The sequence below is a fragment of the Rhododendron vialii genome, chromosome 2a (assembly GCF_030253575.1).
Source record: "Rhododendron vialii isolate Sample 1 chromosome 2a, ASM3025357v1".
In the NCBI taxonomy this organism is placed as follows: domain Eukaryota; kingdom Viridiplantae; phylum Streptophyta; class Magnoliopsida; order Ericales; family Ericaceae; genus Rhododendron; species Rhododendron vialii.
This window is the reverse complement of record NC_080558.1, coordinates 6,758,258-6,875,456: the sequence shown is the minus strand read 5'-3', so window position 1 is coordinate 6,875,456 and position 117,199 is coordinate 6,758,258. Positions and strand designations below refer to the sequence as shown.

Sequence of the window (117,199 nt, the reverse complement as noted above, 5' to 3'; positions counted from 1 at the left end):
AGAAGAGTCGGTTCTTTCTTTTTAAGTAAAAGAGTCGGTTCATTTAAAGTTGTCGGGCCAAAGACGCCGGGTTTTTGTGTACTTGCGAGACAACTGAGAGTGCTAATAAAAGTTGAATCTATCAATGCTTTATGTTTTATGCCTTCACATGGTTTTCGGGAAATTTTATCAACTATTTTCTTATTTATTTTGAGGTACCTTTGCCTGGCGCAAAGCCGCAAACACTACCACTCTTTTTATGGTGTTTTTAATTATTTTCTATAAATTAAAAGCAAAAACTCCAAAGGCTTATGCCTCAATCAATGCCTCTAAGGCTTACGCCTTGCCTCATGAGTCATGACAGGTCAACAACCTCGTCTTGCGCTTTCACCTTTGAAAACTTGGAGTAGAACATGAGGAGAATCTATATTATCAAACAGAGCGATTTTTGTCTACACGTACAAACATGAGCACCTCTACAGTAGTTGATTGTCTTCAAGATAAGATTGTAGTCGTTCGATTAAAAGAATGTTTCCTTACTTTGATCTGCTGTTGTGGTAATATATACACTTTCCTTTCCAATTTATTACATTTTGTTTTTTTTTCATCTTAAGTTGATATTATTTCAAGAGAGTTGATAATTAACCTGTAAATTATTGCCTTTTTTATTTATTCTCTCTACCTTGGCATGAGCCTTTTAAAGCGAGGCAAAGAGTTAGTAGGTTATATTGGACAGGTAGAACAGACAACTTATTTAAGTCGGGACTGTATTTCGTTTGGACGTACCTTTACACACAGGCATCTACTAGTAAAACAATAATTTACATATAAACAGAGGAAATAAAGCTTATATTCACATAATTTCACTTTATTTGACAACAAACAAATGAAAAAACAACACAGTGACTACATACAAACAGAGAGAGAGAGAGAGAGAGAGAGAGAGAGAGAGAGAGAGAGAGAGAGAGAGAGACGACACAGAGAGAGACAAGAGACGACAAAGAGAAAGACGAGAGAGAGGACCGTAGGTTCGTTTGCAGCAGCAACGAGCAGAGAAGATGAGGTTTAGATTTAAGTCGTTTATATTGTACAATGTATGACTATATATTATAGTAAAACTACACTAAAACCCTAGTAGTAATTACCACAATATGTAACCCTTTTTGCAAAATTACGCATTTAACTTCCGATTAATCTCGCCTAGCCGCCTAATTCCACCTTTAGATTTGCAAAGTTATGTATTCAACCCCCAAATAATCCTCCCTAACTGCCTAATTTCTCCAATTAATCCCTCCCATGACCCATCCGCCTAGCCAATTATTTGCCAATAATCCTGCTAGCGGCCGACGTATTGTCTTGCAACGCAAATCAGCTCCTAGGCCCCTAGTCGAGGCGGTGGATGACCGCCAAGCGCCTAGGCGGCCACCTAGGCCAATTTTTGAAACACTGCTAAAAAATGTGACCAAGTCTTGAATTATTCCCAAGCCCACAACAAGGATGTTTCATTTTAACAATCTCTCTCTCCCTAAATTAATCAAGACACATTCAACGAGAGTCAAAAGCCGATAAAAAAATGAGAGTCAAAAACCAAAACTCACATCCAACAACTCTACTCCAGATTGAATTGGTGTTAATAGAGGTGTCTAGTAAAACAGTTGCAATCAATTTCAATGCGATAAACAAACACAAGGGCAATTCAAAAGGTTTTTGATATAAGATTTTTCCATGCGAATATGCTAATAATGAGATTTCCACGCAAATGAGACTACACCGATGTCTTGCCCTACAGAAGTGAGAGTTGTATTCGAAGATATTTGCTGAGAAGTTCGGTTTAGGATTTGCGATTTTCTTTTTATTCGTTAATCAGTAAATGTAGTTGCACAAACTTTGACAACTTCGCGTTTGCAAGGTTCTCGTATTCATTCTCAGGAAGATAAACCTCCTGATTGGTTATTGGATCCTCTGTGGAACAATAATCATCCTCTTTCATGTACAGCAATGATCGTTTTATCAATGAAAGTTTCCTATCATGTTGACAAAAAAAGAAAAAGAAAAAAGAAGCCTTCTTATCACTCGTGGATTCCTAATGCATTCGCATATCGCAAGTGCCTGCCAGTTATCATGATGCTTGGAAAAAATTCCCACTTCCCCAATCAGATACATAATTATGTGAAACCATATTAACAAGATTTTCTTTCACAGTTAACAGAAGGCTTTACCACAACTTTTTTCTTCAATAGATATGAGCAGGGAACTTTGTTCATTTTTTGGGTATAGACAACTACATTGAGTATATCACTCAGACATAACAAGATACAAAAGAAAAACTATAAGGTATGAACACATTACGCATTGAACAAAGTTGCGAAAGGCGATCAAGACATAATTAAAACATTTAATTTACCTTTACTCCTCTTAGAAGACAAATCGCAATCGAACCCCAGTGTGTCAAGCGAGACTAGGCTCTCAATGTAGGGATACGCATCAAAATTCAGAAAACAATTACGAATTGTAGGATAAGCAAAGGTGCCATCTCTTGGATAGTAGCGAACTAAATGCGTCCGGATATCCAGTAAAACATCACCATTCTTCAAAATGCACAATGGTGGGGAATACTCATAATTCGATGGATGTGTAACATAAGGTATAACAACCAATTTGATCCAAGACTCTCCTCTACCGTATTCCTTCATCACCCATACATCACAAGCTTCATCATAGTGGCGAAATACACACAGGCATCCACTTACAACAGCCAGCATCGACTGAGAATAACAACTCCATAATCAGGTTGCAAAACCTCTCCAAACTTCTCCTTTGCCAAATCAAGAGAAACAATAGCCTTATGGGACTCCCCCCAGGGGGCCCAATGAAGGGCCCCCTTCACATATATCCCTGAATCATTCCAAGGTATAAAATCAGAAGAGTCTACAATACTCCTCCACGAATCTGTTTTTGAAGAATACAACTTGACTTCGAGATCACCACCGCTTGCCCCAGCAGTAGAGAAGAATCCCACCACCTTGTAATCATCACTAGACTCATCATAACAAAACCCATACCTATAAAAAAGGTACCTCATGTCAACATTCGGTAATCTCTTGGATTTCCTAGTAGGCGGGTTCCAAATACATACTTCGTTTCCAGCTGCGATGCACACTAAACCATCACAGCAACCCACAACCATTATTCTAGAACGAGGTACGTTCAAAGGGCAGTCAAGATCAACAGCAGTATCGGATTGCTCATTCAGAATGGAGTAAAGAGAGCATGACTTGACACCAGTAGAGGGTGGACACTCGGTTAGAATGAGTCGATGGTGGGTATAATCACTTTTCGTAGATGCTAAACTGAGATGGGCTCTCACGAATTGGGGTTGAGAAATCAAAGAACGCCATGATTTGGAAACGCACCTGAATCGCAACAGAGACTTGACTGGAAGTCTCGACAGTATTTGGAAGATGATTTCCGGCGGGAGATCCGGCAGTAGGAGAGAATCTTCCGTCGAGAGGAGGCCATGAGGGGTCTGCTCGGTCATTTCGGGTTCTCGGTTATTGGAGCTTCTTTTGGTCGCCATAGATGATAGATGGTGCTGTGATTGCGTCTGTGCTTTGGGGGATAGGGAAAATATTCGAGCATGGTGCAATACGGGTTGGCTAGAATTTATGGTTAGGGCTTGAATCCGAACGGACTTCCACCGCACTCGGTCCAGCTTAGATTCCGCACCGCCGCTAGACTTGTTAGTAATCATACAAAGCGCCAAGTTGAGTTATTGATGCAAAATAAAAAGATTATATTTATTATTTAAAAAAATATAAAGTTTCTTATTTTGTTTTATGTATATTTTGTTAGAAATCTTATAATTATATAAATAAGTGTCTACATTATTTATTTTTTTAATTTAGTTTCCTTTTAAGAATTATTTGATCAAAAAGAATAAATAGATTCTAATTTTGTAGTTTCATTTTTCTTTATTTCCTAGTGTGTAGGATTTCTTCTACTATAAATTGAGTTATAAGTCTTAGAACTATTTTTTTTTAGTAATAAAATTATAAAGATTGTTTTCTTTTATGCTAACTTTTGGATATTCTGTGTGAATCAACCAATTATTGTTGCCTTTATTTCTGGATATTCTTTGACTAAACAGGTTTAGAGAATGATTTTGATCTCCGGGTATTCGTTACGAATCAACAGATTTCAGACTCGATTTAGTGGTTTTGTTCTTCTTTAGCTTCCGCTACATCAGTTATAGGCACGTTTAGTATACGCAAGGCCGGCTCTGAGCCGAGACAAGTAAGGTGGCAGACTTAAGCCCCAAATTTTGGATCAAAATTAGGGCCACAGATCGGTATAGTTAGATATGTAATAAGTATATATCTAGCACTTACATAACAAATAAGTTAGCTAACCTAGTGGAAAAGCTTAGTTCATCTATCCAAGAGGTATATGGTTCAAGTGTAAGGGGCTTTTCTTTTTCTTTTTCTTCCCCATATGAATATTTTTTTTCCCTCGTAAGTTCATCTTAGGTCCCGCGAATTTCGAAGCCGGCCTTGAGTATACGAATCGAGCTCAACACACCAAAACTTGAGTCGGCTTAAAAAATCTCGCATCGTTTGTAAATGCTCGACTCATTTACAAACAAGTCGAGCTTGAGTTTCGGGCATGTTTAGTAAACGAGCTGAATTCGAATACTACAAAGCTGTACTCATTTGCATTCCTAATATGTGCAACACGACCTTTTTGGAAAGATATTGTAGAACCCACAATTTTTTAGACAACCACAAGTGACGGGTTAATGAAGAGGATCCACCTTCTATTCTTTTAACACCTACTAGTTTTGACATTCTAAACACTACCCGTGTTGTTTGATAAGATTACTAAATAAGGGGTACATACATGCATTCAATGACATAAGCAAGATTTACCGTCTCATCTTTTGGCTATCCATTTTAAGGGTTGCTAATATTAACAATGTAAAGTCCCACAATGGTCTTTTTGGTAGAAAGATAGAAAGAGTTGAGAATAAATGTGAATTGGTGGGTCCATTGATAGTGATGAGAGAAAAAGAGATCCCCGTTAAATTTGATTATCTAAAGAAAAAATGTTACAGTACTAGTTTTGATCATTTAAAGACATTGCTAAGTTTGGTTATGCCATTGTAAATCATATTTTGGACCAACATTGGTTACTTCAAATTTTTTTAGTTTTGGTTACGCCATTGAAGACACCCTAAGAATAAAAGATTAAACATTGAATATCTGGAGTTGAGAAATCAAGCTTGTCAAATTGATTGTCTCATTGGTCAAATTTTTTAGGTTTGGGGTTCAGGGCTATGGATAGCCTCTAAAATCTCCGTTGACTAACATACAAACATCCTGCTAATCTCCGCTGATGTATACCGTATGACCAAAAAAAAAAGAATATATGGAGTTGAAAGAAAATGAAAATGAAGTGTTAAAGCTAAAGTATTCGATGCTAGAAATCAAAATCTAGAATCTACTAATTTTAGTTTTTTACTTTCTGTTTTTGTATGTTGGGAGGGACATGGTTGCGGTTGCAGTGGTGGAAGAATGGTGCATGCTGATGGGAATTGGGATGGTAAGCATAGAAAGTGCTGACTTTTAGGGGATGAGTTGATAGTGGCGATGGTGGTCTGGTGACGGTTAACAACAGTATAAGTGGGCGGAGAAGTGGTGGTTTCATTGATTGCGTGCCCTCACCACCAGCCCGAAAAATCGATTATATCACCAACTGAATAGGAGAAATGAAGATAAAGGAAAAAGATCGAAACGGGAATGTTAACAGCATCAATCAGTAGGCGGAAGAAGACTATAAGCAATCAGTAGGCCGACGAAGACTATAAGCAACAAGTAGGCCGACGAAGACTCTGAGTCATCAAAAAATGGTAGCTGGTGGTGCTGGAACTGGCAGACGGGCCGGAAAATAGACAAGGTCAAGATAACACACACACTAAAAAAAATGCCAAATTTTTAGCTTTCTTTCTTCAACACAATGTTCCTCCTTTCAGTTTCTCCTCGTAAAGTCGAATGCACAATTGCCTTTGTATTTTGTGGGCTCCTCATGAGAGAGAAAGCGAGGAGACTCTTGCCAAGCCTAGGTAAAACTCCAAATAAAATGTCAAATATTGCTAACTGAAATGAAAAACAGGAAATTTCTTATAGTCTCAGGAGGTTAGGTTGTAGCAAAGCCAAATTGGGTTTTTAAACAAGTGTGCATACGACTTCAAAATTAAACCCGATAATCCGGGTGATACATGCTATCTTTCCCAAGCTTAGTTGTATTTGAATTTCATCTTCATTTAAACATGATGCGAAAATGTATTCGTTATATCCACACCGAAAAACAAATCTGGTTTACGATTTACGACTTCATGTCGCCTTTTCACGAGTGCTACTGATCTTGGTTATGAACTCCAGCCGACGTTTGCAACAAGGCCAATTCACCAGATAAACAAGACACATTGAAGCCATAATTGTACCACTAAGTTCCCAAAAGCCATCCCAGGCTGTAGGTACTCTGTAGAGCTGCGCAAGTACCAGACTAGATCCATATGACATTACTATTATTTCAAAAAGCTCGGGAACCAATATGTACGGAATAGAAATATTCAAACCGCCCAAGTAAAGAACTATTACAAATAAAAGAAAATATAAGAGTATTACGAGTAGCTCTCATTACATGCCAAAGTCGTAAGCAATTCACGGAGCCTACCATAGATGCCATTCGATTAATGGAATCACACATCTCATTCTCAGTTCCTGAAAATATGTAAAATTCGTTAGTTAACACATGTATGAGATACTGCATACAAAAAGTATAATGTGCTATAGATGAGCGGAAAATTCAAGTAAAAAGGCAGTATATATAAACCAAACAATCGGTAAGTTTCTCAATAAGCAACTCAATAAATAATCATTCTATATAATGGTGCAAAACCAATGAAAGGTGCCATGAAATACGACCATTTGACACCATGTTGCACAATCCTCTTAAGTGGTGCACAACCAATGAAAGTTACCAAGAAGTACGACCGGTTGACAGCAGGTTGCACAATCCTTTAAGTCCTAGCCTGCTTATTATCCTCCAGCACAAGGGTGTCCGTAGTGCTACTAAAAGATTCTTAATCTAGTATCAAAAGCCTAACATCGATTCAGCTCACTAAATATAGAAACATAAAGTAAGAATAGAGTCAATACAGTGATGTGACCAAGGTATGCAACACTCACTTGAATCCCAGTTCCATCAAACATTCCTACATTAGCTCTACGCATTCAGGAATAAGCAATCAAATAACAATGTTCAGCTAACCTCACAAGGCTCTAAGGATACTCTCCGAGGTATCGTCTAAAGCACTCATAAGTCATACCTAGGAGTCCCGCAGACACACGACATGCTACTAATGGTCCAAGGTCAAAGATGGAGATCCTAAATGAGTGATGAAGTCAAAACGCAACAAACTACCGATAATCCACATGGAATCCAAAGAGTAGTCTGTGGTACAGTGGCACTACGACCATTCTCTTTTCACTAGATAGAAATAGATGATGGGGCCATCACCAATCCAACGGGAAGTAGACTTCACGGGCTTGAATTTAGATATAAACTCAGCCTACACTAAGTCCAAATTAGGGAGATATAGTCATTTGAAGTTGGTGGAGTCTGCAGCTAAAGACAGTCCGCAGTCGTAACTCATACCTAATCTGCACTCGCGCACCATAAAACAGAACGCGGCATAGTGGCTCTAACTTACTCCCAACGCATGCCTAACCTCAGTTGGGAGAGATTTCAACAATTCCACCAAAAAAACCTCCATGGCCTCAATATAAGCCTTGAATTCAATATGAGCCATCGCATGTACTCGGCTTCCACGCTTGATCAAGCAACATTTGCCACGTCACCAGATATAAGACTCTCCCCGCCGACAGATGTCCCATGTCATGTTTCGTGAACAGCTATGCCTGAGAATGAATGAATTGTGATATAGCGCCTCGGGTTTAGTGGCTTACTTATCCTCAAATCAGTCCCCCAAACTATTGTAAGGATGAACATTAGATTACTCTCTCTTTTTTTCTTTTGATCATCACATTAGACTACTCTTGTTCGAATGATTCAAGCTCAAAAACTCATCAATAGCTAGCAACCTCATACTTCCAACAACTATTTAGTGAAAACACGAAAACTACTCAAACCCACAATTATAAATTATTAATTAAACATGCCCGGCCTGTAAGTTCTTGTAGAGATTTTGCTTCTTCGATCATTGAGTACACTTGGGGTGAACACTTTAAAGCAAGAAATCTGATTGAGCCTGAACTAATCGCGAAATTAGTTGAAGAGCCCCAAAAGTCAAAAGTTCAATGTCCTCAAGAAAATTAAAAAAGGGTCAAGCAATGGGCCACGCCAAGGAAGGAAATATTTGATTCCTCCCACTCCCCAAAAAAGAGGATACCAATGTTCCCCCGAGTCTTTTTCAACTTAATGCTCCTCTAAGTCAAAAGCACGCAAAATGATCACAATGTTAGCCAATATAACTTCCCAATATCCATTTTTGAAACACCTAAAAAGGCGGGAAAAAAATACTTTACAAGACCATTAGATTAACGACAAGGGCATCTACATGACTATATACTCATCCCTCATGCATATTTGGAGATCTTCCAAATTTTCCTCAACCTATTCCTCCAAGTTTCCAGAAATGTCATAAATATTCAAGTGCCACCTCAAGAACCCATCATCTCATTAAACAATGTCAAAGATATAATGATGCAAAACCATACTTACACAACTCCTTTCGCGGTTAACAGGAGGTTTTCCCAAAATTTGATCAAGCTTCAATAAAACTGAGCAAAGGAACCTTTTTCTTTCTAGTTTTAACTTCAACATCGAGAACATCACTAAATAGATTAAAATGACACTAGAACAAATAGAAACACATTGCGGATTGAAAAGAGTTGGGTAAGGCTAGTAAGACATAATCAAAAGTCTAAATTTACCTTCATTCCCTTTAGTGTTGGTGTCGCCACTAAACCCCACTATCAGCATCAGTGTCAGTCAAGACTAGACTCTCAACGTAGGTATGCACAGAAAAAGACGAAAAAATATGAATCATAGGATAGCTAAATGTGCCATCTATGTAGTTGTACAGAACTAATTGCGACTGGATATGGAGTAAAATTTCACCATTCGCCAAAATGCACAATGGTTGGGAGTACTGACCATCAAAAGGATGTGCTGCATAAGTTATGGTAATCAACTTGGCCCAGGACTCTCTAATACCATATTCCTTCATTACCCAAACATCAGTGCAATCATCGTAGGTAGCGAGTGTACAGAGGCATCCATTTAAGACATCCAACCCAATCTGATCCAAACTACCACGTTGATAATGAGGTTCCAAAACCTCTCCGAACGTCACATTCACCAAATCAAGAGAAACAATAATGCTACCGCCATTGCCACCCAAAAACCAATGTAGCGCACCACTCACAAATATACCGCTACCGTTCAAATTTGTCACTAAACCATCTGAAGGAAGACAAAAAGGAAAGCTTCCAATCCTCCTCCATGAATGAGTCCTTAATGTACACACCTGCGCTTCAAACTCAAGACCAGTATTTACGTCACGAAAGAATCCCACCACCTTGTAGTCGTCAATAGACTCAGCATAACCAAACCCGTACCTCACATACCTCCCGACTGAAAGGTTCTGCGTTTCAACATTCGGGAATCTCTTGGATTTCCTAGTAGATGGGTTCCATATACGTACTTCCCTTTCACTTACAATGCATACCAATCCATCACAGCAACCCACAATCCTTTCTCCACAATCAGGTCCTTTCACAAGGCAATCAAGCTTGACAGCAGTATCAGATTGCTCATTCGAAATAGAGTAAAGAGAGCAATCGACTCCATTGCGATCCTGCTCGGTTAGAATGAGTTTATGGTGGCCATAAACATTGTTCCTAGATGCTAAACTGAGATGGGTTTTTGCGAATTCGGGTTCAGAAATCAAAGAACACAACGATTTGGAAACGCACCTGAATCGCAGCAGAGACTTGACGGGAAGCCTCGATAGTATATCGTAGATGATTTCGGACGGGAGGTTCGGTAGTACCTCCCGTAGTAAGTGAGAGGTCTGCATGGTCTTTTTGGGTTCTCGACAAGTTGAGCTGCTTCCGGTCGCCATAGATGGTGATGTGATTTCGTCTGTGTTCCAAGGGATAAGGAATTTTCCGAGAATGGCGCAATCTGGGTGGTTGAATAGTTGAGCAAAATACTAAAAAAGACAAACAGACTTCCACTTCTCTCGGTACCGTGCCTCTGGGTGGATCCGCTATTTTACAAGGTTTTGGGGTATGTACTTAGAACAATTTTATCAATAATTACGTAAAAAATCTTGTGAATAGTGTACATTTTTATTTTATCTACTCATATTCCTTTCAACACTATACAAACACTATCTATTTAACCTATTTTCTATTAAAATATATTTTTTTCTTTCCCAAATAGTACAACAAAATACAATTAAAAAAAAAAGAAGAAGAAACAGAAAGAGAGAGGGATGGAGAGAGGAGAGAAAAAATAATGTTGTATATCACGTACCTGATGAACAGTTGTAAGCCAAAAGTGCCGAAGCACTGTTCACAAATTTATTTTTGCTCTTTGTTTAGCTACTTTGGTGTAAGGTTATTTGTCCTACTTTGATGAGCTAAAATGGCTTTAAATCTATTTAATCTCAGCTGGTAAAGTTGCTCATAGGCTATCGGATTGGATTAAGTCGAGTTTTTAAAGCTCGCTTAGATAATGGAACGGACTCAAGAATATCCCTAAAATTCAAGGGGAAATTCCTCGCCGGTCCTAGTTTTTGCTTAGAGTTCCATGCAAACCCTTTTTAGTAGAGCTATCTCATCCAGCTTCTTTTTAAATATGTTTTTACTATTTTACTCTTGTCACTTTTCAACAACCTACAGAATTCACATTCCACAAAATTCGCACCCCACAAAATTCGCACCCCAAGAATTTACACCTCACAGAATTCACACCCCAAGAATTCACACCCTTTTGCAGAATTCACATCTCATTTTTACTATTCATCCCCTGTGCAGAATTCACACCTTTGAATTGACACTCATTTGAAATTCACACCCCACAGAATTCACACCCCAAAAATTCACACCTCACAGAATTCACACCCCAAAAATTCACACCTTCAGAATTCACGTCTCATTTTTACTATTCATCCCTTTTGTAGAATTCACATCCATTTGCAAGAATTCACACATTTGAATTGACACTCATTCACACCCCTATGCACTATTCATGCCCTCAAAATTTTGGATAAATTATTGGTGTGAATTCTTGAGTGTGTGGATTTGGCCCCAATACACCATTTACAAATCCACACACCTTTACAGAATTCATGTCCTTAAAATCCACATATCAATTTACAGTCCTTTCCATATCTTTTGCATAATTCACATCCCGGTAATTTCATATCATACCCTTTTGCAGAATTCACATCTTCGAAAAAGATAGAATTCACACCACCAAATTAAGAATTCACACCTTCAAAAAAAAAGAATTCACATATTCAAAAAAAAAAATTCACACCCTTGAAAAAGATAGAATTCACGTCACTAAATTAAGAATTCACACATTCAAAAAAAGAATTCACTCCACCAAAAAAATTCACACCCTCAGAATTCACATCTCATCTGCTTTTTTTCATACCTCTAGAATTCACACCCCTGAATGTAGCCCATCGGCACAATTCACACCCCATGAATTACATAATTCACATCTCTAAATACAGAATTCACACCCGTCTACACAATTTACACCCCTCAAATTATAAAATCGATACCTCTAAATACAAAATTCACACCTCTAAATGCAAAATTTACACCCCTAAATACAGAATTCACACCTCATCTGCACAATTCACACACTTTTAATTATGAATTTAGACTATTAATTATGATTGTGGATCAAAGGGCAATTACAGTGCATCCATTATGATTGTGGATAAAAAAGAAAAAGAAAAAGAAAGAAAATAAAAAGAGAATAAAAAATACAAAGGGCAATTACGGTGCATCCATTATGATTGTGGTTGGACCAGAAAGAAAAAAAAACGATGGTAGCAAAATTCACTTCGGGTTCTACGACTCCAACAATAATTAAAGAAAGAAGAAAACGAAGTATAATTGCGGATCTAAAAGAGAACAAATGGAAGCAAAGCATTCTCTGATTGTTGTTGAACACAATAGAATAAAGACAAACCAACGGCAGTGGATGAACCTTCCCCATCTGGGGCATTATGTTATCATTAGAAAGTCTGGCGTTACTTCTTTCCGATTCCAGTGTTGATTAGGGCTCGCACTACCTGACTGATTCAGCCGTCCTCCTCCGCCGCCGCGCCGCACCGTGACGCCGCCGCTGCCCTCCTCGGCTTCTGCCACTAGCTTTGCGACGACGTCGACGACGAGTGCTCGCTCGATCCGTCAAGCCACTCCGCCTCGTCGCCATTATCCGAAACCATAGACAAAGACATGCCCCGATCGCGGTTTGGACCCATACTCTGGCTGAACGCCAACTGCTTCTTCCGATGGCCGGGAGCATGTTGGAGAACCAAGACCCCGTCGACGTCGTGCTTAAATTCACAGAATTCAGATCCGAGTCCATCTTCTCCGCCTTTTGGTGTTCTCAAATCTATATTGCTTTGTTGGTAGGGTTTAGAACAGTTTGTGGGGTATTTTGGGTAGATCACTTAAAATAGGGCTTAGACGGGTAGTGTAAGACACACGAGGGGCCTAAACAGGTAGAGAGGTACAAAAATGGGCCGGCCAGTCAGTTCCCCTAAATTCAAACCCAGTTTAGACCAGCCCGATAAAATAACAACAATGACAGACATCATATATTTATACTATCAAAAAAAATTAAGAAGAAAAAAAAAACTACTTCTATACTTACATATGCACAATATCCATTTTTTAATGCATACATACACACATATTCCTTGGTCATAGTATATCTTTAACTATTACGATTATAAACTCAAATTTAAAATAGTGGGAATGATGAAGGTATGCATGGACACCCATACTTTAGAAAAATAAATGAACTAGTTGGATGGGCTGAGAAGTACAAGCCAGACTCAAACTTAGCCCGGCTCGAATCCAGCCTGGCCCAATGTATGTGCAGCCCTAATTTGCATCCAGACCCATTTTTTTTAATCCAAGTATTTATCAAAATTTGTGTCAAAAATTCCATTTGAGTATGATTTGTCCGATGTTAAGCCCTTGTTACTTCTACCCCAAACTATTGGCGTATTTTTCTTACCCACCAAGAGAACATTTGTAAGTAATAAGAAATTGAAAAGTAATAAGAAAGTGAAAAGAAGTGTTAGAGAAAAAAAGGTTTGGATTTGGATTTCTCCTCATTTGGGTGAGCACAATTAAAAAACTTACTAGAGATGAGTTTTTTACAAGTTTTGACAAAAAAATAAATTACAGGTTTTGAAAAAACCAACAAAGGGTATGTAAATGGGTATGCATTAGAGATGAGTTTTTAGTGTTTTTACTTGAATTTTGAATTTGGGTATATGAAATAAAAATTGGAGATGCTTTAAATATACATCAATTCAGCTTCAGCATCCAACATTTTCGTTTTGTAAACTTCACTTATGATATTCGATAAAAAAATACTTCACTCATGATAGATTATACGACTCCTCGGACATTGTAAGCACTAACACGATGTTGATAAAATTATTAAAATTTAGAAGAATGGAAAAATTACCCGTCAAATTGATTGGGATGGAAACTTAGGTAGTACCGGACCAAGATTTAATTAATCCTGGATTATACTAGTGCTTGGACATTCACATTAGATTGCGGGATTATTTTTTGCAAGGACTAGAAAACATTAGAGTAACAATGGGGATAAAGATGACATATGGGTCATTCGGATAATAGATGGGATTGTATGTAGTACAGGATTAGTTGTACCATATTTGATTTGGGTGGGATGAATGATGGGATAAGGAGTGGAGCATTATTTTTTACCATTAGACGAACAGAAAAATAATCCCGATGATCCGAATTAGCTAATACCACTCCCTCAGGTGGTATTTGATAGTCTCATAGATGGGGTGTTGAGAGGCCAAATAATTCCCCTCTACTCCGGTCCTAACTTTAGTCCTGCATGTCAAACGTGAGACTAGCTAATCCTGAAGGATATGGGCCCCCACATGTTCACTTGTACCGCGCATGGGGCCTGAGGGATGATAATCCCACCATCAGCCCTCTCTAAACGCTATCTCACGTTGTTAACAACATTAAGAAATTGAAATTACGGTTTGAATGTTGGCTCTCTTTAAACTGGAAAGTTTTGCAAAGAAAACTGAAGTATGAAATTAAAACCAAGTATTTGACACAAGTAATTAAATTCTGAAATGTGTGTATACTTTCAAAAAAATTCTAGTATTACGTTGTGATACGGTGGTGCATGCCGTGGTGGTGGTATATTAAAAGTCTAGTGATACCGCATTTTGTAATCCATAGACACAAGTGATTGTGTGAAGCCCACCACACTTGTATTTAGAGAGTATAAAATGCGGTATCAGTAGAATTGCTCGGCGAGTCGGGCTATCGTTTTCTTTTCCGTAGTGTTGAGCCTGAACACCAGCCCCTTGAAGGAACACTCAATCCTAACTCTATCAGGAGTTTGATTGAAAGGGTAATCAAAGCCAGCGGCTCAACCGCTCAAACAAATTTATTATTTTTTTTAGATAATCAAAACGCCCTCAGGGCTTACAAAAGATGAAGAGAAACTCTAACCAGAGCAGTGGAAACAAAATTTGGGGGGATCACCACCCAATCCCTAGGAAGTAGACCCTTCAAAGTCTTCTTTGCCACCACATGAGCGAGCTTGTTAGCCGTTCTTTTAACCCAGTCAAATCTGATGTTCAGCTCCTCTCTCATCTTTCTAATGTCCCAAACCACTGCAGAAACTTCCCCAGGAGGGACCAGTTCAGAGGCACAAACATGACTTGACATAAATGTGAATTGGCAGGTCCATTGATAATGAGGAGAGAGAGAGAGAGGTCCAGTTAAATTTGATTATCCAAAGAGAAAATGTTGCTAGTTTTGGCCATCCGAAGACATTGCTAGTTTGGTTACACCATTGTAAATCATATTTTGGACCAACATTGGTTACGTAAAATTTTTTTAGTTTTGGTTACACCATTGAAGACCCTCTAAGAATAAAAGATTAAACATTCAATATCTGGAGTTGGAAGAAAATAAAAATGATGTGTCAAGCCAAAGTATTCGATGCTAGAAATTAAAATCTAGCATCTACTAATTCTAGTTTTTTTTTGTTTCTGATTTTGTATGTTGGGAGTGACATGGTTTGTAGTTGTAGTGGTGGAAGGATGGTGCTGGTGTGAATTGGTATAGCAAGCATTGAAAGTGCTGACTTTAGGGGATGACTTGATGGTGGCGATGGCGGTCTAGTGATGGTAACAACAGTATAAGCAAGCGGAAAAGTGGTGGTTTCGTTGATTGCGTGCTTTCACCACCAGCCCAAAAATTCGATTATATCACCAACCGAAAAGGAGGAATGAAGGAAAAAGATCGAAACGGGAATCTTAACAGCACCAATCAGCAGGCTGAAGAAGACCATAAGCAATCGGTAGGCCGAAGCAATAAGTTGGCCGCGAAGACTCTTAAGTCATCGAAAAAAGGTAGCGGGCGGTGCTAGAACTAGCAGATGTGCCGAAAAATAGACAAGGTCAAGATAACACAAACAGTAAAAAAAATTGCCAAATTTTAGCTTTCTTTCTTCAACACAATATTCCTCCTTTCAGTTTCTCCTCGTAAAGTCTAATGCACAATTGCCTTTGTATTTTGTGGGCTCCTCGAGAGAGAGAGAGAGAGAGAGAGAGAGAGAGAGAGAGAGAGAGAGAGAGAGAGAGAGAGACTCTTCCCAAGCCTAGGTAAATCTCCAGAGAAAATGTCAAATATTGCTAACCGAAAACCATCCCAGGCTGTAGGTTCCTTCTAGAGCTGTGCAAGTACTAGACTAGATCCATATGACAGTACTATTATTTCAAAAATCTCAGGAACGAATATGTACATAATAGAAATATGCCAACCGCCCAAGTATTACAAATAAAAGCAAATGAAGAGTATTACTCCAGCTCTCATTAGATGCCAAAGTCGTAAGCAATTCACGGAGCCTTCCATATATGCAATTTGATTTCGGAAATCACACATCTCAACCTCAGTTCCTGAAAATATGTAAAATTTGTAAGTTAACACATGCATGAGATACTGCGTACAAAAAGTATAATGTGCTATAGATGAGCGGAAAATTCAAGTAAAAAGGCAGAATATAGAAACCGAAAAATAAGTTTCTCAATAAGCAACTCAATAAATAATCATTCTATATAATGGTGCAAAACCAATGAAAGGTACCGTGAAATACGACCGGTTGACACCATGTTGCACAATCCTCTTAAGTGGTGCACAACCAATGAAAGGCACCATGAAATATGACTGGTTGACAGCTGGTTGCACAATCCTCTAAGCCCTAGCCTGCTTATTATCCTCCAACATGAGGGTGTCCGTAGTGCCGCTAATAGATTCTTAATCTAGTATCAAAAGCCTAACATCGATACAGCTCACTAAATATAGAAACATAAAGTAAGAATGGAGTCAATACAGTGATGTGACCAAGGTATGCAACACTCACTTGAATCCCAGTTCCATCAAACACTCCTACATTAGCTCTACGCATTCAGGAATAAGCAATCGAATAACAAAGTTCAGTTAACCTCACAAGGCTCTAAGGATACTCTCCGAGGTATCGTCAAAAGCACTCATAAGTCATACCTAGGAGTCCCGTAGACACACGACATGCTACTAATGGTCCAAGGTCAAAGATGGAGATCCTAAATGAGTGATGAAGTCAAAACGCAACAAACTACCGATAATCCACATGCATCCTTGAAGAGTAGTCTGCGATACAGTGGGACTATGACCATACTCTTTTCACTAGATAGAAATAGGTGATGGGGCCATCACCAATCCAATGGGAAGTAGACTTCAGGGGCTTGAATTTAGACATAAACTCGGCCCACACTTGGTCCAAATTAGGGAGATATAGTCATTTTAAGTTGGTAGAGTCTGCAGATAAAGACAGTCTGCAGTCATAACTCATGCCTAATCCGCACTCGTGCACCATAAAACAGAACACAGCACAGTGGCACTAACTTGCTCCCAACACGTGCCTAACCTCAGTTGGGAGAGATTACAACAATTCCACCAAAAAAACCTCCATGGCCTCAATATACACCAAGGGATAAGAGCTGATTGCTGGTGATGACCCCCAAAAATTGTAAGGATGAACACATTAGACTACTCTCTCTTTTTTTCTTTTGATCATCACATTAGACTACTCTTGTTCAAATGATTCAAGCACAAAAACTCATCAATTGATAGCAACCTCATACTTCCAACAACTCTTAAGTGAAAACACGAAAACTACTCAAACCCACAATGATAAATTATGAATTAAACATGCATGGCCTGTAAGTTCTTGTAGAGATTTTGCTTCTTCATTAAGTATACTTCGGGTCAACACTTTAAAGCAAGAAATCTGATTGAGCCGTAACTAATCGCGAAATTAGTTGAAAAGCCCCAAAAGTCAAACAGCTAAAAGTCAAAAGTTCAATTTCCTCAAGAAAATTAAAAAAAGGTCAAGCAATGGGCCTCGCCAAGGAAGGAAATATTTGATTCCTCCCACTCCCCAAAAAAGAGGATACCAATGTTCCCCCAAGTTTTTTTTAACTTAATGCTCCTCTAAAAGCATGCAAAATGAATACGCCAAAATCAACACGATGTTAGCCAATATAACTTCCAATATCCATTTTTGAAACACCAAAAAAGGCGGAAAAAAAAAAAAAAAACTTTACAAGACCATTAGATTAACGACAAGGGCATCTATATCACTATATACTCATCCCTCATGTATGTTTGGAGATCTTCCAAATTTTACTCAAACCTATTCTTCCAAGTTTCCAGAAATGTCATAAAATATTCAAGGGCCACCTCAAGAACCCATCATTTCATTAAACGATGTCAAAGATATAATGATGTGAAACCATACTACCACAAATCTTTTTGCGGTTAACAGGAGGTTTTACCAAAATTTGATCAAGCTTCAATAAAACTGAGCAAAGGAACCTTTTTCTTTTCTAGTTTTAACTTCAACATCGAACATCACTAAATAGATTAAAATGACACGAGAACAAATAGAAACATTGCGGATTGAAAAGAGTTGGGTAAGGCTAGTAAGACTGTAAGACATAATCAAAAGTCTAAACTTACCTTCATCCCCATTAGCGTTGGTGTCACCACTAAACCCCACTATCAACATCAGTGTCAGGCGAGACTAGACTCTCAACGTAGGTATGCACAGAAAAAGACGAAAAAATTTGAATCATAGGATAGCTAAATGTGCCATCTTTGCAGTTGTACAGAGCTAATTGCCACTGGATATCGAGTAAAATTTCACCATTCGCCAAAATGCACAATGGTTGGGAGTACAAGTACCCATCAAAAGGATGTGCTGCATAAGTTATGGTAACCAACTTGGCCCAGGACTCTCTAATACCATATTCCTTCATTACCCAAACATCAGTGCAATCATAGTAGGTAGCGAGTATACAGAGGCATCCATTTAAGACATCCAACCGAAACCGAATCTTATACAAACTAGTACCACGTTGGTAATGAGGTTCCATAACCTCTCCATGCGTCTCCTTCGCCAAATCAAGAGAAACAATAATCCTACTGCGACTGCCACCCAAAAACCAATGGAGCGCCCCACTCACAAATATCCCATTCAAATTTGCCACTAAACCATCTGAAGGAAGACAAAGAGGAAAGCTTCCAATTCCAATCCTCCTCCAGGAATGAGTCCTTAATGTACACACCTGCACTTCAACCTCAAGACTACTATTTAGGTTACGAAAGAATCCCACCACCTTGTAGTCATCAATAGACTCATCATAACCAAACCCATACATCACATTCCTCCCACTATAATGGTACTGCTTTCCAACATTCGGGAATCTCTTGGATTTCCTAGTAGATGGGTTCCATATACGTACTTCCCTTTCAGTAACAATGCACACCAAACCATTACAGCAACCCACAATCCTTTCTCCACAAAAAGGTCCTTTCACAAGGCAATCAAGCTTAAGAGCAGTATTATCAGATTGCTCATTCGAAATAGAGTAAAGAGAGCAATTGACTCCAGTATAGCCATCCTGATCGCTTAGAACGAGTCTATGGTATCCATTATCGTTATTCCTAGACGCTAAACTGAGATGGGTTTTCGCGAATTCGGGTTGAGAAATCAAGGAACGCCACGATTTGGAAACGCACCTGAATCGCAGCAGAGACTTGACTGGAAGCCTCGGTAGTATATCGATGATGATTTCGGGCGGGAGGTTCGGTAGTACCTCCCGTAGTAAGTGAGAGGTCTGCTTGGGTTCTCGACAAGTTGAGGTGCTTTCGGTCGCCTTAGATGGTGCTGTGATTTCGTCTGTGGTTTAAGGGATAAGGAATTTTTGGAGAATGGCGCAATCTGGTATATACGCTTCGGGGATTTCCTTTGGTAAAAGAGAGTTTCGTACACGTCGTTTGGTTTGAGGCTTTGAGCGATTTCGTTGAGAAGAGAAAAGAAACTAGAAGGGACTCTCTTTCACTTTGGGATGAGAGATTTTTATCGAACTAATCCTTTTTTTAGAACTATTAGCCTGAATACTCTCGTTGTCAAACTATTTTTAAAACTGCTCGGTAGAGCCACTTCAACAAGCGCTACCTGAGTAGCGCTATTCCGATTGGCGCTATGGAATTACACCTGTGCCACGCGGCTGTATGACGTGGACAAACGCCATTTGAAATAGCTCTACTCAAATTAGTAGAGCCACTTGAACTGGCTCTAGCTCTTTCTTTCTTTTTTTTTTGATCCGGCTCTAGGGCTTTTGTATCTAATTCCAACGGCGCTTCTTCTCCCTCTCTCCTCTCCTCTGCTCTGCTCCCCTCCCTCTCTGCGATACCCACCCTCGTGCTAGCCGAGACCGCTCGACGGACGCCGTCAAAAACCGGCAACAATCGTCACTGACTCGCTGGCTGTTCACCGTATGTATCTCTCTCTCTTCGGCTTTCTCTGTGCTTTCTTTGCATTCTCTACTCTCTACTATTCTGATTACGAGCATTTATGGAGAGTAGTAAGGAAGAAAATCCATGGGCCCAGTCCACACGCGAGATGGGTGGTCTTCTGTAGGTGTAAGAAAGCGACCAAATCGGTAGGAGAGAGGAAATTCGACACATCCATGCCTAGGTTTACACCCACAAAGGGTTCATCCCTCTTCCGTTGCTGCTTAATCTCTGCAAATTTTACATTCAAACCCATAAAAGTTTAGCACTTCATACACCACTTTATAAGCACATCTCTAGATTTTAGGGAATTGTCTGAAATGGGTTTGGGGCTGTTTTTCTGGTATGAATCCTATCGTGAAATCGGAACCATAACTCTCCTCATGCACATTATGCACCCCAAGATTATGAATGTATGTGTATCTAGTGACTTTCTGAAGTGGGTTTGTGGTCGTTTACCTATTTTCACCCATCGCATAGGGTTCATTTCTCTCATGTTGCTGGCTAAACTACCCAAATGTTGCAATGCAACTCACACCCACAACAATATGGCAAGTATTTGTTTGTCCAGAGCAATTTAGCACTTTATACACCCAAGTTGTTCACATAAAGGCTAGTAATCAATTTTCTGACTTTGAAGTGGGTTTATGGCTTTTTTACCTGGTAGGAGAGTGGAGTCTGTAGTGAGGAGGAGCATGAGAAAATGGCGGTGAGGCTTTGGGGAAAGGGAAAAATACGTAGAACTTAGGTCCAGTCAACAACAGTAGAACTCTACTTGGATATAAAATTCCTTTTCTGAATCGTGCTCCACCCTAAATCATTATCATCAAGTTCTTTGGGCTTAAAGTGGATTTGTTTTCAAACAGCTTTGTTTGTTACTGCGTGCTATTTACATATCTTTTTCTTATGTTCTAGCTTTGTCTTCGACATACCATGTGCCAATCAAAATAAAACTAATGCTTCAAAATCTTTTACAATCTTGAAAGTTCATAAAAGAATTTAATTTTTTTTGTCTTCAATCTTTTGTGATTGGAGGATAAGATAGTTTTTTGGCTTAGTTCAAGCAAAATGGAAAGCTAGCCACTTATGACTCATAAATCTGTTGTATTTTTTTTTAAAGAAAGTTCTTAGTGAAGTATTATTGTTTGATCTATGTAATGCAAATTTTTGAATTGTTGGTCATTAGTTATATTATGGGCAATCGTTTTATTTTGTTCAATTTTAAGCAAAGTAGTTATTGTCAATCCATCTTTTCTTAAACATAATACAATAGGTATGGAATGGCAAGATATACACTTCCTATTCATTATACGCATTATTTTACCTTGGCTAGTGTACGTCAAGGAAAATTGGAAATCACCTTAAATTGTGTAGGTGCAAAACCCCATGTTCAAGTCTTTATAAATTTGCCTATATTTTGTTTAGCAATGTGGATAATATGTCGAAATTGACAATTAATCTAAAATATAGGTCATACTATGGACCTCAACCTTAATGCGCTTCGTAGGCCTGACCCGGGGCCCAGAGATGGGTCGATTCTATGTTTACAACATCAGCACCGCTCTCGAGAAGTCTGGGAAGCTGATGTAAGTGACATTTGGATAATGTACGTACTTCATAAACTTTAGTGTAAATTTGTCAATCTAATCCATGAATTAACAATTTATTTTAGCGCACACGGCCTGTGGATTCAAAAAAAGTCAGAGTTCGTAGTGCGAAGAAAGGTATACGAGCATTGCCATGGCCATCACCCCCTGTTTTAGAGTTGATACGGCGTGCCCGTTTAGAGGGCCTTTGTTCATTGCCTTTTGTGTCCGTGGATTGGGGTCTCATTACAGCACTTTTAGAGCGATGGCGGCCTGAGACACACACGTTTCACTTGCGGCCCGGTGAGTCCACAATCACGCTACAAGATGTTGAGGTTTTGTTAGGCATTCCAGTTGACGGTAAACCTATGACTGGAAATACAAATTTGAAGCCTAATGATTTATGTAAGCATCTATTGGGGGAACAACCTACAGAAGAGTCGGACATAAACGGGATGAAGGTCAAGGCTAGCTGGTTAAGTGATAGGTTCACTGGCCAAGTAGAGGAAGGGGCAGACCCAGAGGTTGTTGCGCGCCAGGCACGCGGCTACTTGTTGTTGCTTATGGGGGAGACTATATTTGCTGACCACTCAGGTATGTTGCAATCGTTTGTAGAAAATATTTCAAATGTTCAACGTAGGGCTTTTATGTTGAATTCCATGCTTTAGTAGTTGTATTTCATGTTTAGTTGATGAATTTTGTTGGATTTGAGTAGTAGAATTTCGTGTATGTAGCATGTGTACATAGCAGTTTTCTGACAGCAAACTGGGTCTCAGTTTTTACGTAATTTCTCATTTGTAAAACTTTGAATTAGGTATTGGTTCCTTCACAAGTTAGAAACTAGACTTAAAGCTTGTTCTTTTGCCGCTGGAATTGCCCAAAACCGTTGAGAATTCAATTTATAGTGATTTTCCGAAATCTGGGTTGAAACCAGGAAATCTGTTTCCTGACAGATTCGCGAACCAACAGTATTTACTCATTTTTCCATCCTTTAGGTTCGAATCTGACTTGGGTTCCTTCACAACTTTTGTAGTACATCCTGTTACGCAACTTTCGGCACTAGAATCACTAAAAAAAGTAAAAAGCACAATTTATAGCGATGTTTCAAAGTTGGGCTGTCCTGTGAAGCTTCTTGCTGAAAAATAATATTGGTTTGCTTTCTTGAGATGAATCTAGTTGGAGGGTTGATCTCTAATGTTTTCCTAGGAATACAAATGTGAGCTAGCTATCTTTGTGTCTTGATCTTACTCTTTTTGAGTTTTAGTTGAATTAGTTATGATTTATTTGGATTGAATTGAACTTAAACACTTTTAGGGCATTGTATTGAGCATAAATAGAATCATTGAGTATTGTCTAAACATGTTTCCATTTGATTGAATGTTCTAGGAAGTAGTTTGGATGGGTTTAAGAGTCGAAAATCGCAGGAAGAACAGTGGGTAATTTTCTGGAAAACTGCAGAATTGAGAAATTTGGTATCTGTCTTGATTTTGTGGATTTTTTTTGAGGCAGTTCCTAGACTCCAACTTTCGGCACTAGAATCACTCAGTTAGGTTTGGACACCCAAGACTTCCACGTTGACCTGCAACACGAGGCAGAGGTAGAGTTGGATTTTGTGTCGAATAATGATGGTCAGGATGATGAGGTTGAGGAAGAGGCAGACTTTCAGGATTCAATTGTAGGAGGAGACAGAGAGGGTGGAAGAGAGGTCACTCAGTCTACTACTAAGACTCCTGTTGTTGCCCAACGTAGGAGTAAGCGGCAGAGAAAGAAGCCACGTTGTGGTACGGGTGGCACAATGTGCAAGGATGGAGGGGAAAAGACTAAGCGGGCTTGCCACTAAAGGTAGGGTATGTGCATATTATGCTATTGGTTTTTTTGTTTAATATAGATAACATTAGTACTTAGTACTTTTTGCTGAAGATGAAGATATGACTTTATTCGTAATGTTGGTGGAACTCAATTTAAGTTTGTGCTCCGATAACACTCCTTTTCTTGGCATGAAAGACATGTAGGTAGGCAAATTAGTTTTCAGAGATTTTTATCTTTTGGCAAATGTGTTATAATGTGGAGCAATGTCTGAATATAATTCATGGGCGTGTCCGTATCCGACACGCCGAAACAGGAAATGGATGGTATTGATTTATTGTAATGCATGGTGCTTTGTTTGTCTTGGCAAGTATGTATTATGTATTGAATGGGTTTGCATGGTTGCAGTAGAGGCGGACTTTTGCTTTTTGAATATTATGGTCAATGGCAAGTAGGCCAATGGGTTTGAATGGTGCCATGGATTTTAGATTGATTTGTGAGACAATGGGAAGCAGGTATATGCATTGAATATTATGTGTTGGAACTGATTTTTTTGTTCAAACTGTGTTCAAGTAGATATATGAAATACACCAATGTGTAGACTGTTTTTATGTTTTTTATTTTGGCAAAAACGTGAAACTGTTTGTTTGGCCAAGAAGTGAGTGTAGCCCAAATGATAGAAAAGACATACTGCGACGATCCATATTGTCACAGCCCGACTCATTCTTTTTGTTCTATTGTTTTAGTTTAGTTTTCTGTTTGACTAATTGGCATCTGCTTCAATTGTGGAGCTTGATCAATTTAATTAAGAATGATAGTGCCATTGGACAAAACCTTACTGGGCCATTTCAAGTGGCATTAATCTCACGGATGATTTCCTTGAAATGGAAGGCCTGCAGCACTACCTGAGATAGAATATGGAAGCTGTCCCCGTGACGGGGGAAAGCCCTTCAAAAGATTTTGATCATTTTTTGCCGAAATCCTGCTGCACGTACATACTTCATTTATTTTTGCATTTGTAAATTTTATGTGAAACTTTTGTGACCTATCGATTCGTCTCGACAAGAGAAATAAAAAAAGTAAAAATTATGATCAAAACTCATAATATTTTAAATAAGGACAAATGCGAGTCAAAAAAACAATTTTTTAGAACTTATTCTTTTGTCTTTAAAAAAAATTACAGTATTCGTTTCGACTAAATTTTTTATACTTGTTAGATGTTACTCTCGCTGAAACGAATTAACAACAAATTGACGCAAAACTAAGAAACGCAATATATTTTTTTTTGGTATAAAGACAGAAAATAAATTACTATTTCACTTTTAAAGCTCAATCGGCCGAACCGGCCTATGAATAAACTGTTTGTTCTCAAATGAATATTGTCAGGCCGTATTGGCTTACACCCTGATTGGACTACCCAAATAGAATCTTGTCAGGCTTGGGTAGAGCCACTTCAAATGGCTATAGAATCTTGGCAGGCTTAGGTAGAGCCACTTCAAATGGCTCTACTCTGATTGGACTACCCAATTAGAATCTTGTCAGGCTTAGGTAGAGCCATTTGAAGTGGCTCTACTTTGGTAGAGCCATTTGAAGTGGCGCTATTCTTATGGAGTAGCGCCATTTGAAGTGGCGCTAGCTTTAGCTCCCGATAGAATCTTGTGTAGGCCATACCGGTATAGCCATTTCAAGTGGCGCTACTTAAGAAGAGCCATTTCAAGTGGCGCTACCCTGACTGGGTCCCATGCACAGATCGATCCAGTTTGACTCGAATCTTGCCAGCCATCCATCAATCTGCATGACCAATGACTTCAGTAAAGCTACTTAGATAGGCTTTACTTGACTGAACAAAATGCCAAGTCCCCTATAAATCCAAGTCCCTATATATAAATCATTTCTGTCAACTCCAAAGTAAATATAGACACAACGTGAACTACAATTTTCATCTTCCATTAAAAATGAGCGATTCAAACCCTATGTACGTATTGGTTTACATATGTGGGCATGTTGTCCAACAACCAAACGGCCCGTCCTACGTCGGTGGTAGGACAATCCCCTTATCAATTGTGAGAGGGATAACTCTTAATGACTTGCAAGAGATGATTTGGAATGCAGCGGGTATGCCGGCAACAATGATGAAAATAACCTACCCATTCCCAATTATGAGCTATCCTCATGCAACATACCAATACGCCGCAGTTGATGTCGTGGATGATAGTAGCATCGGAATGATGTTTGATATATCTGATAAAATCACCGGCTACACCCCCGTTTTGTTCACAGAAACGATGGGTGCCATAGGTAGCCAAGCAAATGAAAGTGTCGTTCACCATCGTTCGAGTCATCGATCACAACGACAATCGCAGCCAAATATTTCGCAACACCAACGAAATGACAACACTTTCATTGAAAACGAGGAGAATTTGGAAGACGTTGCCGAGGAACCTATCATACATGAGGAAGTACATGATGACATTACAGACATCGAAGCGTTTGGCATGCATATTAGAGACATTGATGAGGCCTCACAGAGCTCGGAGGAAGATGTTGATGCAGGATTAGAGGCCGACGAAGGTGAACAAGACCCAATAAGGATGTTCGAAAAGTCATCCACCATGATGACACAAGACACATGGACCAACCTCGTTGACCCTAGTCCACCAATGCCAATGAGTAGTCACGCTGGGTGGGACGGGAGGTCTGAACTTTTCGAGGGACAGGTATTTTTAAAAGAGAACTCTCCCACTCTATATTCCAGCATACAATTCATAGGCAAAATGTGGTATTCATTGAAAACATTGCATTCTCTTACATGTATCGATTTTTTTTCCGCAGATGTTCTTTTCGAAGCTTGAGGTTAAAAATACAGTGAAAAAATATAGCATGGACAGAAATTATGTGGCAAAGACAGAACAGTCCACAACCCGTTTGTTGGTCTACAAATGCGCAAACCAAAACCCATGCTCGTGGCAACTTCGAGCAATAAGGAAGCCGGATCAGGATGTCTGGAAAATTACGAGATATGCAGGACCCCACAGCTGCTTGGCTTTCAATGTCACCACAGATCATCAGATGCTCGACGCTCGCTACATTGCAAATATGATTATGTCAACCGTGGAAGCATCTCCAAGTATGAAGGTCAAGGCTTTTCAAGCAATGGTAAAAGATAAGTGCGACGGTTACTACCCATCGTATGCAAAGACATGGGCTGCAAAGCAAATGGCTATAGCAGCCATTTACGGTGACTGGGAAGACTCATTTGCTGAACTCCCTCAATACCTGGAAGCTATTAAAGAAAGGAATCCGGGTACTCAAACCCATATCATAACAAAGGAGACAGGCAGGCTGGGACATGTTATATTTGATGCTGTGTTTTGGGCTTTCGGACCAGCCATTGAAGGATTCAAGCATTGTCGCCCAGTAATTAGTGTTGATGGTACTTTTTTGACAGGAAAATACAAGGGAACGTTGCTTGTTGCTGTAAGTCAAGATGCTGAGAATCAAATCTTTCCTATTGCATTCGCTATCGTCGAGAAGGAGAACAAGGAAAATTAGGGGTGGTTCCTTGATTGCATAAGATTTTACGTTACTCAACGTCAAGGCTTGTGTCTCATTTCAGACAGGCACTCAGGTCTTCTTTCATATCTCAAAGATGCTCCACAATGGAGACCCCCGGCGGCATACCACAGATACTGCGCCCGCCACTTGGGGGTAAACTACACACGAAGGTACAATAAAACTGTGGGCGACCAAGTAAAACTAGCAGCCTGTGAAATACAAGTTCGAAAGTTTAAGATTGAGCTACAAAAACTTCAAAGGTTTTCCAACGGTGCAGTAAATAAGGATCTTGAAGAGCTACCCCTACGTAAGTGGTCCTATGCACACGATGGGGGTAGGCGATACGGATCGCGTACTACAAACCTATCTGAGAGCTTTAATGGGGTCCTCAAGGAAGCCAGACACCTCCCCATAGTGGCCACAATTAGGACGACATTCTATAAATGTGTTACGTATTTCAACAACTATGCCGTCAAAGCAAGGGAAGGGATCGAATCAGGTAAAACATTTAGCAAATTCGCAACGGAAAAGTACGATGAATGGAGGATGAGAGCAAGAAGGCACGAAGTGATTGAGTTTGACAGAGAGACGGGAATCTAAGAGGTGCGAACTCCAATGAATCCAACTAGCCCATATAAAGGAAATCACAGGCACACAGTACACTTCAATGAGCAGACATGTACTTGCAACAAGATGCAACAATGGAGGATGCCGTGCTCGCATGTGATTGCAGTGTGTAATAGAATGGCCATGGACCCTACACGATTCATAAGCAATGTTTGGAGGCTTGACTCAAACATAGCCATATATAGCTCTGAAACGTTCATACCGCTGCATGACAAATCATATTGGCCTCCCTACAATGGGCCAATAATTCATCCTGATGAAGAACGTCTTAGGGGTCGAGGACGTCCACAAGTAAATCGATTTCGAAATGAGATGGATATGATGGACGACTGGCTTGAGGCACAACCATCACACAAACAGTCTTGTACCTTGTGTGGTGGACATGGGCATAACAAGCGAAAATGTTCAAAGAGGGGAGAAGCGTCATCTTCGGTACCAAATATGTAATTTGTAATGTTTAAAATTATGTATATGTTTGACTTTTCAATTGCTAAAATGGATCTGTAACTTGCAATGTTTAGTTTTTATTTTCTTTCATGGAAGTTGGAGAATAAGTATTGTTGTTAGAGCTATATAATGCGAAGTTATGATGGTTATTAGTTTTTGTAGTGCTTTAGTGTCAACTGTTAAATTGTCGTTTAAAATAACAAAATCAATACCACATAATTAAAGACAGTTAACATTGTAATGAGGTTTTCAAAATAAATTAGAGAAAGTTAACTATATTTAGAATTCTTCAGTAGCAAAATAAATATACACGATATGTAGCAAAATAAAGCTGAAAATATAAATAAAATTTTTTCTAGTGAAGTTAATAAAAACCCTAAAGCGAATTAAAGTGCCATCAACATTGTTCTATATTAGTTATATTTTGGACAATCATTTGTTTTTCAATTTTAAGTAAAGTAGTTATTGTCAATCTATCTTTTCTTAAGCATAAAATACAATAGTTTCCGCTATTCATGTTGTAATGACCAAATATTCTACACTAAGTGGTTCGCAATTTTTATTTTAACGATTTTACTTTCGTTTTCACCATGACCAAGACAAAGTGATCAAATTAATGGGAAGATGTTTCAATAAGGTAGAGCCAGTTGAAAAGGCGCTACCTGATTTAGGTAGAGCCACTTGAAATGGCGCTACCTGATTAGGTAGAGCAACTTCAAGTGGCGCTACCTGATTAGGTAGAGCAGCTTCAAGTGGCGCTAGTCCACGTCATATAACCAACACAGCACATGACAGAGCGCCACATGGCAAATAGCGCCAATTGTAATGACGCTACTCAAGTAGCGCTTGTTGAAGTGGCTCTACCGAGCAGTTTTAAAAATAGTTTGAAAACGAGAGTATTCAGGCTAATAGTTCTAAAAAAAGGATTAGTTCGATAAAAATCTCTTGGGATGACCAAAAGGTGGGAGACGGTGCACCCGGCCGCCAGCCCGCCCAGCCTGTCCAGTCCAACCTTAAGTGGTTAAGTTGGGTTTGATTGAGTTTTTAAGTCCGTTTAGTTAGGAGAAATGACGGCCCACGACACTTTGGGGGCCCGAATTATCAAGAAGGATGAGCCCATTTTCAAAAGGGAGCTGAAGATTCCCCATATTTTTATTTTTTGAACTCAAGGACAAGCCTTAAGATACTTTATAAAAGTACCTAAAACCCTAGGGTACCTTACGAAAGTGCCTAAAACTGTATGATACCCTGTATATGAAAGTATCTAAACCACTAAAATCATATAAAAGTACCTAAACCATAGGATACCCTACGCTAAGGTTCTCTTTCCAAAATAAGAAGGACCGACTTCACACTCACTAATCTTTACCGGTCATTAACAGAAAATCACGTCATTACCGGTCATTAAGCAGGAATTCTAATCCTAGGCTGTCATTTTCCCGTTAACGTAATTGACTTGAGAATATCTCTAAAAATTAAGCTCCGCCGGATAAAATTACGACAATGATATGCATTATATATTTGTACTATCAAAAAAATATTAAGAAGGGAAAAAAAAACTATTACACTACTACCTATATATGTGCACAATATCCTTTTTTTTAATGCATTCGTACACACATATTCCTTGGTCATCATATTCCTATAAATATTAGGATTATAAACTCAAATTTAAAAAGAAAACAAATGCCTTACTTGGGTGGGATGGGGAAACAATACTTTAAAAGGGTTGTGCTCAGGAATATGAAATGAAGCTCGATTATTAATGGGTTAGTGTTGGGCATGCACAAGTCTCGTTATTATTTAGTACAAGCCCGGCCTGATATATGTGCAGCCCTAATATGCAGCCAGACTTTTTTTTTTTTTAATCCAAGTATTTATCAAATTTGTGTCAAAAATTCCATTTGGGTATGATTTGTCCTACGTTAAACCCTTATTACTTCTACTCCGAATGGATGCTATTCTGTCAAGACACCGTGGCAAGCATGCAGGCACAGGTATCCCTATTAAACCTTGGCACTCCATTGTTTGGTTTAGTCAAAATGTGCGTCGGAGTTTCATTCTTTGGCTTGCAATTCTGTCAAGGTTATGCACCAAGGATAGAATTGTTAGTTGGGGGCTCTCTATTAATCCTATCTGTGTAGTACTGTGTATGTCCCAAAGATACCCATGCTCATTTATTTTTTTGAGTGCTAGTTTTCCTCAATGATTTGGAATCGGGTGCTGATTATGGATGATATATCCAGAGGTTCTCTCCCTTTGGATCAAGAACTTGTTTGGGCTGCTGATCATCGAAAAGGCAGTAGTTTCAGTAGTATTATATACAAGCTTTTCCTGGCTGCCACTACGTACTTTCTGTGGAGGAAGCACAATACCAGGATATTCCGAAGCAAGAATAGAGATGTGAATGGGTTAGCTGCCTCTGTTCTTGATGCTATCCGAGCTAGACTTAGCTTTTGTCCTCTGTCAAGCTTTCTGCTTGCGATAGGGAACTTTGTGATGATTGGTTACTTGATTCGAAAATATTCAACATTAACAATCGTTGATAGAGCTCCTGTATAGGTGGTTTTTTTTGCTTCTTGTTGTGTTTATTCAGGGGATGCCCCGTAGTTTTTGTAGCTTCTTTCCTTTTTGGTGAAATGAAATTACTTACCAAAAAAAACAAAAAAAATTTGATCTGAATTAGCTAATACCACTCCCTCATGTCGTATTTGATAGCAGAAAGTCTAAGCATCCCGACCGGGGGTTCCCGACCGAATTCCCAACGCTGCGCCAGGCCCACTCGGGCTACCAGACGGCTGATCGGAGCCGACCAAAAATTCTATAAAAAAAAACCGAGTGGGTCTACGCGGGAATCAACAGCATCCGATGTGTGTAGGTGGCTGATCCAAACACTCCATTTTTTTGTTTACAGGAACTGTAGTTTCTCTCATTTGATAGTCTCCTAGATGAGGTATTGAGAGGCCAAATAATCCCCCTACTCCAATCCTAACTTTAGTCCCGCGCATCAAATGTAAGACTAGTTAATCCTTTGAAGAAATGGGGCTCCACATGTTCTCCTGTACCACGGATGGGGCCTGAGCGATATTAATCCCACCATCAGCCCTCTCTAAACGTTAACACGTTGTTGATAAAATCAAGAAATTAAAATTACGGATTAAGTAACCAAATGGTTAGAGAGTTTGAAACAAAGTAGGTTTCTTTCCTGGGGAGACCAAAGTTAAACTAATCTCATAACCAAACCCAGATATTGTTCCACATACCTAATGTTTTCTTTTCCATAGTGTTGAGCTTGAACACCTGCCCCTTGACGGAACCCGCAATCGATAAACTAAAGATGGGTTTTCACCAATTTCAAAATCAAAGAACGCCACGATTTGCAAACACACATGAATTGCAGCCGAGACCTGATGGGAAGTCTTGAGAGTGTTTTGACAATGATCTTAGGCAGAAAATGTGGGCATGGAGCCATGAATTCTGGGTGGCCAGAAATATAACCCAGAAACTTACCTTGAATCCAGGTTGCTCTACCAACATTATGCCCGTCCAACCCAGTAACAACCCGTTTGGATGGGAAGAGTTGGACTTTTTGCCCTCATCACTTGTTTGGTTAAATATTGAGGAGAGAAAGGGAAACAAACGGCGGAAATTGGAGATATTCGATTCTCCCCCAAACCACCAATTTTTGAAATCATTCCCTTTCTTTCCTTCTCATCCAAACAAGAAGAAACTAAAAAAATCTTTTCTTCCAAGAACAATCTTATTCTGCTGAAATGAATAAAGCACTAGCCAAAACAGAGCACAACTAGGTTGCTAGAAGCTGAAGATACTGAAAAAGAATGGACAAAGCCTTAAGCCAGTAATTACCCCAACAAAAAAAAAAACCTAAAGCCAGTCCACAACGTAGGGCTTTGATTTTGCTCGGACCCGTAGACAAACAGAACCCAAGACAAACAACACCCTTTCAATTTATCCTTGAGACTAGAGTAGGTGAAGGTGGCCAAATTGGTTGCCGTCGCGTGAAATCGATTTTTAAGCCAAACAGTCTAAAGCCTAAAGCGCTACTCACACATTCACTAGGGTTCCATACCAAGCTATTGACCTGACTCAAAATTGGTCACGACTCGTTGCTTTGTGATTTCTGTTTAGGAATGACATTTGATGTCCTGATCAATCCCTTGCCAACTCAAGACTAAAAAGATCACTGAACACCATTCATTTACTATGTACTAAAGAGGGCATAAGCTCAAGCGGAAGCCAAATTCATCTGCTAAACATTAATACCACTGGACAAGCCATAACTGTACAAATGACTTTCCAAAAGAGCCATCCCAGGCTGTAGGCGCGCCCTCTAGAGCTATGCAAGTACTAGATTTTAGTAGATTATGTCCATATGCATAGATATTACAGTCAGACAAAAGAGTAGTATCTCTCCTTAACATAGAGCAAGCACAAATCTTCACTCCAAGAAAATTACGATAAAAGCAATTCAATTCTTGCAAATCACACCTCCACATTCTCAGTTCCTGAAAAGACATGTAAAACAATGACATAAGCAAACAGCTGAACGCTCGATACATACTTACAGTGTACCATGGATGACTAAACAATTCTCGTAACAAGTTAAGTGAAACGACAGCTCGATTTCAACTAATCGCAAGTAGCCTAAACAAACAGTAATGATACTAAGCTTTTGATCACAATCTTATAAAGTTCACATAATAAAATGCAATTACAGTCTAATTATTGCATTCAGACCTAATTACGTACTTAAACCTCAAGTTAGGCAAAACTAGGGTCCAGGGTGTTACATGTGATCTTGGTCATTACTATATGCATATAATCAGGTGTGCACCCTACACATTTTTTAGCACACTTTTCTGGTTGGTGTGTTTTTTAAAATCCCGTTCCATCCACACACGCAACTAGAAATGCGACCTCGTCATGAATGATTCACAGGCGCATAACAAGGATGTTCCATTTTTAACTTATCTGTCTCTCTGCCTAAGTTAATCAAGGCACATTCGACCAGACTAAAAAACTAAAACTTCCATCCAACAACTCTCCTCTGGAATGAATCGGTGTTCATAGAGTGTCTACCAAAAGGTTTGTGAAATGAGATCTTTCCATGCCAAGATGCTAACAAATGAGATTTCCACGCAAATTAGATCATGTTGAAGTCTTCCTATCAATTGCCGGCTCCAAATGCATTTGCAGTTGGCAAGTGTCATTTATCATGCATCCTTGGAAGATTTCCTATTTAGCCTCAACCTACTCCTTCATGATTCCGGACATGAATAAAGAATCAAATTCCACATCAACGCCTAAACATCACATGATTCATAGTAGGGCATATCAAAGATTTAATCACGGGAAACCATAATAACAAGATTTTCTTTCACAGTTAACTAGTGGTTTTACCACAATTTTGTTAAACTTCAGTAGAGATGAGCAGGGAACATTGTCCATTTTGGGGGTATTGACATTAATATTAAGGACATCACTTAGAAATAAAAGATACAAAAGAAAAACAATAAACACATTATGCATTGAAAAGAGTTGCAAAAGGCAATTAAGACATTTAATTTTACCTGGACTACTCTTAGAATTTTTATTGCCACTAAACCCCATTGTCAACATCTGTGTCAAATGAGACTAGGCTCTCAATGTAGGGATACACAACAAAGTTCGGGAAACAATTATGAATTGTAGGATAAGAAAAGGTGCCAACTTTTGGGCAGTAGCAGTGTCTGGAATATCTAGTAAAACATCACCATTCTTCAAAATACACAAGGGTTTGGAATATTGAAAATTTGATGGATGTGTAACGTAAGGTATCACAACCAATTTGGTCCAAGACTCTCTTATACTTCAGCATATATAGGTTCCATCATAGTCACAGACTACACAGAGGCATCCACTTACAACATGCAGTGCCATCTGAGAATGACCATCTCTATAATTATGCTGCAAAACCTCTCCAAAAGTGTCTTTTACCAGATCTCGAGTAACAATAATCTTATGGGACTTTTTTTTTTTTTTTGGGTAAATAATCTCATGGGACTTGCCGCTTGCAGTCCAATGAAGGGTTCCATTCACACATATTCCTGAACCACTTGGAGGTAGACAATTAGAAAAGTCTACAATACTCCTCCAAGGCAAGAATTGGTCTTCAACGTATATATCTTCACTTCAACATCAAAACGGCTTGTACCAACATTATGAAAGAATGCCACCGCCTTGTAATCATGAATAGACTCTTCATAACCAAAATAATATTTTATGAAGCGGGCTTGCCTTTAAACAATTGGCACTTTCGAAAAGTAATCAAGATCAACAGAAATCGTAAAAGGATTATACCGTTATACGTTCAATTCCAATTTCAATGCACGCTTACCCATCACAGAAATCGTAAATCCTTACTTCACAATGAGGCACTTTCAAAGGGTAATCAAGATTAACAGCAGTATCAGAATGCTCTTGCAAAACAGTGTAAAGAGAGACTTCACAGCATAATCGCAACCAAAAGGGCTTAGTAGCAAGAGTCTGTGGTGGGTGTAATCAGTAATCATAGATGCTAGACTGAGATGGGCTTTCGCAGTTAACGGGGTGTCTCAAAAGTATTTCAAAGACGATTTCAGCCAGGAGGTTCTCAACAATTAGAGCTAAAACTTCAGTCAGAATGGGGTTTTGAGGGGTATAATTGGTCATTTTGGGCTCTAGATAAGTGGAGCTGCTTCCAGTCACCAAAGATGGTGCTGTGGTTGTCTTTGTTTTTGGGTTCGGGACAAATAAGAAACAAGAATAGTCAGGCTCCACAGATACAACCATTTCACAAATTACATCACTAAGAGATCAAAAGGACACAAGAACAAACATCAATAAAAACATTGTCGATTAAAAAGAGTTGGGGAAGACTAGTAAGACACGATCAAACATCTATTTTTACATTTTTTCCCCTATAGTATTGGTATTGCTGCTGAGCCAAAATGTCAGCATCAATGTCAGGCGAGACAAGGCTCTCAGCGTAAGGATAGAGTCGATAAACCATAAATTTCTCTAAACAATTATGAATCCTAGGATAAATAAATGTGCCATCCTTGGGATTGTACCAAATGAAATGTGTGTAATCATAAAGTGAAACTTCACCATTCAGTCCATTCTTCAAAATGCACAATGGATATCTCAGACAGGGTATCACAACCAACTTGGTCTAAGACTCTCTAATACCATATTCCTTCATCACCCATACATTAGTGCAATTATGATAGCCACCGAGTATACAAAGACATCCACTTAAAACATCCGACAAGCTCTTATTCAAATAATGCTCTTGATAATCAGGTTCTGAAACCTCTCCATAAGTCTCCTTCGCCAAAACAAGAGAAACAATAATACGATTGGACCCCCTATGCGCAGTCTAATGGAGGGCGCCATTGAAATAAGTCACTAAACCACCCAAAGCAAGAAGATGAGGAAAGCCTCCATTCCTCCTCCACGAATGAGCCCATTAGTAGATCCGTCTATGCTCACCAAGCTTATATAAATCTCCAAATAAACGTAAAATATTGCCAATAGAAATACAGCAATAGGAATATTCATATAATCTCAAAAAATTACTCACAAAGCCACATCAAGTTGTAAACAAGTGCGCGTATGACCTCAAAAGTAAAACTGGGCTTATTCCACGTGACGCATGCTATCATTCCCAAGCTTATGTAATGTATTTTAATTTCTTCTCCATTTTGCTTTCAAACATGATGCAACAATGTTCTTTCTTTTTCTAGTAAAGAAGGATTTTATTATCAAAAAAGAGAATTTACAAGTGAAAAAAGAGAGAGAGAGAGAGAGAGAGAGGCATACACCCTTAAACCAGATCAAACTACACATAATTTCTGAGTTACCAAAAAAAAAAAATGGAAAGTACACAGATACAACACATTAAAACTAAACAAAAGGCCCTCGACATCATACCTACAAGATTTTCTCCAAGACATTCCAAGCTTTAATTTCCGAGTTACCAAAAAAATTGAAACTACACAGAGATACAACACATAAAAACAAAACAAAAGCCCCTAGACATCATACCTACAAGATTTTCTCCGAGATATTCCAAGCTTTACACAAAGCCCAATTTTCTAACAATAGTAGACCCTGTCCCTCACATCCTTTATAATCTGCTCATAGACTACCTCTGAGAATGGCTACTTGTTACCAAAAACACATTCATTTTTCGCCCTCCAAATGGGATATATTGCCCCTGCCATAGCCAACTTATATAGAGAAGAAAGAAAGTAAGTCAGACTTATTGAGATGATGAGTTAGCCCAATCAATCTCTTGAGACCAACCAGCAGGACACCTACAAATACCAAACTTCAGTAGAATTTCGGCCAAACCAAAGCTAAAAATGGACACTTGAAGAATAGGTGGTTTGTGAAATTCAGTCCCTCCGTCATGTGAAATCCATTTTAAGCCAAACAGTCTAATGCACGACGCACACATTCACTAGGGTTCCATACCAAGCTATTGATCTGACTCAAAATTGGTCATGACTCGTGGCTTTGTGACGGCTAATTGTGTTTCTGTTTGGAATGCATTTGATGTCAAGACCCTGATCAATCCCTTGCCATCTCAAGCCTAAAAGGTTCGCTGAACACCATTATTGTACTAAAGAGGGCATAAGCTCAAGCGGAAGCAAAATTCATCTATTAAACATTGATAAGAGTGGACAAGCCATAATTGTACAAATAAATTTCCAAAAAGAGCCATCCCAGGCTGTAGGTGCCTTCCAGAGCTATGCAACTACTAGATTATGTCCATACGCATCAATTATTACAGTCACAGACAAAAGAGTAGTACCTCTCCTTACATTCCAAATTTATAACATAGAGCAAGCACAAGTCTTGACTCCACGAAGAATACAGTAAAAGCGATTCGATTCTTGGGAATCACAGCAGCTCCTCATTCTCGGTTCCTGAAAAATCATGTAGAAGCATGACATAAGTGAACGGCGGAACGCTCGAATGAGATAATGCATAGAATACTTACAATGTGCCATGGATGACTACACTTCCTGTAACAAGTTATTTGTATAGATAACTCGATTTCAACTAATCACAAGTTGTCTAACAAACACTAATGATAAGTTCACATAATAAAATGCAATTATATTCTAATTATTGCATTCAGACCTAATTTAAGAACTTAAACCACAAGTTAGGCAAAACTAGGGTCCGGGGTGTTACATGTGATATTGGTCATTACTCATTAGTATATGCATAGAATCAGATGTGTACCCTACACAGTTTTTGGCAAACTTCTCTGGCTGGTGTGTATTTCAAAATCCCATCCACACACACAACTAGAAATGCAACCTCATTATGAATGATTCGCAATCCCACCACAAGGATGGTTCATTTTAACTCTCTCTCTCTCTCTCTCTCTCTCTCTCGAAATTTATCAAGACGCATTCAACTAGAGTAAAAAACTAAAACTTAAATCAAACAATTATCCTCTGGGAAGAATTGTTGTTAATAGAGGTGTCTACTGAAACATTTGGAATCAATTTCAATGCAATACACAAACACGAGGGCAATTCAAAAGGTTTGTCAAATGAGAATTTTCGCCAAGATGCTAATATATGAGATTTCCACGCAAACGAGACTGTGCCGAAGTCTTCCTATCAATTGTCGGTTCCTACTGCATTCGCAGTTTGGAAGTGTCATTTATCATGTATCTTTGGAAAATTTCCTAATTTTCCTCAACCTACTCCCTCAAATTTCTGGACATGAATAAAGGATCAAATTCCACATCAATGCCTAATCATCAGTCATCACATGAATCACATTAAGCCATATCAAAGATTTGATCATGTAAAACCATATTAAGAATTTCTTTCGCAGTTAACTAGTGGTTTAACCACAATTTCACTAAACTTCAATCCGTTTCTTGGGTATTGACATCAATATTGAGTACATCACTAAGACATAACAAGATACAAGAAAAACAATAAACACATTATGCATTGAAAAGAGTTGCAAAAGGCAATTAAGACACAATTAAGAGTTAAGACATTTAATTTTACTTTCACTCCTCTTTGAATTTTTATTGCCACTACACTCCATTGTTAGCATCTGTGTCAAACGAGACTAGGCTCTCAATGTAGGGATACACACTAAATCTCGGGAAACAGTTATGAATCGTAGGATAAGCAAAGGTGCCATCTCTTGGGTGGAAGCGAACTAAATGCGTCAGGATATCCAGCAAAACATCACCATTCTTCAAAATACACAAGGGTTCGGAATACGGACAATTTGATGGATGTGCAACATAAGGTACCACAACCAATTTGGTCCAAGACTCTCTTATACCATATTCCTTCATCACCCATACTTCAGCACAAATTCCATCATAATCACAGACTAAACAGAGGCATCCACTTACAAAATGCAACATCAACTGAGAATGACCATCTCTATAATCAGGAAGCAAAACCTCTCCAAAAGTCTCCTTTAACAGATCGAGAGAAACAATAACCTTATGGGACTCGCCGCTTGCAGTCCAATGAAGGACCCCATTCACACAAATTCCTGAACCGAACAGAGGTAGACAATTAGAAAACTCTACGATGCTCCTCCAAGAATCGGTCTTCAACGTATACATCATCACTTCAACATTAAAACCGCATGTACCAACATTACAAAAGAATCCCACCACCTTGTAATCGTCAATAGACTCTACATAACCAAACGCATACATTATGAATCGGGCTCCCCTTTCAACAGCAGGCAATCGCTTGGATTTCCTTGTACAGGGGTTCCATAAAAAGACTATACGTTCAGTTCCAATGCACGCTAACCCATTACAGAAACCGTAAATCCTTACTTTACAATGAGGTGCTTCCAAAGGGTAATCAAGATCAACAGCAGTATCAGAATGCTCTTGCAAAACAGCGTGCAGAGAGCATGACTTCACAGCAAACTCGTGACTCAAAAGGCTTAGTAGTAAGAGTCTATGGTGGGCATAATCAGGGTTCGTAGATGCTAGACTGAGATGGGCTTTGGCGAATTTCGGGTCAGAAATCATAGAGCGCCATGATTTGGAAACGCACCTGAACCGCAGCAGAGACTTAACGGGAAGTCTCGAAAGTATTTCGAAGATGATTTCAGGGAGAAGGTTCTCAATAAGTGGAGCTGAAACTTCTGCCGGGCCCGGAATGGGTTTTCGAGGGGTCTGATTGGTCTTTATGGGTTCTGGATAAGTGGAGCTGCTTCCGGTAGCCATATATGGTGCTGTGATCGCGTCTTTGTTTTCGGATTTGGGATGAGTAAGAAACAAGAAAAGTCAGGCTCAACACGTTACAACCATTTCACAAATTTTCCACAAATCCGATCGGGATCTTCCATAAAGTGGAAGAAGTGCTCAAATCCCAAGGCCCTTGGGTTGCAAGAAATGGTGGGAAAACACGACCCTTATTTTCTCACTCAGAGCAAAAACAAGAAGGAAATCATGAGAAAGAAGGGGAGAGAGAGAGAGAGAGAGAGACCAAACCAAACCCTAGAGTGTTGAGCAACCTTCACATACAGTTTTGCAAGAGAGAGGGTTTCAGATCAGGGTTATTAGTATCTCCGGCCTTCGCCCGTCTTTTTCCGTCATTTTCCCATACAAGATTTCTAAATAAGGGTAGCAGGTCTCCTCATTTTGGATTTAATTGTTTTATCTTATTTATCATTATGCCATTAAGAATCAAATGTATATATATTTGTATAAAATTATAATTTGATGGTCAGAGATGTGTCTATTCAAAATGGATTTTTAAGAGATCAAATACATTAAAATATGGGTATAAATATATTTATTTTGGGACTTATTTATAAGACCACTCATATAACAAATAAACACAGATTTTGAGCATTTTTTTTATCGGGGTGAAAAAATAAGGAAATTATAATAACATAATACAAAGACATTAGTTAAGGGGTTGATTTGTGCATTTTTTAATATTTTTGTTATGTGTAAGGAAATAATTTTTTTTCAATATAGTTTGATTATCCAATAAAAAATAATTCAATTGTCAAATACATTACTTATGGCTTTTTTTATTTTATTTGCAAAAAAAGAGAGTAAAATGTAAAATTTTAGAAATGGTCCTTTTGGTTTACATAAAATCTCAATTTTGCCCTTTAATTCCGTTTGTTTCATTGACAACATCATGTAGAGGGACGAAATTGAGATGGAATGAAAATTATAAGGTTAAAATTGATATAATTAATATTAGAGGGACAAAAATGAAAACTCGTGCAAACTAGAGGGACCGTTTATAAAAAATTTCTTTTTTAAATTTGAGTTTTAAAATGGGTCAAGGCTGGAGATGCTTTTATGGCTTGAAGTGTTGAGCTATAGTATAGTGTATAGCTGTGTGTACATTTTGTGATTTCCTTGATCTAGAAGGTTTTTATTTCACTGGTCAAAAAAAAAATAAAAGAGGGAGAAGGTTTTTATTTCTTGTTCGATGGTTAGGTTGACTTAAACGCACTTCGACTAATCTTCTTTCTGGTCCGGTCGGAGGATTTTATTCTGGCCAAGATTGTAATATAAACATACGTGTTTGTACATAGGCATACTCAAACGGTCGATAACGAATTCAATAAGAGTCCTAAAACTTGAATTTTTAGTGGTAAAATAATGTAGGTATGTGTAACAACTAACAACACAAAATTGGAAGAAAAAAAAAATTATCGTATCCCCTGCTATATTCGTGTCTTCATTTTTTGAGAGTTGCCCTGTCTAGTATTTGTCCTTTTCAGTGTCCTTATCCATGCTACTAATGGTCCAATATTAAAGATGAAGGTTCTAAATGAGTGATCAAGTCAAGACGCAAGAATCCTAGGAGTAGTCTGTGGTACTACAAGTCTACAACCATACTCTTTTCGCTAGATAGAATTAGGTGATGGGGCCACCCCAATCCCATGAAAAATGGACTTTAAATAGAAGCTTGAATTTAGACATAAACGCGGCATACTGCCTTATTCTCTTTGCAACTTAAAAAGAATTTTTCAAAAAAATCTCCCTAGATTCCTCTTAGATTTTTACTACTTTTAACATTTCTCTCTCTATCTCTCTCCACTAGTTACTCCTTACTTTTTTTCAAAAAACTTTTCAAATTGCAATCCAAACAAATACCCCCTAGATTTTTCAAAAAATACCCCCTAGATTTTTCATACTTTCAACATTTTTCTCTCTATCTCTCTCCACTGATTACCTCTATTATTTTTCAAATTTTTTTTCAAAACTCAAACCAAACACAACTACATTTGAAAGTTGGTGGACTCTGCAAATAAAAACTGTCGTTAACTCATGCCTAATCCACACTCGCGCGAGATCGGATCTCCTGTTCGACTCCCATCCAGACAGAGGCCTATCCGACTTTTCTCGGCCGTTGATCTCGAAAATCAACGGCTGAGATAAACCGAACACTTTTTGCAGCTAAACGACGTCGTTTTGGCGCAAAAAGTGATCAGCTCATCTCCGTCGTTAATTTACGAGATCAACGACTGAGAAAAGTCAAACAGGCCCCTGTCCGGATGGGAAAAAAAAACATTTACAAGACCATTATATATTAATGAAAAAGGGGTGGGGCCGGGGGATCTATATACAAGATATATCCTAATGGATTGGTAAATGGCTCAAGTTTCATCCATAATTTTGGAAAAAATTCCAAATTTTCCTCCACCTATTCCTCCAAATTTCTAGTAATGGTATACAATAGTCATGTGCCACTTCAAGAATCCATCTTCTCCTTAAACGATGTCGAAGATATAATATATGAACACTAAAATTTGGTTAACGGGTGGTTCTACAGAAATTTGGTTAAGTTCAATAAATATATTAACAAAAGAACCATTTTCTATTTCGGTTTTAACATCAACACTGAATGCATCACTAACAGATTAAAAAGACACAAGGACAGATATATACACATAGAGGACTGAAAAGAGTTGGGGATGGCTAGTAAGACATAATCAAATATCTAATTTTACCTCCATTTCCTTCAGTATGGGAGTTGCAGCTGTTGCCATTGAACCCCACTCTCAGCATCAATGTCAGGTGAGAAGAGGCTCTCAACATAGGAATGCACAATATAACACGATGACCCATTGTGAATCTTAGGGTAACTAAATGTGCCATCTTTGGAATTGTACCGAATTAATTGCTTCTGGATACCCAATAAGACTTCACCGATCTTCGAAGTCCACAATAGTGGAAAACACACATAATATGGACCTGAAACATAAGGTATGACCACCAACTTGGTCCAAGACTCTCTAGTTCCATATTCTTTCATTACCCATACATCAAGAAAATCTTTGAAGGTACGAAGTATACAGAGGCATCCATTTAAAGCATCCAACCTGGCCGGATGAAGACCATCTTGATAATCAGGTTCCGCAACCTCTCCAAACGTTTCCTTCAACAGATCAAAAGAAACAATAACCCTACTGCCATTGCCACGTGAAAACCAATGGAGCGCCCCACTCACAAATGCCTGCGAAACATGCGGAGGAAGATGGCCAAGAAAGCCTTTAGTCCTCCTCCATGAATCAGTCCTTAATGTATAAACCCTCACTTCAACCTCATGCCCACTATTACGTGGATCACAAAAGAATCCCACCACCTTGAAATCATCGACAGACTCATCATATCCAAACCCATACGTCTTCAAGTAGTGGTTTACCATTTCAACATCCGGCAATCTCTTGGATTTTCTAGTAGACGGGTTCCATATCGATACTTCCTTTCCAGCTACGAAGCACACTAAGCCATAGCAGCAACCAACAACCCATGTTGTATTATGATACACACTCACAGGGCAATCAAGGTCAACAGCGGTATCAGATTTCTCATTCACGACAGAGTAAAGGGAGCATGACTTGAAATCAACACGGGGATAGGATTTGAAATAGATTAGGAGGAGTCTGTGGTGGGTATAATCAGTGTTCACTGATGCTAAACTGTGATGGGCTTTCACGAATTCGGGTTGAGATATCAAAGAACGCCATGATTTAGAAACGCACTTGAATCGCAACAGAGACTTGACGGGTAGTCTAGATAGTACCTCAAAGATGATTTCCGGCGGGAGAAGCGGAAGTAGGAGAGAATCGTCCGTCGAGAGGGGGCTATGAGAGGGCTGCTTGGTCTTCTTGAGTTGCCGGCAAGTACTGGAGCTGCTTTCGGTCGCCATAGATGGTGCTCTGACTTTGTCTGTGTTTTGAGCCTTTTGACTATTATTGGGGAAGCGGAAATGGAGAGAGAAATTTAAATTGCTGTTATTCTCTTCGTTATCTTCAAGGGTTAATTGTTGACCGAATACTGCATCAAAGAATAGTTGTCTTCCTCTGATTGGTTAATGGGCACCATGTATGGATGCGACGTGGTACCCTCCCGGCCAGGGGCGGGCCTACTGGATTTCCAGGGGGCTGGATTCAAAAAAATGCTATTGGCATCGAATCATTCATATATAGTCAAAGTAAGTGAAAAATCACTTAAGTTTGTAAGTGTGTAGGTACTACAGCTCAAATATACATAATAGATTAGGCCTACTAAAATTTTATCCAAATATAAATATGTGCATTTTTCATAGAGCTTTGCATACAATTTTTTTTTTTTGTAATTTTATCACCGCTGAACTAAAATTCTGAAGCCACCACTGCTCTCGGCACCCAAAAATTTCTCGCGAATTAGGATTGCTGCATGGTAGAAGTGTTTAAAGCCCAAGCGCCTTCAAATTGCAACAAACGGTGGTGATATCGACAGCTAAGAGAACCCAGGAACAGGAAGGATGAGAAATAAAGACAGGTTTCCATTTGTCCATTTTTGAACACTTCTCAATGAGTCAATGGGTACCTCAAACCATGGGGGTTAACTATGTAAACACTTCATTTCTCAAATTTTTGAATACTTTGGCTTAAATATGTTAACACTTCATTTCTCTTTTCTTTAAACAACTTTCCAACTCTCAGATATTCAATATCTAATCTTCCATTCTCAGTGAGTAATCCTATCAAACAACATGGTAGCGTTTAGAATGTCCAAAACTAGTACAACCTCTCAAGCTTAGGTAATGTACTCCGTATTTGATTTTCACTCTCAATCCCCTCTCAAATTTGAGGTCACAATGTACTTGTTTTATCAACACTGCAAAACAAAAGCATGTTTGTGACTTGATATGCCATCTTGATGAGTGCTACTGATCTTGGTTGTGAATTCATGTTTGTAATAAGGCCACTTCGCTAGATAATCAAGTCACATTGAATTATGGCCAAAAGTAGAAAAATAACTAGATCAACCATTGGTAAGAGTGAACATGCCAAAAATATATATTTTTGAAGAGAAGCCATAATTATACAACTCAGTTCCCAAAAGAGCCATCCCAGACTGTAGGTACCCTCCAGAGTTGTGCAAGTACTAGATTAGGTCCATGTCACATTACTATTACGAAGCAAATAGATAGCTCTCATTACATGCCAAAGTTGTACTCACACATCTCAATTCCGGGAATCACACATCTTATTCTCAGTTCCTGCAAACATGTCAAATTCGTAAGTTAACACATGTATGAGATATTGCATGAACAAGTTGTAAGCTTCTCGATAAGCAACTCAATAAACAATCATCCTATATAATGTGCACAACCAATGAAAGGTACCGTGAAATACAACCCTGTTTTCAGCAGCGGCTAGGGTTTCGTTTCTCAGCACAAACAACTCAATAAACAATCATCCTACTCCTCCCCTAATCCCCTCCTCTCCCTCTCCTCTCCCCAACTCTCCAGTCCAGTTTCGCCTTATCTCCGTTGTGGGTGCTTTCCATGTGCTGAGATCCGGCATCCAGTTCCGGCCGGTGGCTTGTGAACCTGGTTTGAAGTAGCTCATCCTTGGTCTCCCAGATCTAGTGGCTGAGGCCACCGGGTCCTGTGAGCAGTGTTTGTGGGGTGGCTCAATAAGGTGAGATGGGGATTAGGGTTTGCTATTTTATTCCGGGTTTTACTCGGTTTTTCTCACGGCTGGTTTCCTTAGTCCGGCAACGGTACCGGTCTGGTTTCCCCAGATCTGGTGGGTGATGATGGTGGACAAATAAATTTTGTTGTTTTGGTTCTATGAGTTTGAAAATCTATGGCTGCTTTCATCTGTGCTTTTTTGCTTGGTTTGAGTTATGTGTCCCTTAGCGATCCTCTATTACCAAGATCGAAGACGGATTCTATGCCCTGCATTTATATATGGTGTCCCTTCGCAGTATGTGCCTTGGAGCCTCCTAGTGGATGTGTTCCGTGTCTAGATTTTGGTAGTTTTGGTTCATTCCATATATTGTGATGAAATCTTTGTAGCTTTCAGGCTTTTGATATGAAATGAGATTGCCGTTTGATATAAAAAAAAATACGACCCGTTGACAACAGGTTACACGATCCTCTAAATCCTAGCATGCTTATTATCCTCCAACACAAGGGAGTCCGTAGTGCCGCTAAATGCTAATAGATTCTTAATCGAGTCTCAAAAGTTTAACATCGATAGAGCTCACTAAATAGAGTTACATTAAGTAAGGAACTTGCAAAAATGGAGTCGATACCATGATGTGACCAAGGTATGCAATACTTACCTGAATCCTAGTTCCATCAAGTATTCCTACATAACTCTATTAGGAAAAAGTAATCGAAGAACAAAGTTCAGTTTATCTCACAAGGCTGTAAGGATACTCTAAAAGGTATGGTCTGACACACCTAGGAGTTCCGTACACATGATACACCAGGGAGACGCCAAAATACATGTGTGACACGCCACATGATGTCCATCAAATTCTAGTGTTTTTTTATGTTGGGAGGCATTGGGGACACACTCGAGACATGGGGAGACACAGTGGAGAGACACATGAGCAAATGGTGACTTTTCTCAACTTTAAAGCATTTTCGGGAAAAAATTTAAATTTCAAAAGGGATTGAAATTGTAATGTAAACATAGGTGTATGTACACAGGCATACTCCAACGGTCAATAGCGTACTCAATAAGAGCCCTAACTTGAATATGTAGGGGTTATAATGTAGGTCTACATAACAAAATCAATTTGCAAAGAGGGAAAAAAAAAAAATTTTATCATGTCCCCTGCCATGTCCGCGTCTTGATTTTTTGAGAGTTGTCTGTTGTCGTGTCCAGTGTGTGTCCTTGTCTGTGTCCATATCCATGCTACTAATTCTCCAAGGTTAAATATGGAGGTACTAAATGAGTGATGAAGTCAAAACGCAACAAATCCCCGATAATCCCCATGGAATCATAGGAGTAGTTTATGGTGCTACAACCATACTCTTATGGCTAGATAGAATTAGATAATGGAGCCACCACCAATCCATTGAAAAGTAGACTTTAAGGGCGTGAATTGAGAAATAAAATGCAGCCCACTCTAATTCCAGATGATGGAGATGTAATCATTTGAAGTTGGTGGACTCTGCAGATAAAGACTGTCAGTAACTCATGCCTAACCGGGACTCGCGCACCATAAAACAGTATGCGGCACAGAGGCACTAACTTGTGCCCAACACGTGCCTAACCCCTGTTAAGAGAGATCTCTACAATCCCACCAAAAAAACTCTCCAGGGTCTCAATTTAAGCCTTCAACTCACTATAGGTTGTTCGCAAATCCTCAAATCAATCACCACTAAAATTGTAACTTTGAACACATTAGACTACGCTTGTTTGAATGATTAAAGGCCAAAAACTCATCAATAGCTTCGCAACCTCATACTTCCAACAACTCTTAAGTGAAAACACAAAAACTACTAAAACACAAAATGATTAATTATTAATTCAACATCCATGGCCTGTAAGTTCTTGTAGTGCTTTTGCTTCTTGGTTGAGTATACTTGGGGTTAAAACTTAAAAGCAAGAAAGCTGCTCAAGCCTAAACTACTCGCGAAATATAGTTAAAGAGCCCTAAAAAGTCAAATGTTAAATGTCCTCAAGAACATTTTAAGAAGAGGTCAAGCAATGGGCCTCGCCAAGGAAGGAAATATTTGATTCCTCCCACTCCCCAAAAAAGAGGATATCAATGTTCCCCCAAGTCCTTTTCAACTTAATGTTCCTCTAAGTCAAAAGCACACAAAATGAACACAATGCTAACCAATATAACTTCCAATATCCATTTTCGAAACACCAAAATGCAAAAAAAAATCGTAAGGGGATCTGTATACAAGATAATATCCTAATGGATTGGTAGTTGGCTTAAGTTTCATCCATCATGCATGTTTGGAAAAATTCCATATTTTCCTCAACCTATTCCTCCAAATTTCCGGAAATGGTATAAAATAATCATGTGCCACCTCAAGAATCCATTATCTCGTTAAATGACGTCAAAGAAATAATACTCTCTATGAAACTGTTTTTTCACAATTCCTTTCAAGGTTAACGGTTGGTTTTACCAAAATTTGGTTAACTTCAATAAATATTAGCAAAGGAACCATTTTCTATTTCGGTTTTAACATCAACACTGAATACATCACTAAGAGGTTAAAAAGACAAGAGGAAAAATATGAACACATGGTGGATACAAAAGAGTTGGGGAAGGCTAGCAAGACATAATCAAATATCTAATTTTACCTTCATTTCCTTTAGCATTGACGTTGCGGCTGTTGCCATTGAATCCCACTCTCAGCATCAATGTCAAGCGAGAAGAGGCTCTCAACATACGAATACACAATATACCAAAACACAGGGTAATTAAATGTACCATCTTTGGGATTGTACCGAACTAAATGCGTGTATGTACGCATTACGACTTCACCATTCTTCAAAGTCCACAATAGCGGACGACTAAGATTATCACATGGATGTGAAACATAAGGTATGACCACAAACTTGGTCCAAGACTCTCTAGTTCCATATTCCTTCATCACCCATACATCAACAAAATCTCTGTACATACCGAGTACACAGAGGCATCCATTTAAAGCATCCAACCAAACCTGATGCAAAATACCATCTCGATAATCAGGTTCCGAAACCTCTCCATACGTTTCCTTCACCAAATCAAGAGAAACAATATTTTTCCCGCAATCGCCAGTCGAAAACCAATGGAGCGCCCCACTCACACATGTCCCTGAACCATGAGGAGTAAGAGGAAGACGGTCAGGAAAGCCTCCAATCCTCCTCCACGAATTAGTCTTTAATGAATACACCTTCACTTCAGCCTCAAAATCACTATTACCCACATCATGAAAGACTCCAACCACCTTGTAATCATCACTGGACTCATCATAACCAAACCCATACGCCCCTCTGTAGAGGTTTGCCATTCTAACATTAGGCAATCTCTTGGATTTTCTAGTAGACGGGTTCCATATAGATACTTCGTTTCCAGCTGCGACGCACACCAAACCATAACAGCAACCAACAATCCATGTTGTGGAATAAGCCCCTTTCAAAGGGCAATCAAGCTCAACAGCAGTATCAGATTTCTCATTCAAAATAGAGTAAAGAGAGCATGACTTAAAATCAAGAGAGGAACACAGGAGGAGTCTATGGAGGGTATAATCGGTGTTTGTAGATGCTAATCTGAGATGGGTTTTTGCGAATTCGGGTTGAGAAATCAGAGAACGCCATGATTTGGAAACACACCTGAATCGCAGCAGAGACTTGACGGGGAGTCTCGACAGAACCTCGATGATGATTTCCTGCGGGAGATGCGGAATTAGGAGAGAATCTTCCGTCGAGAGGGGGCTACGAGAGGTCTGCTTGGTCTTCTTGAGTTGTCGGCAAGCGGAGCTGCTTCCGGTCGCCATAGATGGTGCTCTGACTTTGTCTGTGTTTCGAGTATTTTGTTTGACTAATAGTGTAATTCCGCGTGCTTTGCACGAATTAAGATAAGCGGTTGATTTTGCCATTTTTTTTTTTTAACGACTATTCTTTTGGAAGTGTATTTTTGATGTAAAAATAAATCGAAGAAAAATAATGTTTAAAAAAAAAGAGAATAAAAAAATTATTTCCCTTTAAATATTGTTATGAAAATAAAGAAATTGTAAAAATAAATAATTGAATGAAATGTTATTTTTATATAATAATAAAAAAAAATGGTATTTTATAAGTAATACAAAAGGAGTTCTTGCGAATTTGGGTTGAGAAATCAAAGAACGCCATGATCTGGAAACACACGTGAATCGAAGTAGAGACTTGACGGGGAGTCTCCACAGTACTTCGACGATGATTTCCCGGGGGAGATTCGGCAGTGGGTGAGAATCTTCCGTCGAGAGGGGGCTATGAGAGGTCTGCTTGGTCTATGAGAGGTCTGCTTGGTCTTTTTGGGTTCTGGGCGAGTGGAGCTGCTTTGGGTCGCCATGGATGGTGCTCTGACTGTGTCTGTGTTTTGAGGGTTCGGGAAATTTTCGAGGATGGTGCCAGTAATGATTTCCACACATATGTTTTTGCATATATTTTGCACATATATTTTTGTGAAATTCATATTGGGGTTTTGCAAAATGATCCAAACCGTTCATCTTTTTTAAAATATTTTTTGGAGGATTCATATAAAAAATCAACTTCAACGGATATCGGTAAGGATTTTCTCATAAATCGTAGGACAAATCATTCTATTTTACCCTACAAATTCTAAGAAACCCCTTACCGATATCAGTTAGAGCTGATTTTTTAGAGGTGCTCTGGCTGTGTCTGTGTCTTGCATGGTAGAAGTGTTTAAAGCCCAAGCCCCTTCAAATTGCAAGGAATGGTGGGGATTTGGACAGCTAAAAGAACCCAAAAAAGGATGAGAAATAAGCAATAAAAGCTATGAGTACATATGAGAATGTACATATCATGTATATATGAGTTTTGTCGAGTTCATTTCCGCTTTTACAAAAATGAATCAAACCACCAATTATTTTAAAAATATTTTTTTATGCAGACCTGTAAAAAAATCAGCTCAATCCTATATCGTTTCTGAATTTGTAAAGACAAAACTACTTAACTGCTTAGTTTTGTCCCTATGCATTCCGGAAAAATCCTTACCGATATCGAATTGAGTTGATTTTTTACATGACTATAAAAAAAATATTCTAAAAATAATGAGCAGATCGGATCATTTTTGTAGGATTCCAAATTAACCCCACAAAATCCATATATATATATATATATAATATGTACAATGCATATGTAGTATAGCACTTCTCAAAGGATTAAGATCTACCATGGGGGTCGACAAGTAAAATATACCCATTCTCTAAGCCTTATCATTTAGGCCGAAGGCCTATGACCCGCCCAAAATCCGCCCGGCCCGTCGGGCTTTTACTCGGCCCGAGCTCGTAAAACTGGCAGGCTAGTTCGGCCCGTAGTTTGTAATGGGCGGACTCAGGCCTATGATTTTTTACTCGGCCCGCCCGTAGGCTCGGCCCGCGGTACCCGCCCAAAAGCCTGCCAATGGGCCAACCTATTAGCCCAAAATCCCACAAGACCCTTTCTTTTTCCTTTGATTTAGTTTTGCCCAAAGAAATTTAAGCCCGCCGCACCGCCAATTGGGCTAGCCCGGCCCGCCAAAAAGAAAAACCCCATCCGGTCCGGCCCGATGATGACCCTTACCACTCTCTTTAAATAAGTGCGGTTTCAGTGAAATCAAGGGGGTGTGTGCGCAATTTAACATTGATAGACTTCGCGACTTCAATTTACGGGGTTACTTTTACTAAAACTCGCGATTCAACATCACGAGTTTATTGAGGACATTGGGTCCAGGTGGAATTTTCCCTTGATTGGACCTCAGGTTTACAAATTGCGAGGTTTTCTTTTCTTTTTTTTAATAAAATTAGATGACCGGGCCACCTTGTGTGATTGTGCATACCAATACTCTAAACTAATTAAGGAAGTATGATAATGTGTACATAAATTGAATTGGGTCTCTAAAGTCTAGGCGCTTTCTGATGCCATTTAGCTTTGATTTGAAGGCATAGTTTCACAGTAAAACAAGTATAGAAGGCCACTGTTTATATGGTATTCTGAGAGCAGCTACTTTAAGGTCTGTTTCCAATCCTCTCCTGCCCATACATCTAATGATTGGGGATTACATGGATTTTGTTGTTGTTGTGACCACCTTGTGCACATCTTAACTAATTCAAAGCTTTAAAGGTAATGATTGGACATATCCACTGTATTTATAATATCATTTGCCAATCGAATATTATATTTCCTATTCTTGCAAACTTAACTTATTTCTTAGTTTTGCGTATTTTATTCGTCTTTTTGAATTTTGTTAGATTTGCGTGAAATTTTTTGAATTAATCATCCGTCTCGATGAGAGGAGTCTAAAAAGTACAAAATTATGACGAAAAACAAAAAAAAAAGTGCACTAAAAACAAAAAAAAATCAAACAACTGTCTTATTTGTCTAAAATGCCGTCTTATTCGAATTTTTTCACCATCGGTCCATATTTTATATTTTTTTTATTCATCTCATCGGGACGAACTATTAATCCCAAAATTACGATGAAAAGCTAAACAAAGAGTTACGAAAATATAAAAAATACCAAAATAAGTTTCAAACTTATAATTAAGTTTACAAGAACAAAGCCTAATCACTATATTTCAACTTTCTATGCTAAATAATTAAAGTCCAAAACTAATTAATTTTGTTTAGAGAAATGATATATATTCACATTCTCTTTTTTGTTATTTACCCTCCCTTTTTCCTTTAGGGAATTAATTTGCTACCTCAAGCATAGAAGTTTAATTAACATCATTACTGTAACCAAAAGGGGATAATAAAGCTCAAGCGAAAGCAAAATAACTTTACGTACTTGGAACATTTTATTTTATTTTTTCCAAAGGGGGCATCAAAATCAAAAGAAACTACAGCAAAGAAAAAAAAAATTGGCAGACAAGGGGCTCAACTTCTACAGCCATTTGAGCAAGATTACGAGCTGAAAGTATTAGCAGTCGATGCATTCCAAATTAGTAACATAAAGCGAGTCTTCCGCTCCACAAAGACTGCCAACATAAGCGATTTCGATTACGGGAATCGCACCTCCTCGTTCACTTCCTAAAAATACGTAAGACGTCAACATAATTAATGTTCGTAAGTCGTATGAGATATTGCATCCAAGAGTTATAATGTGCATAGATGACCAAAAAATTCGTAGCATGGTTAATAGTTTATAATCGACCGTCAATAATGTGCAATTAGGAGTAAGTAATCAAATAACGAAGTTAAACGAATCTCACCGGACTCTTTAAGGATAATCTAACGTCTGGTCGATCGGAGGCCCGAGGTGGAGGTCCAAAATGAGTGATGGAAGTCAAATGAAACAAAACCCCCAAAATCATCATCGAATCCTAAGACTAGGCTGTGGCATTACGACCATAATCTTTTCTCTACTTAGAAATAAGCGATGGGACCACCACAACTTCCGTGGAGAAGCAGGCCCCGGAGCTTTAATTTTGACATAAAATTCGGAGTAGTGCTATATGTACCGACCTCCCCGGTACCGAAATCGTACCGCCGGCCGCCGGTGGGCCGTCTCCGGCCACCGGACGGCCGATCCGAGCCGTCCAAAAATTTTTAAAAAAAAAAACGAGGGGGCCCACTTGGGAATCAACGGCATCCGAGGTGTGTAAGGTGCTTGATCCGAGCACCCTTTTTTCGTGTATATATGTATATTCGAATATACATATATACACGAAAAAAGGGTGCTCGGATCAAGCACCTTACACACCTCGGATGCCGTTGATTCCTGCGTGGGCCCCCTCGTTTTTTTTTTTAAAAATTTTTGGACGGCTCGGATCGGCCGTCCGGTGGCCGGAGACGGCCCACCGGCAGCCGGCGGTACGATTTCGGTACCGGGGAGGTCGGTACCAATATCATTTCAGTAAAATTCGCCTCAATCGGAGTTGTTTGAAGTGGGTGGACTGTGCAACAAAAACAATGACACCTAACTCATGCCTAACCCGCACTAGATTGCCAAAAAACAGAATGCAGCACTAATTAATCTCAGCCCAACGCGTGCCGAACCCGTGTTAGGAGAGATTTCTGCAATTCCACCCCAAAAATGTCCACAACCACACTTGAGGCCTTAAATTCCCAATGGAGTACTACCCAAATATTCTAAGTATGAACAAGCAAGACAGACTTTAGCTTTGAAGGATTCCAGCTCAAAACCCATCAATGGATTACTGTGAGTGAAAACATGAAAACAACTACAACACAAGGATTTTAAGCATATGACTTAAACATGCATGGCCTATCGGTTGTCGTACGTCGAGCTTTCGCTTCTCGATTGGGTTTATTTGGGGTACCAAGCAAGAACTATGCTTCAGCCGAAACAAATCGCATAAGTAGTTAATGGACGCTAAAAACTCCACTGGTTAAAAAGCCAATTATGTCAAATGTGGTCAAGGCAATTAGAAAAAGGTGAAGCAATGGACTTCGCCGATGAAGTAAACATTTTACTCCTCCCACTACCCAAAGAAAGAGAATATCAACATTCCTTTTCAAGTTTTTCTTTTTCTTTTCTTTGAACCTAATGTTCCCACCAGGCTAGTTAGATGGACACAATATGAACACAGAGTTATGACATAGGACGGGATTGAAATAAGGCTAATTACAACTTACAAGTATGATCAAAGCACAACGAAAACAGAGGTTGATGGACACAATATGAACACAGAGTTATGACATAGGACGGGATTGAAATAAGGCTAATTACAAGTATGATCAAAACACAACGAAAACAGAGGTTGTTTTCGGATTGTGAACATTGGACGTGAATAATGAAATGGAGTAGTAGAGAAGAAGAAGGGTTTTAAGAAGATATAGATCTAAGCCTCACGTCTAGGTTACCAAATGAATCACACCTTAAGCCTCTCTAGCATCACACCAGAGAATATGATTGCATCACACAATCTTCAAAGCTACAAGCTTTTGTAAATTCTTATTAAAAACTCAATCATTCATACCTTTATACTCTTCAAGTACGTCGATTTTTAGGTTCCTAAAGTGTTTAATACCAAAGAGTGCTATTAATTCCTATTTCCTAGATGACTGGATAGGATCAAAGAACATATCTTGGTAAACGATGACAAAGATAAAATGATGTAAAACGATATTTGCACGATTTTCTTTTACAGTTAACAGGTGGATTCAAAATAATTTAGCAAAACTTCAATAAGCAAAGGAGCCCTTTTTTTTAATTTTTTTATTCTAACGTTAACTTTGAGTACATCACTAAAATATTAAAGGTTCACAAAGAAAAATATATAAACAAATTTTATGGAGAAGAGAGTTGGGAAAGGCGAGTAAGACATAATCAAAAATTTAATTTGACCTTTGTTATCTTAGAGTTTCCATTGAACCCGAACCCCACTGTCAGCATCAAAGTCAGGCGAGACTAGGCTCTCAATGTAGGGATATGCATCAATGTAGGGATATGCATCAAAACAGTTTGATGCATCAAAACAGTTTGGAGAATTATGAATCGTGGGACTACTAATTGTGCCATTAGGATTGTACCGATCTAAATTGTAGTTACCAGTATACAGTAGAACTTCACCATTCTTCAAAATGCACAATACTGTGGAGAAGGGAACAACCCAATTGTGACGCATGGACGTCGGTATAGAAAACAACTTGGTCCAAGACTCTCTGACACCGCATTCTTTCATTGCCCATACATCAATAGCACGACCACGGTTACGGACAATACAAAGGCACCCGTCCAAAACAGCCAACAAAATCTGATGCGTATAATCACCTTGAAACACAGATGGCAAAACTTCCTGTTCAAAAAAAAGAGGTTGCAAAACTTCTTCATACGTCTCCTTCACCAAATCAAGAGAAGGAATGATATCCGTAGGCAAGGTCGGGAAGGTCCACGAAAGCCAATGGAGGGCCCCGTTCACAAATGTCCCTGAATTATATGCAGGAAGAGAATGAGGAAAGTCTCCAATCCTTCTCCACGAATCAGTCCTCGATGAATACACATTCACTTCGTTATCACCAAAGAATCCCACCACCTTGTAATCATCAGCAGACTCGTCATAACCAAAACCATAACTCCCCTTATCAGGGTCCCGCGTTACAACATCCGGCAATCTCTTGGATTTCCTAGTAGACGGGTTCCATATAAGTACTCCGCTTTCAGTTGAGATGCACACTAAACCATCACGGCCACCCCAAAACCTCAGCCTATAATCCGGTAAAGTCGAAGGGCAATCCAGCTCCACAGCGGTATCGGAATGCTCATTCAAAATGGAGTAAAGAGAGCATGACTTGACATCGGTATAGGGATACCCATCGGGTATAATTAGTCTATGGTGGGCATAACTAGTGTCCTTAGATGCCAAACCGAGATGGGTCTCTGCGAATCTGGGTTGAGAAATCAACGAACACCATGATTTGGAAACGCACCTGAATCGCAACAGAGACTTGACCGGAAGCCTCAAAAGTATTTCAATGATGATTTCGAACGGGAGGTTCGGCAGGTCGGGAAAATTCTCCATCGGAAGGGGACCGAGAGAGAGGTCTGCTTGGTTGCGTCTTTGTGTCTAGGGTTTCTTCCTTGTGGTAAAAGTTTTCCAAGTTCTTAAAGCCCAAAGGTATTTCAATTCCGACTAAATTTCTCCTTCATCCCTCAACTATTCAATATTAATGTAATACTCCTACTTAATTCGTCAATTAATTCTTCTGAGTCCTTAAACTTTTCAAGGTGATAAAAGCTACTGTACTTTTCAAATTATCAAAGAACATGCATATTGTTCTCAATTGAAAACAATTATTAATCAAAAAATTATATTTATTTTAGGGACAACGTTCTTTTGATTTTTTGTTCTAAATTAACAAACAACGTTCTTAACTAATATAAAATAAGAAGAGAGTAATTCTTTTCCTTCAATTTATATCCCTAAATACACAGGATAGACGGATGATAATGAGCCTCAATATCGATGCTAGTAACAGAATAGTAGCCTTTCGGTTAGTAAATAAACTTAAGAATCTGAAATTAGACTGAGTGTATATGGATTTGAAAAGTTTCAAGATCAAAAAAATGTTGTACTTCTGTTCATAATTATTTAAATTTTTTCGCATCAAATTAAAGAACTATTCAAGATTTTTCAATTGATGAATAGAAACTCGAAAAATTATGTAATAAAAATTATTTTTTATCCATAAATTGCAAGTCATTTTTGTAAGGGAGTATCAAAATAGAATCGAAGAAGTAGTATTCATCATTATAACATACTCTCGGAAAAGCTAACCAAATTGCAATTCAGCCATTGAAGATACGAACAGAATCAAAGATGCCAAATTTACCTTTCTTTCTTCTATACAACAACTATTTGGCTTATTCATGGAGGAGTCGTGAATAAGTCGTTTGTGGAGTTGCACGATTTTAGTCGTCCGTTTCGGCATATTCGGCTTATTCATGCAGGAGTCGTGAATAAGTTATTTGTGGAGTTGCACGATCTCAGTCGTCCGTTTCGGCATGGGACGGTCTAGATTTTAAAAAAACTATTCCCTGGAAGAGTTTAACCCTTTGCACGAATAATTTTTTTTTAAATCCGGACCGTCCAATACACTTTGGACGCACACGATTTGCTCCGTAAACGTTTAATTACGGAAAGCTCCGTAATAAAGTTTTTCTCATAATTTTTTTTTTGTTCCTTCCCTTTTCTTCTAGAACAGTCAAATCCACAATTCACAATTGCATTATATTAATGGACTCCTTATGGGCAAAAATGCAAAAAAGACTTGCTAGCAAAAATGCCCAGAAGGTCAATTTGCGTGGTACGAGACCTGATCACATTGGGTAAAAAGGAGGCGGGATTCTCTGTAGTCGAACTGCAGAGACTCTGTAGTCTAATCACACCCGCTCATCTTTGTATCTAATGGTCCAAACTTTAAAAAAAAATTCTTCAAAAAAGTTTTTTTTTTTTTTTAAATTCTCGATCGTTAAAAACACTATCCGATGATTATGAACACTCCAACCGCACATCTGCAGTCCAAATGTGGACTGCATCCATACGTGGACTGCTGACATGCTTTATTCGGGTAAAAAACAAGTCCCATCAGGTTCTAAACAAGTGTGTGGCTTTAAATGTTACTATTACAAAGGCTAGTTTGTTCGTTTTGAATCTCAAAATCCCTCTGCACGTTCTTCAATAAATTTTCTCTTATCTATCTCTCTTCACTCATTACTTCAAAACATTCCTTAAAACCCAAACCGAACAGAAGATTAGTCTGCATGATACAAGCAATCTTTCCCAAAGCTTGGGTCTCTATTTGCCAATTGCCAGCATAGAAATTTAATTAACATCATTAACGTAACCAAAAGGGGTAAGCTCAAATAACATTAATACGTACATATGACATTTTATTTTTTTATTTCCGATGGGGCATCAAAATCACAAGAAACAACAAGAGGCTGATCAGCTTCGATCTACCGCCATTTTAGCAAGATCACGAGCTGAAAGAATGAGCATGCATTCCAAATTAGTAACATAAAGCGAGTCTTCCACTCCACAAAGACTATCAATATAGGCGATTCTATTATGAGAATCGCACCTCCTCGTTCACTTCCTGAAAATATGCAAGACGTCAACATAATTAATGCTCGTAAGTCGCATATACGAGATACTGCTTAGAAGAGTTATAATGTGCATAGATGACCAAATAATTTGGTAACAAGATACTTGTCACAAGATATTTGTAAGCCGAAGGATCTATAAGCTTCTCAATAAGCAATTTCAATACACAACATAATCAACCAAAGGTAACATGAAATACAACCGGGTTGGCAACAGGACGAATGATCCTATACATGCTAGCTAAGTATGCTTATTGTCCTCTGGCGCAGGACTAATTGGTAGCACGAGTAATAGTTTTTAATCTACCGTCAAAAGTTTAATTAACATCCATAGAATTCACCGGAAATGTTAACTTCATAAAGGAAAGGACTTTAAAATATGGACTCTGTACAGTAATGTAACCAAGGTAGGTAATACTCACTTCAAATTCGAGTTCGATAGATAATCCTACATAATCCGCTACGATAATGTGCGATTAGGAGTAAGTAATCAAATAACGATGTTAAACTAATTTTACCAAACCAGGTCCGAACCTGAGATTTTCAAGATCCTATGCGGGATTTGAAAATGAGGCCTCTCATACGTAAGTACTCCCTCCGTCCCTTTTTTTTTGTCCAGTATTACATTTTGGGCTGTCCCTTAATAAGTGTCAATTTTGTAAAGTTAAGGGGGTAAAAGTTGGTGTATTGTCTATTTTGTCCATAAAAGTAGATTTTATTTTGAAAAGTTAGTGAGTAAAAGTGTAATGATAATGGGTAAGTAGGGAAAGTGAAGGAAAAAGTTGATGTGAAAGGTGTAATGATGATGTCTTTTTAATAAGTTGGAGTTACGAAGCTGGACACTTAAAAAGGGACGGAGGGAGTATATAAGAGCATCCGCAATGGGAATAATTAAAATCGATAACCAAAATGTGCTACGTCAGCATTTGATTATCCATTTAGTTCATAATCAAACCTAACAAACTTGATCTCCACATTGGTTATTTTTGTATCCCTATAAAAAAAAAATCCCACAATACGCAATGCATCTATGTCCAATTACAAACGAGTTCCAATCACGCACCCGACCACACCAAATTATTCGTCTCGATGAGACGATTCTAATGTGAGGTGTTTTTTAATTTTTTAGTTTTGAATTTGGTTATTGGGTTTGGTTATTGAGTTTTGGTTATTGATAAAAGTTGTTAAGTTTGGTTATTCAAAGGTCAAAATTTGATGAGTTGCTAAGTTTGGTTATTACAATGTGAGCACTTTTTTGAACAAACATTGCTAACTTTAGCAACTTTTTAGTTTTGATTATTACATTGTGGATGCTCTAATATAACTTTCCGATATGAGAAACTAAATAACCTTGTGGTTCAGTGGCGGAATGTTGTGCCACATCCTAAGTTCCTTAGGTTGTGTGTTCAAGTCTCGAGCACCGCATTCCGAAACCTTCTTTGGAACGCAAGACCTCATGCCTCAAAACACACGCATCTTACCACTTCACAATAGAAGTCTGTTTGTTAAATTCTTGACATAAATAATACTATTTATTATATTCTCGCATTTGGAGGCCCTACTATTGACCAAATTTTGAAGGCCCTAGGCGCTCGCCTTGTGGGATTATGCCAAGGGCCGGGCCTGCACCGAACTCTATGGATATTCTAATGTCTGGTCCGAGCTAGAGGTCCTAAATGAGTGATGGAATTCAAATGCAACATAACCCCCAAAATTGACATCGAATCCCAAGACTAGCCCGTTGCATTAGATTTAGGACCATAATCTTTTCCCTACTAAGAAATAAGTGATGGGCACCGCAAATTCCATGGAGAAGTAGGCTTTGGAGCTTTAATATTGACATAAAACTCGCCTCCATCAAAATATGAATGATGAAGATATAGTCGTTTGAAGTGCGTGGACTGTGCAACAAAACTAATGACACCTAACTCATGCCTAACCCGCACTAGAGAGCAAAAAAAAAAGTGTGAACCCCTCTTACGAGTGATTTCTGCAATTCCACCCAAAATTACAATTTAAGCCTTAAATTCCCAATGGAGTACCCAAAAATTCTAAGTATGAACATGCAAGGCAGATTTAGCTTTGACGGATTCTAGCTCAACACTCATCCATGGATTCTGAAACTCAATACTTCCAATTACTGTGAGTATATGATGCATGGACACAGACACGGACACAGACACGGGGACACGTGAATTCTAAAAAAATGGGAACACAGATACGTCGGGGGACACGCCACGTGTATATTTATTTATATAAAAAATATATAGTTTGACACCCCTAATTTTTTTTAAAATTATACTTTGGTCCCCAATTTTTTTAAAAAAATTACAATTTGACCTCTGCCGTGTCCCATCAGTGTCCCCAGCCGTGTCCCAGTAAAAAATTTAAATTAAATTATGGGACACTCCACGTGGCATGTTCCATACGTGTCCCCATGTCCGACACTGCGATACGTCGACCTCTAGAGGTATCGGTGCTTCATAGCTCTAAGTTAAACATGAAAACAACTACAACACAAGGATTAAGCATGACTTAAACATGCATGGTCTATCGGTTGTCGTTGAACTTTCACTTCTCAATTGGGTTTATTTGAGGTACCGAGCAAGAACTATATGCTTCAGCCTAAACAAATTGCAAAAGTAGTTAATACAACAACAAAATAACATAATCCATCTAGTCCCCATCTCAGTAGTATTCTGAGAGCAACCACTTTGCTGATAAATGAAAAGAAAAAAAGGTGAAGCAAGTTTTTCCTTTCCTTTTCTTTGAACTTAATGTGCCACCAAGTTAGATGCACAAAGAATGAACACGGAGTTATGACATAGGATGGGATTGAAATAAGGCCAAGTATGATCAGAACACAAAAAAACAGAGGCTGTTTTGGGGCTGTGAACAGTGAATGTGAATAATGAAAGAGAAAGAAAAGAAGAAGAAGGGTTTTAAGAATATAGAATCATAGATCTAGGCCTCACACCTAGGTTACCAAATGAATCACCCCTTAGGCCTCTTTAGCATCACACCACAGAATATGACTGCATCACACAATCTTCAAAGCTACAGGCTTTGGTAAATTCTTATTCACCCAATCATTCATACCTTCATACTCTTCAAGTACATCAATACATAGGTTCCTAATGTGTTTAATACCAAAGACTATTCTGATTCTCTAGATGACTGGTTTAATACCAAAGACTGTTCCCATTCCCTAGCTAGATGGCTCATGGCTGGATAGGATCGATGAATTGTGTTGTGTGATGATTGAGGACATTGGATATGTGGTCAAAGCACCCTAAATGAAAAGTCACAAGGCTCGTGCATCCACCAATGAAATACACATCAATCCAAAACTTCGAATCTTCTTAAACCAGCAAACTACCCCTTCTATTTATCATGGACTGCATCAAGTTAACGACTATAAATAACACCAACAGCAAGTTTCTTTTCAAGAGCATAAGACATATAGAAAAATGCGGCGAACAATATACCATTAGAAACTTAAATCCATTTGGCTACGGTGCCATCCGCCATGCATGTTTGGCATATTTTAAAGAGGCCTGGTACAATACATGAAACTGTCTTTGAAAGCACACTGGAAGTAAAGTCCAGATTTACTTTAAAACTTTCCGCAACCTATCTTTTCTGTATCTTCAAACTATTCTCAACCTATTCCTTCAAGTTTGCAGAAACTTTATAAAAGAAGAAAGTGACACATCAAAGAACACATATCTTGGTAAACGATGACAAAGATAAAATGATATAAAACAATATTTACACGATTTTCTTTCACAGTTAACAGGTGGATTTAAAATAATTTAGCAAAACTTCAATAAGCAAAGGAACCCTTTATTTTTATTCTAACATTAACGTTGAGTACATCACTAAATTATTAAAGGTACACAAAAGAACAAATATAAACAAATTTTATGGAGAAAAGAGTTGGGAAAGGCGAGAAAGGCATAATCAAACATCTAATTTGACATTTATTACCTTTAGTTTTGGTCTTGGTGTTTCCATTGAATCCCACTGTCAACATCAATGTCAGGCGAGACTAGGCTCTCAACGTAGGGATACGCACTAAAACAGTCTTGTGAATTATGAATCGTAGGACTACTAATTGTGCGATTAGGATTGTACCGAACTAAACTGCAGTTACCAATATCCATTAAAACTCCACCATTCTTCAAAATGCAAAATACTGTGGAGTGGGGAACATCCCAATATTGATGTGACACAGGGGGTATGGTCCGTATAGAAAACAACTTGGTCCAAGACTCTCTAACACCGTATTGTTTCATTACCCATACATTGATAGCACAACCACAGTTACAGACAATACAAAGGCATCCGTCCAAAATAGCCAACAAATTCTGATGCGTATAATTATCATCTCGATACACAGGTGGCAAAACTTCCTGTTCAAAAGAAAGAGGTGGCAAAACTTGTCCATACGTCTCCTTCACCAAATCAAGAGAACCAATGATCTCATTCGGCAAGGTCCACCAAGTCCAATGGAGGGCCCCGTTCAAAAATGTCCCTGAAAAATATGCAGGAAGAGAATGAGGAAAGTCTCCAATCCTTCTCCACGAATCAGTCCTAAATGAATAGACTTTCACTTCCTGATCACCAAAAAATCTCACCACCTTGTAATCATCAGCAGACTCGTCATAACCAAAACCATACCTTCCCCTATCAGGATCCCGCGTTCCAACATCCGGCAATCTCTTGGATTTCATAGTAGACGGGTTCCATATAAGTACTTCGCTTTCAGTTGAGATGCACACTAAACCATCACAGCCACCCCAAAAACCTCACCCTACAATATTCCGGTACAGTCAAAGGGCAATCAAGCTCAACAGCGGTATCGGAATGCTCATTCAAAATGGAGTAAAGAGAGCATGACTTGACATGATCAGTAAAGCCATACGGATCGATTAGAATGAGTCTATGGTGGGCATAACTAGTGCTCTTAGACGCCAAACTGAGATGGGTCTTTGCGAATTTGGGTTGATAAATCAACGAACACCATGATTTGGAAACGCACCTGAATCGCAGTAGAGACTTGACTGGAAGCCTCAAAAGTATTTCGTTGATGATTTCAAAAGGGAGGTTCGGCAGGTCGGGAAAATTTTCCGTCTGAAGGGGGCCGAAAGAAGTCTGCTTGGTCTTTTTGCGTTATCGGCCAGTTGAGCTGCTTTCTGTCGCCATAGATTGTGCTTCGATTGCGTCTTGTGTCTAGGGTTTCTTCCCTGTGGTAGAGATCCAAAGCCCAAAGCCAAAGGTAGTTCAATTCCGACTATTATAAATTTCACGAATTTTTTTTTCAGTGCCGGGTGCGTAACAAGAAGTGCCGGCTCGTTGAATTCGAACAGTCATTACATTTTTGGACGGCTCAGATTTGGTGAGAAAAAATAGAAAGAAAGTATTGGGATGTAAGAAGAGAGAGTATTTCAATCCGAGCCGTCTAAAAGTGTATTAGACGGCCCGGATGTACCGAGCGCGTACCACGTGGGATATACCCGGCACCGAAAAATTTCTCAAATTCCACCTTTATCCGTCAACTATTCAATGTTAATCTATATTCCTACTTAATTCGTCAATTAATTCTTCTGAGTCATTAAACTTTTCAAGGTGAGATATTCCGTTGGTCTAATTTTGCATTCGCTGTCTATGTACCGGATAAAAGCTACTGTACCTCTCTCTAGTCAGCAATTGCCTAGGTGAGTTTGATAGATGAAATTACCCTCTTGCCCTCTCTAAAAAAACAAATTATCAAAGAAACATGCACATTGCACTCAATTGAAAACAATTATTAATCAAAAAATCTTACTTCATTTTAGGGACAACGTTCTTTTGATTTTTTGTTTTAAATTAATTAACGATGTTCTTAACTATAAAATAAGAAAATACTGTAGTTCTTTTGCTTCAAGTGATCATATTCTGATATCAGAAATCCTATTGGTACCGACGGTACCCATAGGGAAAATGCACCGACGGCCACCGGACGGCCGTCTCCGGTCACCGGACGGCCGATCCGAGCCGTCCAAAAATTTTAAAAAATAAAACCGAGTGGCCTTACGCGAGAATCAATGGCATCCGAGGTGTGTAGGGTACTTGATCCGAGTACCCCTTTTTCGTGTATATACACGTATATACAAATATACACGAAAAATGGGTGCTCGGATCAAGTACCCTACACACCTCGGATGCCATTGATTCTCGCGTAAGGCCACTCGGTTTTATTTTTTAAAATTTTTGGACGGCTCGGATCGGCCGTCCGGTGACCGGAGACGGCCGTCCGGTGGCCGTCGGTGCATTTTCCCTATGGGTACCGTCGGTACCCATAGCAGTACTCGATTGATATATACACAGGATAGACAGAAGATAACGAGCCTTCAATATCAACCCTAGGAACGGAACAGTTGCCTTTGATTTGTAAATAAACCTAAGAATCTGAAATTAGACCGTGTATATGGATTTGAAAAGTTTAAGAACTCAAGTGTAATCGATAGATTAAGAAAGAAATTAAAAGGAATTGAATAGTTGGGCGAATAAAAGTGAAATTTAGCAACTGTTTCAGATACAATACTTATCATAGAAAGAGATGAATAAAACCAAACTGGATTTCATCATCGAAATAAATTTATACATACTAGCCAGCGCAACTAAGGCCAATTTAATTGCAATGCCCAAACTGCGGGAGGAAGAAAATGCTCAGTTACGTTTGAATTTGATAGCAGAAAACAGAGGTGAAGACCACCTAACATCTCACGTAGCTTTGCGAGAATCTACTTATAAACGAGAAATGTAACTTGGAGATAATCCACATTACCAGACTCAGCCTTGCTAATAGTTCTCTCTGGATTTGGAGGATTTCCACTAAACAGTCATTTCAAACAGCCCAAGATAATGGGACAATCAAGCAACCAAAAAGCCAATCCGCTACCAAACCAAACTTCCCTGGCCCATGGTTGACATCGAAACAGATTGTGTTAGATAGTTTCGATATCCTTCTCACAAATAGAACACAAGGGATCAGAGCACATTTTCGATGAAACAGATTTGCTTTGCAAGCCAACCAGTTGCGTGCCACTTTCCAAGCAAATGACGAACCTTTGGGGCTGTTGTAATAGCCCAGAATTACCAAGTAGAAGGTTCCATGGGTTTCGCTCTTGCCACTGCCTCAAAGCCTGGAAATACCCAGATTTAGCTGAATAAGAACCAGAAGTAGTATGGAACCAGATCCCTAGACACAATGCTAAGATTTGCCAGATCCCAAAGAGAGCTGCATTGAAAGCAGCAAAGACTAGGGCTTAAAAGTTAATTTTTTGTGATCATTTAGTTATATTTGAACATCATCCTGTCTCTTTTCAAATATGTGACATGACTGATGTCTGGTTTTGTTGACAATAAAAAGCTTGTTTACAACTTCATGTGCCCTTCCTATGAGTACTACTGACCTTCGTTATGAATTACATCCAACATGTTCGTAATAAGGCCAATTCGGGAGATAATGAACACCTACTGAATTGCAACCAAGCTGTTAATCTCACTTAAAATTGGTTACGACAAGTGGCTTTGTTGGGAAAAATTATATTTTTGTCAATACATGCATGTAATCTCATCATCCATTGGCGCTGGTCCAATAACAGCGTTAGTGACTAACTTCTACCTCAAGCCTAAAATTTCACTTAACTATATCAGTGTAATAACAAGGGGATAAGCTCAAGCAGAAGCAAAATAACTTGTACCCTCTACAGCTTTGTAAGCACTTAGATTAGGGCCATATGACATTACTATTTCAAAACAAATATCTGATTACAAGCCAAAGTTGTAACATAAAGACAGTACAAGTATTCACGCCACAAAGACTACAATATAAGCAATTTGATTCTGGGATTTACACGTTCTCATCCTGAAAATTAACATGAAGAACAATAACATAAGTTAACGCACATATGAGACATTACATATGGAAGTTAATAATGTGGTATAGTTGAGTGACAAATTCATGTAACAAGGTAGAATTTTGTAAACCAAACAATCTATAAGCTTCTCAGTAAGCAACTCAACGAATACTCATTCTATATAATGGTGTACAACCGATGAAAAGTAAAATGAAATACGACCGGGCTGACAGTATGTTGCAGAATCCTCTAAATCCTAGCATTCTTATTACCCTCCAACCCAAGGAGGTGCATAGTGCCGCGTAATAGATTCTTTAATATAGTATCAAGAGTTTAACATCCATTAGACATACAGAAAGGCCTGAAAGGGGGATCTATACAACAAGAAAATATCCTAATAGATTGGTAGTCGGCTTAAGTGTCATCCATCATGCTTGTCTGGAAAATTTCATAATTTCCCCCAACCTAATCCTCCAAGTTTCCGGAAATATTATTAAAAAATCAAGTGCCACCTCAAGAAGCCATCATCTCGTTAAACGATGTAAAAGATACAAGGATGTGAAGCCATATTTACACAATTTCTTTCACAGTTAGCAGGTGGTTTTACCAAAATTAGTTAAACTTCATGACCAAAGGATTTCTTCCTTTTCCGGTCTTAAATTTTTAACATCAACATTGAGTACAACGTTAAGTGTTTAAAGACACGAGAACTAAAATAGACACATTGTGGATTGAAAAGAGTTGGGGAAGGCTAACAAGACATAATCGAACTTCTTATTTTACCTTTATTCCCTTCAGTAGTGGTGTTGCCGCTGAACCCCATTGTCAGCATCAATGTAAGGCGAGACTAGGTTCTCAATGTAGTGATAGACAACAAAACTCTCTGAACAATTATGAATCACATGATAAATAGATGTGCCATCTTTGGGATTATACCGAACTAAATGCGTATAATAAACATTCAGTAAAACTTCACCATTCTTCAAAATGTAGAATGGTTTGGAGGAAGGAGTACCACTCGATGGATGTGTCACATAAGGTATCACAACCAACTTGGTCCAAGACTCTCTAATACCGTATTCCTTCATCACCCATATATCAGAGTAATAATCATAGGAGCATAGTATACAGAGGCATCCATTTAAAGCATTCAACAAGCTCCTAGAGCTATAACCATCTCGATAATCAGGCTCCAAAACCTCTCCAAAAGTCTCATTCGCCAAATCAAGACAAATGATAACATTGGGCTTTGTAAACCGAGTCCAATGGAGGGCCCCGTTCAAATATGTCCCGAAATGATCCAAAGGAAAAAATTGAGGAAAGCCTCTAATCTGCCTCCACGAATCAGTCCTTAATGAATACACCATCACTTCAACCTCACGATGAATATCCCAAAAAAATCTAGCCACCTTGTAATCATCAACAGACTCATCATAACCAAAACCATACCTCAGGAAGTTATAGGACTTCGTTTCAGCATTCGGCAATCTCTTTGATTTCCTAGCAGACGGGTTCGATATAATTACTTCCAAATCAGCTGCGATGCACACTAAACCATTACAACTACCCACAACCATTACTGGAGAATATGTTCTTTTCAAAGGGCAATCAAGCTCAACAGCAGTATCAGATTTCTCATTCAAAACAGAGTAGAGGGAGCATGACTTGAAATCAACATAGGAGCACGGACCTTGTAGAATGAGTCTATGGTGGGTATAATCAGTGTTCACAGATGCTAATCTGAGATGGGTCTTTGCGAATTCGGTTTGAGATATCAAAGAACGCCATGATTTGGAAACGCACCTGAATCGCAGCAGAGACTTCACGGAAAGTCTCGACAGAATTTCCACGATGATTTCGAACGGGAGGTTCGGCAGTAGGTGAGAATCTTCCGTCGGAAGGGGGCTTTGACTTTGAGGGGTCTGCTTGGTCTTTTTTGGTTCTGGACGAGTTTTGCTGCTTTCGGTCGCCATAGATGGTGCTCTGATTGCGTTTGAGGGTTTGGGAAGAATTGTGCAGCTATTCGGCGCTACCAATTTTTGAGACAACTGCATTTGAAACCCCATAGTTTAACACAAATCCCAATTCGTAAGTACGTAGTTTCGACATTTAGCATGCGTTTCCATTATATTAATGAACTACTCCTTCCGTCCCTTTTTTGTGTCCAGTATTTCATTTTGGGCTGTCCCTTAATAAGTGTCCATTTTGTAAAGTTAGGGGGATAAAAGTTGATGTATTGTCTATTTTGTCCCTAAAAGTAGATTTTATTTTGAAAAGTTAGTGAGTAAAAGTGTAATGATGATGGGTAAATAGGAAAAGTAGAGGAAAAAGTTGCTGTGAAAGGTGTAATGATGATGTCTTTTTAATAAGTTGGAGTTACGAAGCAGGACACTTAAAAAGCGACGGAGGGAGTACATGTAAATGACAATAGTCAAGTTGTTGCCATAAATGGTGTTTTAATTGATGTATATGAAGAGGATAGTTTGCGTAGAAATGCATAAAAAAAAATGTGCTTTAGTTCAATTAGTTTATGTAATTTAGCGGAAACACACCCTTAATTTGACCTGTCTAATTTTCTTTATCAAGAAAAAGAGTAAGTGATACATTAAAAAAGCTCAACTTGATGGGAAAATTAACTCTACATTTAATTTCAAATATCATTCTAACTCTTTTTTCCAAGATAATGTATTCCGATCCCATAGCAACCTATGTCATATCAAAACTGAATTTTATGTTGTCTACTCGCCGTGTCAAATTAATTGAATGGTTCAAATCAAATGAATGGACTCGGGGTTGGCTCAATTTTGCGCACATTATATAAATTTCCATGGAGTTCTTGAATAGACTCGGGGTTGGCTCAATTTTTCGCACATTATATTCTGTTCCTCCTGTCCCATTCTCATTGACGGTGCGGCTCTAGGATTCTAGTTCTTTTTCTTTTCTTTTCTTTTTGTCATTTATTAATCTTAATCACATTATCTTAGGGGATTTGGAGATGGGGCTTATGGGGATCAAACTCTGCCCGCCCATGTGCATGAGAGTATGTAAGAGAGGCCAACTGCACTCCACTCCACTTACATTCTAGTTCAGCGGTGATAAAATAGTAAAAAAAAATTTATACAAAGCTCTATGTTAAATGAACATATTTGCATTTGCTTCAGATTTTGTTGGGCCTAGTTTATTTTTTTTGTGGAGCTATATTACATACTCACTCACACAACTATTTGAATTTTCACTTAATTCAATGCTGACAATATTAAAAAAGGTAAATAATATTAATTGCAAAATTTTAATACGTTTTTTGAATTAGGGGGTTTGCTTGGACCCCTGAGAACATAGCAGAGCCGCCCCTAATGGTGGCAGATTGTTAACCCAAATCGCATCAATTTTTGTCACATTTCTATATTAAGAATGTTATTTTATGTTGATTCATTCGTTCGATAATAAGCGTGGTACCCGTATTTTGTACAGACGGAAAATATGTTATATGCACGATTTTGTGTTACATGTGAAATTGTATTAAAAGAGAGAGTTTGAATGTGAGAGGAGTTGTGAGAAGTGAAATTGTATTAAAAGAGAGAGTTTGAATGTGAGAGGAGTTGTGAGAAGTTTGAAAGATTTCCCTTTTGTTTGGTCAAAAAGCAATTGTGGGTGAGATAGATCATCAGTGGCCGAATTGGACTGAAAAATCTGAATAAAAAATTAGATAAATAGATAAAGCACTTACCGATATTCAGATGAGCTGATTGTTAATCCTATATCATGGAAACTATTTTAAATATATATATGAACGGTGTAGATGATTTGTGTGAAATCCAAAGATGTGTCCCACAAATCAATCGATACATGTTTTTGTAAATGCTCAGTACCCAAATCATTACCGTTACCAAAACAAAATAATATTACATCAAAGTTTGTTTCGATATGCATGTAAAAAATCGGCATGAAGATTGTAAGGTTTCAACGGGAAAGGTTGGCCTGGGGTACATGCCTAAAACTTAGGGATTTGATTCTTTCTAAGGTTTCGAAATCTCTCAAGTGCTATCAATTTCTTTGAGGTCAATCTATATAGAGTTTCGCTCTGACTTTCAATGTGGCCACCGCTAGTTGACTATGGAATTGGTCTGCCAAGATTAATCGAGATGTACGTAAATTGGACCGGACACCTGGTTATCAAAGAAAAGCCAAGTCTTGATTGCTCTTGTAAGAAACTGACATTTCGAAAGTAAGTGTGCGATTGAAACCAAAGAATGTCGCTCTAGAATCACTAAATTCTGCACAGAAACAGGAGTAGAGTTGTTACTTGTCCCTAAAATGGCTAGTTATTCAATGAAACAGAAAGTTCATTAGGAGTTCAACAAATTCATCTGATAAATTTTTTGTTTTAAACTTTGCATAAGTTGAGTTGGATTAGAGACGAAAAAGATGAAAAGAAGCAGCTGGTGACAAATACAAATCAGGATTTTGCATTAAAGTTACCAAAAATAACCGAACACCCCTAATATTAAAGTCCAAGCACTCGAATAATTAATCTCTAGAAGATTCCAAAGGGTTGTATCTAGATCATCAAGATATTAGTCACATATTGAAATTAGGTCTAGAGCCATCCATTGAGTAATATAAATAGAGATGGTGTCTAATCATTTTGTGTAAGAAAAATCTTGAGTGTTAAATAAAAATTTGAGTGTTCCATTCACTTCTCCTACTTCCAAATCACTTCCTTCTTACAAGTCTTAAACATCCTACAACCAACATCTCCAACACCAATTTACCATCCCAGTAGTTCACAATCAAGAGCTAGTTGATTAGTATCCAACATCAACGATAGATCTGGTACGTCGTAATCAACTCACTATATTGAGAAATGGTATTATATATTAGATTATTTGTTTTGACGCCAGTTTGAGTGGCTTTTACTTATTAACCTTATGCTTCGACAATTCTTTGCTAGCTCTTTTATTAATTCAAGAGTCTTACTTTTTGTACCATGCTTCACTTCACTTTGTTTTGCTTTGAAAGGTGAATACTAGAAAATGAGTTTTAAACTATATTAACGAGCGTCAAGGTCTCAGGGGTCAACAACCTGCCACTTGGCCGGCTAATGGTTTCCTTTTGATAACTCAAATGAGAGTTACATCCACGCGCTCTCACTCAGAGGTTTAACTAGAAAATCAAAGGTAATGATCAGTCCTAAAATGGAATAAAACCCATTTAGGTGTTTAATCAAACGCTCGTAATGACAAGGTTCCAAGCATCGCTTGTGGCAAGATAAGTTTGCCGACGCACGATCAAAGAAATTATCAACTACAAGTTTTGAACAGAATTAAGAGATTTAAACTATTTTACAAACCAAATGAAAGCTTTAATGCAAAAGAAACCAAATTACTAACCAAGTCTCAGGGTGGGAATCACTCCTTGACCAAGCCTAATTAACTACTCACTCATTGCTAAAGCAATAAGCACAAGGATAAAAAGCGACATGAAATTTAACCAATGAAAGCAAAAATAAACTTCATATTATAAGGAGAATCTAGAGTGTATCTACAACTTTAATGAATGAGAAATTAACAAACAACAATTAATTAAGGGTGTTCTTAAGAAATTACACTAAGAAAGCTTGAGAGCAACAGTGGAAGAAACTTAGGCAAGAAGAAAGCTAAGAATAAAAATCTAGATTTTTTTTTGGATATTTATGAGGTAGGGGGGTATTTGTATACTTGCCCTTCTCTCTCCAAAATATCTCAAAAACTAACACGTAAACACATCTGTATATATCGATACAACCAAAAAGGTTGTATCGATACCGAGCAGCTTAGCATCCAACCTCTTGGGCGCCGTAACGTCCTAGTATAGATACAATAAAAAAGGTTGTATCGATACTGTAGAGTTAAAACTCATTGTCTTCATGGTTGCTAAATGGTATCACCTTCGATAAAGCCGGTTGTATAGATACCGCCTTCGATATGTGCTAAAAGCCATTAAATTTTACTGTTCGATGCAAGGTAAGGGTATTGGTAGTTTTCCTACCTCTCCGAGCCAACAAACACACAAAACGGTTGTGTTTGGTTGAGAGTTTAGTTTAATTTAGTTTTGGTAGTGGGTGGAGAGAGAAATAAAGTAATGATTGAAGATAGAGCTAAAGATTGAAGAGAGATAAAGAGAGATGAGAAAGTAATAATTGGAAAAATAGGGTAATGATTGGAGAAAGAAATAGGGTAATGATTGAAAACAAAACTAAAACTAAAACTAAACGATGAACTGAATTAATTTTTTCCCTTTGAAAACTCGGAACGATTGACAATGGCGCTCTTTCATTTTATGACACATTCAGGCCCCGTTTGATAAAACTCTTAGCTCTTGAGGGACTATCAAGTCCTTGTTTGGTAACCAAAAAAATGTTCGAACTATTACTCCCATGGGATGAACAAGCCGGTCCATAGGAGTATTCTTCTCTTTTTTCTAAACAGACATGGATCGAAAGAATTGTTTGGATCAAGATTATTGGTATAGGATGAGGGTATGTATCCTCTCACTTCTCTTTTTTCGAGATTGATATTGTACGAATCTTCTGAGTAGGTATTGTTGGAGATTAGGATGGGACTTTTGATTCCTGAAGAGAAAATAGGATGGGACTTTTGTTTCTTTTGCACTATCTTTATTTTATTACCTTATTTTTATATTAATTTGTTTGTCAAAATATTTTTTTTGTTAGGAAATGACCGAGGAATACTACTTCGATTGGAGGTTAATCAGATCAAATATTTTCTTGCCAATTGCGAATCAAGTAGATGCTTGTACGTATAAGCCCTAATTCAACTGTCGAGAAAATATTTTGTATGATAGATTGACACTTTTGGATAGCTTAGATTGACACATAAGCCTTCAAAAAAAAATTTGACATCACTAATTTGACATCTCCTATCTGCCCTTGGCTATATGAATTAGCTTGAGGTGCGTCACAAGTTGACCCGGGACACTTTGCATTACAAAAAAAAAAATTATTGTACTTTTGTTTATAGAAAATAATATTTTAACCCCATGGTTTTATAGATTCACTTCAAAAGTGGTCTTTCGGAGCCTGCGTTGTGTAATTTAAGCACTTTTTGTCCTCTTTTTTTGTGTTTATTAGTTTTGAACCAAACTAGTCTTTTTTTTCTAAAAAGTTATTATTTTTTAAAACATTTGGGTAGAAGTAAAATTTTTATATTTTTTTTATTCCTCTCGTCGAGACGAATGTCACAAAATTAACAAATGCAATAAAATTCAAATAAAGACAATAAGAAAAAATCCTAAAATTTTGAACAGTCCTTAGGAGAATACCACTTTCTTTCCCCTTAGGTTTCTGACTACTACAGATTCCCCCCTCATGTTTGAGAAAGTGTATTTTCTCAATAGGTGTCAATTAGACTAGTGTATTTTTTCAATAGATGTCAATCTATCATACAAAATATTTTATCGACAGTTGAATTAGGGCTTATACGTACAAGCATCTCCTTGATTCGCAATTGGTAGAAAAATATCCGGTCTTATTAGCCTCCAATCGCTGTAGTATTCCTCGGTCATTTCCTAACAAAAAAAAAACATTTTGACAAATAAATTAATATAAAAATAAGGTAATAAAATAAAGATAGTACAGAAGAAACAAAAGTTCCATCCTATTTTCTCTCCAGGAGTCAGAACCACTGTAACTAATGTATGAGAACTCTCACAGTAGTTTAACTAATCTCCAACAATACCTACTCAGAAGATTCGTATAGTATCAATCTTGAAAAAAGAGAAGTGAGAGGATACATACCCTCATCCTATACCAATAATCTCGATCCAACTAGTTCTTTTGATCCATGTCTGTTTAGAAAAAAGAGAAGAATAACGAAGAATAGCCTTACGAATCCCATCAATCTATCACTATTATCAAATGGGGCCTTAAAGAATAAGGAGTGAGAGACAGCCAGCTAGTGAGAGAGGTTAAGGCTTGGTTTTAGGTGGATAGCGAAAAATTTCAGATCGGAACAGAGTCTTTGTATTATAACACAACCCATTCCGTTAGGGATGTTTGTGATGCTTTTAAAATAATCAGGGGTGTCAGTGAATTTATCTAAGACAGTTGTTAATCTAAGACAGTTGTTAATATTGCAGCAAGTTAGTAATTATGTAATCCAACAAATATCAAATATGCTTGTAATATTAAAAAATAATAAATAACAGCAGAACACATACGAAATTGTATAATGAGGAAACATCAAAAGAAAGAGACAAAAGTACATAAATACCCTCTCAACTATTACTTTTTTCACGGAGACTCCCTCACATTTAAAATTGTTCATACAGACCCCCTCAACTAATCTTCGTTACCCAAACAACACCATTCCGTCTCAAAACCGTTTGTGATGTACCCCTTCATCCATAAATCGGACAAAAATATCATTGTTGAATTGCATACATATACACCCTCTCTAACCCTTTTCTTTCTCCCATCTACAAATAGTCTCCAATCAAAACCCAAAACCAGCAAATAGATCTGAAACTTTGGTTTATATATATATAGGGGCCAGTTCCACCCACACGATTTTTGACACTCCATCTTAACCATTAAAATCAATACACACACACACACACACACACACACTCTCTCTCTCTCTCTCTCTCTCTCTCTCTCTCTCTCTCTCTCAAAAACCCAAACGAGTTACAAAATAGGAGATGGAAAAAGTAACGCAGTAGCCACCATGGCCGTCGTCGGCTGCCACCACCATTCTCCTCCACTTCTCTTTTCCCACACCTCTCTCCTTTCACTACAAGAAAAATTCAATTGGGTGACGAACGAAAATCGTTACAAATTGCATGTTTTTCGTCACAAATAATATAGGTGACGAAAAAAAAATTGTCGACTAAAGGTTGTCGAGGATTCCTACCTAATGACGAAATCTATTTTTCGTCACCTATAGTGTCTTTTGATGACGAAATATTTTGTCACCAAAAACTGAATAATTGGTGACGAAATTTTTTTCCTTGCTTATTGTGCTTTTTGATGATGAAATTTTTTGTCATCAATTATTCCTTTTAGCGACGAAAAAATTCGTCACCAATGTGACACATCGGTGACGAAATTTTTCATTGCAAAAAATGTTTTCATCTGGGAAAAAAAATCATTCTTTCTTGCTCCTGCTGGGTTTCGAATCTAAGTCCATTGAGTTTTTCGCGCAAGTTCCAACCAACTACACTATACACACTTTTCAATAAACATTTGAAATATCTAATATATAACACATATGTTTAACATGAAAATATATTTCGAATGTAATTTTGAACCTTTAAACATTAAAATTAGCAAATTTGATAAACATGAAAGTTGTAGGCAATTGAATTATTGTTCAAACCCAATTTGAATTATCTCAATCGGAGTTTTTAGGAAAGAGTTACGTCCAAAATACATTTAGTGACAAAGCGCAATTCATAAATTTCGTCACAAAAGGTGTCCATTTGACGACGAAATATATTTTCCGTCGCTGAAAGCGATAAAATGGTGACGAAAAATAATTTCGTCACCAAGTTAAGCATTTGGTGACGAAATAAATATTTCGTTACTAAATTGCTCTCATTTGGCGACGAAATATATTTTTTGTCACCAAATGATTATCTTTGGCGACGAAAAATAATTTCGTCACCTTTTTTAAGCTTTCGGCAACAAAAATGTATTTCGTCACCAAATGAGTACCTTTGGTGACGAAAATATTTTTTTCGTCGCTAAACAGGTATAATTTGTGACGAAATTATTTCGTCACGGAAATTATCAAAATAGTGACGAATTTATTTTTTCGTCGCCAAATATACTCATTTAGTGACGAAATTAAATTCCGTCGCCACTTTTTCGTCACCAATTTTAATTTTTCTTGTAGTGTTTCTCTCCTCTTTCTTCCCTTCTCATTTTTTCTCAGCAAAAGAACCATCGCGGCACCTGTCGCTGTCGCGCTATAGTTTTTGCGTTGTTTTTGGTGGAATCTGATCTTTTTATGGATGAAATAAGTAAAGATGCAATTTTAGGATTATATACAGAAGGTTCTCTTTAAAATGATTGATGTAAGGAAAAAAATTGTATAAAACGAACAAAACGATTAGGACAATGACTAATATAATAAGGGTATAATATAAATGTTAGGAGGTCTTTGTGGAATAAAGTGATAGTTGAGGGGGTGCTTATGTACTTTTATCTTATAAAAAAATGGTATCTTAGTCATTTCCTCCATTCCGTTAACGGAGTTAGGATTTTTTTCGTTTCTAATAGTTGAGGGAATCTGTATGAGCGATTTTAAATGTAAGTGGATCTCCGTAAAAAAAAATGATATTTGAGAGAGAGTTTATGTACTTTCTCCAAAGAAGGAGTTGTTCTTCGAGAAGCAACAAAATATCAATTGAGTTATTTCTCAGGAAATTAAACATCAAGGAAAGAGTTGTTCTTCAAGAACAACAAAATATTAATTGAGATATTTCTTAGGAAACATCAAGGAAAGAGTTGTTCTTTAAGAGCAACAAAATATTATTGAAATATTTCTCAGGAAACATCGAGAAAAGAGCTGTCCTTCAAGAATAACAAAATATTATTGAAATATTTCTCACAACATTCCTTTCACTCTTCGTCTTTACAATGATCCTTCTACAAAATTTCTACAACATTTGAGAGATAAAAGTAATGAAATCTTGTAGAGGCTACCACCTAAGAACGTCCGCATCAAACTCATCCATATATTTTATCCTAGCTATAGCCATTTTGATATTTTCAAAACTCTCCGTCTATTAGGAAAAAAAAAACGATTTTGTGCTCCAAGAGCAAAGCTACTCCTCTCATATAAGTGCATGAAGGGCGCTTAATAGTATGGCCCAAGCCGCCCAACGAGCTCACCGGTACGGCCGAAGCCTCTCTTAGTGGAGGTCAGGGTTCAAGTCCAATGAGTGGCGCTTTGGGTGCGATATCTCCTCTTAGACTAGGTTCTAACAATTGAAAAAAGAAAAAGAAAAAAAGAGATTGCATGGCCCCACTTCAAGTACATGTCTTTTTGTGAGAGGAAAGAGCAACGAAAGAGCGTTTGCTCTGGGAACACATAAGAATGAATGCTGCTACTGGTACAGCAGGAGGAGCACAGCAGCCGCGCACAGATCGCTTTTGCGCCCGTCTCGGATCCTGCAAAGATGATCGGAGCCGCTCATTTTGTTCAAAATACTTCGTTTAGGGTCCCTGTAAAAAATCATCTCAATCCGATATCGGGAAGGGTGTTTACGAATCATCCAACTTTAAATTTTGAAGCAAAGTTGGATGATTCGTAAACACCCTTCCCGATATCGGATTGAGATGATTTTTACAGGGCCCTAAACGAAGTATTTTGAACAAAATGAGCGGCTCCGATCATCTTTGCAGGACCCGAGACGGGCGTAAAAGCGATCTGTGCGCGGCTGCTGTGCTCCTCCTGCTGTACCAGTAGCTTTACTGCATAAGAATGTCCCTATATCAGACTATTCTTTCCAAACTTTTGTTCGCTAACTTTGACGAGTAAGCAAGTGGAGTAGAGTCCATCTGGAGTAGATTATTCTTCAAGCACATGAGTAGAGTTCGATTTCTATAAACAAAGATAGAGCTATATGTGGGCAATGGGGGCCCTGCGTGGTTTCAGTTCTTTTTTCTTAATTATTATAAATATTTCAAGTTCACACAACCAATTGAGAAGTATTTTCAAGAATTGGGAGGCTCAAACAACATTTTAAAAAATGGTGCTTAATTATTTTGAGCATAATATTGTACAGCATCCGGAATCTAAATAATTGGAAAGTATTTTTGGGCTATTTCAATGGTTGATTGGGACTAAAACATCAGCAACCTACTTACTTGTCTACAGAGTTGTGATACTTATGCTTAATCTTCATAGTTCTTCCTATTTATGAAATCTTGGTTCTGTCCCTTCCCGTAAGCGCATATCTCCTTCCCCAAGTACCTTAGGATAGAGTGGATTAGATTTACTAAATGACAAAAAAGGAAAAAACTTATACGAGCAATATTTTATTCTTTCTACTTTATAGTTTAATGTATTTTTCACACCCAAATAAACCCACCCACGGGTTTCTTGTCATTGTAGAGTGTAGGCCACCCAGAGCAATCTCTACCCCGAATGGACTTTTTTTTTTAAATGATTTTAATACTCCCTTTTATTGGCACTTTTTTTTTAAATTTTTATTCACATGAAAGTACCAAATTGTCCTTCATATGGAAGAAGTGACTTAAGAGGTAAGGCTAGTTTAGTAAAGCCTCATTCCGATAAGGTTCTTATTTTTTAAGTACTTATAATTTTTCGCTTTACAAGATAGGTTATTCTTTCACAATATATCATATTTAATTCAAAAAATGAGTACAAATAAGCGGGACATGTCATTCTTACATCACCTTTAATTCAAAAAAATAAATACTTATTTCAGTTAATGGAACACACCCTAATTTTATATGAATAAAAGACAAAAAAAAAAAGTGTACCAATGGATGAAAGTGGAGTGTGAAAATTATTTTTCTTTTTTAATATAAAAAGTCCTAGTCTTTTTTTATTTTTGTGAACTTAATCATAGTCTATACTATCTCTTAGGGAAAAGGGAAGTGGAGGGTGACGTTTGAACCCTCACCAAATGAAGACCTATTCTTCAATCTAAACGGAAAATTAAAATCGGGGTTTTTTTTATGAAAGCTTCACCCATCTAAAATTAGATATCGTAGTATTTTATTGCCAAACCGAGTGGAACGTTGCCCGTTTCTTCAGGCGAGGAACGGTAGCGTTTGCAAATTGAAAAATAGATTTCCAGAGGCTGAATGTAGGGTGTGTGAAGAGTATGAACTTTTACCTCTAATGTCGAGCACTATGGGTATGACACGTGCCCTGGTGCTCGGCAAGGTTTATGCCGTGGGTATGTTTTTTTAACACGTTTTACCGAGCTCTCAGGCGACGACACGTGTCCCAAATGGCTGCTCAGATGGAAATGCCCTGCCAGAGGGACTCTAATCAGCAAAGTCCCCACGACCGCCACACAAGCTTGTCTTTGATTGGTGGCATCATGGGGAGTTCTTGATCGGCGAAGCCCCTACAATAGCCACACAAGCCTGTCTTTGATTGGTGGCATCGTGGGGAGGCAGTTAACACTCCCCCACGATCTCCATCACCCCGTTGATTTATCAGTAAGTCTATGGGTACAGAAAAAGGTATAGATTTTGTACATGGATTTTTCGTGGGGCCCACTACGGGTTCCACACAAATGATCCGAGCCGATCATTAAATGTAAAATATTTTTTTAAGGACTCATGCAAAAATTCAGCTCAATCCGATACTTATAGGTGTTCAATCCAATCATCAAATTTTTCATTTAGATTTCAGGATATGAAAAAGTTAGATGGTTGGATCGAACATCTATAAGTATCGAATTGAGCTGAATTTTTGCGAGGGCCCTTGAAAAAATGTTTTACATTTAGTGAACGACTCGGATCATTTGTGTGGAATCCGTAGTGGGCCTCACGAAAAATCTACGTACAAAATATGTACCATTTTTCTGTACCCATAGACTTACTACTGATTTATGGTTCACGCCTCACGGGATGTAACTTCCACCCACCCCGTGGGAACCACCCCACTCGCCCATGATCTAGGTCCACCACCTGGGGGCAAACATACTCAGTCACAGAACCCCTGTAAATACGAGTACACGAGACATACACAGGTGGACACTTTATTTCCCTCTTTTACAATATTTTCTCTGTCATTTCTCGAGTAACTTGATTGTCGGAGGGTTCACGATCGGAAACACCACCGGTCCTTAAACTTGTTTTGCAGGGAACCCTTCCCAAAGGCTCTCGGCGTTATCATTCAAACTTGGCAGGAGTTTCGTCGAAGTGTTCGAATCAACCGCTCAGATTTTTTGCTAGTGTGTATTGTTCTAATTAATGTTTATGGTAACTATCAAAAGGAGCCTATTGGATGATATCACCATTTCTATCCTAATGAACTAGCGTTGTGCCCATTCGATACACAGGGCAACAAAATAATATCCACGATGTGTTTTTTTTCATTTTTGTACATCGTACAGACACAACGCTAGTTTCTAATCGCATATCTATACCAACTTACATTACTTCTTTTTTTTAAACGGTAATCACATTTCACACAATATTAATTGTTGTGGTCCAACCTTTGGGCTATAAGATTAATCATGCAAACGTTGTTCAAACCTAAAAAATAAAAATGGAGATCTAGAGACAAAAAAGTGAAAACGTTGTTGATCAAACCGAACTTCTTATTTTAATCAATACCTAGAGACAAAAAAAGTGAAAACACCATTATGATCGAGGGAGCATGTGGAAATATTAAAAAAATCAAGGAGGCTGGAAATGTACATGAATGCATTAAATGTTTTAACCTTTGAGCGGTTGATGAGAATAGAACCCAAACGTTATAGCAAAGAAAGCAATTAACTAATTCGGTGTGGTAGGTGGACGTAACCTCTTACTTTCAAAATCTTAAAAACAAAAAAGTTAAGATACCATAATACCATTAATTAATTAGGACTGAGAATGTGGGGAAAAGTAAAGATACATACATATCGAAGCTAAGGTGGTGGACTTACGTTTTCGGCAATATTTGCAAACATTCCTCTTTTAATTTGGCAGATTTGTGAGAGCTCAAGAGTAGAAGAATAGAAAAAGTGGATAGGAATTGCCTTGTCATGAGAGATAAATAGGTGAGCAGAATGGTGGCTTAGATAGTGGTTGTGAGGTGAGTTTTTTTTTACTCTGTAAAATTTAGTCTGTCAAGTGTGAACGTGGGACGCGGGTGAGTTTTTTTTTTTTTTTTTAATTCTGCGAGTGTTGAGTGAATTTCATTATAAATCTGTTTGTTGTACGTGGGGTTTTTTTTTTATATTTTTAAAATTTTAAAATATCTAGAAAATTAAAAATAAAAGTTTGGAGGCTTGTGGGGTTTAAATACATTTGCATAGGATATTGATCAAGGTGAACGTGATATTTGCATAGGATATTGATCATGAAATATCATCAAGGTGAATGTGAAAATCTTTGTTTTCTGTTGCCCCATAGAAAATCAAGGAATTGGAAAACACACATATAATTATGTATGGAGAATTGAAGGAGAAGTGGGGTTTTGAAGGAGTAGTGGGGTTGGGTGGTGAACGTGGGTATGGATGTGTGTGAGTCAAACGTGTTTTTTTTTTTTTTCCTTAAAGAAAATGGAAGATCAAGGAATTGTGTGACAAAGGTGAGCGTGGAGTTTTTTTATTATTAAAGAAAATATAAAATCTTAGAAATTAGGATTTGGGATTTGGATGATTGTGGGGCTTAAATACATTTCTATAGGATATTGATAGATAGATAGATCGATCTACGTACCCTAATCAAGGAGCAGACCAAGGTAAAACCATCTCCTAATCAAACCACAACAATCATCCCAGAAACGGACTTTTGACTCATAATCAAAGCATTACAAAAATCCAATTCACTCCGTAAAATAGACTTTTGACATCAGAAAAATTCCAGAAGATGACGTCGGCGGCTCTTGCGTCATCAACGATCCAACTTATCCAAATAAGCTTCGGCCTTATCCGACAGAAAATGGTTTGTTGGATACTAATGGGGAAGGGAGGTTGTAGCGATAGCGAGGATAGGAATGCCTGCTGGGATATGATGGTACATTTGGTCGAATCTATCACTTTGGTAAACAAAATGCAATTTTTTTTTTTTTCCCGTGTGGACGGGGATGGTGATGTTACGTTTATAGTGATAGAAATCATATAAAATTGAGAGCTTACTTGTTAAGTTTTGGTTTTCCTCAGTACTATTATATATATAAAGCCAGTATATAAAGCCAGAGTGAAGAGAGAGAGGGATAAAACAAGGGATGGAGGAGATGGAGAGGGAGAAGACGAGGGAGGAGATGGACTTTTTGTCGGCATTGCCGGAGTGTCTCCTAACAGCCATCCTCTCTCGAACATCCCCTCGGGACGTGTGCCGTTCGTCGGCGGCCTCGAAGGAACTCAGGTCCGTCGCCGAGTCCGACGCCGTGTGGGAAAGATTCCTGCCGTCCGATCATGGGGACATCATATCGGGATTGGCATATGGTCCCGCGGCTTTCTCCACCAAGAAACAACTCTACGAAAGCCTGACAGAGATTGTCCTCAACGTTGGCGAACGGGTAACCTGATCGCGCGCATCATTAATTTTATATGTTGATCGTGTTAAAATCCTACGAAAATGATTCGTACGATTTTATACGCACGGTTGTTTGGTATCCTTGTTGAATTAAACTTTTCTAACTTCCAAAGGCCTTCATTTCTCAGTTCACAAGCAAGATCTAGTTGACTAGAATCCAAAATCAAGGGTAGATGCTGGTGGAAAGTCAACTCTATCTCATGGGTAGATGCTGGGGCAATTTTGAAAACCGCTTTTGTAACGTAGCTTCAAAAGTTTGTTCCATCTGCCTTTTCATATTAGAATAGATTGACCTTCTGCTTCGCGAGTTCTTGTCTTAATTTTTTTTTTGTTCATTTCCCTTTTTTGGGTTCAAGATACTTAATTTTTTGACTTTTTGTAGCAGAGATTCAAAATAGATAAAGGTAGTGGAAAAAAGCGTGTTGTGCTGGAAGCTCGGGAGCTTGCAATTACATGGGGAAGTGTTCCTGAATATTGGGAATGGATACGTTTACCTCGGACAAGGTACCGCTCCTACTTCTCCCTCTCTCTCCTCTTCCTGAAAATGGAACCTTCGAATGTGATTCGCGAGAGGACAAACGGAGCTGCCACAGTTTCATTTGATGGTATAAGCTTTTCGTTTGAAGGTCTCTTGGTGTGTAAGTTATTTATGCAAATAGTTCGGCTAGTCGTACATCGATAGTCATCTCAATATAAATCATTACTTGGCTTGAGATAAATGAACGGTCAGCCATCTCACGGTCCATTTCAATTTTGACCATGTATTTCTCTGGAGTTAAATATAGTTGAACCAGACACTTGCTGATAGCTGACTATCGATCCTGATTTGTTGCATTTGAAATTCACACATTCAAACCTAGAAAATGAAATGTTCAGATCGTTAAAATGAGAATATGGTGGGATCCCCTCGTATTAGGATCACATTACATAACCCTACTTGCTTTATTTGTGTATCTAAGTCTCGTGTGAATATCTTTAGTATGTGTAGATCGTCGGAGGTGCCCGAGCCTCCGGAAGAGCGTTTGTTCGATCTTAAAGGCAAGATAGAGGCTCGGTTGTTGTCGCCAGAAACCACGTATGTAGCATACCTTATGTTCAAAACTTGGGCAAGCTATGGGTCTCTCGGCCGAGCGAAGACATATGTAAGATTTGCTGGGAAAAAAGGAGATGGCTATGAGACCACCAACATTGTTAATCTGGAACCGGCAAAATCAAGTCATCATCTGCGTAAAAGAACAGAAGGGTGGATGGAGATTGCATTGGGAGAGTTTTTCACTGGTCAAGGAGATAACGGCGAAGTGGAGATCCGGTTGATGGAGGTCGAACAAGGAAACTGGAAAGGTGTCATCAGTGTACAAGGCATTGTGCTTCGGCCTAAAGTTTGATTCCTAAATGAAAAGGGTATGTTTGTTTAGTGTATATACCAAACCAAACCGAGTTTTACGTCCCAATCACTTGGGGTCGGTTACATGAATCTATTTCCTCCATTGTTCTGTGTATATATATCAATTTATTTCTTTATTCTTGTAGGCATGGTTGGAAAGGTGTCATCTGTACAAGCATAATTCACATAAGTGTCTATATTTACAACTACGTTAATACTCTTTGTACTTAGCATACACACTTGTATATATTTGAATACATGATTAATTAATTCTATGCTTCAACTTTCGTTGTATGATTGATTTTTAATTATTGGTTTACAAAAGCGTTTGTCTTTTTGGAATGTTTATTTCTTCGTTCTCTTTATTTTTAACCGTTGTGGAGAAATAATTTATAGAAAGACCATCAATAAAACAATCTCTATCATTCTACAATCTTTTACAATTATGACTACTAAAGAGTCCCACTAGGCTAGACTTTGTAAAACCTTCTTGTTGATGTCTTTGTGTTGAAACACATATATGATGGCCATTTTTTTTTTTCAAATGATAGAATAATTTATTGATAATAACAAATAAAATGCAGAGAACGGACAGCCATTCCAAGAGAGGGGATATAGCAACCAAAAAGGAGACCTAAACACCATGCAGAATATTCAGGACCTCACACAACCAGATGTGCAAAACTGATGGACCATATCTCCAATCCACACAACACGACAAGTGACCAGCAAAACACTCACGTAGGAGCGAGGGAAGCTCCCACAAGGGGGGAGAAATTAAACAGGAAGAATCAAAAACATCAACAAAACAAAAACCTAGCTACAACAGACCGACGTACACCTAAATCCAGCTGCCCAAAAACACCAGTCGAGACCGTGTCAAGGAACCTCAATCACCTCAGCAGTCATACCTTACCGCACAGCGACACCAACTACTATCTTCGTCCCCATAACCTATGACCTCCTCGGGACCAGTTTAGTGTATGGTAATTGTTATAAATTCGATTTCCATGAATGGAAGGAGGAGCTGGATAGAGCTAGCTAGGTTCAATGCCTGATACAACGGTTTTTGCAAGTTTTGTGATGTTCTTCTCGTCGTGATGACTAAATCTTACTGTTGGATACGGGGTAGTGGTTTCCAACCCCCGTGAGCTAAGGCTTTGTTTGGAACTTTGGGGATGGAAAGGAAAAAAGGATGGAAAATTTTAAAAAAAAAATTCTTCCTTTTGTTTGGTTGTTAGAGGAAAGAGAGGAGAAAATTTTAAACACAAACTCAATTTTTCCTCCAATTTCTCTTTAACACAAACTAAATTTTAAACACAAACTCAATTTTTCCTCCATCCCCAAGTTCCAAACAAAGCCTAAGTCGATCTTCATTGCTGTTGTAAGGGGCATTTCGAGAGCAAGTGTGTCTCAGCATCAAATATCATAGCACTAGTAGATTAATTACCCGTGCCTAAAATTAAGCACTACCAATAAATAATTCACATCAACTTTCCTGTATTTATAGATAATGAAACCAAATTGTTTTTCCCTGCTCAACAATAAATTCACACAAAAGCCCATGCCCTATAAGAAATACAAAATTAATCACTCAACAAACCAACCATAATCATTCAATTTTCTATATAGACATTTTTAAAGAGAATCGCTTTGTTATACAATATAGATCGATATTTTGCTGATCTCAACGTAGTCATATTTTTTATATTGTTAAAGTTCACATAATATCTTGACGTTTTTTTTTTGGGTAATTCAATATCTTGACGTTTGCAAGGAAAAACAAACTCCTCAAGACGTTCACATTTTTAACGTAACACAAATATCATGACGTCTGAAAGTAGTATATTAATTAAATTGCAGATTTTTCTGTAATCTAAAGTTTCCCATCTTTTACCCTTTAACCCTTTCGAAAAATTCTTTCATTTCATAAAAAGGAAGGGATAGAAAAGGGAATTTGGTTCATTTAAAAGTCAAATAAGCAAACACTTGTAACATTTAAAGTAAGCAGACAAATTGATTACGACGAAGCCTAAGGGGATCTACTTAAAATCTTTTGAGACTTCTTTCTTACGCGTATGTCTCCACTCGTAGTTTCTATGGACAATGATGATGGGAAACCGGCCTATTCCACCAAAGGAGAACCTCACATCTATAGAAATCAAACTCTAAATCTCACGTCTCAAAAAAGTGCTACACCGTTATTGGGCTAAATTACCCAAAGTTACCCGGTTCAAATCTGGAAAGTATATCATTTTATTCTTACTCTAGACTATTTAATTCTCAATTTATATTTTTTTTACCCCGAAGAAACACACCCCTCTACGCCACCACACAGCGCCACGTCCTCACCAATTCAACGTGTTGGAAATTGGAATTGACCAACTCAATTCAACTGAATATGCATTATACAGGTCAATCAAATACTTTATCCATTTCCAAAATAAAATCTGTCTTTACTCAAATTTTATTCACGTTCGTTAGTTTTGCGTCAATTTTTTGTGGATTGTTGATTGTTTCGACAGAATGTTGGCCTATTAAGAAACAACAGGTGAGCAATATGAATGTAGCAAAAATGAGAATGTTGAGGTGGATGTATAGTAAGACTAGACGAGATAAGATTAGAAATGAAACGGTTCTTGAGATGGTAAGTTTAGCACCTATAAATGAGGAGTTGAAGGAAAGTAGACTAAGGTGGTTTGAACATGTCTATTGTAGACCTGAAAATACAGTAGTTAAGAGAGCGGATAAGATAACTTTGGGTAACAACACTACAAGGAGTGGAAGACTTAAATTGACATTAGATGTTATTGTGTGCAAAGATACAAGTTTAATGAGTTTGAGTGAACAAATGGCCCTTGACAGAGCTCAATGAAGAAAAATGATTCATGTAGTCGACTCCAATTGATTGGGACATAAGGCTCTATTTGGTTTGGTTGATTGTTTCGACAAGAGAAATAGAAAAAGTAAAGAACTATGACTTTTACCCAAAAAAAAATTTAGAAACATCCAAATTTTAGCATTTTTAGCCAAGTTTTTGGGCAAAAAGTCATAATTTCTTTACTTTTTGATTTTTGTTGTCGAAATAATAAATAATTCTTAAAACTTGAAGAAAAATTAATAAATACAAAAAAAAATTAAATAAGAAGAAAAAAAACTCTCAGGCTTGGAAACTAGCCAAAGGCTGCATTCTTTTTTTTTTTTTGAACGGCGAAAAAGATATATTTCATTAAAACGAAATGAAGTACATCGATAAACAGGGCAAGAAAAGATAGCATAACAATGTGAGAGTAACATCCTAACGAGGTTGGCACCCTACCCCACAACAATCATATGCTATTCAAGCCCGAGGATTGATAAGAAATCAATCCAACCGGATTACAAGAAGAGTACTTATAAGTTTGAAACTTATTTGGGTATTATTTACATTTTGTAACTTTTTGTTTAGCTTTTCGACATAATTTTAGGGATTAATAGTTCGTCTAGATGAGACCGAGACGAATTGAAAAAACATAAAAATATGGACCGATATTGAAAAAATTCAAATTAAGCGACACTTTTTGAAACTTTTTTTTTTTTGTTTTGGGTTACGTTTTTTGTACGAGAGTATTTTGTACTTTTTAGTATTCTTTCTTATAGAAATTCAGAAAAGATATCAAAACACACAAAACGAAAACGAAAACGAAATAGCCCGTTTGGAAGAACTCTCAGCCGGAGTATAAAGAGCCGGTTTCAGAACACTTTCTGAAAAAATAAATATTTATTTCACATTTTTAAACTCAAAAATAATGTAAACGAAAAATAAATTTTCAATTTTTTTTACATCGTATTAAAGATCTTATTGAAATCTCTTAAATAAGATTCATATTTCATATTTTTAAATTTTAATAAATTTATTTTTTTTAAACTTAAAATTACCTTCTTAAAAAACGGCTTTCTGGAACTGAGCCATAGTCAGCGCAAGACAGTGAGCGGGGAAGGAGAGAGAAAGGGGATGGATTTTTCCTCGGCGTTGCCAGAAGGCATCGTGTCGGACATTCTCTCTCTGACATCTCCTCGGGACGCGTGCCGGTCGTCGGCGATCTCCAAGGGGTTCAAGTCCGTCGCCGATTCCGACGCCGTGTGGGACAGATTCCTGCCGTCCGATCACGCGGCGATCTTATCGAGGTCGGTATCCCCCGTGCCTTCCTCCACCAAGAAGCAACTATACTCTCGCCTGGCCGACTGTCCTATTCTCCTCGACGGCGGCAAATTGGTAACCCTGATTTCACCATTTCTATATGCTCAGTCTTGTATAGACGTAGATGTATACACAATCACTAGCATTGTACCAGTTCGATGTACGCGGGATAAAAAAAATTCCCACTTTTCTCTTATTTTCTTGTTCATCGACCGGTATAATACTAGTTAATAAACAAGAAACCAATATCCGGAGTTTGCGGACTATTTTTTGGTGAGAAATTTTTTGTGAGAAATATGCCGATAAAACTTAAGGCTCCATTCCGTTAAGGAAAATAAGTACTTATTTTTTGAATTAAAATTAATGTATTATGAGAGAATTAATCTATCTCGTAAAACGAAAAATAAATATTTACAAAATAAGAACTTTAGCCGAACGGGACCTTACTCCGTAAAAGTGAGTAGCTACCCTTCTGGCTTTTTAATTTTAAGTTGAAAATGGGACGGAGGGACTGGGGAGTATTTAGTTTAGGTGATAATGCTACAGTGAATTCTAAACAATAATTGAATTTTGCTAAATTTTGGCGTCAGTTGGGGTGGCTTTTTACTTACAGTACTTATTAACCTTATGCTTGAACAGTTCTTGTCATTTTCTCTCTCTTCTTTAATTTTTTTTTTTTTTTTTTTGAGTAGCTCTAATATTAATTCAAGAGTCTTGCTTCTCTTGTACCAGAGCTTCGCTTTAGATAAAGCTAGTGCCAAAAAGTGTTTTGTGCTAGGAGCCCGGGAGCTTGCAATCATACAGGGAAGTTCTCCAGAAAATTGGGAATGGGTGTCTTTACCGCAATCAAGGTCCCCCACCTCTACTCTTTTAGGAACCAGATCGAACCCTCCCATGTGATTCTCATGCGAGGAGAAATGGGGCCCGCCGTGGTCCAATTTTTGATGATCTAAGCCTTGATTTTAAAAGTCTCGATGTGTAAATCATTTATGCAAATAATCGATTTATTGTGTACATTGATAACCAATCTCAAGAAATCATATTTGGTCTTAAGAAATCAATAAGCGATTAGAAATTTTACAGTTCATTTCAAAGTTGACTCTCTATTCCTCTCGAGACAAATACAATTCGGCTTAAATCTGACTATCCTGATATTTTGCATAGATGATTTAGACATAGGGAACTACAAAATAAACGGGTTGGGTCACAATGATGCGACTTTGGTAGGTTCTATTTCTCCTCACATGAGATCACCACATGCGAAGATCCTAATTCCTCTTTTTGTGTGCATTTAAGTCTTATGCATGTCTTTAGAACATGCAGATTCTCGGAGGTGGCCCATCTTTTGCAAGTGTGTTGGTTTTGTATTGAAGGCAAAATAGAGGCTCAATTGTTGTCGCCAAAAACCACTTATGTAGTGTACCTTGTGTTTCAAATGAGGAGAAGTAACAATGGGTTTGATTATCTACCACTAGACTCGTTTGTAAGTTTTGCTGGGGAAAGAGGAGATAGAGATGAAGATGCGATCATCCACGAGACAAAGATGAACATTGTTTATTTGAAACGGGGCCTATCTAGTCCTCAGATAGGAGCATCAACGAGACGACTTCCGCAAAAAAGACTGGACAAGTGGATGGAGGTTGAATTGGGAGAGTTTTTCATTGGTAAAGGAGATAGTGGTAAAGTAGTGATGGGGTTGATGGCGGTCGAACGAGGTAGACGGACAAGTGGTATCATTATTGAAGGCATTGAGGTTCGGCCTAAATCCAATTCCTGAAGAAAAGTTTATGTTTGTTTGTGGCGACTGCATTGTTCATATATGTACCAAGGTAGGTATTTCTTCTTGTGGGTGTGTGTGCTTTTTATCATTCTCGTGGGTGTGCTTGTAAAACCTCCTCTCTCTTTTTTGGAGAAGATGTAAAACTTTTTGGTGATACCTTCGTGTTGAAACATCGATGTGATAATTGATAGCAATTTACTATGTTAATTCATGGTGTTTTTCTTGTTTGTATGGGGGTAATTGGGTTATAAATTTAATTTCCAGCAATCGAAGGAGGAGTTGGGTTAGAGGTGGTGGCTTTAACGTGGACCATCCTTCTCTTATGTTTGAGATATCTCTTCATGTATCTAATCTTTCTGGTAAGTTTGTGAGGTATTTTACTCAGAATGGCCAGTATACTGTAAAATCCGGATATCAGACTGCGAAGTCTGTTGGGTTCAAATGGGGAAGATGATTGTAGCAATATTGAAGGCCTACTTGAATATGTTGATTCGGTAAATCAGGCATTTTGTTTGGAAGTTTATCCACGGTATTGTTCTTGTGAATAGTAGAAGCCTTGAAAAGGCTGCTGCTGCTGCTAACAAGTAAAAACTCCCCAGATAAAAATGCAGGACTCTTGTTTTCAAAGCTAACCAGCATCAAGACTGGTAGCTCCAGTCTCACTTAGCACAGGCTTAAATTCCGTTCACCATTTAAGAACTGCGAGGTAGCCCATCTATCGCACTCCTAGGTAAAGAAGAACTCTTAATAAAGAAAAGGGAACCCCCAACTAATACCATGAAGAAGAAACAGGGAAGGTGCTATATGGGTTGCATGCACATTGCTTTGCACGCGAAAATCATGAGAGCAATGGTCCTGAGTGGTTCAAGCCAGGGCACGAAGCTACACGTTTATTTTTGGTTGTGAGACGAAGGTCAGAGACAACTTGTTCTATATGTAGCCGTGCGGGTAAACAGATCTTCTATGCTAGTAGTTGCAATAGTGAGTGAATAGTTGAAAGGGGTACTATACAATTGTCACGAGCTTGATTACAGTCTGGCCTTTCTCCGTTGTTGTGTTAAATTCATGTCAAGTTTTGGCAATATTATCTTGGTGCCAAATTTGAAGAATATGACAAACGCCAAACTGGCAAACTTGTCCCATTTTGTAAGCCATTTGATTTGTATTCCAAAAAGGGAAGTGATTTTGCCACTGGGAGTGCCGTTAACAATTTGGGGAGTGGCAAAATCACTCCCCTTTAAAAATGAGGAGGGTTCAATACAATGTTAGTACTCAAGATTGTGCCAAAATGATACTAAATCGGTGCAGATTCATTGATAATTTTTAGTTTTTTAACACTGTAATAAGCTCAAACAATAGTTTTTACAATGTCATTTTAATACGAACCACCAGCAGTTGGAGTTTTTTATCCCCTGCTCAAATAGGGTAGAGGAGAGATCAACTGGCTATGGCAACCTCCTCTGGGCATGAACACAAGGACTCTAGACTTGCAGCAGTCCTGTGAGGGACCAATCACTCATATGTTTTTCTACCGCATGCACCCCCAAGGGATAGTGGATCACATCCGGACTGCGCAGGAGGGCAAGGTTCGCGGGGTCGTTGTTTGCACTACTCGAACCTACGTTGAACCTGTAAGCCATTTACCACTAAGCTACAACCCCTGGTGGTGCAGTTCAATGGAGTTGCTCTCTGGGACATTGCAATGTCAAAAAAACTTAGATAAGAGTTTTTATCTGTGAACCTGAATCTCAAACTCTTGGGGCAACAACTCAGGAGAGAGAGAGAGAGAGAGAGAGAGAGAGAGAGAGAGAGAGAGAGAGAGAGAGAGAGAGAGAGGGGCATTGCGTGAAATGAGGGAAGAACATTTTCCATAGAGAAAGTAAGTCTAGACCCGAAATGAGGACCATTGAACGCATCTGGCCTAATTTTAGCCTCTTGTTTTATCCAACCAGCCATTGCACAGTAACCATTTCACTTTCACCTGAAAATATTTTCTGATCTTTCATTTCTCAAAACTTTGTGTTTTGAGAATCTTTTGTAATCTTTCCAAAAATTTTGGAAATGAAAATTAAGAGATCATTTTATGCTTCTCATTCTCTCACCCACATTCAATCACTTTCGTAGCCTTGTCATAAGCCAATTTGATTTGAATTAAGGGGAAAAAAAAGAGAAAAAAATAAGATGGCCACGTCAACAGGCCCCAAGAAAAACTCATCCTCTACCTCCTCCTCCGCCCCCGACCGGCCGCCACAGGCGGTGAAATTCGCTCGCCGGACTTCAAGCGGCCGCGTCGTCAGCCTTTCCCGCGAGGATGACCTGGACATGTCAGGCGAGTTCGCAGGCCCCAACGATTACATTAATTATACCGTCATGATGCCGCCAACCCCAGATAACCAGCCTGCAGGCTCATCAGGCCCAGCTCCCTCGGGCGATAAGCCCGATGGGCCAGGCCCGTACGGCCCAACAAGCCGGTTCGGCGTGGAATCTCATCGGGTAGATATGACGAGGCGGGGCGGAGGGGAGGAGGAGGGCGGTAGTGGCGGCGGCGGCGGGAAGTTGGACCGTCGGATGTCGGTGATGAAATCGAACAATAAATCAATGCTGCTGAGGAGCCAGACGGGGGATTTCGATCATAACCGTTGGTTGTTTGAGACAAAGGGGAAGTATGGTATAGGGAATGCATATTGGCAAGACGATGAGAATTCATTTGACGAAACTGGCATGAGCATGTCTGATTTTATGGACAAGCCTTGGAAGCCTCTCACTCGGAAAGTTAAGGTTCCAGCATCAATTCTCAGCCCTTACAGGTGCAAGCCTTTAAATTTTTATCGATCAACAGAAATTTCATCATCATCCAATGTGTACCTCGCAGTTTGTCCTGTTTGTTGACCATAATTCATGAAAACCGGTTATAAACATCTACCATTCTGTTTCTTTCTTTCTCATCACACTGGTAGACTTACGACGGAGACTTGAGATACTCTACCGCATCAGCCAACCGCCGAAAATTGGATTTGTTGCCAAAATATCGGTATTAAACCTGAAATCTCCCGGCTTCCAAACCATACGGCTTTCTGGATGTCACGAAAAGCCCAACGGCAGGCCGGGAGGAGCCAGAACCACCATCACACTACCTCTTCTTTTCTTTTCTTTTTTCCTTATCACCACACTACCTATAATTTGTTCACACCATTTGTGCAAACCTACAATGTGTTCACGTAAAGACTATACATATATCCCAGATGAATCCATAGATTATTTGCACTTGTACATGACCAGCACTAAAACAGTTGGAAAAAGTCATTGAATTGAGCATGAAATTAGGCTTTCAACAATATGTTGGAAGAGAAGAAACAAGGCTTCCAGCATTGATAGGGTGGTTGTCTCTTTCTATTTTTGTCGTTCCCATTTGTCACGGAAGCGGGGACTGTGCTATGCAGTGTGTTGAACACCATATAGACCATCTGTCTCGATAATTAATGGTTCGAATTAAAATGAAACTTTTCTGGAGAAGAATTACCAACTAGTTTGCCAATCTTAAACTAGGAGGTTTTTATTTAAAATTCAGAATTTGACCCAATACATTGATTCATTCGAGGGACAAATCTTAGTGTTCATTAGACGGGGCCAAAAGTGTGTAGAGTTTATGTGGGTCTCTCCTCATTCGTTAGGATTTGTCGAGGTGATTGTTCTTTTAAAAAAACAAAACCAATGCAATTGTTGAGTGTCATTCAAGAAGCATAACTGGGAGGATTCTGTCATTGGTGCAAAGATGAGGCGTGTCGGCCTAATTTTCCAACTACCAATCAAATAATAATAATTTAACCAACGGCTTTATTCTCCCTCTCGCCAGAACACAGTTCTGATACTATCCTCTTTCTCAGCCAGCTAGGGTTTTGTTCTCACGCTTTTTCTCCATCTCCACCACGAACACCTCCGGTATCTCTCTCTCTCTCTCTCAACTTTGATTTTTCGTTAAGAAATTTGGGGATATTTGTACATGACCATGTGGTTTTATTTGTGATTTGGTTTTGAAGCTTAGGTTTTCTATGTTATCCGCTTTTTACTTTTAGTATTCTTCAGAAAATTGGGTTTTATTGTAGGAGAACATGACGTTTCGTTGAGGGTTTGGGAAAGTTGTGATTTGTATTTGAAACCTAGGGTTTTCTCTGATATTCCGCCTTTCCTTCGTTTATCATTGCTTATAGCGTAAATGTGCGAGAGTGTGTATTTGTGCATGAAAGTTATGATTTGTGTGCATATATGTATTGAGGATAGGGGATCTCACACACACAAACACAAAGGGCCCGTTTGATAAACCTCCGGAGGGTTGGGATTGGATTACCAATCCCAAGGAATTATTAATACTGTGTTTGGTAACCCAAAATGGGTTGAGATTATTAGTCCTTAGGACTAACAAAGTGGGTATTAGGGGGGATTCACAATACCCTCTCACACTTGGTATTCATAGTCCAGTCCATACCCAAGCCATACGAAATTACCATCCTATCCTGCTTAAACCAACTAATGACCAAAATACCTGCATTTCACCACTGCTAATCTGAGCTCCCCCTCGCCAGAGCCATCCCGTCGCCGGAGTTGGAGTGAATTTCTTTGAAATCGCACCATTGCACTTGTTGGGTTTTGGACTGAAATCGTCTCCATCTCTGGATTCGTGAACTGGGTTTTGGATTTTGCCGATTAAAAAAAAAGGGTTTGTGAAATGGGTTTTGTTTTGCCAATTAGGACTGAAGAGGAGATGGGGATTTGTGGGTTGAGAGAGAGAGAGAGAGAGAGAGAGAGTCGGCTAAGGAGGTTGGAGAGAGAGAGAGAGAGAGAGAGAGAGAGAGAGAGAGTCGGCTATGGAGGTTGGAGGAGATGGGGATTTGTGGGTTGAAGGAGAGAGAGAGTCGGCTGTGGACTGAAGAGCAGATGTAAATCTGGTGGTAAGATTGAAGCGTGGGATTGGACCGGATGAACGGCTAGAATTAAAGGGGGGAAAATGGCACAAGGGCAAAAATGGAAATTTGTTTTACCAATCCAATCCTATCCCATGCGAAACAAACACAATATTAATATTCCCATCATCTAATCCCATCTTAGACAAACATACTCATTATCAATCCCATCTCATTACCAATCCCTTCTCATTACCAATCCCAATCCTAATCCCATCTCCTTACGAATCCCATCCATTTATCACTATTATCAAACGGGACCAAAGATATACTCCCTCCGTCCCATAATATTTGTCCGGTCCGTAAAACGGAGACGTAAAAATAATACAATTTTTGTAAGAAAAGTTGGAAAAAAATTCAACAATTTACTAGATTTTGACGAGTTCTTTTAACTTATGAAAAAAATTTGAATTTTTTCTTGAAAGAAATACATTATTTTATAGTTCCCGTTTTGCGGACCGGACAAATATTATGGGACGGAGGGAGTAATATGGTATAGCTGGAATGCCCGCTCCACAGAGAAACTTAACAAGGATAGGAGAACATGACGTCCCGTTAAGGATTTAGGAAAGTTGTCATTTGTATTTGAAACCTAGGGTTTTCTCTGTTTTTGGTAAGGAAAATTAAAAACCTAGGGTTTTTTTTTTCTGTTATTCATCTTTTTCTTCTTATATCATATCTTGTTGCGTAAATGTGGGAGTGTGGGTATTTCTGTGTGAAATTTACAATTTGTGCATGTATATGTATTGAGGATCAGGGATCTCACACACAAAAACACAAAGATATAACATGGTTTGGCTGGAATGCCCGCTCCATAGAGAAATTTAACTGGGATAGGAGAACATGAAATTCCGTTGAGGATTTGGGAAACTTGTCATTTGTATTGGAAACCTAGGTTTTCTCTGCTTTTGGTAAGGAAAAATAAAAACCTAGGGTTTTCTCTGTTATTCAGCTTTTCCTTCTCATACACTCCATAGAGAAAAAACACTATTTTAATATGAAAGAAAATAGTGGAGGAGTTATAACTTACGAGCGTGAACTTTACTCTCTCTGACGCTTCGGTTCTGCTCTCACCCTCTCTGTAAATCTGCAAACACTCTCAGCTCACTACATACATCTATATATAGGGAGGAGGGGTAATACAGCCAAGGAGTGATTAACTCTGGCGACTAAGGTGGGGGCCTTGTCACTCAAGTCTCTCTTGAGTCCATCTCATGTGTGAATCCAACAATATGGACACATTACACATGCATTGTGCGAATGCAAGCATGGAAACTTGAAAGTGCATGCTGATGCTTTGCTGGGATTGGTCATAGTTTATGAATCAACTTTCACACACCTTATCATTGTATTTGAATTAAAAATGCCTCTTAAAGATGGAGGAGATAGGTGCGAAGGTAGTTGGAAACTTAAAATGTTTGAAGTCCGGAAAAGAAGGAAGAAAAGCATTTTGAATGAGGAGCATTTTGAATCTATTTGAAATGACGTTTCTCTAAAATGGAATCCACTTTGTTGCTTACATTAGGAGAATAAAGGGAGCATTATTGTAGTTGCTCTTATACACCGAAACCTACACAAAAATCAGCACTGTTTTACGGTTACCGAGCTCTATCAGATGAACGAGCCATTCATCCATTCGCACTCATTTACCATAAGACCGTGCATGGATCATACATATATAGTGGTGGTTATGGAAGGAAAACGAGATGGAAAGAAAAGATGAGAAGAAAACAATGCAAGAAGTAAAATTTATTTATATATCTCCTTGATAAATATCTCTACAAATTCTTGTTCCAAAGAAATCTATATACCATTGGAATCTCTAACTTGAAGTCCTGCTTCTTCTTTTTTTCTCTCTTTTTCAACAGGCTACTTATTGTGACACGCCTTATAATACTGTTTTTCTTCCTAACATGGCGTATTCAAAACCCGAACGAGGAGGCTCTCTGGTTATGGGGAATGTCCATTGTATGCGAGTGCTGGTTCGCTTTCTCATGGATTCTTGACATACTCCCCAAGGTCAACCCCATAAACCGCCAAACTGACCTCACCGCCCTCCGCGAAAAGTTCGAGACCCCCTCTCCATCAAACCCTCATGGCCGGTCTGACTTACCAGGCGTTGACGTGTTCATCTCCACTGCCGACCCTGAGAAAGAGCCCCCTTTGGTCACTGCCAATACTATCCTTTCTATACTTGGCGTGGATTATCCGGTTGAGAAGGTCTCTATTTACATATCAGATGATGGTGGTGCCATCCTTACCTTTGAGGCCATGGCTGAGGCTGTCAAATTCGCTGAGGTTTTGTTACTTTCATTACTCATTTCTTAAAGATAATTTGAACTTGTGAAAGAAAGAAATGAAACAGACCGATTATGGGTCAAAACTGAGAAATGTGGCAGCAGTGCATTGGGCAATGTGTTGTTCACTTTATTACCATCCGATGGCAGTCCAATATGTCAGTCACTTATAGCCAGACAATCATTCTCTATAGAAATAATAGCAACTACTGGAGTCTTGTACCTTAGTTTTGTATACTCTTACAACCTGTTTGAATTCCGTGATTTGGAGAGAGAAGAAATGAAAGTATAGTCTCTTCACAGATCGCATGCATGGATAGTATTTTTGAGAGAGAGATGGAAAGAAAGAGTTTCTAAAGCCCACCTTTTGAATCTCTCCATTAGTGAGTAGATTTGGAGAGAAACGATAAGGGGTTAGCACTCACTGGTTTTCTTCCTGCTCTTACGAAGCTTCCCTTTTTCCTTTCTCGTTTCTCTATGGTATCTTTCTAGACAGAATAGTGGACAACTCACTCTTTTCTATATGTTTATCCCCTTAATTTCCAAACATGAAGGAGAAATAAGATTATCATGATTCTTTTGTGTCCAAGCTAATCGGTTATTTTCTTTTAGTCTTTATTTAGAGTTATATTTTCCTGTTATCTCCTAGTTTTCTGGAGGGTCTATTACTAAGTTCATTTGTGTCCTTTGAATATATTTCCAAGCTTATGGGGAATAAGTTCCGAAGTTTCTGACAGGATTGGGTGCCCTTCTGCCGGAAACACAACATTGAGCCTAGGAATCCAGACAGTTACTTCAGTGTTAAAACAGACCCAACTAAGAACAAGAAGCGTCATGATTTTGTCAAGGACCGCCGTTGGATCAAGAGGGAATACGACGAGTTCAAGGTCCGGATCAATGGGCTGCCGGATGTGATCCGCAAGCGGTGCGAGATGTACAATTCAAAGGAGGAAATGCAAGAAAAAAAGGCTGCTAGGGAGAAGAATGGTGGAGTGTTGCCTGCAGATCAGCCGATAAAGGTCACCAAGGCTACTTGGATGGCTGATGGGACCCATTGGCCGGGCACCTGGTACAACTCAACGGCTGATCACTCAAAGGGTGACCATGCTGGAATTCTACAGGTGACAATGGGAGGGGGAGAGGGAGAGAGTTCATAGATTTGCCGTACAGTTATAGTGATCACATCTTCTTACCACATTTTGTTTACCATTTAAACTGACACACCCGTAGCCGCTTCTAGAAAAGTTTCAATACAGGTCTACTTGTTTCTGACAGTTGTAGGTAAGCATGTCATATAGGATGGTAAACAAAAGACGTAACAAATTGGTCAACCTCTAATTGCCAATTTAATAGTGCTGAGGCTGTATTTGAATGGTTGATAGAATTGAATACATTTGATGTGTCTAATTTTAAAAAAGTGTTGAACAAACAAACAAAAAAAATTGATATCTTAGGGTGTTCGGGCCAGCTTATGCTCAATCGACTAATCCCAGGGGAACCAATCCCTCCTCGAATTACAGACAGAATTTCTATACCTAGAACTCCAAGGCAATGGCAGAGGCTTCTTAGAAATAATGAGCCACAAGATTATGCATTCTTTTTTGAAATGAAGTATCGCCAAAATGGCACATCATTCTGTATGAAAAGTTTGTAGGAAATTCCTTTTTATAGGGTTACCCGCTTTTTGGGCTTTGTGTGACAAGTGTATACAAACAAAAAGTTGAACAAAATCAGTACTGAATGATGAGGCAAATACCAAATGGGCTTGAATGTTCGAAACTGTCATTGTCATATCATTGTGGTGGAAATTTAGTTTAACAAAAATTTCCTTTGTGCAAAACTAACATGTCATTGTGGTGTCAATTTAGTTTAACAACATTTTTCTTTGTGCAAAACAACATCATATTAGTTTAAGAGCTACTTTTAATAATCGGAGAAACCATTGTTATCTTACAAATGTTTGAACTCAAGATATTCCTGAGTGGGATATTTCAGATATTCTGACATTGACTCCATGTAGGTGATGAGCAAGGTTCCAGATCATGATCCGGTGATGGGTCACCCAAACGAGAAGAAGCTGGACTTCAGTGGCATTGACACTAGGCTTCCAATGTTTGCATATGTTTCACGTGAGAAACGCCCTGGTTATGACCACAACAAGAAGGCCGGAGCCATGAATGCCCTTGTTAGAGCTTCGGCGATACTCTCTAATGGCCCATTTATACTCAACTTGGATTGTGATCATTATGTATACAACTGCATGGCGATCAGAGAAGGAATGTGCTTCATGATGGACCGTGGTGGTGACCGGATTTGCTACATACAGTTTCCCCAGAGATTTGAAGGGATTGATCCCTCTGACCGATATGCCAACCATAACACTGTCTTCTTTGATGGTAAGATCCTCTGTCCATCATTTTGGTCTAAGTTCTCAGTGTTCTCTAATTTTGCATATAAATTCTGATGCTCTTCCTGAATAGGTGCAACTACAATCCTCTTCCTAAGTTGTCCTTATAAATTTGTCCATAGAGTCCAGTAAATTCTTTGAATACCCTCTTATGTCAATGTTAGGATACAGGACCAAGATCAAATGGTTTTAAGGCATTCCATTTAACATGGGGCAATGAAAAGCACTTTCACTGGTTGATGAGCACCTATTAGCCCAAAACGCACCATGAAAACTTAAAGAAATGGGTAGAAAGATAAAACACCATTGAGAAGGAGAAGTTTCTTTGCACTTCTTGGATTTTAAAGAGTTAAAACGTGACACTTTGCAAGCTTGTGCATGCATTCCCGCTTTGTTACTTTAGCTTATATTTGGTACGGATTTGTAGAGGTACTTGTGGAAAGATAAGAAGATAGTGAACTCGAAAAGCCTTCATTAAATCTCCCAACAAATGCATGATCTAGATATATGATTTGGAATCATACTTGCATGCCCTGCCTATCAATAAGATGCATCCTCGCTAGAATCTGTTGCTCGTTTGTCATAAAACTATGTCATGATCAAGATATTCACAAAGGGGTTATGGTTTAACTGGTAGCATAGTCCTGCAAGTATTCCAGCCTCGTCCAGTGCACCAATATAGCTTCTTTCTGTATCCCCCAACCACCATAAACTTCTTAGTTGATTATTTATTCTTTCTTCCTCCAACTATGCTTTTCATCTCTGGTACATGGACTTTTTCCATCATAGAAGGTGGTACCCGTGTTGCACACTTTTTTTTTTTTAACTGTCCCGTGTTGCACACTTGACACTCACATAATGGCGTGTTTAATTGGACATACACCTAGCAAACATATAGGTAATTCAAAATTATCATGGGCTATGCATAATTGCATATGACTCCTATTTATACATCAAATGCCTCAAGGCACCTTTGTTAAGACTTGAGACCATTTATCTTGGAAAATAGAAGAAGGCTAAGGAATATGAATATTTTGGCTTGTCTCCTTGTCCTGAAATGAAAACTAGATGGACTTGATACTTAGACCCATACCCGCACCTGAAACTGTACCCAATTCCATGTATAATAGCTGTTACCATATCAATAGAAAGTATCATTGCTGTCTGGATAAATTGTTTTCTTACTAACTGAAGTTCGGGTATGTATTTTGTTTGCTTGCACAACAGGGAACATGAGAGCTCTGGATGGTCTCCAAGGTCCTGTATATGTTGGGACTGGCTGCATGTTTCGGCGCTATGCGCTATACGGTTTTAACCCGCCACGGGCCAACGAGTACTTGGGTATTGTCGGGCAAAACAAGTCACGGGCCTCAAACATTCCAATGCAGACTGATGAGGACTCAGACACACTGCCCTTGACGTCTCATCCTGACCTTACCCTGCCCAAAAAATTTGGGAATTCAACCATGTTTGCAGAGTCTATACCCATTTGTGAGTATCAGGGACGTCCACTTGCCGATCACATTTCTGTGAAGAACGGACGACCTCCTGGTGCACTGCTCATTCCGCGCCCTCCACTTGATGCCCCCACTGTCGCTGAGGCCGTTGCCGTCATCTCCTGCTGGTACTTGCTTAACTTAGAATCCCTTTCACCATTCACATGACAGGAACTTTGCAAGACAAGTGTTAATTCAGGTTTAGGGAAAATTCTGCATGCATCTGTGTTGATGACTAGTCTACCCATTATTAGGATTGACCATGTGTTCGGTATTTTTGTTTGGTTTTGATGGGATAAAGTTCAAATCGTCTTTTCTTATCCACCATAGGGCAAAAACAGTTCTCACAAATCTGAAAAAGTGGCTTTTGGTGTTTACCCACAATGTTTTGGTGTTTAATTTTGATGCTTCGACATAGGTACGAAGACAAGACAGAATGGGGGGACCGGGTTGGCTGGATCTATGGATCGGTGACGGAAGACGTGGTCACTGGCTACCGAATGCACAACCGCGGGTGGCGGTCAGTCTACTGCATTACAAAGAGGGATGCTTTCCGTGGCACGGCACCCATCAACCTCACCGACCGACTCCACCAGGTGCTCCGTTGGGCCACAGGCTCTGTCGAGATTTTCTTCTCCCGAAACAACCCCCTCCTGGCCACCCGCCGCCTCAAGTTCCTCCAACGCATCGCCTACTTCAACGTTGGCGTTTACCCCTTCACCTCCATCTTCCTTGTAGTGTACTGCTTCCTTCCAGCCTTGTCCCTCTTCTCCGGACAATTCATCGTGCAAAGCCTTAATATCGCCTTCCTTTCGTACCTCCTCCTAATAACCGTCTGTCTTATCCTATTATCCCTTCTAGAAGTTAAATGGTCCGGTATTGCACTAGAGGAGTGGTGGCGAAATGAGCAGTTTTGGGTCATAGGTGGGAGTAGCGCCCACCTTGTTGCGGTTATCCAAGGGCTCCTAAAGGTCTTAGCCGGAATCGAGATCTCTTTCAAGTTGACAACGAAATCGACAGCTGAAGATGAAGACGACATCTATGCGGATCTGTACGTCGTGAAGTGGACGAGCCTGTTCCTGATGCCGTTGACTATAATCATGGTGAACCTCGTCGCCCTGATCATGGCGTCCGCGAGGACTATTTACAGCGTCATTCCGGAGTGGAGCAAGCTTTTTGGTGGGGCGTTTTTCAGTTTCTGGGTGCTGGCTCATATGTACCCATTTGCCAAAGGGTTGATGGGGAGGAAAGGGAAAATGCCCACCATCATCTATGTTTGGGCAGGGCTGGTTTCCATTACAGTCTCTTTGCTCTGGATATCTATCAGTCCCCCAAGTGACAATTCTACTGCTAGTGGTGGTTCTCTCTAGGGGAAAAATGAAAGAGGTGAGGAGATTGTTTTGTGACTAAATTGAAAATCTGCTTCCATGTGTATTCTGAAAAAACGCTGCGAAAGACCGGAGAGTTTCTGTTGTATGGTGCTGTAATTTGAAAGTGTAGGACATACTGATACATGTATGTATGTAATGTTAGAACAATTTTTGCGGTTTTATTTCTCGAGTCGCTGTGCCAATGCGAACCGTGGTGTTTGTAAGTTATAGAGATCAGTAGTATTTCTTGTGACATTAAGCCTTGACTGCATTTTTGTGTCTGCTGCAAACTTCATACAGTTGCTACAACTGCTGTTTGAAGTGGATGATGCCTAGGGCTATATTTGGTTTTTGGATTTGTCTAAGAAAATAAAATTTTAAAAAAATATATCTCTAAGGGAAAGAGGGTGAGTTACTACTACAATAAATTGAAGATCCAAACACACCTTCTGCTTGGTTTAGCGTCTTATTTGCTTAAAATCTGGTGTGTTTTTTTCAATTGATAGGAGAGATAGGGGAAGGGTGGTGTTACAATTCGCAACGATAAGACTCAAACCCAGGCATTTTAGCTGGTAAGGGAGTGTCACAAACACAAGGCCAACCCCTTGGTCTTGCTTAAAATCGGCAAACCAACACCGCCCACAAATTTAAAGGAATTGTCTTAATGGTCAATGCTTGCCAGTTAGGAATTTATTTCTTCTTAGATCTTTTGTTCGAAACTCTTGTGGGGCCAATCCGTACGGGATTTTGCTTCAGCTTTAAATGGACCTCTCTGAACATATTAGAATTGGTCCCTCAAAAATTAGACTGAGTGTGCGTGTTGATCTGGACACCTTAATGTATCAAAAAACACAAACACTAACAACAAACTTAAAGAGTTTGGCCTAGGTGTGTGTCAAGGCTTGAGAATTGGGTTGATGGGTTGCTCCCCCTTGTTAGGTCTCAAAGTTCCAATTTTCTTCTTTGGTGATGTCAAATCTTGTGAAGACAACTCATACGAGACTTGTCTCGACTTCAAACGGACCCTATCTATTGGAAGGTGAAATTGGTCATCCAAAAATAGTTGAGGTGTGTTGTCACGCCTTAGAAGAAAAGAAAACAATCACCAGCAAAAGGGAAGGTTGCTATAATTGGAAAAATCTAACCCCCTGAACTTTCAAATCTTCAAAAAAGAGCCGCGTGAATACTGACTGACTGACAATTTCTTCATCATACAAAAACGAGTGATTGGAGAAATTTTTGGGTGTTGGATAGGTACCACGTTACCCGACCGACGTGGTGCCTTAGCAACACATTCGGCCTGTCTCAAATTGAAACACTCTCTCACCTCTCACCTCAACACTCTTTCTCCTCTTTCTTTCTCCAAAATTCGAGTCGTCCAAAACCAAAATGAACAGTCCGGATGCACCGAGCTCGGCATTGAAAATCTTCTCCGAGCGATGCTATTGCTATCTACACAACTTAAAATACAATTCCATACACAAAATTGTGTTCGTAGTGGTTTTGATGCACATAGTCTCACATAGTCACATGCATCAAACGATTCTTGACGCAGTTGTGTTTGTAGATCTTTATTTATAAAACTCACCGATTAAAAAACAAAAACAGTATAAATTCATACTTCCCGTCCTTAAATAAATCTTCGGCGCGAAAACTCCGGTCTTTAGAAAGAAGTATTATTTTCGTTTAAAAAATTTACGACTTGACAGATCTCATTGATATGTATTGATTTGTGAAAAAAATTGATTCATTTTACGGAAAAATACATCTTTTTACCGTAAAAGTCTAAATTTGCGCATCCAACATTTATTCAGAGACGACGGAGTATACATCGCATAATTTTCAAACTTCCAATTCTTCGGCTATATTTTGACTGTAACCCAAATTTAGATCCTTCCATTACTCTCCTCTCCTCTCTCTCTCTCTCTCTGTCTCTCTCTCGCCCATCGTTTCCTTCCCCCAAATATACACACCGCAAATCCAGCTCATCTCCCTCCGATACCCTCGCTTCTCTCTCTCTCTCTCTCTCTCTCTCTCTCTCTGCATTCTTCAACGTTTAGGTTATCAGGTTTTCTTTTTCCCCTGAAGGGAAAAAAAAAAGGTTAGGAAAATGGGCCAACAATCGCTGATCTACAGCTTCGTCGCGCGAGGAACGGTGATCCTCGCCGAGTACACGGAGTTCACGGGGAATTTCACGAGCATCGCGTCGCAATGCCTCCAGAAGCTTCCGGCCACCAACAACCGCTTCACCTACAACTGCGATGGCCACACCTTCAACTACCTCGTCGAAAACGGTTTCAGTACGTAATTAAAACTTTTTTTCATTTTCGTCGTTTTTACATGGGTCGGTTTCGTGATTCGGAAACATTTGGTGCTTAGCAAGGTTTTGAAAATCCCGTACCATACCGGCTAGTACGTACCGGTATCGACCAAATCCGGGTTCCTCCACCTTTAATTTCGTCCTGCTCAAATACCGGCTTGTACTTGTCCATACCGGATGGTACCAATCAATACCGGACTACATAAAAATTATATTTTTTTCTTCTGATACCGGACGGTACCAATCAATACCATTAATAGCGATAAATCCGAAACGGTACTCCGTACCCGGTATCTCATCCGTACCGGTACACGTACCGTACAAGCAGGAAAACAGGTACTTTAGCCGGTACGGTATTCAGAACCTTGGTGCTTAGTCTACTGTTTTCATTATATGACACCGTGTGTGCGAATGGTATTAGGCGAAAGATGAAAAGAGGAAGATTTTGAATTGGGATTAATGTGTATTAAAATTTGGGTGAAAAGAGGAGAGAAGAAATTTGGGATGGCAGTTTTTTCCCTCTCGGCAGTTTCTCCAGGTGGTCAAAGGGGTAATTTGGGGAAGAAAGCCTAAAAAATGACGTTCACACTATAAAGGGCAATTTTTGAGCTTAAAAATAATGTACTTACCGGGATAATTTTTTTGCAATATGGTCTTGTTTTATAGATCTCGATGAGATCTAGTGAACGGTGCAAAAAAATTGAAATATTATTTTAGTAAATACATTATTGTTTTTAAGTTCGAAATTGCACGTAGTTTCGTGGGGGATCAACTTTATGGGACGGAAAGAGTAATAGATATTATGGGAGAAATATTTATGGATCTTTGGATTGTGAGAATGGATGGGAACAGAAAGAATGGAGAATGCTGTCACTTGTTTGGGTAAATAAAATAGGTGAAAATTGGTGAGGAAGGATGGGAAATGAAGCAAGAAGATGGGGTGTTTTTTTTTTATTTTTTATATCTCACCAGTTTGGTGAGATTTGGTGAGAAATCACAACCCATTATGTTCTCTCCCTATCAACTACCAAAGGGCCTGCCTGAAAAAAAAGATTCAATTGAAAGATATCCAATAAGGCAATAAAAAACAATGCAAGGGAAAGAACATTGGAAGTTTTCAGCTTTGTTGTTGCATATTGGTATATGTTCTGGGCTTCTGGCTTTTCCAGCTTTCTACATCAAAATGATGAGGAAAAGTAAAATGACTTGAATGTAAAGGGAACTAAGTTAAGAATAGACAAAATATTATATTGATTGTTGAATGTTGTTACTTTTACGATACACACATTTGGTTGGGATTAGGGATGTTGCGGGTAAGAAAGTTTCTCAAAAATGGTTTGTGGATGGAAGGGTTGTTCTTTTGTCAGTTTAAATGAGATGTAAAATGCATAGTCTTAGATCAGGCCTAGATAGGAATGGCATTAGTTGACTTGGATTGGAGAAAATTATTTGAAAAAGATTTTCTCATGGTATACCAAAGAAAAGGCGCAACCAGCACGCCCCCTTTTTTTTGTGAATTTTTTTGTTTCTACATGGTTCCACCTTGCAACAACTTCAAACAGGTCCCTTGAATCTCATCCTCTTGATCATAAATGATCACGAGGCCCAAAATCACCTGGACTAATAGGAATCCCAATTCATTGTGCACTGCAATCCAATCCGATAAAAAGCTGCTAGGACGTCTTATTCTGGGAGTACAATTATGTGACTGGTAGATTGTCCTTTCTTTGGTAAGGGGGTGTTGGGGTAGAGGTTCATTGTTGGTTTTGTTGTTGTTTCATCAATACTGTCATCTTAACCTATGAAGGCCCCTGTAGATCTCATTGTTAGCTTTATGATTATATTAAGTGGGCTGAGGTTGGATACCCAAAGCTCCATGAAGTAGAGGAAAGCAAATAGTTCGAACATTTTATGCTGACAGACCAATGTTGTTGTCAATGTGGAAATTGCCTAATGAATTATGAGACCAAGTCATGTGTGGATGCCTTGGGTTAGCTTTGGGTACTTATTGGATGATGTTCTCGCGGGTCACAAACTAAAGAGGTTTGTAAGGCATATAATTTGGACTTGAGCTTTGCACAGCTAAACTTTGTTATTGAGCCGACTTGCTCAAATGTCTGCTCCATTGTTCTGGTCCTTCCGGACACCAGTTGTTTGAGGTTACTTTGAGCATTGCACCTCAGGTAAGATTCTTTTAGAAGTTGCATGTTTCCATCATATTTTCTTCGTGGATGTGCAATTCCGCGAAATGTTCTAAATGAATCTATGAAGTTGTATCCTCTGTTAATTTGCAATGACTGCACTGACTATACTGATTAGTCCCTAGGAGTAAGGTATTCTATGTTAACATCTTTCTTGAATTGATCAACGATAAGAAACTTAAAACACATTTTGGATACTTTCGCGATTCAACATATGATGGCGCAACCCTTGATTGGTTGGAGCGGAAGAATCCTCTTTGGAAGCTGCGTGTCAAGTCACGTGGGAATAAATCTTTTTGGTCCAATAATTGTGCTTGGTAGACAAGTTATTTAGTTTATGGGAGTTATTTATTTTAGGATAAGATTTGTTTAGCTTGAAGATAGAGATGGGATTTTATCAATTTGTTGCTAGGTTGAGTTCATCTTTTATTTAGTTTGTTAGTCTATAAATAAGATAATTAAGGTTGTAATCATCAGACTTGGATTAATGAAAATAAGAGTTGTGTGAAGTTAGGGAGCCCTTGTGTGTTTTCTCTCTCCTCTCTAATCTCTCACTGTCCTGCATCAACATATCTCCTGGTAACTCACCAAAAGAAAGGTGTTACTATCCCTGAGGGAGAAGACAAAGGGGCAGGTGGTAGCGCTAATCTGCAGGGAATTAAGTCTATCAGTTGCAAACTTGGTATCATATGGTATAGTCATTTTAGGTCAACTGCGCAATTGTTTCTACGTCTTTTATATGCTGCAAACTTCTTGATGCTTTCTTGATGATGAAGTTGTCAGATCTGATCAGACTTTTAGTTGAGCAATCAAGAGAAAATGGTTTTATATCATTTGGGCAAATTATTTAGACTCATTGATATTTCTTGAACTTTGGCTTTTGCAGCCTACTGTGTTGTGGCGGTCGAGTCTGCTGGCAGACAAATTCCAATTGCCTTTCTGGACCGTGTTAAGGATGATTTCAACAAGAGATATGGTGGAGGGAAAGCTGCAACTGCTGTTGCCAAGAGCCTGAACAAGGAGTTTGGGTATCTTTTCTTGTCTTTCTTGAGATGTTTTGTCTGCCTCTCTTTAGAGTACTTAGACTTTTTTGTTGTTTTGTTTTACAACTATAAGGTCCAAATTAAAGGAGCACATGCATTACTGTGTGGATCATCCAGAGGAGATAAGCAAGCTTGCAAAGGTGAAGGCTCAGGTTTCCGAAGTCAAGGGAGTGATGATGGAAAACATTGAGAAGGTAAGAAGGCTTTGCTCGGGGTTTTCTCTGAAATACAAATTTATGAGGCATAGGGGCCACCTTTCTAGATCAAGAGTATATTTACTACCTTTAGTAATGCTTTTTCTTGCAGACATTCTATATAGCTGCATTATGGTATTTTATACTGTATTAATAGTTAGACCACATATGAGCTTGTAACTGCATCTAGTACTAGAACTAGACTGATCTAAAGTTTTTCATCAAAATATTAAAATGTGGAATTACTATCCAACTTAGTTAACTTTTGAAACTTTGTGAAAAGTGAGCGAGTTGTGAACTTAAGTCGACAATTCAATCTATACTTTCCAGTTAAGGAGTGAGGACTACATTGTTACAACTTACAAATACATCTATATCTAAGTTTCTTAGCTATGAAGGTTGTAATATAAATGCGAAACGACTGAAATGTTTAATTTGTCTAAATTAAATTTGTGTGTTGTGCAGGTTCTTGACCGTGGAGAGAAGATTGAGTTGCTGGTAGATAAAACGGAGAACCTTCGTTCTCAGGTCAGTCCTAGCGAATTGTATATCTTGTGGTTGACTGTTAAGGATCTTTACCTATTCGAATTGCTATCAGTTGTTGTTCTCTTGAGTTGCATTTTGTGAATTTTATTGTGCTTTTTATCAAGGGCTGATGCAACTGTGGAGGTGTTTCTAGTAACGTTCAATGATGTAGTCATCATTTTGTTGGTGTATTCAAATTGACTTCCTAACCATCACTTCCGTATCATTCAGAAAAGCTTTTTATTCTGTAGTCCGATAATTTGCACCAAACACTGAACATACCAACTCTACCTGCTGCCCCCAGCCCCAGTTTTCAGTTGCTTGTGGTAAATTAACTGTACTATTAACCACCAAAATGTTAATGCGATTGAACACACGTTCTCCATTTTTCCTTCCCTTCTACCCGCGCCTCTCAAGTTCCCATTCCTCTTCTTTTGTTTCAATTCCAAACTGCATTTGCGGTAGAAGGCATATGATAATTGATACTCTTATGTGTATTTATGTCTTGATCGATTGATCCCAAGATGGATTAATAAAAATAATTACTCTTCTGCTGATTGCATTTCAGGCACAAGACTTTAGGCAACAGGGCACTCAGATAAAGAGGAAGATGTGGCTCCAGAATATGAAGATAAAATTGATTGTTTTGGGCATCATAATCGCGCTGATTCTCATCCTCGTTATGTCTCTGTGCGGAGGCTTCAAATGTACTTGATTTGTTGACTTGATTCTCATCATCGTTACACCTCTTTCGGCCAGCCTTTTCTAGGGCTCATAATTGGAGTTAGATTGTATATGGGATATATTGCTGGATTTCGTATATTGATGAAGGAAAATCTCTGTGCACGAGGCTTTGCTTTGTATATATCATGGCACATTTGTTTAGCATGTAATGGAGGATTACTATTGATGATACCAACATTGATGACCTTTTATTTTGGTACTTAAGTTTTAGCAGTCATTATCTAGTGCTTTCTTCTATATGTAATTTCTAGCACGGATCTATTACGTACATATAATTGGTGTGTACTGTTTGTCTGTATTAGGTGTGATGTACTAAAGTAAATGTCTTTCCTTTTAAGAAGGGGTGAGTTGTATGTACGTTTGTATTGAAGTATCGTAGTCCTGCAACTATGGTACCTCTTGTATTGTCGTATGTATATAGGTTTAAGTGTGGACTTTAAGTCTGTAGGTACAGTAGCATGGCAGGTGAACCAATTATATGCAATATTATTCAGTGATGTAAGCTATGATGCAAGCCACTCCGCCTTACGCCTATAAAAAGAAAGACATTTACTTTGGTACATCACACCTAATACAGACAAACAGTACACACCATCCCATGGAAGTATGTGTTCCCTCTTTTCCAATGCAGACTTGAATTTAAACCTTGTTTTAGTTACAAAAACACTAGTGTAGCTGCAAGTGCACCGGGAGAGATCGTTATTGTCGGGAGAATATTTACTTCTCCCAACAACTCTCTGTTGCAAAAATCACCGGGCGGTTTTTCTGTGATTGATCATCTCGTTATATTCCATGTCATAACTTCTTCAAGGTGGTTCTTAGATCATCAACTTATAAAGAGAATACCATCAACAGGAAAAGAATGACGTAAAAGTTAAAAAGAAAGTAAGCCTTTTCACTTAAATCTTTTCCTTTTCCTGTATAAATTTACTTTAGCCATTGCTTAAAATATCAAAAAAAATTTAAACTTCTTGGCAAAGTAAACCAATAAAATTCACCAATATGGATCCTCTCATGTGAGGCCCCTCATGCGATGTGCCTCTCCCAATGTTGGGCCCTTGAAGACGGTTGTCCATACCTTGATGGCAATCCCTGCTCAAAGCCCTTGATGACCCAGCGCAAGGACCGCTTCATCGATGACACTTCCCTGCTCAAAGACCTCCTCCCGGGCAAAACAGACATTGTTCTTACGTTTGGAGATCATGTTTCCGCAAATTTGAAAACGGTTGTCGGTACCTTGATGACCCTAGCGACAAAGAACCGTTCCATCGATGGCAGTTCTTGTCATTAGGGCCATCAAGGTACCGACAACCGTCCTCAAATTTACGGAACCATGCCTCTCCAAACGTAAGAACAATGTCCATTTCACCCGGGTGGAGGGATTTGAGCAGGGAAGTGTCATCAAGGAAGCGGTTCATCGAGGTTCTTGAGGGCTTCAAGCAGGGAAGTGTCATCGAGGGACCGACAACCGTTTCCGAATCGGCGGAAACAGGCCTTTCCCAATGTTGGCCCATTGAGCAGATGGTTGAGTGCCCTTACAGGTTCAACGAAAAGAAAGCTAATGTTTAGGAGAAGATGACAGAGACAAAAGTCTGAAAGTACCCAGGCTGGTGTCCCTAATACCATAATAGAATGAAACAGAGAAGGGAGAAAATGTGTATTCAATTTGACACTGAAACTATACATGAGTCCTTTATATATACAAGGGGAGAGAGCCTAATTATGGGAATGAAATAATATTAATTACAATACAATCAAACCGTAATCACGAAAAATCATAAACAAAATCCTAATAATATCATTCTTTCCAGAGGAATGATTGTATTTTGATTGCATTTAAATTATAGTACAATATATATATCTCTCCCTCTACCTCTTTGTATTCAGAAATCCTAGGGTCCCGTGAACTGCTGAGCCAAGCTTGATCCCCTTTTGTTTTGCTTCGCATTATACACACAGCTGACTTCTCTTTAAAAAAAGAAGAAGAAGAATCTTCCACATTTAGAATATTAGCCGACTCTTACAGCCTCATGAACCTCACAAACAGAAAAGGAATGAATCTATTGGAGATGAAAAAGAGAATTGGGGACGGCCTTAACTGAACTGAAGAATTTATAATCGATTATGTATGATTCTGACTATGCAACACCACAAATTCTACATTACAAGGTACAGAGAGCATGATTGTAGCAAAACCCATTTCATTTCCCTATGAGAATCAGTGCCAAATTCGGCACTAAAGATTGACTTTGTCATTTGTTGGCAGCAATTTGGCCCACTGGTGGATATAGATTTTGCCAAAGTACCTGTCAGATTATGGCCTTGGCAGCTGATAAAGCAAGCGCGTGGACTTGCTCTTAGACCTTCAGTTTTGTTGATTGTTTTTGCTAACTCCAAACAACACTAGTAACAATAACAAAACAGTTCAAACAACGTCAGTATATCCGATTGAAGTAGAAATGTAGAATTCTTCCACGTTTGAGAAAGATGAATAGAAGGGTCAGATTGAACTACTGTACAGTGTAATTCACAGAAACTGTCTAGGCTGACCTAAACATTGCAAAATCACAAAATTGAACGAAGAAAAAGCAGTTCCAGGAAAAAGATGATCTGACCACCCTCCGATTACAAATAAAATCAGAACGAACAAGTGGATTGGGAAGAACGTAATAGAAGATGCTGCCTTATATTAGCCCACAATCTAAATGCAACAACCACCTAATATAAGGCAAGGCAAAATGCAAGTTCCAAACCAAATTTTAATGCAGGAGTTTTATGTTAATCCAATCTTTTTAGCTGCTAAGCAAATCCAGGTGAGAAATTGAGAAAAATAAACCAACCTAAAAATCAGAAACAGACTATTGTCGGTGAAGAAAGCTAAAAAATGATTGACGGCAGACTAGTCCAAACTAAACAGCTAATGAGATACGGTATGGACACAGCCTGCTTGAGAGAGAGAGAGAGAGAGAGAGAGAGAGAGGGGTAAATAAAGGATCCTTAACACATAGATCACAATTGAACAAAGTGCACTCGCCAAGAAAAGAAAAGAAAAAGGGGCACTATTTACCAAATCATTGAAAGAGAGTCTTGCCCAAAACCAGCTCAACTCCCCAGTGTTCTAAATGGCGGCCGCCCAAGCCGCCTAGGCACCGCCTAGGCGCTTGGAGGTACCCTGCCGCCACGCCAATAGCCCTTGGCGTTTGATTTGGCACCTAGGGAGTTTGGCGGTGTTTGGCGGCCGCCTAGGCAGCCTTGGCGGTCTTGGTGGGCCTTGGCGGCGGCGTCGGCGTCTTTGGAGGCCTTTGGCAGCCTAAAAATATATATATAAAAATAATAATACGAGGGAGGTGAGCGAAGCCCTGCTGCTTATTGTCTTATCAAACTTATTTGCTAGTTGCTACTACTTAATTTCATTTGGGTTTGTACTTTGAAGTTTGAACTTGCATTATGGATACATGGAATATAGTTTGATTGGATAATGGTTTGTTAAAAAAAATAAAAAATAAAAAAATCTGCCGAATTGCTTGGCGGCGCCTAGGCGGCTTGGCGCTTGGAGGTGGGTCTCCGCCCTACTACCGCCAAGCGCCATTTAGAACATAGCTATTGCCGTCCTAAAGCAACCAACTATAACTATTTGGCGACATGCATGAGACCTACAAGACTTGCATAGTAACTTGGGTGAAGTCAATAATCTACAATTTCTTGGGTAAATAAATATATTTGGGTCCATATGTATATACAAGGAAAGGAACAGTCCATATTGTACAATTGACCCAGGCAACATGAAAGTACCTCAACAAGTTTTAGAAAGTGAGAATAGTATAAGTTTTTGTTCTGTCAGCAGGTTCACAGAAGCTACCTCAAGATTAGGAGTAACTAAAACCCCAAAACAAATTAGAAACCTGGAGAACTTATACCAAAAAGTTTCCGGGCCGATTTGAATAAGTTGAATTCAGGTTTTGGCCCTTTGGCACATCGAAAAACTGACATTCTTATGACTCTTATCTGCCTTCTGCCAGTATATGACATCTGCAAGCTCTAATAAATGTATAATACATAATGGGAAAATCCAGTCCCCAAACATGCGTAATATTGAGGAACAGCACGCTTACAAGCGTAAGTGACCAACCAGTAATGGACAATGACAGACCAATGTGGGATTAAGTTAAGTAGGAGGTGTAAACTGTATTTAACCCTTTTCAAAATATAAGCCTCACATAAAATATTTTAACTTTCACAAAGACACATAAAACTAAAATATTGAAGTAATTAATTACTCATACACATATGTGGCCATACATGTAAATTTCAGGCCATTTGTGTTTTCACCTGAAAAGATTTTCATGTAATTAGTGATATGTTTCAGAATGTATCTTTTTGAGCGGGAGGATCATTATTTAACCACTTAAGATAAGATTTACCAATAGAAAAGACCTTCTAGTGGAAAATAGTTTATCATCTATATGAATAACCGACACAACAAGAATTTGACCTAGCTAACTTATAGTTTAACGTCAAGCAAAATTACCGGCAAAAGACAAATGTCAATGGAAGATGTCAATGGTCAAGGTGAAACTTGCTCCTAAAGTTGAAAACATAGAACCTCATAAATCCTTCCATGTCACTTGCACAAGCATCCATAATCTGACAACTTCAAATCATTCACTTAAAGTTTGGGACACAGCCTTACTATCCTCCCTTGGCACAAGACTCTGGATCATTTTTAAAAGTTCGCTATCCTCACCCTCAGCCGGAAGTAAATCTACTAATATGGACATGGTAGATGCATCTGGTGAGAATTTCCTGTTGATTATTTCTTGTAGAAGGATCTTAACCTTATGTATGTCTCCCTTCTTTAGGAATGCCCGAACAACAATATTGTAAGTAACATTATTTGGTGGACAGCCGTCTTTCTCCATTTGCAAAAGTAACTCCTCAGCTTCATCTACCAAGGCCATCTTACAAAGTCCACTAATCATTATAGTGTACATCTTAACATTGGGTTTCAAACCGTTGGCTAAAACGGTACTAAAAAGTTTTCGAGCATCTTCAATCTTCCCCGCTTCGCACATGCCATTAATTATGATACTATAAATAACAATATCAGGAACTATTCCATGATCTTGCATTGACCAAAACACCTCTACTGCCTTGCCAATTTTTTGGTTCTTAAAGAATCCATCTAACAAGATTGAGTAAGTTAAAATGTCAGGATTTTGACCGCTACACATCATCTCATGAAATATATGATCTGCTGCATCACATCTCCCTGCGTGTAACAGCCCCTTTAACAAAGTGTTGTAAGTACCAGTAGCAGGTTTTAACCCTTTACGAGGCATTTCTCTGAAGAGATCCATGGCCTTGTCTATATTCATCTTATTGCAGAAACCATTGATTAGAATATTATAGCTACGGATATCAGGCTCAAGGCCCTTATCAACTAGGGAGTTCAACACTTCTTTTGCTTTCTTTATTTGGCCTTGCAAACAATATCCGTCCATCAGTGCATTATAAGTGACAACATTGGGTTTCACACCTCTTCGAATCATGATCTGGAGTATGCCCTCCGCTTCTTCAGTCCTTCCCTCCTTGCAAAGTGCATCTATCAACATATTGAAGGTCACAACATCAGGGAAAATGTTTTGCTCCGTCATGTCACTCAATATATTTGCGACATCCTTCCCTCGACCTGATTTGCATAAGCCATCAACGAAAGAGTTGTAGGTCACCACATTAGGCATAATATCATAGCCTCTCATCTCCGATAAGAGCCGGAAAGCATCATCGAAATTCCCGTCCTTACTAAGGTTGTCGATGATTGTGTTATACATCACAACAGTGAGCCTATATTTCCATTTCTGCATACTCCTCAGCAAACATATAGCCATTGTAGTGTCTCCTACTTTACAAAGCCCCTTTATGATCGTCCCATAGGTGATTTCATCAGGTTCGATGTCTCCATATTTTATCAACCTTCTGAACAAATTCACAGCCTCAGAAGTCTTAACTTCTAAAACATACCCGTTTATCAGAGTGGTGAAGGTAGCCACATTTGGAGTATAACCGCATTTGAAGAAGATACCCAAGATAGCAAATCCAAAATCCAATCGATTCAAGCGGCAACAACAATTGATCAAAATATTCAGTGTATATTCGTCAATTGGAATGCCCAACTCGTGGATTTCTTTAAACAGAGAAAAGACGGATGAATATTCCTTCATCTTGGCAACAGCAGTTAACAGCTGATTAAAATGGATCACTGAAGGCAGAGGTCGAAATCGGGCCATTTGACGGAACAAACAAAGAGCATGGTCGAGCTTGTGAAAACCCGTTTTAGATTTCTCCAGCAACAACTTCTGCAGTTGCTTCCGGTTCGTGATTGCAATGTCATCAGTGGGATTAGGGTTCGTTGAAAATTGAGTAGTATGAAACAAGAGCATATGATGATGGACAAACGGGTTACCTTTTCCATAGTTACGTGCTGTCGTTGTTGGACTGAAAATCAAAGCAACACCAGCGATTCTTCTTGTTCTCATCTTGATTGAAAAGAGGTTTCTTTTTTCCGCAACAAGAAGCCTCTATCGTTTGATTGATCCAAACCAGACCAAAAAATAAAAAAAAATGACCTCTCCGTCATCCAAATTCCAACACCGCCGAGCCGCTGATGACTTCATCCAGTCCACATAACGTCATTGACGACAACGATGTGAGTTAATTTACAATCCCTCTTTTTTTTCTTTTTTTTTACATATCTATTTATCTATTCTCTCTCATACCCTACTCATCGACGTCGCCTGCCAATCCACTAAGCGTCCCATCTTCTTCTACCGAGAGTGGTTCTACCATCACATCCATTTACACACTCATCACATCCATTTACACATCCACATGCATATTCACATTCATAACAAGGGTGGAGTCCACACACACGAAACATCAACGTGTCACACCCCAATCACACCTCACATGTACAAGAGAGGGGTGTGGCTGAGATGTAACAAATTAACGTGTCTCCTGCATCTTTGGCCGGGGAACCTGAATTTACCCAGGTTTTATTCACTACTATGCATTTACGGAGTAATTTTCCTTTTTTTCCCTGTAGTGATTTTAGGTTTTTTTTTATTTGTTTGAAAAGGGTTATAGTTTTTTGGGGTTTTGGGTAATTTATTGAAAATGTGACATACCGACGCACAATATTCACGACGAGCGATTGAACAATTATATGAACGTGTTACAATGGCAGTACACTACATCAATCAGGTGAGATCCACAACAACTAAGGGTGCATTTCTGTTATACTTTTTTCGCTTCAAGTTGAAATTGTTTTTGCTAAATAGCATTTTAGTTTATGTATATGAGGGGAACGATCACATGTCTCAAAATCCGTAAAAACTAGGGCTATTTAGACTATTACTTTAGTGGAAACATTCCCTAAAGCAAACCCAATATGGAACAATTGAAGAATATCGTCATATGGGGTAGGAATGAACTGATAACATATACGGGAGACAGTTGATAATCACTTAGTATTATTGTCTTTGGCAAGATTTGACTGGAGAGCGTACAAGAGGCCCAACTAGGCTGGCCATAGTTGGTTTACTGAACATATTGAACTGTTGACTCCTTTTAATGGCTCTTCATGTGGCATATTGAGTTAGTGTATTTACCAGTCTATATATGCATATAAATAAAATTTTGGGCTAATTTTTGGTTCACGGCTTGCGATGCAAATATGATTTCTTTTCTTTCATTTTCTGCCAGCGAATGTTCCTCTTCGCGCTCTTATTGCTCCTGTTGTAATGTGTAACTATTTTGGATGCTTTCCAAAACGTATTCAACGTTCTACAACACTTTCGTAGGATTTTCTCAATTTCTCTTATGTATACCTTTGTTTTTATTCTATTGGCATCCGTTCTCATTTCTCACATAATTGGTGCATAAATTAGGGATTGTTGGCATAATTCTTCTTTTCGTGGTTCATATGTATAACAAGGGAGCTGATCAGTATATTTTTCATAAATTAGGGATTGTCTGCTTTCAAAATTCAAAATCAAACCCCTCTCTCTCTCTCTCTCTCTCTCTCTCTCTCTCTCTCTCACACATTTGTAGGAGATGTGTTTAAGGCTTTTGCACTCTAAGGTCAATCTCTCTCACGGTGAAGTAAAATATGAAGCACGGTCCCGATTTTTACAAATCTATTTTCCCCATTTCGCCGTAGGATTCCAGAGAAGGAGAAGTAGGATACATAAAGGTTAATTGATTTTTTATGGTCAAATGGCAGGTGTTCTTTATGTAGTACACATTTTGC

The 117,199-nt window shown here is 38.7% G+C and overlaps 15 protein-coding genes and 1 non-coding gene across 22 annotated transcripts; 6 read left to right on the top strand and 10 right to left on the bottom strand.

Moving 5' to 3' along the window:
• Nucleotides 1-2,565: 2,565 nt before the first annotated feature.
• On the bottom strand, nt 2,566-3,711 carry LOC131318051 (F-box/kelch-repeat protein At3g23880-like). Its single transcript, XM_058347837.1, has 2 exons — nt 3,393-3,711; nt 2,566-3,041 (listed from the first exon to the last, which is right to left on the bottom strand). The coding sequence occupies exons 1-2, from the start codon at nt 3,554-3,556 to the stop codon at nt 2,726-2,728; spliced, it is 480 nt and encodes a 159-aa protein (XP_058203820.1). The 5' UTR covers nt 3,557-3,711; the 3' UTR covers nt 2,566-2,725.
• Nucleotides 3,712-6,537: 2,826 nt separating this feature from the next.
• LOC131318047 (F-box/kelch-repeat protein At3g23880-like) lies at nt 6,538-10,324 on the bottom strand. The gene is made up of 2 exons (XM_058347834.1): nt 8,994-10,324; nt 6,538-6,758 (listed from the first exon to the last, which is right to left on the bottom strand). The coding sequence occupies exon 1, from the start codon at nt 10,184-10,186 to the stop codon at nt 9,023-9,025; it is 1,164 nt and encodes a 387-aa protein (XP_058203817.1). The 5' UTR covers nt 10,187-10,324; the 3' UTR covers nt 6,538-6,758; nt 8,994-9,022.
• Nucleotides 10,325-16,084: 5,760 nt separating this feature from the next.
• On the bottom strand, nt 16,085-19,769 carry LOC131318048 (F-box/kelch-repeat protein At3g06240-like). Its single transcript, XM_058347835.1, has 2 exons — nt 18,393-19,769; nt 16,085-16,291 (listed from the first exon to the last, which is right to left on the bottom strand). Exon 1 carries the CDS (start codon nt 19,091-19,093, stop codon nt 18,422-18,424), a length of 672 nt encoding a protein of 223 aa, XP_058203818.1. The 5' UTR covers nt 19,094-19,769; the 3' UTR covers nt 16,085-16,291; nt 18,393-18,421.
• A 304-nt stretch (nt 19,770-20,073) lies between these two features.
• Nucleotides 20,074-23,704, top strand: LOC131318050 (serine/threonine-protein phosphatase 7 long form homolog). The gene is made up of 4 exons (XM_058347836.1): nt 20,074-20,213; nt 21,702-21,817; nt 21,904-22,415; nt 23,368-23,704. The coding sequence occupies exons 2-4, from the start codon at nt 21,710-21,712 to the stop codon at nt 23,393-23,395; spliced, it is 648 nt and encodes a 215-aa protein (XP_058203819.1). The 5' UTR covers nt 20,074-20,213; nt 21,702-21,709; the 3' UTR covers nt 23,396-23,704.
• An 8,385-nt stretch (nt 23,705-32,089) lies between these two features.
• LOC131318045 (F-box/kelch-repeat protein At3g23880-like) lies at nt 32,090-39,844 on the bottom strand. 3 transcript variants are annotated; one of them, XR_009197480.1, is made up of 3 exons: nt 38,338-39,844; nt 37,113-37,227; nt 32,090-32,778 (listed from the first exon to the last, which is right to left on the bottom strand). XR_009197480.1 is itself a non-coding variant. In XM_058347832.1 (2 exons), exon 1 carries the CDS (start codon nt 39,534-39,536, stop codon nt 38,367-38,369), a length of 1,170 nt encoding a protein of 389 aa, XP_058203815.1. In that variant the 5' UTR covers nt 39,537-39,842; the 3' UTR covers nt 36,945-37,227; nt 38,338-38,366. The 3 variants fall into 3 exon arrangements, 1 of the variants encoding a protein (XP_058203815.1); XR_009197481.1 differs by lacking the exon at nt 32,090-32,778 and adding an exon at nt 36,312-36,525 and having other exon boundaries at nt 38,338-39,709; XM_058347832.1 differs by lacking the exon at nt 32,090-32,778 and having other exon boundaries at nt 36,945-37,227; nt 38,338-39,842.
• On the bottom strand, nt 38,735-44,477 carry LOC131318044 (F-box/kelch-repeat protein At3g23880-like). Its single transcript, XM_058347831.1, has 2 exons — nt 42,293-44,477; nt 38,735-38,842 (listed from the first exon to the last, which is right to left on the bottom strand). The coding sequence occupies exon 1, from the start codon at nt 43,492-43,494 to the stop codon at nt 42,304-42,306; it is 1,191 nt and encodes a 396-aa protein (XP_058203814.1). The 5' UTR covers nt 43,495-44,477; the 3' UTR covers nt 38,735-38,842; nt 42,293-42,303.
• A 134-nt stretch (nt 44,478-44,611) lies between these two features.
• LOC131318046 (F-box/kelch-repeat protein At3g23880-like) lies at nt 44,612-49,691 on the bottom strand. The gene is made up of 2 exons (XM_058347833.1): nt 47,894-49,691; nt 44,612-44,832 (listed from the first exon to the last, which is right to left on the bottom strand). Exon 1 carries the CDS (start codon nt 49,174-49,176, stop codon nt 47,905-47,907), a length of 1,272 nt encoding a protein of 423 aa, XP_058203816.1. The 5' UTR covers nt 49,177-49,691; the 3' UTR covers nt 44,612-44,832; nt 47,894-47,904.
• Nucleotides 49,692-51,129: 1,438 nt separating this feature from the next.
• LOC131318288 (small nucleolar RNA snoR100) lies at nt 51,130-51,240 on the top strand. The gene has a single exon (XR_009197614.1). It is a non-coding gene; the product is annotated as a small nucleolar RNA snoR100 (small nucleolar RNA).
• A 959-nt stretch (nt 51,241-52,199) lies between these two features.
• Nucleotides 52,200-55,813, bottom strand: LOC131317032 (F-box/kelch-repeat protein At3g23880-like). Its single transcript, XM_058346612.1, has 2 exons — nt 54,630-55,813; nt 52,200-52,309 (listed from the first exon to the last, which is right to left on the bottom strand). The coding sequence occupies exons 1-2, from the start codon at nt 55,762-55,764 to the stop codon at nt 52,200-52,202; spliced, it is 1,245 nt and encodes a 414-aa protein (XP_058202595.1). The 5' UTR covers nt 55,765-55,813.
• Nucleotides 55,814-61,678: 5,865 nt separating this feature from the next.
• Nucleotides 61,679-62,664, bottom strand: LOC131318043 (F-box protein CPR1-like). The gene is made up of 2 exons (XM_058347830.1): nt 62,532-62,664; nt 61,679-62,385 (listed from the first exon to the last, which is right to left on the bottom strand). Exons 1-2 carry the CDS (start codon nt 62,560-62,562, stop codon nt 61,841-61,843), a joined length of 576 nt encoding a protein of 191 aa, XP_058203813.1. The 5' UTR covers nt 62,563-62,664; the 3' UTR covers nt 61,679-61,840.
• Nucleotides 62,665-64,902: 2,238 nt separating this feature from the next.
• On the bottom strand, nt 64,903-67,850 carry LOC131318042 (F-box/kelch-repeat protein At3g23880-like). Of its 2 annotated transcripts, none has more exons than XM_058347828.1 (2): nt 66,539-67,850; nt 64,903-65,026 (listed from the first exon to the last, which is right to left on the bottom strand). In XM_058347828.1, the coding sequence occupies exon 1, from the start codon at nt 67,819-67,821 to the stop codon at nt 66,550-66,552; it is 1,272 nt and encodes a 423-aa protein (XP_058203811.1). In that variant the 5' UTR covers nt 67,822-67,850; the 3' UTR covers nt 64,903-65,026; nt 66,539-66,549. The 2 variants fall into 2 exon arrangements, with proteins under 2 accessions (XP_058203811.1, XP_058203810.1); XM_058347827.1 differs by lacking the exon at nt 64,903-65,026 and adding an exon at nt 65,615-65,763.
• Nucleotides 67,851-81,663: 13,813 nt separating this feature from the next.
• On the top strand, nt 81,664-83,659 carry LOC131318039 (putative F-box protein PP2-B12). 2 transcript variants are annotated; one of them, XM_058347825.1, is made up of 3 exons: nt 81,664-81,975; nt 82,378-82,496; nt 82,972-83,659. In XM_058347825.1, the coding sequence occupies exons 1-3, from the start codon at nt 81,682-81,684 to the stop codon at nt 83,375-83,377; spliced, it is 819 nt and encodes a 272-aa protein (XP_058203808.1). In that variant the 5' UTR covers nt 81,664-81,681; the 3' UTR covers nt 83,378-83,659. The 2 variants fall into 2 exon arrangements, with proteins under 2 accessions (XP_058203808.1, XP_058203807.1); XM_058347824.1 differs by having other exon boundaries at nt 82,375-82,496.
• A 3,653-nt stretch (nt 83,660-87,312) lies between these two features.
• On the top strand, nt 87,313-89,543 carry LOC131318038 (putative F-box protein PP2-B12). The gene is made up of 3 exons (XM_058347823.1): nt 87,313-87,631; nt 88,289-88,407; nt 88,880-89,543. Exons 1-3 carry the CDS (start codon nt 87,371-87,373, stop codon nt 89,331-89,333), a joined length of 834 nt encoding a protein of 277 aa, XP_058203806.1. The 5' UTR covers nt 87,313-87,370; the 3' UTR covers nt 89,334-89,543.
• Nucleotides 89,544-91,159: 1,616 nt separating this feature from the next.
• Nucleotides 91,160-102,089, top strand: LOC131318035 (cellulose synthase-like protein D1). Of its 2 annotated transcripts, none has more exons than XM_058347818.1 (6): nt 91,160-92,143; nt 96,163-96,592; nt 97,329-97,712; nt 98,612-98,987; nt 100,226-100,622; nt 100,913-102,089. In XM_058347818.1, the coding sequence occupies exons 1-6, from the start codon at nt 91,518-91,520 to the stop codon at nt 101,862-101,864; spliced, it is 3,165 nt and encodes a 1,054-aa protein (XP_058203801.1). In that variant the 5' UTR covers nt 91,160-91,517; the 3' UTR covers nt 101,865-102,089. The 2 variants fall into 2 exon arrangements, with proteins under 2 accessions (XP_058203801.1, XP_058203802.1); XM_058347819.1 differs by lacking the exon at nt 91,160-92,143 and adding an exon at nt 93,252-93,275.
• A 1,613-nt stretch (nt 102,090-103,702) lies between these two features.
• On the top strand, nt 103,703-109,108 carry LOC131318041 (vesicle-associated membrane protein 722-like). The gene is made up of 5 exons (XM_058347826.1): nt 103,703-104,164; nt 107,272-107,413; nt 107,502-107,622; nt 108,088-108,150; nt 108,716-109,108. Exons 1-5 carry the CDS (start codon nt 103,975-103,977, stop codon nt 108,860-108,862), a joined length of 663 nt encoding a protein of 220 aa, XP_058203809.1. The 5' UTR covers nt 103,703-103,974; the 3' UTR covers nt 108,863-109,108.
• Nucleotides 109,109-110,539: 1,431 nt separating this feature from the next.
• On the bottom strand, nt 110,540-115,561 carry LOC131318037 (pentatricopeptide repeat-containing protein At1g63330-like). 2 transcript variants are annotated; one of them, XR_009197479.1, is made up of 2 exons: nt 111,442-111,994; nt 110,540-111,294 (listed from the first exon to the last, which is right to left on the bottom strand). XR_009197479.1 is itself a non-coding variant. In XM_058347822.1 (2 exons), exon 1 carries the CDS (start codon nt 115,425-115,427, stop codon nt 113,550-113,552), a length of 1,878 nt encoding a protein of 625 aa, XP_058203805.1. In that variant the 5' UTR covers nt 115,428-115,561; the 3' UTR covers nt 110,869-111,294; nt 113,420-113,549. The 2 variants fall into 2 exon arrangements, 1 of the variants encoding a protein (XP_058203805.1); XM_058347822.1 differs by lacking the exon at nt 111,442-111,994 and adding an exon at nt 113,420-115,561 and having other exon boundaries at nt 110,869-111,294.
• Nucleotides 115,562-117,199: the final 1,638 nt, after the last annotated feature.

Coding starts and splice junctions, on each gene's coding strand:
- LOC131318050 (XM_058347836.1), top strand. CDS start 21,710: ATGGACCTCAACCTTAATGCGCTTCGTAGGCCTGACCCGGGGCCCAGA. Junction 21,818..21,903: donor GAGAAGTCTGGGAAGCTGAT/GTAAGTGACATT, acceptor AATTTATTTTAG/CGCACACGGCCTGTGGATTC. Junction 22,416..23,367: donor TTTGCTGACCACTCAGGTAT/GTTGCAATCGTT, acceptor TCACTCAGTTAG/GTTTGGACACCCAAGACTTC.
- LOC131318046 (XM_058347833.1), bottom strand. CDS start 49,176: ATGGCAAAATCAACCGCTTATCTTAATTCGTGCAAAGCACGCGGAATT.
- LOC131318038 (XM_058347823.1), top strand. CDS start 87,371: ATGGATTTTTCCTCGGCGTTGCCAGAAGGCATCGTGTCGGACATTCTC. Junction 87,632..88,288: donor TCCTCGACGGCGGCAAATTG/GTAACCCTGATT, acceptor CTCTTGTACCAG/AGCTTCGCTTTAGATAAAGC. Junction 88,408..88,879: donor GTGTCTTTACCGCAATCAAG/GTCCCCCACCTC, acceptor TAGAACATGCAG/ATTCTCGGAGGTGGCCCATC.
- LOC131318051 (XM_058347837.1), bottom strand. CDS start 3,556: ATGGCGACCAAAAGAAGCTCCAATAACCGAGAACCCGAAATGACCGAG. Junction 3,042..3,392: donor AAGTCTCTGTTGCGATTCAG/GTGCGTTTCCAA, acceptor CCTTTTTTATAG/GTATGGGTTTTGTTATGATG.
- LOC131318042 (XM_058347828.1), bottom strand. CDS start 67,821: ATGGGGTTTCAAATGCAGTTGTCTCAAAAATTGGTAGCGCCGAATAGC.
- LOC131318044 (XM_058347831.1), bottom strand. CDS start 43,494: ATGGCGACCGAAAGCAGCTCCAGTACTTGCCGGCAACTCAAGAAGACC.
- LOC131318047 (XM_058347834.1), bottom strand. CDS start 10,186: ATGGCGACCGGAAGCAGCTCAACTTGTCGAGAACCCAAAAAGACCATG.
- LOC131317032 (XM_058346612.1), bottom strand. CDS start 55,764: ATGGAGAATTTTCCCGACCTGCCGAACCTCCCGTTCGAAATCATCATT. Junction 52,310..54,629: donor GCCTGACTTTGATGCTGACA/GTGGGGTTCGGG, acceptor ACGTATTTTTAG/GAAGTGAACGAGGAGGTGCG.
- LOC131318039 (XM_058347824.1), top strand. CDS start 81,682: ATGGAGGAGATGGAGAGGGAGAAGACGAGGGAGGAGATGGACTTTTTG. Junction 81,976..82,374: donor TCCTCAACGTTGGCGAACGG/GTAACCTGATCG, acceptor GACTTTTTGTAG/CAGAGATTCAAAATAGATAA. Junction 82,497..82,971: donor ATACGTTTACCTCGGACAAG/GTACCGCTCCTA, acceptor GAATATCTTTAG/TATGTGTAGATCGTCGGAGG.
- LOC131318037 (XM_058347822.1), bottom strand. CDS start 115,427: ATGAGAACAAGAAGAATCGCTGGTGTTGCTTTGATTTTCAGTCCAACA.
- LOC131318043 (XM_058347830.1), bottom strand. CDS start 62,562: ATGTTGGAACGCGGGATCCTGATAGGGGAAG. Junction 62,386..62,531: donor CGGGATCCTGATAGGGGAAG/GTATGGTTTTGG, acceptor CATATTTTTCAG/GGACATTTTTGAACGGGGCC.
- LOC131318035 (XM_058347818.1), top strand. CDS start 91,518: ATGGCCACGTCAACAGGCCCCAAGAAAAACTCATCCTCTACCTCCTCC. Junction 92,144..96,162: donor TCAATTCTCAGCCCTTACAG/GTGCAAGCCTTT, acceptor CTTTTTCAACAG/GCTACTTATTGTGACACGCC. Junction 97,713..98,611: donor ACCATGCTGGAATTCTACAG/GTGACAATGGGA, acceptor GACTCCATGTAG/GTGATGAGCAAGGTTCCAGA.
- LOC131318041 (XM_058347826.1), top strand. CDS start 103,975: ATGGGCCAACAATCGCTGATCTACAGCTTCGTCGCGCGAGGAACGGTG. Junction 104,165..107,271: donor CCTCGTCGAAAACGGTTTCA/GTACGTAATTAA, acceptor TGGCTTTTGCAG/CCTACTGTGTTGTGGCGGTC. Junction 108,151..108,715: donor CGGAGAACCTTCGTTCTCAG/GTCAGTCCTAGC, acceptor ATTGCATTTCAG/GCACAAGACTTTAGGCAACA.
- LOC131318045 (XM_058347832.1), bottom strand. CDS start 39,536: ATGGCTACCGGAAGCAGCTCCACTTATCCAGAACCCATAAAGACCAAT.
- LOC131318048 (XM_058347835.1), bottom strand. CDS start 19,093: ATGTATGGGTTTGGTTATGATGAGTCTATTGATGACTACAAGGTGGTG.